Source organism: Mirounga leonina, unplaced genomic scaffold (genome assembly GCF_011800145.1).
Source record: "Mirounga leonina isolate KUSES-001 unplaced genomic scaffold, KU_Mleo_1.0 Mir_97, whole genome shotgun sequence".
NCBI lineage: Eukaryota > Metazoa > Chordata > Mammalia > Carnivora > Phocidae > Mirounga > Mirounga leonina.
This window is the reverse complement of record NW_023270889.1, coordinates 780,768-923,887: the sequence shown is the minus strand read 5'-3', so window position 1 is coordinate 923,887 and position 143,120 is coordinate 780,768. Positions and strand designations below refer to the sequence as shown.

General features: G+C 42.0%; 5 protein-coding genes and 1 non-coding gene across 10 annotated transcripts in view; 2 read left to right on the top strand and 4 right to left on the bottom strand.

Annotated features, from left to right (window-relative positions):
* The window catches only part of LOC118006488 (alanine--glyoxylate aminotransferase 2, mitochondrial), a 36,141-nt gene extending 11,794 nt beyond the window's left edge, over positions 1-24,347 (top strand). The window contains exons 5-14 of one of the 2 annotated variants that reach the window (XM_034999165.1): positions 1,129-1,223; positions 2,805-2,898; positions 3,557-3,650; positions 7,732-7,832; positions 8,424-8,516; positions 11,314-11,446; positions 13,701-13,792; positions 15,324-15,473; positions 19,840-19,938; positions 23,908-24,347. In XM_034999165.1, coding sequence (XP_034855056.1) covers positions 1,129-1,223; positions 2,805-2,898; positions 3,557-3,650; positions 7,732-7,832; positions 8,424-8,516; positions 11,314-11,446; positions 13,701-13,792; positions 15,324-15,473; positions 19,840-19,938; positions 23,908-24,015 — 1,059 coding nt within the window. In that variant the 3' untranslated portion in view covers positions 24,016-24,347. The remainder of the gene's footprint in view (positions 1-1,128; positions 1,224-2,804; positions 2,899-3,556; positions 3,651-7,731; positions 7,833-8,423; positions 8,517-11,313; positions 11,447-13,700; positions 13,793-15,323; positions 15,474-19,839; positions 19,939-23,907) is intronic. The other variant, XM_034999166.1, reaches the window with a different exon arrangement.
* A 19,765-nt stretch (positions 24,348-44,112) lies between these two features.
* On the bottom strand, positions 44,113-67,009 carry LOC118006481 (dnaJ homolog subfamily C member 21). The gene is made up of 12 exons (XM_034999155.1): positions 66,770-67,009; positions 59,441-59,534; positions 56,838-56,961; positions 56,416-56,538; positions 55,493-55,797; positions 54,514-54,665; positions 52,462-52,549; positions 49,669-49,827; positions 49,207-49,249; positions 46,423-46,595; positions 45,236-45,311; positions 44,113-44,732 (listed from the first exon to the last, which is right to left on the bottom strand). Exons 1-12 carry the CDS (start codon positions 66,864-66,866, stop codon positions 44,568-44,570), a joined length of 1,599 nt encoding a protein of 532 aa, XP_034855046.1. The 5' UTR covers positions 66,867-67,009; the 3' UTR covers positions 44,113-44,567.
* Positions 67,010-70,403: 3,394 nt separating this feature from the next.
* On the bottom strand, positions 70,404-79,425 carry LOC118006487 (ribosome biogenesis protein BRX1 homolog). Its single transcript, XM_034999163.1, has 10 exons — positions 79,250-79,425; positions 76,191-76,302; positions 74,708-74,751; positions 73,168-73,238; positions 72,843-72,892; positions 72,664-72,737; positions 72,451-72,501; positions 72,211-72,312; positions 71,054-71,182; positions 70,404-70,812 (listed from the first exon to the last, which is right to left on the bottom strand). The coding sequence occupies exons 1-10, from the start codon at positions 79,406-79,408 to the stop codon at positions 70,543-70,545; spliced, it is 1,062 nt and encodes a 353-aa protein (XP_034855054.1). The 5' UTR covers positions 79,409-79,425; the 3' UTR covers positions 70,404-70,542.
* A 119-nt stretch (positions 79,426-79,544) lies between these two features.
* LOC118006480 (cell cycle checkpoint protein RAD1) lies at positions 79,545-87,830 on the top strand. 3 transcript variants are annotated; one of them, XM_034999154.1, is made up of 6 exons: positions 79,545-79,721; positions 80,218-80,461; positions 81,301-81,409; positions 82,728-82,986; positions 84,905-85,003; positions 85,328-87,830. In XM_034999154.1, the coding sequence occupies exons 2-6, from the start codon at positions 80,267-80,269 to the stop codon at positions 85,509-85,511; spliced, it is 846 nt and encodes a 281-aa protein (XP_034855045.1). In that variant the 5' UTR covers positions 79,545-79,721; positions 80,218-80,266; the 3' UTR covers positions 85,512-87,830. The 3 variants fall into 3 exon arrangements, with proteins under 3 accessions (XP_034855045.1, XP_034855043.1, XP_034855044.1); XM_034999152.1 differs by having other exon boundaries at positions 80,197-80,461; XM_034999153.1 differs by having other exon boundaries at positions 79,995-80,461.
* A 3,822-nt stretch (positions 87,831-91,652) lies between these two features.
* Positions 91,653-142,919, bottom strand: TTC23L (tetratricopeptide repeat domain 23 like). Of its 2 annotated transcripts, XM_034999149.1 has the most exons (13): positions 142,546-142,919; positions 141,825-141,925; positions 137,901-138,084; positions 136,084-136,207; positions 125,525-125,681; positions 123,720-123,845; positions 120,862-121,039; positions 118,778-118,886; positions 108,454-108,581; positions 107,983-108,132; positions 101,384-101,466; positions 93,970-94,076; positions 91,653-91,989 (listed from the first exon to the last, which is right to left on the bottom strand). In XM_034999149.1, exons 2-12 carry the CDS (start codon positions 141,890-141,892, stop codon positions 93,995-93,997), a joined length of 1,389 nt encoding a protein of 462 aa, XP_034855040.1. In that variant the 5' UTR covers positions 141,893-141,925; positions 142,546-142,919; the 3' UTR covers positions 91,653-91,989; positions 93,970-93,994. The 2 variants fall into 2 exon arrangements, with proteins under 2 accessions (XP_034855040.1, XP_034855042.1); XM_034999151.1 differs by lacking the exon at positions 107,983-108,132.
* Positions 124,469-124,571, bottom strand: LOC118006579. The gene has a single exon (XR_004678117.1). It is a non-coding gene; the product is annotated as a U6 spliceosomal RNA (small nuclear RNA).
* Positions 142,920-143,120: the final 201 nt, after the last annotated feature.

Below are 143,120 nucleotides of genomic sequence, written 5' to 3'. Positions count from 1 at the left end.
AAGTTCTCCTTGCAGCCACATGTCTGCAAGAGTCACTTCACGGAAGGCCCAGGCCTCCTCCCTGGACACTCTCCTCTGTGTTCCTCCAGGGGTTTTCATCTCTCTGCTCCAGGTCCCCTCTACCAAGTCATTTGCTTGTCTCCTTTTACAGAGTGAAACCATTTTTTAATAAAATGAATATCCCATTCAGTTCATTCGATCTAAGATGCACTGAGATAGTTTTGCTAAATGAGATGTTTTTCTGCATCTGAAATGACTGAATGTTTTTTTAACTGATAGTTTTGCTAAATGAGATGTTTTTCCGCATCTGAAATGACTGAATGTTTTTTTTTAACTGAACTGAGATGGTGAAATGTTGGCCAAGATTCGCATTTTCCGGATTCAATGAGTTAATATATGTTGTACCTAGAACAGTGCCCAGCACCTAGTGTTGGCTTTTAGTATTATTTTACTGTATTCTCTAGATTCTCTATTTACTATATTATCTACAAGAGCTGAAGAAAGCTGGACCAGCTGCCACCTAAGTGCAACCCAGGCGTGTTCATGGAGGAGCAGAAGTAGGGATGTCAGCAAAAGCATAAGCACATGCCTCCCGGGCCCTGAGCCTGGAAGACCGAGGTCCCATCACTTCTCCCCTTTCATTTAGCCAGGAGGAGCTGCATTTTTTTCTGTTTGCTTGTTTTTTCAATATTCACACATACTGAATAGACAGGCTGGGACATCCTCTGGAGCTGCAGGATCAGGGAGCCTGCCTTGTCCAAGCCTTCAGAATCCAGGCAGGTGGTTGAGATTCAAGAGCTAAGTAACTCAGTCCTCAGATCCACTCACCCACTAACCATTCCATACCCTTCATCATGTCTCCTCATCTTGGCATTTTGCCAAGAGCATTGAAGAGAGCCAGTGAAAGCCTGGAATGTTTCACAATTGGGATAATCCTTGGCCATTTTTGTATCTCTAGCACGTAGCTGCTGTTCAATGAAAAGCTGTAGAATTAATACAGTAATTCAGTGATGGGACTGCTTGTCTGAAGGGAATGCTCCTTAATAATAGTCTTTAACAATTTTGAATTAATTGGGTAATAAGGAAATAAATTAACGTATGAGGTCATGTGTCTCTGTTTCCCTCCAGGTCATTTTCTTGGTGAATAGTGGCTCAGAAGCGAATGACCTAGCCATGCTGATGGCCAGAGCACATTCAAATAGCACAGACATTATTTCATTAAGGTAATCACACCCGGGAATAGTCAACTTCAATAACATTGCCTTACTCCAATACTAAATGTGCATCTTTAAAACATAGCCTGGAGGGGAAGGGGGCTTTCCCAGGAGTATCATTCTAATTTTAGGTGTTAGAGCAGAATCAATCAAATGAATTTTATGACTGGATAACCCCATCTAAATTGGCCGGATCCAAGGTAGGGGTCCCTGACTGGGCTAACAAACAGCTTGGAGTACTACTTATGTCATTGATCCTCCTATGAAATTAAAGAGATGGTCATATGTCAGGGTTGTTTTTTTTTTTTTTTTTTTACTTTGAAGGTATGGTATTGACCAGAACATATGCTGAGTGGTGAATGACTGGTCGATACCCATGGATGCTCATGGCTCTACCATATGACAGTGGGCCCATTTTCATCTCTGCTTATGCTAAGGAGCCCTCTACTTTCCTCTTAGTGCCAGCTACCCCAGATTTTTTTACCTTTGATTCTCTTTAAGTTCAGAGGATGCATATTTGACCTGTATATTTCTGCTTCTTCGGGTGACTTTTGAAAATTGATAATTTAATAACTTAATTATAAACCCTGGGCAGCTATATTAGCGTTAAAAATAATAGAAAACAAAGCATTTTGCTTACAGTTGCCTCCTTTGGGTCATTTTATATAGTACATTGAAAGAGGCTCTTATAATAAGCTTTATGTCAAAGAGTGACTTACAGTCAAAGTAGATGGAATGAAGAGATAGTCCCATTCTGTCACCTGTCTGGCCATAATTTCTGTCTCAATTCAAAAGAAGATTTGATTACCACAGCACATCCAATACTGCACATTCCATATAAAACACACATGTAGTAACTACAGGAGTAAGGAAATATTTGTTATCAAAGAAATATGGCAACAAAAAAATGTGATTGATGTTTTACCCAAATAAACATCCCAGAATATACATGTCCAGATAAGTGCTGATCTATTCAAAGCAGTCATGTGTTACTAGGGCTCAACACACCTTTGTGTCTCCTCCTTCAAGATAGATGACCATCCTTTTGAATCATCTTGATAGTCATAAATCCTCGTGTAAGGGTGATTTTGATTTGAGGAACTGTCAAAACCCATTTGAAGCCAAGACTGGTGATTAGGATGATTTATATTAAATATGATAGTTGTGGGTTCAAAAAGAAACAAAACCTGTGTTCCTTATATGCCAAATAAAGTGGCTTATGAGACATTTGTGCAATAGCCACATCTCAGGAACAAATATTTGGCTTCTCAAGGTGACTGCTTTAAAGACTAATGCTCATTGAATATCTAATTTCTGGCATGTTGCTAAAAGATGAGTCTCACTACTGTAAAGTAATCCAGTAGGGCAGCAGTTAAGGTCAGAGTTCTTGCGCAGATGTTCTCCAAAGCTTCCTTTCGCCACTTCAAATCTATGACCCCAGGAGAAAAGACAAATAAGTAAATTTTCCTGGCATAGCCTGAGAAGATTTCTTAGAAATCACTGGAGTTGCATGTTAATGGTGTTCTATTAACATGGTGAATCGAAGAAAAATGAACTTAACCCTACCTTCTCACTGCTTCTTCTCTGCAGAGGAGCCTACCATGGGTGCAGTCCTTACACACTTGGCCTGACAAACGTAGGGCCCTACAAGATGGAGCTCCCCAGCGGGTTGGGCTGCCAATCGGTGAGTTCTGAGATTTTTATCTTGGTTCTCTAAAGGCTGTTGGGTACGTGGTATGATTGATCAGATTGTCCAGGTATTAGGAATAGAAATGAATATAAAGCCTATCGTTAATCAGGGGCTGAATTTGACTTAGTTGAACTTGGAGGAAATGTTTATTAGAAAGGCCTTCAGAGTCTGAGTAATAATTCGTGATAGAGATCTTTAAAATTTGTTTTGTTTTTAAATAAGATCAAGTAAACAACAAAAAAATGCATTGAAATTAGTTCTCAGAGCCTTGAGTGTGTAAGATTTCTATAGAACCGTCTCTGTACTCACCTCCTGTTCTCACTTGCTATGTACCCACCTCAGCAAAAGAATCAGATACCTAATTATTCCTCTTCTTTTAGATGCCCTTACTCACCAAACTCTTGAGCGAGTTGTTTCCAGGCTGACACTGCAATCAGTCTCCTTTGTAAAGTGCCCACATAACTGATTTCTAGGAAAAAAATTATCTTTTCAAACCAAAATATTAGGGTTTCATCCTAGGTGGGAGAGGAGCATGGGGGGAATCTCAATATCAAGTTAAGAAGCCCTCTTACCCTGATCAGTATCACATGCTCCTTCAAATTGGCTACCTTGTCTTCTTGGTTTGACGAATTCTTTCTTTTGTCATTTGCAGACAATGTGCCCAGATGTTTTCCGTGGCCCTTGGGGAGGAAGCCACTGCCGAGATTCTCCGGTGCAAACAATGAGGAAATGCAGCTGTGCACCAGGTTCAAGGGGGGCAGGGAGGGAGGTGCGTGGTGGAAGGTCAGGAGGGGTAAGGAAACTAGAGAAAGACTGAACCATTCCTGAGTAAACAGATTGGAAAAAATTGGAAAAGGAAAAAGCCAAAGGAAACAAAACTAGAAAGCCACCCCCCCCACCAGCCCCCACCCCCGTAGAATCAACGTTTCTCCTGCCCACCACCACCACGGTGCTATCTGGCTGTGAGGAAGAGCATCTCACGCTATCAGAGCTAAGCTAAACAGACTATCACTTGGTACTTAATTAAAGGAGATCTGTTAGCTCTATTAGCAACAGTTCTGCTATCAATTTTAAAAGAAAACAAGGCTGGTGGAATTGTTTACCAGTTCCCAATGGGGGAAGGGGAGAGGGGGGAAAAAGAATACTTTTAGCAATCTCAAAATGCCAGTCAAGAAGCTCCCCCAGGGACTCGGGATACCAGCCAAAGTGAGAGCATCTGTCAAAGCTTAAGGCCATTCCCAAAAGCTGCTGACATCTCTTGCAAAAGTTTTAAAGGCTTTCTCGAAAGGGAGGTTTCCACTTACCCATCACGTTTTTATTTTCATTCTTTACCTCTTCTTACCATGAGACAAGGCTTGGAAGAAGAATCTCTTCTTTGCTAATCAACAGGTCTCCCCTCATGCATGTTGGCACAGTTCAGGACCTTTGAATAGCTGCTCCTGAGTAGTGCTGAAAGAAAGAGCTAAAGGCTTCTGCCAAAGATATTTGATGGAATAATCTGACTCACGGGGTCGAGAAAAAGAATGCAAATGGAATGGCAGTCTTAAAAAATCAGCTTTGAAAGGAAGAAAATTCACAGTCCCCTTAAAATTCAGATGGGATAATGGCAAAATGGAGGTAGGAAGATAAAAGAATGAGCATTGAAACAGGATGTCATGGTCACAGAACTGAAAACTGTAGGGAGATTTAAAGGTATATATATATAACTCTCCATTTTAAAAATGAGCAAACCAAGGTCCACAGCGGGGAGGCTGGAGAGCTAAGACTTAAGCCCAAGCCTTCTGACTCCAAACCAGTGCTCCCAGCCTATGGCCATCCTTGTGAACACTGACATCCCAGCAGGATGAACCCAGGCTTAACAATAATTCCCGTTCTGCTGGCCAGGGTTGAGGAGACCCGTGAAGTCTGGAGACCTGGATTCCACTCCCAGCCCCTGGTTGGTTCAGCCATGAGCAAATGCTCTTATCTGTTGTGTCAGTTTTCTCCTTTGTAAGATGGAGATAGCAGTACCTTATTACCAGGCTTTGTGAGATCAAGAGAAGAGAGCTTTCTGTACAGGAAGGCAGACAACAGCAATGTCAAGAGTACCCGTAGAGCCAGACCTATGTATCCAACCTCAAGGGCATCAAGAACTAAAATCGGTTTCGTGCACCTCATAGACTTCAACCTGACCATAAAAGCATGAGCGCAGAGCCTAGCAGACAGAAGCGCTCAAGAGATGCCCGTTGCCTTCCCTCCCCACTGTGGGTCCCTCTCTCTTTCCACCCTCTCTGCCTCCTCCCTCTTTGAGGCCTTGGCTCTAGGCCAACTTAAAAATGCTGGAACGCCATGGTCATCTCCCTAGTGGCATCTGGAGGTTAAATGATAGTGACAGACATACATTCTGCTTCTCTGGACTATTGTCTTTGACATATCTGAAGTCAGCTGTTTTCTTAACTCCCATCTTCAAGAGACATGGCTGATATATATTTAAACGGAATAGGAATACCAAAAGGGACTTCAGCCTCCTCCAGGGCTTTGGGGAGCTGAGAAGTGTTTGGCTTTTGCTGTAAAAAGGCAGATTCACATGTTTGCAAATGCAAGCCAACTTTGAGTATAGAGGATTCCAGTTCTCAGTTCTTCTTAGGGTTCATTCACTGGGCGCATACAGGTGCCAATCTTGGTAGAAGTTCTTTTACTTCCGGATTATGTCATCACTGTCCACCTGGGCATAAGCAGGGGTCCATGTTGTGAGCCTGATCTAGCTGTTGCTGTGGGAGATTCCGTTACCTTCCTCTCTCTTTCTGTCAGGTTTTTGTCTTTCTGAGTGTTCGTTCCAGACCCCGAATTTCAGATGTCACCTGTGATGACATTCACCTCTTAACGCCCACTGCCCCCACAATGCCCCAGACCTCATACCCATCATGTCATTCTTCCTCACCTTTTGCAAAATGAGTTTCCTTTTCCTTACGAATTGTTCTTTCTTGACCTTTCACTCCATTTAACTGTTTCCATACTAGCAGCTAAGATAAAAACTCCTCAGTCTCGTCTCTGTTGCTCGCATGGTATCCAGAACATCCACTCTTCACACCCTTGGTGTTGTCATGGCAACGCCACTGCACCCCGTCCCTCTGCGGAAGCAGCCTGACCTAGAGTTACAGCAATGAGCTCAGGAAGGAAATGTGAAATGTGAAATGAAATAAGCTGATTACGGCAGGTGACCCCTCTCATCACTGAACTTGTGGGCAGTCGGGGACAGATCATTAAAGGTCTATCACGGGTTTAAGCAAAACCTCTCAGTTTAGTTTTGTCCCAATTTAAGCCACTAGGGTTGCTTTTGTTCTACCTTTTGATCTCTCTAGTTACTGCTCGGCTTGCTAAATGCCCAGATTAGGTCTCTTGAGTTTACTATCCACCCTTCAGAGTCATCTTTGGCTGTTTTCTCTTCCTTTCTTACTAAAAATTTAAGAATCCATTCTCTAGAGGCTTAGATTTATTTGTCTAGTATATCCTGCTCATCAAACAACTTAAGTGATGCTAAAAATGTGCTTTCTGGGTTTGATACCCCTTTCATTACTTCCTTCTTCACACTTCCAACCCCCAACTCCAACTAACCAAAACAAGCTTTCCCAAATATCACATGTACGTTAAAATATGTTTGGGGCCAGGGAGTGGTTTTTTTTTTCCCATTTTTAAATGAAGAGCTGAAGTATAAAATATAATTTGTGCTACCGTTTTGATGATGATGACAGAAGTTTTCTGTCCCTTATCTCTAGACGTCAGAAGATAGGATTATATCCATGCAACTAAGCAAGTGCTAGGATGGTAGGTGGTGGGCTCTCTTCCCAGATTGCTTTCACGTCACTGGGTCTGGGGCTCTGTCACGTCCACACCTCCCTCTGCACCCCTTCTGCTGTCCGTGGATATAGGCTTAAGTTCAGAAACTGTGTGGTGCTGTTTAGAATCAAATTAGAAGCGTGGATAAAAATTCTGAAGGTTCAATCATGTATGGATGCAGTCAATCTGGGACCCTTGGTATTCCAGAGAAGAAGGCTTCCTCTCCCTTGCTACCATGGATGAACGTTGTCTGGCTCCAGTACATCCCTCTTTAGACCAGATTCTAATTGTTCTATAAACATATTTATTAACTCTAAAGACTGAGACACTCTGTAGCTTTAAAACTGTACATCAGGGGCACCTGGGTGGCTCAGTCGTTAAGCATCTGCCATTGGCTCAGGCCCTGATCCCCTGGTCCTGGGATCGAGCCCCGCATTGGGCTCTCTACTCTGTGGGAAGCCTGCTTCTCCCTCTCCCACTCCCCCTGCTTGTGTTCCCTCTCTGTCTCTCTCTCTGTCAAATAAATAAATAAAATATTAAAATAAAAATAGTTGACTGCAAGAGTCATTTAAAAAAAACTGTACATCAAATTAAGCGACAATAGAAGATAAATAGATTTATTTTCAAATAGATTAAATCCACACTCCAATTACATTTGAATTAAATCTCCGCGGTTGAGAGGATAGGCATCCTTGGGTGAAATAGCTCAGTATTCCAGACTCAGTGATACTTTGGGGCATTTCTTCCCCGGATGGAAATGACTGAAGTGTTTTTATGGTTATCCTACTTTCTCTGCTCAAACCGAAGTACAAATTGTTCCAAAAGAATGTCCCCTCCTTCAGAATTCTATATCTTCATTTCCTGTTTACTGTATCCTAAGGATTCTAGCCAATCTACTCATCCTATTTTCTTTTTTTCTATGTTTCCGCCATTCTACTGAATGCCGTTCTCACATCTCCTGTTTGTTTGTTTGTTTGTTTGTTTGTTTGTGGTTCTTGTTTGTTTTTGCAGACTGCTGCCAAGCAAAGGACCAGTATATTGAACAGTTCAAAGATACTCTGAACACTTCTGTGGCCAAATCAATTGCTGGATTCTTTGCAGAGCCAATTCAAGTGGGTATATTGACCTTAGACATTAATTGGGCTGACTTTTAAATTATCAGAGAGTTTTAACTCATACATTCTAGAGAATTCCAAAATATTTAAGTGACCATTGCTGTGACCCTCTCCAAATTCAATTCATTCTCTTGGTCTCCTTGAAAAAAGAGGGCCCCTGATTTTCTACTGACCTTCAAAACCCCGTCTCCTGCATTCCTGAGCTGAACAGATAGATGAAACTATTGAATTCCTAGGATTCTGAAGAAAAGGAAACCTTAGCAAACTTTAGTTGCTTAATACCCACACTGTCAGGGGGACCCTTTCTTCAACTTTACCAAATCCCCTTAATCTAATTTGTTTCTAATCTCAGAAGAGAGTAAGCATTTGTGTCCTTTTCCCAAAAGGCGTGTCATAGAATAATGGCCCCTCTCTTCACCCATAGCTGGAACAGTTCTAAAGACCATTTAAAAAATTTTTAGTATTACTAATGCTACTGATGATAATGATCTATCTTCTTTCTTTTTCTTTCTTTTTCTTTTTTTTCTTTTTTAATAGTTTCAAAGGGCTATTCTGTTCTTAGAGACTCCTTGGTTTGGTCTTTTGCAGGGGGTGAACGGAGTCGTTCAGTACCCAAAGGGGTTTCTCCGGGAAGCCTTCGAGCTGGTGAGAGAGCGGGGAGGCGTGTGCATCGCGGATGAGGTGAGCAGCAGTGGAGGGGCTGTGGTGGAGGGAGCCAGGACAGAAAAGGCACAGGGAGAAACTTCTTCAAACCTTCCTCTGCAATCCAAGACAAAAATCATCTGTGGGAATTCCAGGATGTGGGTATGAATTAATGAAGCCTTTGCTAGTTGACTGGTTGGTTAGTGGATTAGTTGGTCCATTTAGCAAGCACAACAGAACTTAAATACCCAAATTGGAGTCTATCAAATGAGTGGCTAGTGGGCACAGATGACACTGTCATCACCCAAGGCACTTTCTACGTTCCCATTTGGGGATTGTGTCAGGTGCAGCTCAAAAACCACATAGGAAATTTAATCTCATAACCAAGTTTTTATCCTAATTTTGCCAAAATGGTATTAACCAGCCTGGCAGCATTCATCTTACCTTAATAACAAAACTTGTTTGGAAAAGACATTAAAAGAAAAAAAATGCACGGGGCGCCTGTGTGGCTCAGTTGGTTAAGCGTCTGACTCTTGATCTCGACTCAGGTCACCATCTGAGCATCGTGAGATCAAGCCCCAGCTCAGGCTCTGCACTGGGCATGGAGCCTGCTTAAGATTCTCTCTCACTCTCCCTCTGTCCCTACCCCCCTAAAAAAAAAAAAAAAAAAAGGAATATAATGCAGTCTCTCAGAGAGAAGAGGGCCACCACTACAAATATTTAAAAACTAGTTCCAAAAAAATTCTAAAATAGCTTGAGTTAAGGCAGCATTGGTGGATAATACCTCCAAGGGCACACTCTGAAGGGAGTAAAATTCATTGGCTCTGTGAGCTTTAGCCTCCATCTCTTTTAAAGGCATCAATTTAATCATAATCCCACCTCATATTAGAGTATATCAAAGACAGCAGTCTTTTGTCTACCAAGAATAGCAAAAGAGGTCAAAGGACCAGAGGATGGTCGCCAGGACCACAGAGTGCTCCCGGCTCACTCCTGGGTGACCGGTCATGATTCGACTAACAAGTGGTTACACGCACCAAGAATAGGTGGGGAGCTTGTGAATGTGTTTCACACCTGTTTCAGTCCTGCTGTTTTGGCCTGAACATTTTCCCTCAACTAAACATTCCCTACAGCGGTCTTTGGGCTCTCCCCTCTGCAAAACTTTTTTCGCAATTTCCTGATTTGCAGCCAGGTGTCTGGTACCCCCAGGTGACCTGGATGGGCCCCAGAGCGCTGCACACGTAAGCGAGGGCCAGCCCAACCCCCTTCCCCGACCTGCCACTGGGAGTTTAGGGAAGGCAAACCAATCAAAGTCCTGAAGAAAGTTAATGGCTATTAAAAAAAGAAAAAGAAAAGAAAAGAAAAGTATGTTCTGTTAGCTTACAATTTGCTATGTCAGTGAGAGAATCAACTCTAACCTTTGGAATCAGCACACAGTGAAGCTGCCGCAGTTGGACTAGTGAGAGAAAGAAGATTAAATGTTAAAAATATATGACTTCCAGAATTTTCTAAGATAGATGGTATTATCACTGTTTTTATAAAGATTTATTTATTTACTTTAGAGAGAGAGTGAGCGAGTGCATGAGCGTGGGCGAGGGGCAGAGGGAGAGATAATCTCCTGCAGACTCCCTGCTGAGCATGGAGCCCACATGGGGCTCAGTCCTAGGACCCCAAGATCATGACCCCAGCCGAAACCAAGTCAGCCGGCCAACCGACTGAGCCATCCAGGTGCCCCGGTTTTATCACTTTCAAGGACATAATTAGAAACTACCTAACACAGGGGGAACTTAAGAAGGATTGTCCTAATGACTAAGGGAAGATAAGAATTGCTAGAACTATCTGTAAGATATATATAATAACAATTCTATAAGGTATGCCCCACTGTTATTATTTCAAGGAGATTTTACCAGAAAGGCCCTGGCAGCAATTTGCGTGGAAATGTCTGTGTGGCTTTATTCAGTTAGGCACTTCGGCTACTTCTGTATTCATTCTACTTGCTAAATTCTGACTTTTATCAGGCACTTTGCCAGATGTTGTGGAGAAAGAGAGGAATAAGATACAGTCCCTGTCATCGGACACATACAGTGATGACAGTAGTCCAAGAGGAGAGGTTCTGATGGCAGCATGCCTAGGGGCCTCGAGGGGGAACCCTACTAGGACTCAGGAAACTTAGACCAAATGATGATGAAGCTATGTTTTGAAGGACAAGAGGAATTAGTGAGATAAAGAAGCAGGGAGAGTGTCTTCTAGAAAGAGGGCAAAAAGCATGCACAAATAAACTAAAGTTGACTTAGTTCAATCCTGATTTAACTGGCTTAACTGGATCATCTCAAGACATAATTCTCAGGAAGGAAAGGAGATCACAGGGAAGAGAGTGACTAGCCTATGTGGCCCAGGCGGCAGCCATACCCGCCCCAATCCACTCCCTGTGACTCCTTCGTCCAGCCGGACAGAAGCAGCTTCTCCCTTGCTTCCTTACCCACTGGAGATCCTTATTAAGGATTGCTAACCAGAATGTTCCTTTTATGTGCATTATTTATGACCCTCACAGCAGTCCTGTGATGTACTGCTATTACTATTTCTACTTAACAGAGTTAACATAGGTTCAGAGGACTTCATGAATATATCCAAAATCCCACAAAGCTAGTAAATGGTTTCTGGTAACTAAAAGCTCAGCCACAGATTAAGTGCTGTGTCCATGATCACACAAAGATGGCGATACTGATGACGAGCCATGATGGTATGGAAGAGGAAGAGTCGAAGAAAGGGAGGCGATCGCAGTCAGAAAAGCCGTCATTTCTTGAAAGGTTTCCAATGATTTGGGATTTGTTTCCATCAGGTGCAGACAGGATTTGGAAGGCTGGGCTCTCACTTCTGGGGCTTCCAAACCCATGGCATCCTGCCAGACATTGTCACCATGGCTAAAGGGATTGGGAATGGCTTTCCCATGGCAGCAGTGGTGACAACTCCAGGTAGGGCCAGCAGGCAAGTGGCATTTGCTTCCAGGTCTCTTGCATCAGTGATGGTAGAAAACAGGTATTTTGGAACTTGTGTGGGTTGAAGACAGTGATGGGAATTATACTTGCATTTCTTAAGCAATGATAAAGAGACACAGTCTGCCAGATTGTGGAAAAGACAGAAGACAGCCAGGCCTTTTTGCTCTTGCTGCAGGGAAGGGTACTCCTCCTACGCCCATAATGCAATGCAGGGTTCTCACCCTCCAACAAGGTATAGGAAACTGTGCCACAAAAACAAAACCCACAAAAGAGATCCTTTTTAACCAACCTGAAGCTAACCGTGACATTTCCAAGGGAATCACATTCTGAAGGAGACTCTTGGTCTTGCTATTCCAATATGTTATAAACGCAGGGTCCAGAGTGGACAGTTTTCTCCATTTCTGTCTCATCAACAAAACAGCCCAAAACAATATATCTCACTTAGCCAGAATAGTCTATGAAATGAACATAAGCATAAACCCTATTTCCAGTTTTAGTGAGGTTTTACAGAAAATGGTTTTTATGAACAATTTATCATTAAAAATCTTTAAATTGTTTTTGTTCTTCCCAACAGTAGTGAGCACACTTTAGAGATACTACAGGATAATTAAGTGCTCTGATATTTTAGTGTTTTTACTGAATGAATAAAGATATGTTACTGAGTCCAAGCTCCTTCTGCTCTCCACATGAAAGGCCAATAATTTGAGAGCCGAGATATTGGGGTCAGAAAAGCCAGCAAACTGGGGAGATGGCAGATGATCACCCTGAAGAAGCATCTCCCCTGGGCAGGAAGTCCAAACTCCTTGTTTGTTAGCAAAAGGGGGAAGCTTGACGGGCTTGGAGACAAAGGTGACATCTGAGATGTAGACAACGTTTGTAGACATCTGAGAAAGGTCTTGTAGTTTCTTTGTCCTTGGTCAGTTGATCTTTGCCTACAGGAATCTGGTCATGTCGTTCCTATAAATCTTAACCATAGCATCGGCATTTCTATCTGTACTTCCTTATCTCCTCAAGTGATACAGGTTTCAGGTAAAAAAAAAAAAAAACAGTTTTTGCAAATCTCAGCTGTAAGCAAAATTCCTTCAGTGATTAACATGTCTGCATACATGCAGAAGTTTCTAAGCTATAGGTCACAACAAGGGAAAATGAAGCAATATAGAATCAGACATGCTAAGTTTCTACCTGTTACAGGTACTAAAATGTGGATGTAGAAAGTGAAGTACAATGAACCAAATATATGCTCACCCTGAAACAATCCAGAAATTATATTACTAAATCCTTGATGTGATCTTTTTTTTTTTTTAAAGATTTTTATTTATTTTTTGACAGAGAGAGAGAGCAAGAGGGGGAACACAAGCAGGGGGAGTGGGAGAGGGATAAGCAGGCTTCCCTGCCAAGCAAGGAACCCGATGTGGGGCTTGATCCCAGGACCCTGGGATCATGACCTGAGCCGAAGGCAGATGCTAAACGGCTGAGCCACCCAGGCGCCCCTGATGTGATCTTTTTTTAAAAAAAAATATTTCCTTCTTAGTCCCAAGGGTATAATACAGAAAAAAAGGTAAACTAATGGAGGTCCCATGTAAAATCCTATAAATCCAATGTGAAGGTACTTTTCAATTCACACAACACATTAAAGAGTTTGTTATCACACTTCTCATTGAGTGAATAAGCAATTTTTCCTTAGCCACTGGATGAGTGGATCAGTCAGCTAGGGCTACCATATCAAGACACCACATGCTGGGTGGCTTAAACGGCAGATATTTATTTTCTCATGGTTCTGGAAGCTGGAAGTCCAAGATCAAGGTGCCAGCAAAGTTGGTTTCTGGTGAGATCTCTCTTGCAGATGGCCAACTTCTTGCTGCATCCTTCCATGTCCTTTTCCTCAGAGAGAGAGCTCTGGTGTTTCTTTTTCTTCTAAAAAGACACCAGTCTTATAAAGGCCCTACCCTTGTGGCTTCATTTAACCTTAATTACTTCCCTAAAGACCCCATCTCCAAATACATTCACACTGGGAGTAGGGCTTCAACATCTAAAGAGGGGTCAGCAAGGCAGGGAGACACATAATTCCATCCATAACATCCACTCTCTGGTGAATGAAGAATGAATTGGATACGATGCCATGAAATACATTACTAATACAACACAAAAGTCAATACAATTCAAATGGTGTGATGGGAGATTATAGATAGGAATGTCTCACTCTCTAACCACCTTTTATTTTCTTCCCTAGAGATTGCCAAGTCTCTGGCTAAACGCATTTTTCACTTCAACACCTTTGGAGGGAACCCCATGGTCTGTGCCATTGGGTCAGCGGTGCTCGAGGTACGTTCCAGCAGCCAGGTTAACATCCCTCAGTTCACCAAATGGCTACTTCAAAACCACATGTGCATTATCCAACCTCTATCACTCACATTATTAAAGTGAAGAGGTAATTACCAGTGCATGAATTTAAGTTAGATTTCCCGTTATTATTCTGCCCCTTCACCCCTTTTTAAAGATCTAGTTTGGGCGTTTGAAGCATTAGACACAAAATAATTTATAAGAAACCTCATATGCATGGGAAATAGAAGAAAATGTCGCTAGCTGGGAGCACTGAAATGTCTTTTTTATTTGAGTGGTATGTGATGGAGAGTCACCAACTGCTACCCTTGAATTTGGGTTAATTTTGGCCTGTCCTTTATATTCATTCTTCCTTCCTTTTGTTGTACAGTCATAAAGAGAAACTGAGTTCAGTGAGACCAATGAGGTAATTCAGCTGTTGTTCAGCCTCAGACCCCGAATTTCCCTGGTGCCCCCTCTGTTAAATGCCCTTGCTAATGTGCATGAGAGCATTTGCTTAAGTAAGTGCAGGGTATTACTGGAAGAATGCCCAAGACACGACTCACCGCGGTTGTTTGTGGGGAGGGAAACTTGGCAGCTTGGGGGACAGGGGTCAGCAAGGATCATTCTACTGCATACACGTTTATACATTCTGATTTTTGAATGAGGCACATGATTCACCTATTCAAAAAATTTTGAGCATTTTTAAATAAAAATAAGTGAGTAAAAGCTTCCCTTGCTGATTAAAAAGTATCTTCAAGTATGATAAAATCACAAAATGAAAAGCGAGGGTAGGAATGTGTCATTTACTTCATTTTATAGACATGGCCAGCTTTTTTTTAAGTGTTGTGTCACCTCTACCAGGTAGAGAGGATTTAGGTGAACAAACAGGTCTTAAGTCATGAAGTCATGCAATTATTATCAGCTAAATATAAATGTAGCATATTGTATGTAGTAGACAAAAATCACAGGTCTCTGCCATGAGTGGAAGTAGGTGAAAATTTTTTTGTATCTTCAGGGCCCTGGCTCTGGGCCCACACAGGGCTTCACTCAGCTTGCGAGGCCACGGCCTTGTAGTGGAACACTTGGGCAATGACAATCTGTGTCTGGCTGTTCCGCATAGGTCAGTAAGTTCCCAGTAGGGTGAGGATCAGTGACAGGTCTTCCCCCAGAACATTTGTCTTCTTCACCCCAGTATCCTCCTCTCAGCCAAGCCTGGCAATAATGATCCTCAAGATTATGGCATCTGTGTTACAGACTGCATTGAGACATGTCTTTTATTCTTTCCTAAATTTTTAATCACCCCTGAAGATGAGGAGGGTTTGGGGAAAGTATCCCCTATACCAAGCCTCTTTTTTCTCCTTACAGCAAAGCTTTTTGTAGTACAGGGCATGGTCACATTAGACTTTGGGTTCCAAGTGTCTGGTCAAGTTTCTGTAAAGAAGGTCATACACATTTACCTCTCTGTGTTTCTCAGTCAATATTAGAACTTTTCTTTTTTAATGCAAGACCATTTGGGACTTTCTCTAAACAGGTGATTAAAGAAGAAAAGCTACAGGAAAACAGTCAAGAAGTTGGCACCTACATGCTACAGAAGTTTGCTGAGCTGCGGGATGAGTTTGAGATTGTCGGAGATGTCCGAGGCAAAGGCCTCATGATAGGAATAGAAATGGTGAAGGATAAGGTATGTTCTGATCTGCTGCGCTCTCTGTGACTTCTTGGGGTAGGGAAGAATTAAAGGAGGAAGCATGAGCTACAAGATCACTTCATTCATTCTCAGGGAGAGAGCACACCAAGCTCAGCCAAGATAAACAGGGAGTGAGTGCCAAACACTAGCAGGTCATCAAGAGTTCTAGAGGAGTGAGGGAGGGCATTTGGAACAGGGAGATGATATTTTTCCTGCCACTCAAGGCAAAGAACATTGGTGATGACTGAATATTTAGAATTGGACATATGGGGAAGGAAGGAAGTTATTTGGAGAGCAGCAGGTGGCCCAGAGAGCTCGTGAAAGTAAGGGAGAAGACCAGGAGAGAGTTGGGATGATGGTTTGGGGTGAGGACATTAAGGATCTATAGGATTTTGAATTTGTGAATATTTTCCATCTCCCAAGTAACCAGGCAGGGTGTGATTTTCTGATAACATTTCCCACTGTGGCCTCAAACTCAATATGACAACAATTAAACTTGGCATTTTCCCCCAAACTAGTTATCCCTCCCAGTTCACTGTTTCTGTTTCTCACCCTCCACGGTTCTCCCAATTACCCAGCCTGTGACTCCTTCTCTCCCTTGTTTCTAGTGCCAAATCCTGTTGATCCTTTCTTTGCTACATCTCTCAAATCCTTCCCTGTGTCTCCATGGCTGCCCCTGCAGCCCATGACCCTCTCCTCCATAAAAGCAAAGCCTAGACCCGCTGAGAGGAGCAACAGGGGGAGAATCTTGGCCCCAAGGTGAAGAGTCAGACTAACCCCTTCACCCTAACTCTTGTCCAACTTTCTCTTAAGTGGTTTCTTGCTATTTGATCTTAACACAGCATCCCAGTTTAGGAGGGTTGATGTTCAATTATTTTAGGACTCAGACCAGACCATGGATGTAAGACTCTTCCATTAATGCCACACAGCAGAGTCCATACAAAGCTGGAATGTTTAAACAAGATTTTAAAGCTAAGGGAAGACAACAGCAAAATAAGAGTAAGATGAGACTAGGCCCTCTGGCTCACAAGCCACAAATACTTATCTTCAGCTTGTGGCCCAATCAAGGGTGTTTTAAGGCTCAGAAGAGTCCATCCTAGTCCCCAACCCAGGAGTTCCCCCAAAGATATCTACGCTTCAAAGTCCAGACTCCACAGAGGAAAACCCAATGAGAGAGGAGCGGTTCTTCTCTTTCCCACTGTTCCAAACCCAGCTTCTGCATGCTTAGAGACACATGAACAAATTGTTCATCAGGACTTCATCTGTGATGATTAAACATCAGCATCCTCCCACATGGCCACTGATACAGTACAAGCTAAATTATAGTACATCCATCCCACAATGGCATATTTATATGTTTGACAGGAAAGGTGTGCAAACTGTGTGATGGAAAAAATAAAACAGGCTATCAAATTGTATCTATCAAATGAGTTCTGCCATTTGGTAGTGTTAAACATGGGCTCTGAAGGCAGACCACCCAGGTTTACATCCCAGCTCACCGATTCTTTAGTTCCATTCAAAGTCCACTCAATGCCATTCATTTCCCTACATCCAATGCCACTCAAACTTTTCCCCAACCATGGACCACAGGACTCTCCTGTCTGTATCTACCTGTGGAAATCCTAGCCCTTATCTAGATCCAACTCACACCCTAAAGCTTGTTTGTTTCTCCCCCATACAGGGGCTCCAGGCCTCAGAGAATCCCTCTAGCACCCACTCCCTAAAAAACTCCTTTGAACAGATCTTTCAAAACCATGTATTTGTTGATTCGGTTTTCATGCAGAAGTATCTTACTTTCCTAAATAAGTTATACAGTTTTGAGGCCAGGAATCATGCAGATGGTAAGTACTTTAAAAGTGTGTGTTGACTGAGTTCAGGTCCCTGCAACAATTCAGACCATGTTCACATAATTACAACAGCTCAGAACTTGGGTATAACACTGTCCACCATAACCCAGAATTGAAACTCCCATTTGCTGTTGGTGAGGACATATATTGGTACAGTCCTTTAGACAGCAATTTGCCTATATCTACCAACATCTTAAATGTATGCATCTTGACCTAGCAATTCAACTTCTAGAAATATGTCTGAAACAAATACTCATAGAAGTTTGAAAGTTATAGATGAGCAGGGATATTTGTGGCATTGTTTATAATCATAAAAAAAAATTGGAAACAACATAAATGTCCAACAATAAATGATCAAACAAATTACCAATAAACTCTGAAATATCAGGTAACCTTTAAGAAGATGAAGTCCCAATACAATGACATGGAAAGATGTCAAAGATATATTGTAAATTGTTAAAAGCAAATTGGAAAACCTTATAAAGTATGACTCATTTTTCTAAATATGCATATAGATGTATTTGCACACATAGAAAAAGTGTCTGGTTCACATGAAATTATCAACAGGAGGTGAACCTAGGAGTAAGATTGGGGGAGAGGAAACTTTCCATTTTACTTTATGCACCTCCATTTCAGTTTAAGGCTTTTTTCTCAATAAACATGGATTACTTTTATTTAAATGCAGATTTATGGGAGGTGGGGGCCAAAAAAAAGGTAAACCTGAAGAGACATTACACACCCACCAAGAGGTCGGTTAGAAACATGCCCACTCGATTATCAAGCAGCTGGGACACAGGCTTGAGCACAGGGCCTGGGCAGCGGTCCGGGGGCTGTGCCTCAGAGTTTTCAGCCCTGCTTTTCTCTGTGGAATGCATATAAGATGTTCAATTAGTCACAGCATTTGAGGCCAGGGGATGATAAAATGGGCAAGGGAACAGGAACGGTGCTGGCCCAGTCCAGAGTGAGGCCAAACTCCACCTGTTCAGACCCTAACTGCCCAGCAAGGCCCCACCAACTCAACTTCCCCCAGGAAAACCTTTCCAGAGGGTGCTGAGTGCCCTCTGACGCCTCACTTTTCCCACCCCATATTTGACCACTTGACAGCTCTCACAGGTTACCTCAATTATTTTGTCATGTATTAGTCTACTTGATGAGAACGTCAGAGGCAAGCAGGAATGCACGATGACATTTTAGGATCAGTGAGAAGATCCTGGTCTAGTCCCCCATCCCAAGTCCTCGTTATCTAACAGTGTGAAAGTCTGAATATTATTTTCCTTATCTCGAAGCTTTAAGACAGACAAAAATGTGAGCATCCCTGGGAGGTCCAGTCTTACTCTGTGCTGGAACACTGAGACTTCAGCGGGAATGAAGGGTTGGGTGGGTGGGGGCGGGGGATGGATACTGAAGCCTAGAGGGAGGGTGGGTAGGAAGCCCCGAGAAGAACAAAGCTGGGACCCCTGGAGGGAGTCTTCCTGTGCCTCACAAGGATGGCAGGGGCCGGCCCAGGAGCCAGGATCATGCCTTATGCATGTGAAACCAGAGAGCCAGACCCATGCTGATGCTCACCGCAGCTGTGCCACAGAAGAGAGATGGCGCTCAAGACAGGATCACAGCAATAACTCCCACGCGGGTACCTGCCAGGCATCTTACCAATCCAGATGCCCCAGGCTGCCCCAGGTCTTCTCATTCCATAGGCCAAGCCTGAGCCCCAAATGTCTGTAGTTTGGAAATGCCTCCAGGTCATGCAGACACACAGTCAGACTTGAAATGACTAAGTCAGAGGGAGGTGTCTGTACTCAGGCTCGGAAGACAGGAGACACACAGAAGGGGCGCCGGCCCCCAGCCCAGTGCCACCAAAGGGGTAGGGGTGTGTCTGGACCCCCCAGGGAGAGACCAAACTCAGATGCCTGGTAACCTGAAACAGCCTCAGCCTCCCCCACCCCCCCAAGTGCTTACCTTTCCTAACCCTGGAGGATTAAGTCTTGGGGGAGAAAGAGCAAATTCCACAAGCCAGGGAGATGAGGACAGTAGGCCCCACCCCAGCTGCCCGGGCCCTGCTGTGGCCCAGGGAAAGCCTGGATCTTTGTAACTTTGGAGGCATTTCCTGGACTTTGAAATGAGCCCTTTACAGGAGCAAAACAAAGTGAACAGTTGAGAATTACCACATCAATAAAGCCGACTCCAAATTTGGCTAGGAAAGAACCAAATTCCCAGGATAGCCATTAGCAGAGTCAAGATTCACTGGCTACCTGCATTCAACTTCATTTTTTCTTCAGGAATCTGGGATGAATTGGGATAAAAACAAATACTTTTAATAACACCACCCCCAAAAAAATTCCATCCAGCAATTAACAGATGTATTTTTCTAATAGCTGTATTCAGTTACAGCGAGGAGAGAGAGATTGAGAGGGAGAGAAGAGCATTGATGGCTCGAGTTGCTTTTTTTCCCTCTCTTGGAAATAACGTCCTTAACAATTCAAACCCAAATAGAAAATATATTTTAAATGTATTTGCAGGTGAGCAGCCAGCCCCTTCCCCAGGAAGAAGTCAATGAAATCCATGAGGACTGCAAACGCATGGGGCTTCTAATTGGCAAAGGCGGTATTTTTGCTCAGGTAAGAGAAAGGCCGGTCGTTCCCTATCCCTTTAGGTAGGCGTCTCCCTGACGTCCCAGAGCTGGTCTCTTTTCTTCCTGACCCAGCCCCACTTCCTCTAGGCATAATGCTCAGGTCTTTTCATGAAAAAGGTGCCGTGAGGCCTGAAGACCACCAGGGGGAGCTGTGTGCAAATGGTTTCGTTACCGCCGCTCTAAGAGGACCGTCTACCTAGGCTTAACAAGAGATGTGCACACCTACCAGAGGATTTACGGTACAGGTCACAGTAGAGTCATCACAACCATGCAATGACTAATTTCTCTCATGTATGAATTCGTTCTAACCCCGTGAAAGCAATTCTAGTCGGGAGGAACCTAACAGTGCTGGCAGGCCCAGGGGACCCTGCAGGAGAGGTGGGCCGCCCTGGCTGGGTCCCTAATGAGAACTCAGAATCAGCCACTCCCAGGGCCCTTCACCCATGCAGAGTCCGGCTCTGCCGACTCCTTTCTGGAAAAGCCAGGAATAGTCCCAGGCAGGGGTGGTCCTGGTGCGGCCCTGCCTCTGGGCCCGTGCTGCAGCTGCTAGGAAAGCCTTCTCCCTGATCTCTCACACCAGCAGGACCCTCACCCTGAAGTGGCTCCAGGGCAGACATGGAAGATTGAGTGTAGCTTCTGCTCCTCCCCTAATTTGTCCTTGTCCTTTGTCATGTTCGTCCTTCTCCCCGGTTTCCCTGCTCCATTCCTGCCCTGCATTCTCGTTGAGTGAACACTCTGGCCTCCTACTTCTCAGAGAACATAGGAGCTCTTAAATAAGATCTCTATGTAAACTCATCTGCCCCCACATCCGTTTCTTACTTCCTCTCCTGAAGATTCACTTCAGGAAGTGTCTCTCCTATTCAGATTTAGATCGTGGACCTGTGCCCTTGACTCTTGACACTCTCCAGCTTTGTTCAAGGGGACATCACTTGTTCCCTTGTATCTGTAACTTCTCCTCAACTTCCCCTCACCCTGTTAAGAAATAGGCTTCCAGCTCTCCCAGCCCAAATCAAACCACCTCAAACCAGAATGAGCACTTTGGCTGGGACATTCTCTCTGAGTTTTTTCTAGTCCCAGTCACAGGTATTTTTCTGTACAAATTAATGATTAAAAATCCTGTAACTTATAAAAACATGAAACAGTTGTTTACATGCTTAGTTATTTCTTAGTTATTTGGAAAACATGTAAGTGCTAAGCAGCTGTTGCTATGCTAGAACTAACGTTACAATGATAACTAAGATCCAGTCCCTCCCTTCCCGGAGCTGGCAGGAAAGACAGGCATATAGCAAATTAGGGGCGCCTGGGTGGCTCAGTCGTTAAGCGTCTGCCTTCGGCTCAGGTCATAATCCCAGGTCCTGGGATCAAGCCCCGCATCGGGCTCCCTGCTCGGCCGGAAGCCTGCTTCTCCCTCTCCCACTCCCCCTGCTTGTGTTCCCTCTCTCACTGTCTCTCTCTGTCAAATAAATAAATAAAATCGTTAAAAAAAAAAAAAAACCAGCAAATTAGAATACAATGTAGCAAGCTCGTCTACAGCTATAAAAAGGGGTATCACAGGAGGAAAGAGAAGGGACTCCTAGCCCAGACTTCCTAGCTAGGCTGAGCCTTACACAGTGAGATAAACACTCAGCGTGTGCAGAGACCTGGCCGACTGCAAAGAGCTACAAGCTCAGCTGTGTGGCTGAAGCATAAGGCTTGAGGCGCTGAGTGGTAATAATACAAACCCTTAATGCTTGTCAGGCACTGTTCTAAACATTTTGCATTGACTCATTTAATGCTCTCAACAAGCCTATGAAATAGATACTATGATTGTTCTAATTTTACAGATGAAGCAGAAGAGGCACAGAGAGGTTAAGTAAGTTACCCAAGTCGCACAGCTAGTAAGTGGCAGAACCAGGACCCAAGCTCAGGCAGTCTGATTTCTGAGTCTGCCCTCTGGGGAGAATAAGCCTGAGGGGCCAAGACTGGGGGCAGTGAACGGGAGGGGGGTGGCCCGTGGTGCCGTTTGAACTGTCTCCGCAGTAGCGCGATTAAGGGCACATTCAGGGCACGATTCCAGAGGGGTGAAGTGCGCAGACTGGGATGCGAAGCACGAGGCAGAGTCGGGGATCAAGCCTCCTGTCTAACTTGGTTGAGACATGGCAAGGACGAGCGCCGCTGTGAACAGGCGCCGTCTGAGGGGGTTATGGACATCTGTTCCTGCAGACAAGTCGGTAGCTCAGAGGAGAGAACCGGGGCCAAGTCACGATTTTTGGAGTCGTCAGCCTCCCAGCGGTGAGAGGGGGACGTCTCCGGGGAAGGAGTCGCCATGGGAAACGCGCAGAGCCGGCCACACACCTGCGCCGCACCCGCCTTTACCCGGGGAGGCAAGGCGCCCAGACAGAGGACAGACAAGGGCCCAGAGGCGCGGGGAGTTAGCAAGCCCCGGAGGCTCGAGGGGGCGAAGCTCAAGGGGAGGGAGGGACCCAGGCGCCCCAGGCGGCGTCCCAGCCGGACGGTGAGGGCTGAAAAATGCCCCCCACCGGGCTCCCCACCCAGCAGCTCCCGGGGCGGCTGAGGCCAGAGAGGCGCCCGAAGGCTGCTGGAGGCCGAGGCCCCCCGGGCTGCGGTGGGTCGGGGTGTGAAGAGACCAGCGTGGGCAGAGGGAACAGTAAAGGCCAACAAGCACCAACCCCCCTTTTGAGTCCGTTTGGGTAATAGGAGACAATCGCGTTTGTACAGTGGCTGGAAGGGGGGCGGGGGGGGCGTGGGGGGCGTGGGGCCGACAGCTCTTTATCTGGCGTGGTTTGGATTTAGGTTGGCAGAGGTGTAAGTCGGCTTGTTCGCGGGTTGGGGGGGTGGTCCGAGAAGCTGGGGACGCCCGAGAGGAGGGGATGCTTCCCGGAGGGAACGGGGTGGGGGGGCGCGGCCCCAGGGCCCAGGGCTCACTTCCATAGGGTAGACGCCTGGTCCTCCTCACCTTCAGGCGGGGATGTAAGACTGGAGGTGGGAGCACACGAGTTTCTAGAAAGATCTTGCCTGACAGCTTCTGAGCCGCAGGGGGAAGGTCGTCTGTGGCACGGAGGGAGAGGCGTGGGAGCTGGGGGAGCAAGCTGAGAGGGAGGGTAAAGTTTCCAACCGGGTGGACGAGGACAAGAGAACTTAGGACCCGCAGGAGTTGGAGCGGCTGAAACAGTAGTGGTGCCCGTCTGTCCGTCTGCCCGGCGGCGGGACGTTCTCGGACCCTGCCCGCAGGCCACGGTGGGGTGGGCGGTGCGCTTCAGCCCCGCGCGGCCCCCGCAGGCGCCTGCTGCGTGCAGGCGGCGGCGGCGGCGGCGGCGGGTGCGGGGCGCGCGAACTGAGGGCCCGCTGGGAAAGTCGTGCACCCTGGCAACCGGACGCGGCTGGCCGGGCGGGAGTGGGAGGAAGACGCGGAGCGGGGCGGCAGTCCGGAAGCCCATGGGGGATTGAGGAGACTGAAGTGTTAGTGAAAAGGGCAGATGTAGTGGGAATCCGAAATTAGATTGTTCCTGATGAAGAAGAGGCTCTTGGCGCTGGCCTTGAGGGGGTAGGGAGGGGAGGGTGGATGCAGAGGAGCAGAGATGAAGGTTCTGGGAGTCTTGGCAATCAGGAAGCTAGTTTGTAGGGTTGTAAACCCGGACATGGAGGCCACCCTCGGTACCCGCAGAAATTAGGTGTAGATAGGTGCCCGAGACCTCAGTGAAGGTGGTGGAAGGACCAGGAGGTGAGCAGATGGCAAAAAAAGGAAGAGGTGCAGAGCCAGATGGTACCAGAATTGTTAGGAGACTAGAAGGTGAATGGCCTGGGTACAGCATTGGGGAGGAAGGAGACCAACCCAGGAGGGAAATAGAAGACATGTCATAAAAATAAGGTTTAAGAGTCTTAGCTTAGTGCATTTTCTCAAAGTTATATTTGATTCTATGATGATCTGTTGCTCTATTTTCCTTTGTCTCCTCAGACATTCCGCATCACGCCCTCAATGTGCATCACTAAACCAGATGTTCATTTTGCAGTGGAAGTATTTCGGTCTGCCTTAATCCAACACATGGAGAGAAGAGCTAAATAAATTTTTAAAAAATAAAAAAACAACAAGCTTCAAGAACTTCCCCACTTATGTTCAAGGGTTAACTTGAGGAATTCAGTTAGATAATTGGTATAAGTTGTATAGGACATGGTTGACTGCCTATCAGCCAAATGTGTTACCAGAGTCCCCATTATCTTGAGAACTCCATCCTTCAGGAAAGGATCTTTAACCCTAGCTCGGAGAATAAATCCTAATTATTCTAGGTTAGTTACCGTCATTTAGTTCCCCCTGTCAGGATTGGTTTATGCATGACATGTGACCTATTTGGGGAGGACGAATCCTGAAGGAAAATATTTTGGTGGAGGTGCCTTCAGGTTTCTTTATTAAAGAAATTTCTTTAATAAAGGTTTCTTTGTTCTTCATTCTTCATCACCAGAAGACATGTCTTCTTGCACTGATCATAGGTTGTGCTCAAATCATGTCAGCCATTTTGAGGCTATGAAGACAAAGCTTCTTTGCTGGGGTTGGAAGGTAGAAGGAAGCTGAGTCCTTAGTAATGTCAATGAGCCTCTGAGTTAACCAATCCTAGATTCTTACCTTGGAGCTTCTTGTTACATGAGATAATAAATTCTGTGTATTGCACAGCCTTTTGGATTTAAGCTTATTATCTATTATTGCAGCCATAAACATCCTAAGAGATGATGCAGAAAATACCCCAGGTTGATAACTGTCCCCTTCTTTTTTAACTCCCTTAAGATATCTGTCAGAGCTTTCTACTCGATTTCCACCTTCATCACCCCACCCTGAACTAAACCCTCATTACTCCTATTACAATAGCCTCCAAGACCAGAATTTTTCAAACTTTAGTCATTAAAATGTACATTCCTAGTGTTTTTTCCCTGTATGTGTATACCACCCATCGTAGAGTTGACTTAATATTTTTCCTTAATTTAACTTGTTTTACTTAGAGGTATTTGACAGTAACCTTTCTATAATAATAATAAAAGGGAAATCAGTACTTCTTGTCATACTGGAAAGTAATCATACAAATAAAATAAACACAAAGCAATGTAATTCAGCTCTGGCAAGATGCAATTGCTTGCCGATGTTCCCAGTCTGAAGCTTGTTCAAAAGGGAGACTAGAGAGTATTTGAAGGGTGTCAAAAACTACTAGCAAACTGATACCCTCTCCTTAACACAAACAGAAGAGGGTCCACAGAATTGAAAGGGAAACGACCTTCTCAGCATGCAGTTAGATGTTTATTTGAGCTGTGTCCTGTCCGATGCCGTGTTCTCGTGGCCTACCCCCTGGGTGTCTGTTCCACTAACACATCCTTCACCTCACTGCCAAATTTGTCTCCCGTGGGCATTGACTTAAACATGGCATTCCCTTGTACGAAACCTTTCAGTTGCTCCCCATTGCACCCTGGATAAGATCAATACCCCTTTAACAAGGAGCTCAATACCCTCCAGTATCCAGTTGCCAAACAGAGTGAACACTTTAGAAATGCTCTGTTTTGACAAGGGGAAAGGTCACTGAATTGAAAGCCAAGTGATCTGAATTCTAAGCTCAGTTCTTACACCACTTATTTGCTCTAGTTGACCTTGGGTAAGCCTTCTAACCAATTTTTAAACCTCATTTTGTTCCCAGTCTTACCGATACTTGCCCTTCCCACCTCCTGAGCTGTGTTGGGAGTCAAGTAAGCTAATGAATGTAAAAGCACTTTGAACTATGCAGATAGAAATTCTTCCCTTTAAGCTGCATTTCTCTTCTTCCTTTACTAGAAAACTTCCCAAGAGCAGTTTTTGTGCTTCAGTGATCCTTCCTTGCCTCCTGTCCATGTCTCAACAACTAGGATCTCACTCCTGCCTCTCATTCCTTGGAAACTGCCTTCTCAAGAGGCCATCAGTGACTCCCTTATGGCCAATACTTAATGTTTCTTTTGAATGTTCTTTCTTTTTCTTTTTCTTCTATTTATTTATTTGAGAGAGAGAGTGAACAAGCAAGGGAAGCAGGCTCACCACTGAGCAGGAAGCCAGATTCAGGACTCCATCCCAGGACCCTGGGATCATGACCTGAGCTGAAGGCAGACTTAACCAATTAAGCCACCAGGCGCTCCTGAATGTTTTTTCTAAACAACTGCTTCTTTTTTTTTTTAATTTTTATTGTTATGTTAATTGCTCCTTTTTGAATACTATTTCCTTGGCTTCTGCAATGTGGTCCTTCTATCTCAGATGGCTCTTCTCAGTCTCTTTCCTGGCAACTCCTCAACTACAAGGTTCTGTCCTGGGCCATACCTTCTTCCATGCTATACTCTCTCCTCTAAGTAACCTCATCTACTTCGGGAATTTCACCTGTCCTAACTATGCTGATAACTTCCAAATACTCATCTTCGGTCTCACCCTTTTTTTCTGAGCTCCAACCCCAAGATTCTAGCCGTCTAGACACCTTCATTTGGATGTCACAAGGACACTTCATATTCAGCATATCTGACGGAAAACACACTGAATATCTCTCCTCCAAGGAACCCCTTCTGGATTAATGGTAACTTTTTGTCTCGGGCACACACCTTAGGGCATTATTTTCCTCCGTTATATTTTTGCCTTTCATATGACTAATCTCATGAATACGTTCTCCAGCATAGTTTTTCTTAACCAATCCTAGATTGGTTATATGCCCATTTATTACCAAAACTGCCTTAATTTGGGCCATTATTCTCACTTCTAAACTATTTAAACTACCTCCTAACTGGTATTCTGGACTCTTTCCTAATCCATTCTCTGCACTGATACCAGAGCCACCTACTTAAACAATAAATATGATCACATCTCTCATCGCCTGAAGCCTTTGAGGGTTCCCTATTGTCCATGGAAGAAGTCTAAACTCCCAACTATTATGACATTCAAGAGCCTTCACAATTTGCTCCCAAACCACCTTTTTGAGCTTTACTCTTGCTGTTCTTTCCATGCCATGCACATCGGTTCTTTGATCCTATAGTTCACTCTACCTGGAACGTTCTTCCTCTCCTCTTTGTCCGTGGAAATCATGGTGTTAGGAGGATTGGAAAAAGAAGCCAAGACTCACTTCTTTGTTCTTCTTCAAAGCCTTCCCATTTTCAATACTCCTTTTCTTTAAAAATAAAGTAAAAGGAAAGAACATTGAAAATAAAGATTATGGTAACTATTTAGGAATTTAGCAAAACATGAAGAGGAAACAATGAAACACAAATTTAAATAAAACCAAAAGCAAAACAAAATGTTTCCCTGCTCCAGCCCAGGTCCCTGCCAATGCCAGAACATAGTCTGCTGGAAGAAATGGGCTAAAGGGTTTTAGTTGTTCATATAAATTCATAGAACATAGTCCTTGTGGCTTCCTGAGTCCTATAGGATCTTTGTGTATGCCTAACTGTGCACTGTTATTCTCCCACCTCCAGGGGTCACTCTAGAGTAAAAGCCCGGAATGGAATTCTGCAGGGTAAGGGGGTCCTGGGCCTCCTTTCCTGACTATGACAGTTGATGGCTCTATCTGAGTGCCTGTTGATTAGGAGAAACTGCTCCTCTTCCTTGAAGAGCATTTGGGGACTTAAGATGCATAAACCATCAGGGCGCCTGGGTGGCTCAGTTGGTTAAGCGACTGCCTTTGGCTCAGGTCATGATCCTGGAGTGCCTGGATCGAGTCCCGCATCGGGCTCCCTGCTCAGCAGGGAGTCTGCTTCTCCCTCTCCCACTCCCCGTTTGTGTTCCCTCTCTCGCTGTGTCTTTCTCTGTCAAATAAATAAATAAAATCTTTAAAAAAAAAAAAAAAGATGCATAAACCATCAGAAGCATGGAGCAGAAAGAGCAAAAATGATGGCCTTCGAGCCTGGATGGTCATTCCCTTCTCTCACGAGTTTATAAACATGATGGATTCCTGCTTCTTTCCATTTGGAGCCGTGGGCAGCAGCTTCGCACCCCCATTTCCCCCTTCCATTTTCTGCTCTACCCACGGGAGGTGGGAGGTAAGCCAGCTTACATAAGGCAAGGAGCCCACATTCTTGCCAAGCTCTTTTTTATTTCCTTTCTTGTTAAAACGGTCTAAAGTGAAGATAATGAACACTCAGCTCAAGTAAACTTTTTTCCACACAAGGAACATATTGACAGTTCATCATGTGATTAGAATATAACAGTAAAATGTCAGTAGCTGTTTAAAAATTCTTGAAATGCCAATCCACTCAGGAGGGAGTAATTAAAATTAAAAAAAAAAAAAACCCACCATCACATCAAGCTTTGGCTATGCCATTATTAACGATTATAAAGAGATGTAAAATAACACTTATAAAGAGATAATACAGCAACAAACTATGCTTTTATTTGTTTTATAAAACTCCATTTTTTATATCAGTGTAGTTTTTGACGCTCCATAATTCAGGCTAACCTCAAATGGTATCTCTAAACTATGGGAGGACTTAATTCTTCTACCTTTTAAATCCCACTTAAATCTTACCTTTCTTGTAAAGAACCACAAAAGAAGAATAGAGAAACATCACAACATTTGCCAGTTGGTCATCAGAACGCCAATGGCAGAGCGTCCTCAGCAGAGCAGGTAGAAGGCTGCTGGGCCCCGCATCAGCCGATCGCTCTGGGTTCATGAAAGCTGAAGACTCCCTTCCAACTGGGCACAAGCCGTAAAAATGGGTCATAGCTTTGCCCCATTAAAAATGGGTACAGTAGCATACAACTCCACAAAGTATCTCAACAAAAACGAAGGTCCCCCTAGTTTGGTAAGAGCGAAGACACAGAAGCAAGCGTTTCTTTACGCCAGCCCAGCGCAGGGAGTGTTTGGCAGAACTGGAAGTGTCATGCTAGCGTCCATGATGCAGAGCCGCCGCGCACAGAAATGTCGAGAACACAATCTAATTACGAACTGGGCGGGGAGGGTCCTTGCAGGCAGCAGCTCGTGAAACACGAACCTTTAATCGGTCGGAACAACACGATGCAAGGGAGTGAGCCTGCGCACTCTCTCCACTTGATTGCTCTCCGGCAAATTCCCCTCTCTGTGCAGAAGCTTCCCCTGTCCAGAGAATAATAATAGAACCTCATGGAACCTGTATGAGGATTAAATAAGAAAATACACTGGCAGCTACTCAATTAAGGTTAACTCTTCCCTTGGCGTCTCTTGCCTTCTGACTGGTCCTCACTGCCTTGGGCTAATGTTTATTCCCGTGTATACAACTCATCTCCCTAACCAGACTTGCCGCGACTGACAGGGTGAGCTCATCTTCTCCATCCTCATATGCCTGCCTAACACAGGGAACCTCACCAAAAGCAAGAACCAGCTCTTCTGGGTGCTGCGGGCCTTTTATCCCTAGATGCTACAATGTGACCAACAGCTGAAGGCAACCATGAGCCCATCTGAAATAAACAATGAGCCATCTGATACAGGCTTGTGTGTGTGTGTGTGTTCAGAAACCTATATATTTAGAAATATATACAATATCTATATTTAAACATGTGGAATATATAACTGAAACATATGGAAATAAGTATTTGGAAATGTTTGTGTAAGTGTAGAATTTCAGGTAACAAAAGTACCTAGGATTATTTTATTTGTTTGTTAGTTTGTTTTAAGATTTATTTAAGTGATCTCTACACCCAACATAGGGCTCCAGCTCAGAATCCTGAGATCAAGAGTCCTATGCTCTTCGGACTGAGCCAGCCAGGTGCCCCCGGGATTATTTTAGAAAGTAAGGAAGCCACCCTTGGATGAATTGTGAGAACACCATAGTATCCACAGGAAGAATTGAAAGGGCTCCCAGATACCCCTCCTGCCTTCTCCAAGGGGGTGTCCCAATTCTTAACACTCTCCTCAGGTCCCCCAGTTCACATCCCTGTTGTGCTCACACTGGTCTCCCCCTCCCAGGACCTGTGCTCACCCTCCTGTCTTCCTCCCGCAGCGCCGCCCTCCCCACGCCCGCAGGCTTCCCCACCCACGGCTTCCTCATCCTTCACGAGCAGGGAGCCACATTCAGGGGCACGTTGTTATTTTACAGAAACCGTTGTTCTCTCCCCCTCAATCACTCCATGTTCTCTCAGGATCTTGCTGCATAAATTGTTCATTCTCTGCTGGATTTTCCCCGTCTATGTTCTTCTTCCTTCTTCCCCTCAACCTATAAATGTGCTTCTCTCTCCCATAGAAAAAAAGTCTTTAAGCACATCTCCTCTTCCTAAAAGTGACGTTGCTGTGAAGAAATTGTGGGGTGCTGCTCCAACCTTTCCTCAGGGCCCCGCAAGCTGGCTCCTGGAAACCTGTTCTTTTAAAAGTCACCAGTAACTAGAGGCACCTGGGTGGCTCAGTTGGTTAAGTGTCCGACTCTTGGTTTCGGCTCAGGTCATGATCTCAGGGTGGCGAGATGGAGCCCCACATCAGGCTCCATGGTCAGTGCAGAGCCTGCTTGAGATTCTCCCTCTCCCTCTGCCCCCCTCCAAACCCGCGCTCGCTCTCTCATTCTCCCTCTCTCTCTCAAATAAATAAATAAATCTTTAAAAGTCACCTGTAACCCCTGTAATGGTTATTCTTATGTGGCTACTTGACTGGCCATGAGATTTTCCAGGTATCTTATTAACTCTTATTTCTGGGTGTGTCTATCAGGGTGATTCCAAAAGAGATTAGCATTTGGATAGGTGGACTGTGAAAGAAGATGGACCTCCCCAGCCTGGGTGGGCATCACGCCGTTTACCGGGGGTCTGACTAGAACAAAAAGGTGGAGGAAGATTGGATGTGCCCTGTCTCTGTCTGACCACTAGAGCTGAGAAATCAGTCTCCTCCTGCCCGGCATCCCTGGTTCTCAGGGTTTCAGACCCAGACTGGAATGTGCACCTTCAGCTCCTCTCCTGAGTTCTTGGGCCTTCAAACTACAGCTGGCTTCTCTGGGTTTTCAGCCTGCAGATGACAGACCGTGGGACTTCCCAACCTCCCTAATCATGTAATCCAATAACTTATAAGAAATCTCTTTCTAGATATAGATATATATCTATGTAGATATATATACATATAGAAAATCTACTTACATAGATACATATGTGTATCGGCCTATACAGATACATACATACATCTATATAGATAAATAGATGGCTAACTAGCTGGCTAGCTAGATCCTACTGATTCTTTTTTTTTTTTTTTTTTTAAGATTTTACTTTTAAGTAATCTCTACACCGAATGTAAGGCTCCAACTCACAACCTCAAGATCAAGAGTTGTATGTTCTACCAACTGAGCCAGCGAGGGACCCCAATTCTATTGGTTCTGTTTCTCTGGAAAACCCTGACTAATATACCCCCTTAACTGCTAAGTTCAACAGAATGTCTTCAGCCCTCACCTTACTTGGCATCTCCGTGGCAGCTGAAACTACTGGTCACCTTCTTCTTCTAGAAATTCTCTCCCTCTACTTTTTTTTTCCTAATGGCTCCACACTCTTCCATCATCTTACCCCCTCTTGAGTCTTTTGCCTTCTTATGCACTGGTTTTTGTTTAGTTTGCTCCCAGATGCTGTTATACCACAGGGATTTTTACCTTAAGCTCTTTTTTCCCCTCTCTGTATACTTCATCTGAGTGATTGCATCCATGATCCATGATGCAAGGCTTTTTACTATCTAGCTGCTGAGGATTCCCAAACATACCTCACCTCCAGGGCAACCTCCCCATGGCTTAGAGACTCGTGCTGTCAGCAACTCCTTGAACATTTCCCCTAAGTACCTCCTGCATTCTCTTCCTCCTCCCTGGAGCACAGGTTGATCCAGCTGCCTTCTTGCTGTAAGTGCCTGGTGCCAGTAATTCCCCACCCACCCCAGCCAGTCCAAACCAAACTTCTGACTCTGGCTTGCCTCCCTGCCATCCGTTTGTGCTGCCCCCGTAACTGCTGGTCACAGCTTCCTCGCCTCCTCTAACTGCCCCAGCCCCGGCTCTCATGACTAGTTGGGAGTGTTTCAGCGATGGCCCTTGGTACACTTTGGGCCTTCTTTGTCTTGGTAATTGCCCTGTTCCCTTCCTTGTCGCATGGCCCACCCTGCCAGTCATCCTCATCCTCACCCATGCAAGAGTTTTCCAGTTATCTAACTCTTTCTCTGCTCTAGCTCAGAGCCTCAGTTTGCAGGCATCATTGATTGCCACTTGAAGCAAATTTTTAAAAAGCAAAAGGTAGGAGGAGAGAATGAAATTATGCCAGAAATAAAATATTTTTAGGATTTTTTTTCTTCCTGTGATGGTACTAGGGGTACATCAATGTAGTAAGTGAACTTTAGCAGAGGTGTCATTAAAAACCACTCTTCCAGCGAGTTCCATTCGGCACCACCACCCACCAGGACCTGGCACCGGGACTTGATCCATGCTCCTCCAGGGGTCCTGAGCCCGTTCCACCAACCTGGGTTAGAGGGCCCTCTTTATCCTTGCTAACAGCCCTGGAGTCAACTCCTAGACCCGTCCAGTAACACCCCTTCCTTCTTTTTAGCAATATTCTACCCTCCATCTTCTTTTTAGCAGGGAGCTTTTCCCCTTCCCAGGAACATTGCCTTCCCCTACATGTACACCTCTTTTTGTACTTCTTTAAGTAGAATCTTACACCCAGAATTAACTCCTCCCTTACTTGTCTAACTCATCCAGAAGGATTGTGGGGAGAGGTGGTGGGTTTGGGTACAAGGAAGCAGGATGTATTTTCACTCAATCCTTTTAGTGCAGCAAAGAAAGGGTAAAAAAAAAAAAAAAAAAAAAAAAACAGTTTAGTTTCTGTATTAAAGTTCTGAAGATTCAGATTTTGCCACTCTCGAAAATACCTTTCAGAAATGCATGCTGTCTAGATGCACAACTTTAAAAGAATATATTTGAACAAGAAGGACAAAGCTGAAGGATTCACATTTCCTGTTTTCAAAACTGATTATGAAGCTACAGTAATCAGAACAGTGTGGTACTAACATAAAGACACACTTTTAGACCAAGAGAATAAGATAGAGAGCCCAGAAATAAACTCTCTCGTAAATGGTCAATTTTTGACAAGGGTGCCAAGACCATTCAATGGAGAAAAGATAATTTCTCAACAAATGGTGCGAGGCAAACTGGATACCCATATGCAAAAGAATGAAGCTGGACCCTTTCCTTACAACATATACAAAAATTAGCCCAAAATGGATTGAAGACTTAAATATTGAGCTAAAACTTTAAAAGTCTAGAAGAAACACATAAAAAAAAATCTTCATGCCATTGGATTTGGCAATGATTTCTTGGATAAGGCAACAAAAGAAAAAATAGGTAAATTGGGCTTATTCTGAATTAAAAGTTTTGTGCAGCAAAAGCACTGAGTGAAAAGACAGCCCAAAGAATGGGGTAATATGTTTGCAAATCATATGTCTGATAAGGACTAGGAATTGAGACTGTATCAAGAACTCCTACAACTCAACAAAACAGCCCAGCTCAAAAATGGGCAAAGGACTTCTCTAGCCATTTCTTCAAAGATAATATACAAATGGCCAATAAACACATGAAAAAAATGTTCAACATCACTAGTCATTAGGGAAATGCAAAGCAAAACCACAGTGAGATACCATTTATACCTGTTAGGATGGCTATTATCCAAGCATACACACACACACACACACACACACACAGAGTAACAAGTATTGGGGAGGATATGTAGAAATTGGAAACCTTGTACATTGCTGGTGGGAATGTTTTCCATTATGGAAGCAGTGTGGTAGTGTGGTAGCTACCCCCAAAAAGTGAAACACAAAATTACCATACGATCCACTTCTGGGTATATATCCAAAAGAATTAAAAGCAGGAATTCGAACAGATATTTGTATAATTGTGTTTATAGCAGCATAATTCAGAATAGTCAAAAAGTGGAAATAACCAAGAGCTTTCTGGATGAATGGATAAACAAAATGTGGCCTATGCATAATGATGGACTAGTACTCATTCTTCAAAAGGAAGGAAATCCTGTCACATACTACCGCCTGGATGAACCTGGAAAACATGATGCTAGGTGAAATAAGGCAGCCACAAAAGGACAACTGCTGTGTGGTTCTGCTTGTATGAGGAACCCCGACCAGGCACATTCACAGAGAGATAGTAGAAGAGAAGTTAGCAAGGGTGGGGGGAGGCAGGGATGGGAAGTGATTGGTTAGCAGGTCCAGAGTTTCTGTGTGGGGTCCTGAAAAATGAATAAATGGATAGTGGTGAGGGTCATGCAACACAGAATGTGCTTAACACCACTGACCTATATACACTTGGAAATGACTGACATGGTAAATTTTACAAGTTTAAACATTTTTGCAAAGAAGATACTCACGTGTAGGGAACACTTTCTCCAGCAAGCACAGACTGCAGGATTAATATAGAGCTTTGGATTACATAAAGCAGTGCAAGGACACAGGGAATCCATTGCCTTAAAGCCAACAGGCCTCACTTCTCTGTATCTGGGTGAGAAAAAAATGTTCACTGCAGCACCGAGAACTCATGTCTTCTCTTTGCATCTGGGTTTCTCAATACCAGACCTTTGGTCTGCGGCGCCTACAACTTTCGTCTGTAAGTAGATGTAAATACCAGCAGTGGTCACCATCCACTGAGCGCCCTTACCAAAGTAGGGGACAGTCTGTTCCCTGCAGCAAGTGCTCTTATCTGTAAAACAAGCAGGTTGAACTAGATAGGTCAACTCAAAGACCCATCTCGGTGCTAGCATTTTCCTGCTCCCTGAAACTTTAAAGAAGTAGGTACATCGAGAGGACTTCAGTATAGTTTTTCCTGGAAACAGAGCTGAAGTGGATTTTTGAAGGGTCTGGGCTCAGTGACTTCGGGGCGTGGTTGTTGCAGACTCGCTCAGCCCTGAGTTCTAAGGTCTCCTGGAGAACAGGCGAGTTTCTAAGTGGCTAACAGGATGCAGATGGTGCTAACGATGTGGGAAATTGGAAAGACCTGGGAATATATGGACTATGGAAGACTCTCTTTCCTTGAAAGGTCAGAAAATGCCTCAGGCTTCCCTCGACTGCTTGAATCCGTTCTGATTATGCTGTCTCTCGGCATTCTACCAGGCAATCTGCTCTTACATCACATTGTTTTCCATCCTGTGATGAAGCTGATGGCTCGTGAGGAAAGTGTCAGGTGCAAATGATAAACGACTGAGAGATGGGAGGATTTTGCTTAATAAGATTACCGTGCGTTAAAAAAAATGACAATGAAGCTTTAGATGTTAAGGCTTCCACAGGAGTAACAAATCAACCCCTAAAATTTCAAAATAGACTATTTAAAAATGTATAATGCTATTATCAGCCCCCCGCCCCCAGCAAAGGGTGATAATGGGGAGAGGTCATTACTTCATCTTCTCAGGAGGTGAGACGGTGCTAATACTGACAATGATAAAGAATTAAACTGAATGTTAATTAAATTTTAAAGAAAATAAGACCTGGGTCTAACAGGCTGAAGTTTCCATTTGAAAATGGACTAGGGGATCGAAACAGACAACAGCCCTCACCGCCTATTTCTGCTTGCCTTGGGCAGAGTGACTTGAGGAACAGGCTCCCCGGCAGTGGTGAATGGAGTATACCCTTCCAAAAGTTCCATTGTTTTGCTCTGGAGGAAGAATATAAGTGTCAGATGGTAGAGGAATTCAGAAGAAGAAAAACTTAGACTGAGGAAATATTGGGGAAGCTTCATGGAAAAGGAGTCATTGAAACAAGATTGCTCCAAGGCAATGTTAGGGGCATCAGGGGCTCCTGCTCGGGGCCCTCTGCTTTAGAGGGGTCCCATCCTGGTCTTGCTTTGAAGTCTAGGCCATAATCCAGACACACCGTTCCCCAGAACTCCCACATCCCCTGCCCAAATAGCTCCAAGCTCATGTGCAGGGTGTCCGTGGGTCTCCCCTCCCCCCGAGGAGCTGGTTGCAGGCGTTTAGAAGGAACTTGGAAAGGGGTGCTGAGCTGTCTACAAAGCCGGACGGAGCTGAGGCTGGGAAGACAGGGGCATGAGCAGTCAGGGGTCGGGTCTCCCCATGCCACCACTCTCCGGTAGGGAATGCAAGGAATCTGAGGACTCAAAATCGGAACCTGACCTTTTGGGTCTTTATCAAGTCCTAATTAGCAGGGAAGGAGGATAAAGCATATTTAACTTAATAGTTTGTTAGCTTGATTTATAACTCTGAAACATTTTGACATCTGGTGTGTGGATCCCCATTTGTTCTCCTCCCCCCAGGTCCCAAAATTCGAGGGTGTGCCGAATTCTAAGTGCAAAAGGCACCCTTGGACTTCTGAGCCTTAGGGGGAACCCACTACATAGTATTCTTTTTCCCAACTGAGAGAAAATGGACCAAAGCAAATGAGCATCAAAATACCAGCTTTATTATTATCCATCAGTAGAAGGTGTGGCAACAGGGACTTCCTATCACTAACCCCCAAAGTGAGCCAGAGACCACCCAGTCACAGCCGCACTGCACAGCCACGCGTCTTGCCCCCCACCCCACCGACCCCCCCTGCTGGCCGCTCCCTGGGAGCAGAGACTTCGCTGTTTTGCTCCCCTCACTGCGGGCCTGCATCAGACCATTCACACTCCGCAGGCACACTGGCCAACCCAAAAAAGAAGAGGAGTCACTCCACCCACACCCAGTTCCTCTGCCAAAACCACCAGTCAAATAACCATACATTCTCTTCTAGGGCGAGGATAGGGGCAAAGAGAGGCTGGACGGGTACGCTCAGCAGGATTGGGAGATTAGCGAATCACCCCCGCAATTGCCCTGGTATAATGCTGCTTTTTGAGTCTGTCTCCTACAAAGAATAGGAGGGCTTGAGAAAAATATTAGGAAGCTGACAAATTTCAAATTTCTTAAAAAAAAAAAATTAATCAGTTCCTTCCGAAAGCCCGCCGAAAGCCCAAAGCTGCATGTGATTTCACTTTAGAAGGGCCATGGCGATACTGATGGAGGAAATGCATTTGATCCGGAGCTGGGTGGAGAACTCCAGGCTGGTGCAAAGCTCCCCCTGGCCTGGATATTCAGGGGCTTTAAATGGCTCCACTTCTCATCACGTGTGTATGGAGAGCGAGTGAGGGTCTGCCCTCTGGGGCTGGAGAGCAGCGCAGTCTCCTTGGATGGTTTTGTGTCGTGTAAGCTCAGCCAGGCTCGGTGCTACTGAACAAGAGTCCTCCTGCAATCGCCCCCTCCGCGTGCTGCCCGTGCACACGGAGCTGCACGCGGAGTCTGCGTTTCATACATCCAGAGAGTGGATTGCTGATGCGCATGTGTTTGCCGCAGAATGAACCACCATGAGCGGCCAGAGCACGCTTACCACCGTCTGTTTTCTCTCTGTGCGCTCTGCATTGCCTGAATTCCGTTTGGGGAGTATTTCCCAAACCGGCCCTGGGGCTCCTGCACTCGGCCAGGTAGGACGGAAGACAGAAAAGGAGGACGGAGCCCCTACCTGCGCTCAAGGGGCTTGAAGTCTAGTTGCAGCCCAAGACTGGTCAGCCCAGGGCGGTTGTGCTCAGGCTGAGTGCCTAGTGCTTCCTGCTTCGCAGACACGACCACTTGGGGCTCTGCCGCTGCGCTGGGTTCGGGCCCTGGGGTAGGAAGCACGATGCGCCTCCCGCCCCAAAGACCTCTACCTCCTCATCCCTGAACCCGTGCATACATTTCCTCACATGGCAAAAGGGACTTTGCAGGGGTGAGGGAGGATCTGGAGATGGTAAATTATCCTGGGAGAGCCAGGTGGGCCTGTAATTACAAGGGTTTTTATAAATGGAAGAAGGTCAGAGTCCGAGGAGATGGGACAAGCAGCCATTGCGGACTCTGAAAATGGTGGGGGCCACGAGCCAAGAATGTGGGCGGCCTCTAGAAGCTGGAAAAGCGAGCAAAGGGACACTTCCCTGGAGCCTCCAGAAGGAACCAGCCTTGCTGACTGATGCCTTGACTCCAACCCAGTGAGACCCATTGCAGACTTGTGGCTTCGAGAACCTTAAGATAATAAATTTGTATTGCTCGAAGTCCTCAAGTTTGTGGTGATTTCTTACAGAAGAGGAAACTAATACGACACCATTACCCTCCTTCTGCTGATGGGGAAGCTAGAACGCAGTGACGTTAATAAGCTCAAGGTCACACAGCCGGTGCGAGACAGTGCTGGGATTCAAACCCAGCTGCGTTCCCTTGCAAAGCCCAGGCTCTCTGAAGCACGCGGTCCTCCATTCAATCTAGAACAGGTCAGTGAATTACAGGACAGCACAAGGCAGCCCATTAGCAAGCGTTCAAGTAAAACAGACATTTCGTGGCTTTTACATATGCTATTCTCAGCTGAGGATCCCAGGGAGTTGGTGACATTTCCAGAGCAAAAGAGCTTCCCAGTCTCCAGCGGGAGGAAAGGGCCCTAGTTTTCCATGTGTTTCTGTCACGCTCAGCCCCTCCAGGGGGCCACTGAGGAAGCGGACTTGGTGTCCCGGGACTGGAGGTGGTGGTAAGTGCCTCTCGCAGTGGCCCCAGGACAAGAGAACTCATGAAATCAAGGTCCTGGTTCTGCCTCCCCATAAAACGGCAACGAAATCGAGATCCAGAGAAGAAAACACCGTGTTCAGGGAGATCTGGGTGCAGATCGATTGGCAATCAAATCCATGCTCCTCGTGCACTCCGGGGGAAGGGGACGGGACCGGGAAGCGGGGTGAACAGGCACCTGTGTACCACGCACTCCGCTAGGCCATTCGTAGAAGAGACGTCATGATTTTAGCCACTAAGCTAGGACACAGCAGTCACCATTTCTATTTTGCTCTGAAGTTAACAGGCTCAGAGCCTTGACATAATGTGACATGGTTAACAAACCTTGTAAAGTCTGCAGCTGAGAGATCTGAACCCATGTGGCTCTAACTTGAATACCTATACCCTCTCCACTCCGATCCTCAGTGGAGGAAAGAGCGATCCCCACCTTTGGGGTTTGAGGTGCCTCAAAAGCCTGCTCGCATACCTGCCTTTTCTCAAACTGTCACCGTCTCGGAGGATCTCCTCACTGTTATCCAGGACTTGAGGAGGGCAGGGTCCCTGGGCAGCAGGGCCAGGAGGGACACACACGGGAGGTACCAGGATTAGGGAGTGGACATGGATCCCAGGCCCACGTCCAGCTGCCAAGGGGCCTGAGGTCAAGGTATCTCCAGAGAGTGGAGGGGAGAGCACTGAAAGACGTGTCTCTCCAGCTGCACAACCCTCTCTCAGGCTGACCGGGATCGCAGAACACACTCAGTTCAGCTCCTTATTAGCTGAGCAGACGGGCCTGCCCACCTTGGGTGAGGGGATTTCTCCTCAAAACTCCTTGCAGTGATTTGCCATCTTCCTCCGCGCCACCTTTTCCAAAACACGATTCGTGTCTGGGGAGAAAGCAGATGCATGAAGTACTGTGTGATCACCCGCCCCTCTGCAGGAGACCCAGTGGGCATCTCCAGCCTCTTCGGCAAGGAAGCTTCCTGAGAAGTGAGATGCTCCACTTAACACAGACTGCTAAAAGCAGAACCACCGGGACCTCGAGAGAGATTTTCAACACGGGCTGTGCCCACTTGCTTTTTGTTTGGGGAAGGTACAAAGAAAGACCAAAAATAAGCAGATCAAAGCCAGAAGCGATTAAGATCTCTCTTCATCCATGCGAGAACTCTGGAATTACATTAAATGCCTAAATATTCGGGTGGTCTTGGGTGTGAGAGTGGAGGGCGGCTCTGTGAGGTTCAGTGCGGCCATGTCGCGGGCAGCTCTGAGAGTGTGCCACCCAGCGGCTCCCAACCGCAGGCCCTCGGTGGCTGTCACAGAGGAACACGGCGTCACCCAAAACAATGTCAAAACAACGCTTTCACTTCGGTTTAGGTTTAAGACATGTTGTGGACAGTTCTGTGGTGTGGCCTGGCCATGCTACCCTCTCATGCACCGTGAAGAGAACAAACAGATATGCTTTTGGGGGAAGGCAACCCGGCAGGTGGGCCAACGTTTTAAACGGGTAATCCCTTTGACTCCACATTCCCCCTTCCAGGAACTTACCCAAAGGGGAAAAACACAATCAGCGTAAAGGCAAGTCTAAAGATAGCCATTAGGGTGTCGCAGTGAACAATTTTAGGACCTAAACGATCAGTTCTATCAACCACATAGAGTCCTTTATCGTACAGTCTTTAACATGATAATATATAATAGTTGACATAGGGCATGTGCCTAAGTGGAAAGGAAGTTATAAAACTGTATCGAGAGGACAAGTTCAGTTTTTACATATCTTTATCCGCCTAGAAATAGTCTTGGGAGTATTCATTAAAATGTTGATACGTGTGGGATTCCAGGTGACGTCCGTCTTCCTTTTAGTATTCTGGGGGATTTTTGCAAACCGCATTTCCAAATCCTATGGTTAAAACACCGAAGTTTCAAACACACACAAAATCACTTTTTGAAAAACTGTTGCTCCTTTCTGAAAAAATGAAGATTCAACTCCAAAACAGAAATACGACAACTTGTCCCTGGCAGTGTTGCCAGCAAGAGCACGACTCCCAAGACGTTCAAAAAGTACATCCCAGCTGCTCAACTGGCAGGTTAGAACAAGCGTCACTTTGGGAATCAAGAACGACAAAATCAGTGCCAACAGAGGTGTCCTGAAAACAAGGTTGCCGGAAACGCAGAGCTTGAGCGCGAGCCGATGGCTGGGACAGGTGTCTGCAGGTGGGGACCAGCCTGGGCCCCTGCGGTCACCCAGGGCTCCTCCCCACGGCATCTCCCCACGGCTGCAGGTATCCTCCTGGGCATTCCGGACAGTGAATTCTCTTGGAAAGTCTGCTTCATAACATGCTGAGACTAGGGTTACCTTTGAACTCACAAAAGTAGGAGTTCTTATTAAATTTGAATAAAAGTACCTGAAGAGATTATATAAACTATATACCATGTTATCCAAATGCAAAGAGATACCATGACCTTTTCATTTTTAGAAATCGTTAGAAGCTTTCTCTAAGAGTGACATTCAAATGATCTGTAACTCAAAGGATCATTTGAGCCTTTTCTATTTTCAGAAGGCACTTTGTATCTGAAAGGACATTAATGATGTTGGGGCCCTGAGTGGCTTTCATGGCAAAGTAATTATGTGTACAAATGCACTGAGCCTTCTAACATAAATTAAGATCACTGATCTGGGAAAGTTTCCGTTTGTGTCACACCACCACGTTGGAATAGCATATTTTCAGCTTCAGCCTATAAAAATTTTGTTCCAGTTAGGCAAGAATTTTAACATATACAATAGTACTTTTCTTTTTTAATACACTCTAGGATCGGGACGCCTGGGTGGCTCAGTTGGTTAAGCGTCTGCCTTCGGCTCAGGTCATGATCCCAGGGTCCTGGGATCGAGTCCTGCATCGGGCTCCCTGCTCCGCGGGGAGCCTGCTTCTCCCTCTGCCTCTGTCTCTCTCTCTGTCTCTCATGAATAAATAAATAAAATCTTAAAAAAAAAAAATACACTCTAGGATCAATATAATCATGGATTTCTCTCACGTCATCACTTCACTGTTTGGATTATTTCAGAAATCAAAGTAACCGTTGAAGCAAGAAAATTTCTAGCAGAAGAGATGATTGAAAATAAGTGAAAGCCACGTCACTGAATGCCTACTATGTGCAAGCATGGTGCTCACACCTGAAAACTTTAACCTTTACAGTTCTGCAAGGTTGGTCTCACCCCTATTTTACAGATTCTTTTTTTTGTGAAGATTTTTATTTATTTGAGAGAGAGCAAGTGAGCATGAGGGGGGTGCGGGGAGAGGGAAAAAGCAGGCTCCCCGCTGAGCAGGGAGCCCAACTCAGACCTCAGTCCCCGGACCCCAGGATCATGACCTGAGCTGAAGGCAGACGCTTAACTGACTGAGCCACCCAAGCACCCTATTTTAGGTTAAGGAAGAAGAAAAGGCTTAAAAAGTTTGAAAGACCTGCCCAAGTGCGTCCAGTTAATGCTGGCGCTGGAATTTCATCTAAGACCTCTCAGAGTTCAGAGCCCACGCCCTTGGCACTGTTGAAGTCACACCTCTCATTCAGGAAACTGTGCACGTGCCGAATCAGTCAGGGCTTGCGTCACCTGTGACCCAAAGCAGAGAACAACAGAGGCTTCGGGAACGGGCGAGTTTGAGTTGTCTGCGGTGCAGCGGTAGCTGGTCCAGGGCTGCAGGGTCCCTGTGAGGCGGCAAGAACAGAAGCTGCTGTGTTCCTGTTGCTTGGCCCTGGGAGGACTCGTGGTGCCAGGCTGGGCCAGAGTTCCAGCCACTACCTCTTCGCTTAAGCTGGCCAGAGGAAGGACACCCCACATCTTGAAGGACATGTCCCAAAAGTCGCTCAAGCCACTGGCCAGAAACGACACCTCGCTCCCAGGGCAGCTGGGAAGGTAATCGCATTCTAGATCAGAGCTAAGGGAAAAAGGGGACTGAGACACTGGTAATGGCCTCTGCCACCACGTGCTTACAGAACATGCCAGGGATCAAATTCCCTTGTGTGACGGTGTATCTTGCTGGCAAGTAGGGAAACATTAACTCGTATTTTTCTGGATGTTTGAATATTTCATGAAAACCAGTAACAAACCCTCACTACCCACCATCCAGAATGAACAAATGCTAACATTTTCCTTCGGATCTTAGAAACAAGTGGACTCTGATGAGGCCGCTCTGCTGGCACAGCCCACTTCCGTTCCTCTCCCGCCCTTTCCGGGGGGAGAGGGGGCAACTACTTTTCTGAACAATGTTTCCCAGTGAGGTTGCTGTGCTTTCTCTTCATAAATAACAACAGTGTTTTTTAAAACTTATAAGTGACATTCATTTCATCTTCTGACAGCCTATTTTCCTTCAATACATTCTCTGCCTTTCAAGATGACTTCATAATTTTACTGTACAATAATATGCGATCAGTATGCCCTCTTGTTCATCAGTATTCCTAGTCTTATTACAGCCAGTTCACCTAGTTCTAATCAGAGGAGGGTGGCAAGTTTTCAGACTAAGCCTGGGAGAAGAACCCAAAGACCTGGCTGCTATTTCCCCTGAAGGGACAAGAAAGGGACAGGTGGGGGAGGGGGGTATTACAATTAGGAGGAATTAGAGATAGAGGTTAGAGAGAAACAGAAAAGAAGAAGATAAAGAAAATCTACTTATGGGGCTCCTGGATGGCTCAGTCGGTTAAGCGTCTACCTTCGGCTCAGGTCATGATCTCCATGTCCTGGGATCAAGCCCCACATCGGGCTCCCTGCTCAGCGGGGAGTCTGCTTCTCCCTCTGCCTCTGCCCCTCCCCCCACTTGTATTCTGTATCTCAAATAGAATCTTTAAAAAAATCTACTTATATCTCTAAACGAAGAAAAAAATTAAAATACAACGCATATTTTCAAGTCCATCACACGGAATGATCCACATACTCAACACTATCCATGAGGCTTTCAGAAAAGTCTTTGCCATCAGAGACTCAAGTTTTAGAGCTCATACATAACTGAAGATTCCTTCACTTGAAGATTCAAGGATATAAGGAGAGAGCCTCACTGAACACAGAGTATATATGTTAAGCCGTTGAGTTCAAAGTTACTCTCAAGACCAATTGTAAAAATTGCCTATATAATCCGTCCTCATCCTAAAAATGGACTCATCACTGATCCATATACTTGACCACACTCATTTTCGACCATTCTCCGTTTTTCGAGTTAATATTCATCTCTGCTACAGAATGGATGGCATAAATATCAGCCCTATGAAAAAACTTTTATTAAAAAAGTTGTTTTCCATAAATGATGAAAAAAAAATTAAGAACTTCTGAAAATAGTGAAGAAAAAAATCCCAAGGCAGAATATGCTTTGTTAAATCTGAGCCACCCGCCTCCTGGATCCGTCACGCTTTATGGCCAGCACCGTGCCAAAGGAGGAAGTGCCATATACATTGATTTGCTTCCACCTCCACAATTTAAATCAGAGCAAAACACCAAAAGATATATCTTATTGAGAATTACCTATAAAATCTCAAATTAAATCACCATGGTTATACCCTGAGATGCTAGTCTTGAAACATAACCATATATGTTCAATTAGTTTCTACCTACCACTGTCCTTGAGGGAAAAAATACAGTAATCAACAATAGGTTAAATCGAAATAATTTAAAAAATCAGAACTGAAGTCATGGAATCAGGTGAGGAAAAAAATCTATGATGATTTTAAAACAAACTGAGTCTTTGACAGATCATGAAACAGAATACAGAAGCACTGAATCATATAAAAATACTATGTGAAATCCACAAAATAAAACAGAAAGGAGCATTTGTATGTGTTAAAATAATTTAATTCTCCCTGTACATTTCTGTCCATGTGAGCCAAGAGAAATCAAGAATGTATACTTTACAATATGTACCTGTTTTGAGACATTCAAGTCAATTCAGATGGCAAAGTAGAATTCAATCACTAATGAAATGTTTAAAAAATATATATTAAACAAAAAAAAATGTTTTTACAAGATAAAAAATAATCTTCCACAATGCAATAAATTGCAGATCACCGAAATTTTAACTCTTTAGATGACTTCAGTTCAGTTTTTGGTTTCAAAATCTAGAGACAATCAAAAAGAAAAAGCGTTGGCAGAATTTCTATCTGTTTTTACGTTTCTCTTTCTTACTTCGACTACTTGTTACACTGTTTAAAGAACATGATGAAGGTGCTCTTGCATGACCTGTGGCCTTCAGATGGTCAAAAAGTTTATTCCGGGATGGAAATTCACTATGGCAGGTTGCACAGCTGATAAGAACATCACTCTGAAGAGGGAAAAAAATCATAAATAAGAGCAAGTGTTATTAACTGAGAGCAGTGATTTAGGTTTTCATGTTGAGATCAACAATCAAATAATTCAAAACAAAGACCTTTTAACAAAATGACGGCCATTAAGACAGGCTCAAAAGAGGCAGCTGTTCATAGAAGTCCCATCAACCGACTCCATCAACTTTAAGAGGCCTGAGACATTTAACAGTATGCACTGTGTGGACTAGACTGAGGCCTTAGATTTCAAGGTAACAGAAAACTGAGCAGTAACTGTTCTGTTAGCCTGCTATTCCCAACGTGCCTTTTACTTTTACAGAACAACGGTAACAGGAGCACAGATACAAATTCGACATTCGTCAAGAAACACCGTTGGTGGAGCCCCACCTGTACAGCGGGTGCAGAAGGGCTCACCAAAACATCTTCAGAATCCAATTAAGAATTCAGATTACAGTGCTGAAACAAGGTCCACTGAAAATATGTCAATATGACTTTGACCTACCACTGTCTGTGGTTCAGCAGGTACTTGGACAGATTTCTTCGTATCTTTGGCTTTCTTTCCTTTGGGTTTAGGAGCACTGGAAAATCAATCATAGAATTCTTACAATCCAATAATAATGTATATATAATAATGTATCCCTTTCAACTGTTATTTTGCTCCCAAGAAGACTCAAAAGAGTGACATGCACTTTAAAGGCTAACTCATTAATTTTAATGGCCAACCTAATTAGTTTTCACATCTGAAATGAAGAGCTTTCAAGAGCAACTTTAAATCACAGTAGATGTCACATTTGACACCAAAACTAAGGAATTTACTTAAACAGCTGAAACACAAGCTACGACACGTTACAGGACTGTGCGGTTCCCTGCCTTCCTTCTCCCAGAGCTCCAGGCCCAGCTCCAGGCCTCCACCACCGTGTTTGCCCCATTGACGCCAACTCCTAAACGCCCACGTGCACTGCGCCGCCCCGTCGCTGCTGCTCCAATGGTCATAAGCGCTGGCAACTCAGGCTCCCACTTTACTCTGTCATTTGAACTCTTCCTCGCGGTCCTAGACAGGGACCTGACGCTACTTACTGTTCAGACCTTTCCTCGAGAAGTAAGCTCTGGAGGAACAGAGGCGGCCGGAGACAAGAAAGTAAGACAAGGCGGGAAGGAGAGGACCAGGAATGCTCTCTCCCCCGAGAGAGACCTTCCTCTGGCCAGCCACTGTGACCCTGTGAGGCAAGAACATTCCGGGGCCCCTGCCAGCAGGAAGGCCCCAGGCTGTGGGTACAGATCCTGGTGACCTGCACTGTGGGGCCCAGCACAGGACGGCAGCCATGAGCATGGACACACGGTTCTGGATGCTCCAGACAAGTGGGGCGCAGCCTCATCAGGAGACTTGTTCTCATGTGAGTGTCAAGGATTACTGATCTAGGATGAAATAAGGACCTCAGCAGGATAGAAACTAGATCAAAGTGCCTTTCTGATTCGGGCTATGTTGCTGAAATGTCTGTGACCACATTCCCCTAGTATCCTCTTCCCAACACACTTCGTCTGTATACAGTGGGATGTCTGTCTGGATAAATGTACAAGTCACTGATACACCTGATCTGCTTCATCAATCGTGGGAAAGGTGTTATTTGAGATATGAAAAAATATTTTCCCTACCAACATTAATTAGAAAACACCATCAACTTGACTTACTTCTTAGCTTCACTTTTTGGATCATCACAGAGTTCGACAGTCTTAGTGACACGGATACTTTCTTGGGGACTCCCATCCAATTCTTTGGCACGGTCTTGATTTAAGTTGGTATCTTCTGATTCAACCTTTACTTCTTCTCCAGTTCCATTTTCATTGAAATTATCATCATAATTCTAGGTAATAAAACATGTATGCATTACAAAATAAATAACAGTAATAATCCCAGCTTATGATACCAAATAATTATACTAAACAATTACAATGTCCTGTACGCTCTGGAGAAGCAGATCTTCAGGAAGTAAAAAGAAAAAGCAGGTAATAATTTAAAAACATGAATGCTCATTACAGAAATATTAGGAAAAAACTGGAAACAATCCATATGTTCAATAAGTGAATGGTTGAATTATGGAGGGAATTATGAAGTTCTTAAAAATCATGTTTGCAAAGACACTGATTCAATTTTGTGGAAGAGTACTTACAACATATTAGCTAAAATATAAAAGAAAATTATACATAATGTCTGATTACAATTTAATTCTAAGTAGTATCTATTGGCAGAATTAGGAGTGATATTTATAGTTCTCTATATTTCCCAAATGATCTGCAATGAGCACCTATTACTTTTGTAGTTAGAAAAAAAAAAAAAAAAAACCCAGCAAATAAGCATTATAGAAAAGACAAAGCTTGGCAAACATACCTTCACTCCGTGAAGAGTGTTTGTTGTTGTTGGTTTGGGTTGGGGCAACATCTTGCCACATTTGCTTTCCCTTCCCTTCCTCCCTCCTCTCAGCACACACACACCCCAACCCCATACCCAGAATGATGAAAGTAAGTTACAGATGGATATCATGACACTTCCCATGTGTCTCCTAAGAACAAAAACACACTCCTACATCCCCACAATACTCTCTTCATACTCAAGAATTTAATGCTGATGTGATCTGCTCCATAATCCATATTCACAACCCAGTAACATCCTCTCCTTGTGAGCGACAATCAAGGACCATATGCTGCGTGTAGTGGTTATGCCACTTGAATCTCCTTTGTTCCAGAACCACAGCCCTACTTTTTGTCTTTCATGATATTGACAATCTGCTGGCTATTCTATTCCACAGTCTGGCTTTGTCTGATTGTCTTCTTAGGATTAGATTCAGGTTACACATTTCTAGCAAAAATATTAGCACCAAAATATCTATTAAATTCAAGATTTATTTTTTTGCAGGTAATTTTGTCTTTGGAATGTGTCCCATGGAGGGTGTTCAGAGTACTGTGCTCAAAGATGACTTAAATTCCTCCTTTCTGTCAGCCAGGGTCCTCTGTTTACATTCAATTTCAGTTTTCTGGGTTTTCTTTTACCATCCTGTCGGGTTATGCAAATTTTTTTTCTGACCATACAGAAAACTCTCCCAGTCTGAAGTTTCCTGATTCTCTGTATTTGCTGCTCTTCAATCTACTAGTTCACGTCTCCACGCTACCTTCCCTTCAAAAAGAACTGAGAAAACATTGGGAAAAGTGCTACATACAACTAGGTCTGAACTGGGACTTTCTTCCTGATAGAATCAGAAATCATCAACAAAAGGTATTACTATAAAGGAATACAGCTTTGGAGGGGAAAAAAATGGGGTAGTAAACGAAGCATTTTCATTGGTAAGGAAACACAAATACATGTGTTTATTACTGCAATCTATAGGACCTACCCTTCCTGACTTGAGACAAGATAGGCTTGGGTTAGGTATAAATCTCTCTTATCTTGTGTTTATTCTAGTGGTTCTGGAGAGAGGAAATGTTCTAAGCTAATGACTATAGAGTCTCTGGGTAGAAGACGGTATGAGTCATTTTAAAAAGGAACACAGAACTTGCTATGTGGTTTTATAATTGAAACACAAGTTCCAAGTCACAAATTTTAACAGTGATAAGTTCATGTATCATGTATCATTTTTGGAATATGAGACAGATAAAAACTACTTTCAAATATATAACCATTTAAATAGCCAAATCTAAAGTTTTACAAAAACTTATTGTGTTAACTAAATTTTCTTAAAAATATTTTCAGTTTTCAAAAAGAACTGTAATATTTAATACTTAATATAAGCTAATATAATGAGATTATATTAAATAGCACAGAAATCAATTCCATTCCCTTAAGAACCACCAAATATCCTTAGTAAAATGGACAAGCTCGTTGGGTGTTTATACGTCTACAGGATTGTTACACATATATAACATAATAACTTTTTATTTAAAAATATTCTTGAGATTGGATTTAGACGCCAGGTGTGAAATTTTAGCTACTTACATTTCTGAGTAATACTAAGAAACATTTTTTCAAGACTCATAATCATTACACATTTCTAACCAAACGTTTCTTTTGCAAAATTTCATTTGTTGTTGGCAAAAGAAACCTAGATATACAATAATCAACCCTCAGATTTTCACATATTTCTGATTTTAACTGTTATCTTGATTTAAAGACCCAGTCATCACATGTGTCCAGATATTTTTTTAATATGATCACTCAGCTAATTAGTATCTGGGAATTAATTTCATTTGCAAAATTTTAAGACACATCGACGACAGTAATTAAGTAAATTCGCTACATACATATTAATGGCGGTAAAATGATGAAAAAAGAAAATTGTTTTCAACTCCCTTCAATCTGTTTTATAATCAACATAAAATTATAGAGTGAAAAATCCCTTTCCTTAATACAAACTATACTGAGTAAACAAAAGCAGTCCAACTTTATGTTTGATATTTAATGTTAATAAAACTTTTTCAACATACCTGTGCTGGTTTCTGTTTCTTTTTCTTCTGCTTTTTGGAAAGCCTAAGAATAAATATAAATCAAAATGTCAAATATTTAACTCTGTGACTACTTACTAAGTGAAGAAAAAGAGTACTAAAACACTACTGATACAGAGAGAAGTGAAATTTTCAAAGTATTTAATATCATAAGATATTAAAAAGAAAATATTCACATTATCATTAGAAAATTAGAACGGTGGTTCCATTGATGGTAATTAGCATATCAATTACCTAGGTACAAAAGTGCTTTTAATAGTCATAATATATTCTGTAAAAATTCTATTTGACATCATGCTTTACCCGTTTCAATACTGTAAGTTCCCTTATGCAGAAAAAAATGTGGAAAAATATTAGCATAACAGAATAACTTCTTAGATAAAATAGCATTTAAATGCAATCTCATCTCTAATGTGGTATGTCTAGAAGCATTTTTAGAAGTACTTTTGTTTTGGTGCATCTTCTATTTCTTCCTCAGAATTGGCATTCAATGAATTTTCATCAGTTGGAGGTCCTGAAAAATTTTCTTCCTCCTCCTCCAACTGTTGTTTTAACAAGGCAACCATTTCCCGATGCTTCTTTGATTTTTCATGATTCCTCATGCTGAAAGAACAATCTGACATTAGTAACCACAAGAGGATTTGTATGTGCCCAAATATGTGGCTGAATAAATGCAACCATGTTAAAATTCATTTTTCCCCATTACCGGAAGCAAAATGTTGGGGATCCTACAAAGAGAAGCAGAACCACCCTGTCAGACCTCTCAGGCAGGAGGACACGGCCAGCCCACAGTGGTGCTCTTCTTCCCTGTATCCCAGCATTCTCCTTTCCCTCTGTCCCTTCATCTACATATTTTCTTCCAATTTTTTTTTGGTCAAAATCTTTATTATTTTTATTTTCCAATTCTTAAAATTCAAGACTTCTCCACTGTTTCCTCTTAATCACTGAGTATTAGCCAAGCGTGTGCACGTTCCAGGTTGCACTGTGGGCTTTGGAAGATGCTGAGAAATTACAAGACAACATTCCAACTTGAAGAGAAGACTGCTTGGGTTACGATGTGAGGGCCTCAGGTACCAGAGTAGTTTACCCCCTTTTGCTTTTTTCAATAACCGTCTTTCGCCTTCTCAAGAGGGCTCTCTCTTCTCACTCCCACCTTCCTAAATGTGAGTTCAGACACATCTACACCCGTCTGCCTAAAACTTTCTGAGCCCTGTCTCTTTCAGTGCATCTGTGGGCCATGAAGTAACACTCCACAAAATAGGGTTGACAACACTTAAGTACCAGAGTTATTAGACGAACAAGAAAGTAGGAAACTTACGTCCATACTATCCACTTTATCTCATCTGTTCAGACTTGGGTTTTCTAGTCTCAGTTGCTACTCTTCCTTTCCACTAAAATTCTCCTTCATACCATGGTTTCTTAGAAAAATTGGAACATCTTGTGCCAGAAAGTAAGTGCTCAAAAAAATGACTGGGACATGTCAAAAGGACACAGGAGCCACCTTGGAGGAACTCTCACTAATCGTATCTGGAAAAGTTTGAGCATGAAAAGTACAGGAATAAATTCGAAAACACTGAAAAACTTCACAAATTCATACTCATAATAGATAGCTAGATGGAGGAAAGGTAGGGCTCTTATTGAGAGCAGAAGGCCTACTGAGGACTAATAATGGAGAAGGAGCACTGGTACTAGAAAAGCCCCCTTTTGGAACCATTATGGTGCCAAGTGCCATAAGCTGAAATCATCAATGAATGCCAAATCTAGGACATTCTGAGGAGCAAGATACTTGCCTAACTTTAAAGTGTCTCCCCACAGATTAAACAGGCTATAAGGTAAAATCTGTCGCAAGGGGAAAAGAATGCTAACTCTACAGTGAAAAAATCAGACAGCGTCCTGGCTGGCTGATCAAAACTATCACCACCAAAGAAGGGCAGACAGATGCAGACATTGTATGCTTCTAGAAATGGAGACCCGAGAGCAGCACATGTTGACGCAGTATTCCAGCTGGAGACACAGAATCTAATCATGAGGAGACGGACACTCAAGACGATAAATACTCCAGTAAAAAAAAGGTTTTAAAGGGCCCGTATTCTGGAGTTAACAATGGCACAGACAAGGGAACTGATCCAGATTAAATAAGACTAAATAAATGAACGCAATCCATGAACCTAGACCGGATCCCGATTGGAGTGGAAGAGACTCCGTACAGGACGTGAACAGAGGATGTGCTGACAGAAGGGGGATTCGGGTGGTAAAGGAGATGAAAGGAACATACCAGTGTTAACAAATTTCCTGAAGCTGACAGTGGTCCTGTGATCATCTACCAGAACAGCCTTATTCTTAAGGAATACATACTGAAGTATTTAGAGGTAGACAAGCATTATGCACGTAACCTACTCTCAAATTTTTCAGGGAAAAACGGTGCGTGGAGCAGCGGAGGTGGGGGGAGAGAGAGAGAAGGGGTGCACCAAATGGGGCAAAATGTCAGGTGAATCGGGCGCTCTGTATTCTGTCCTTGCAACTTCTAAGTCTGGCATCGTTTCCAAATAAAGTAATTTTTTAGATCTCCTTCACTGTTGCTTTTGTCTTCCCGTTTCTGACTCTTCTGCCCTTGCCACGTCTCTTACCACTCTACAGTTTTTTCCCCTCGGGGTTCCACACCAACACCTTTTACGACTCCCACACCCCCACTGGCATCCTTCGGTCTCCTTTCTCCTTCCCTGAGTGTGTTTTGTTTCTTTGTCCCTTGCTGACTCTACTTTTGTTTTCTGCCCTATTCTTTCTCCTCTCTTTATAATAGTATCCCTTTAAATACTTCTCTCTTCTTCCTCATTTCCAAAAGGCGAAGTCCCTCCACTTCAGCAAGTAAAATTTAGGCAGGACACGTTTAAAGTTCCAGGTTGGCAGCACACGGGAGTGTGATGGCTGGAAGGGGGTCTGCCACCAACAACAGAGACTAGCTTTGGTCCAGCCTCCTCGTCTGTGACCTGCCTTCTTTGTCGCAACAAGCAGCAACATGGAGGTGCATCCAGGTTTTAAAAAGCAGCATGAATGAGAATCAGCACAACGTGCTTATTCACCACCAGTACAAATCCTACCTCCTCTGCTGGCCAGAAATCCCCCAAGAGAACATGGAGGAGGGCTGGTGACCCACTGCTACGAGCACTTTCTTTTTAGGGCTTTCAGTGTTCTAGTTCACCTTGGAAGAAAAGGGGAGTCCAAAGATCTTAAACTTACGCCTTTTCTGTCTTGAAAGATTTGTCACACGCTGGGCAGTAAAGGTCATCGTACAGCTCAGCATCCTCAGCCTCATCACTGTCTTTACCTGAGAGAAGGAAGCCGACAGTAAGAATCCTGTTTGAATAGAACACAAATCTAAAACATGTTAACAAATTACATGTCTTCAGTAACAATCTAATATCACACACAAGTTAGAAATTGTATTTCCTTACAAAAAACAAATAACGTTACCAGGATTTGAGCTTTTTAAAAGCAGTCCTGAATTATAAGGGGAGGCTTCCAAATCAACCACATTATCTTTCCAGTTCTTCTCTTAAGTCTACTGAGAAGACTAAGTCTTCTCAAAGTTCTCAGTGTGAGCTAAGTTCAGAAAATCAAATGCCACTTTGATAGTTCTACCACAAAGCAGTTCTTTCAACAAAGGTTTTTCAGTTTCCCCCTTGAGCAAGATTCGATGCAAACACATTTGTAACTGTAATCTACTCTTAAATGCTTTAGTTTATAACACTCCATCACTATTTGACAGGCTGGTCATTAAAGAGCATATTATATGTAAACTTTAACACGTCTTTATACCCTTGTTTTTTTATAAGCTTGGGCTTTATTACAATGAAATAATTACTATCAATAAAGTCCACAAAATCTAAGCAACTCAAAGCCTGAACTAAAAGTCTTTGCAAAATCCCATCTATCTTCATAAGAAATAAACAAGTAAACTGACTGCTACTGAGATCAATAAATGGGATCATACAATGAGATCAATAAAGATCCCAAGGTATCTCTTCTATAGTCTACATTTTGGTTCTTTATAAGTAAGTGATATTAACAGGACTTTGAAAGACATTCTCATTGAAATCATAAATGATCAAAACTCATTCTATCTAGTATTAATGTTTAATAAATGGTGTTATTGTGCAATTACCTGTACCCTTTCATTATATAAACAATTAATCAAATAGTTAATGAAGAATGTTGGATTTGAAGTCAAAATCTGGATCTAAAAATGAACATATGGCAGGCCTATATGCCAAAGCTTCTCAGAATCTTATCTTCCTCTTCAGTAAAAGGGAAATCATTCTATGAGCAAAACATACATGTAAGGGGTATTGTGTAAAAGCTCTTGCATGTGAAAGGACTTCATAAATTTTACATAAAACTCTAATTATGCCACCTCACGTTTATAGAATGCATTATAATTTTCAAAAGACTTGCTCAAAAACTACTTCTAAGTCATTAATAGAAAATTTCATAATCATTTTGAGTAAATAAAAGTCCATCATTTTGTCATTTGGCTACTAGTCTAAAACACATTTACAGATAAGGTGAAACTGTGCTAGATCCTTCCACATTATTCCTCATGGAATAGCTAGAGACAACTCAAAAGGTCAGGTTATTCTCCACAATGCCTACTCCTCTCCTGTTCAGGTAGTCACATGCTCTCACAAGAGAGGCACCAAAAGGACAGTTTTCAGCACACCAGGAGGAGCCCCTCAACAAAGTCAGAAATGAGAGGAAGAATTTATATACACTACGTAGACTCCTGTACAATTTTTTCTGGAAAGAGCTGCTATTAAAACTTGACCTACGGAGCTTCATTGCAGGTTTTTAAGTAACCAACAGTCACACCTGTCAATATGCCTATTTGCCAAATTTATTTATGCAGCCAGAAGCATAAACTGTTTAAAGCATGGTCAGGAAAGAGTTTATTAATCAGATAAACTCTTGTTTATCTGTAGTAGTCTCGGGACTAGACAACGTCAGTGGTCTACCTTTGCTTGGCCTATACAATATTGTTTTTCATTTTAATTGTCTGCCACGTTTAAGAACTGGAAGAGGTTCCCTAAAAATCCAGATTTCCAGCTCTGCTTAGAAAGCAAATGGACACGAACACCCCGGCAACACAGGTCCCAGCAGCAGTGGAGTGGACTCTGGCGTTCCCAGGATGCAGCCAGGCCCCCGCTTCCGACTGCCCCCTGTGAGCACCCTGGGTGCACAATGCCTGCGCACAGAAACATTCACTTTCTCGAGTTTCCTAAGGAATGAAGTTACCATCGTGCCCATCTTTAAGCTCAGATTCCTCTGTGTCATCTTCATCTGATCCATCTCCAAACTCCTTCTCATAGCGCGCCTCCATCTCCTTGAGCTCCTTCTCCAGGTCGGCCACGGTCATCCAGCTCTGTTCCTTGTACTGCTCGGCCAGTCTAGACACACAGCACAGCCCCACTTACGCTGAGAATCAGGTCTCCACGCTGGTTCTACTTACCCCATAGGCTTCCAACCCATGCCCTACAGAGCTTCTTCCTCCACCGTCAGTGTTGAGTTCAAGTGGGGGCAATTGCTTATCTGTTATGTGGTTGATTTTAACTACTCTATTAGATAATGGGTTTTGAAACCTATAACTCTTAGCAAGTTATTAAAAGTCTTGAGGTGTTTTTAAATCCTAAGTGGCGAGTAAAGTGCTCATTTTCCAAAAATGAAGGGTGGGGGGGTAGAATTTGTAAGAGGTGAATAATCTTTAAAAGAATGCTACAATGCTCTGGACACAATGCTTTTACACTAACTGCAAGTAACAGAGCATTAAAGGCACGAAAACGAACTAAAGGTCTGGAGCGTGCCATCAAAGAGGCAGGACTGCGAGGTGGGGCAGAACAGGGGCACTGCGCCGGCATCTTGGGTCCGAGGCCCGCCTCTGTGACTTCCCAGCTATGGGATCTCGGACCCGTCTGCCTCACCTCCTCAAAAGGACAAGGAGAAAAGCCAGAACTTACTTTGCAGAACTGCTAGGACAAAAGTGCATAGAACAGGGCCTGGTCCAGAAGAAGAGATCAATGGACAGTCATTACTATTACATCTCACAAGAGTCTGGAAAGGATCTCAAGTATAAAGGACCTCTGAAGGCAAACATGCAATGCAAGGGTGGCTGATGCAGCCAGGATGTGGATGTGGCCCTCCTACCCCTGTGAAAGCGCCCCATCAGGCCTAGCCCCACATCTCTATGGGGCAAGGGGCATCCCAGTGCATCCCGTACTTGGCCTGCTTCAGCTTCTGCTGCCGCCTCATCTCCTCCGCCTTCCTGGCTTTCTCGGCGTTCTGTTCCTCCACGAGCTTCCGATGTGCCTGCACTCTTCTGTCTCTCTTACGGATGAATGCGACCAGCTGGCGCACAAGCTCGTTCTTCTCCTTCCTTGCTTTGTCGCGAATCTTTTTGTTTTCTTTTTCCATGGCTCGTTTCTCCCAGCGGTTTGAAGCTTGTCGTGTATCATATTCTTCCTTCCAAGCAAAGTTCTTCTGAGTGCAGAAACTCTGCCAATAGGCATAGAAAGGATGGACTACCTAGAGACAAAAAAAAACAAGTAAAATGCTGAGGTGTAAGATTTTTTTCCTCAGCAAGGCAGCAAATATCAGTGATGCAAAACATCTTCTCCTTTTTCATATACATAACATCACTACTAGTCAATGGAGAAGACAGTCCTCTTACGGCTTTACAGAATAAATCACTCTCCAGAACAAACTGAATGAGGTGATGAATGGGATGGGACCCTGCTTAAAAAAACAGGAAAAAGTAAAGAAGGATGCTCTGAGGGCACTGAAAGTCCCTCCAGGAAGGGAGAGAGAGGAAGAGACTTAGTCACAGTATAGGACCAAGACCTAGGATCCATGCTTAACTAAAGAAATGGGGACGGGGTGCCTGGGTGGCTCAGTTGGTTAAGCGATTGCCTTTGGCACAGGTCATGATCCCAGGGTCCTGGGATCGAGCCCCACATCGGGCTCCTTGCTCAGTCTGGAGCCTGCTTCTCCCTCTCCCTCTGTCCCCCCTGCTCATGCTCTCTCCTTCATTCTCTATCTCAAATAAATAAATCTTAAAAAAAAAAAAAAGAAGAAGAAGAAGAAGTGGGGAGAAAACACACCGGTAAATGCTAATTATAAAATGGCAAAGCAATTTTCTTTTACCGTATCATAGTCACTCTGGGAGTCTCCAAAAGTGGGGAAATCTTCCATCTCCTCTTCTAACACAGATTCTAGTTCTTCCTTCGCAATCATTTCAAAAACGTTACGATAAACTGTATAAAAGCCCTAAAAAACAGTAGCAGGAGCACAAATTCTTAATACTTGTATAGTCTAATCACCGATTATGATTTTAAAATGTAACATGAAAAACTTTAACATTAAAGAATTAAGGGCTCAAGCTCTGTCACTGCAAGAGCATTTAGGTTTCAACTGGAGGTTTTCATATGCCGACAGTTTAAATATGAAGGCAATATTTTTTCACTTTTCAAAATGAACACTGTTTCACCTATTATAAAATAATTTTGAGAATTTTCTTTGTTTGAAAGTCTCGTGCTTGGTCAGAAATTAAGAGTAAGTTCATTTACCTTTTCATCATCTCCATAACCAGAGTAACAGGTCACAGTGAAATAGTGAAGCAAATCTAAGCTGTCGTCTTGATATTCCCCATCAAGCCCACCTTTAAGCAGAGCCTCTCTATGATTATCATACCTAAACAAACAAGACAAATTAGTATCCCCTCAGTGACCACTGAATAAGTAAGATTTCAGAAGGACGCTTTACTCTGAAACAGCCAAATTATTATACATTTTAATGTGTCCAATCCATACTAAAAAAATTTTTTTTAAATATCAACATGAAATCCTTCAGAGAACTGATTAAAACTATGACTGCAACTTCCAATACGATGGAGGCATTGTATAGTACTCACCCATATGAACAATGCAATTTAACAAGCCAGGGAATTTCCATGACTCCCCCAGAAAGTTAACTGCATTTCTACAGGTAAGAAATATTACTAAATAGGCCAGCACTGGACATAATCTGCTCCACAGACTGATTATATATTTGTGATCAGATTTACCAACATAGACCAGAGCAAGACTCTTCCTAGGTTTATGTAAACAATCTGTGAGTTTCACATACACACAATTACTCCTTATAATAACTCTATAACGTTAGTTCTTACCCCCAAAGATATAACAGGAAACTGAAGCTCAGTGATACTAAACAATTTGTCCATAATCACAAACCCAATACGCAGCAAAGCTAGAATTCCAACCCGGGTCTCCTGCACCGGAAGGACAGTGCTCCTAGTAACTGTGCAGTCTGGCCTGCAGGTCACAGGAGAGTTAATGGCAGGGGCTTCAGACAAAAAGACAAGAGAGTCCTTAGCACAGGAAGGCCTCCTGAGATCTGGAGAAGCGGACAGAGCCAAGGAAGTCAGGAAAGAATTTAAATTTCCTAAAGGAAAGCAAAAGCATTTCTAAGGCCACATCTCCAAATTTTTCAGGAGGAGAAAAATGTAGGATTCTCTGGTTTTTCACCTAAAAGACAACTGTTAGAGAATTTTTTTTTTTACAGCCTTTCTCTCTCGAGAGCCAGCTGTGTGGTACGCTGTTTAACACACACAAGACTCGCGCAGCAACACTGAACACCCACCTGCTCTTTATAACAGCAGGCTCTTGCACAGTTATGTCCGGGCTTAAAATCTATTCCTTTGTAGGAAAAAGTTCATCAAGAATCTGAAAATTTAAATTTAAACATAGAAATTTTTGTCTGGGGGCACCTGGGTGGCTCAGTGTGTTAAGCATCTGCCTTCAGCTCAGGTCATGATCCCAGGGTCCTGGGATCGAGTCCCACATCAGGCTCCTTGCTCAGCGGGGAGTCTGCCTCTCCCTCTGCCCCTCCCCCCCCATGCTCACTCTCTCTCTCTAAAATAAATAAAATCTTTAAAAAAAAAAAAAAGAAATTTTTGTCTGAAAATGGTATTAAATTGTCAGGTCATCAAAAGTAAAAGTATCTGTCTTAGATACAGAAGCTTAACTCCATTTCTTCATATAAAGTAGGTCTTTATACGCAATTCTTGCTCTGAAGCACTCTGTTTTTAAGGACAAGTCAACATTCTTGTCTAACGCCAGTAAACTTGTCATACACCAGAGATCCCATTTAATGAGAAGTTACTTCACAAGTATCGAAGTTAAATCTATCCAATATTGCCAAGCTTTGTTCCACCACCTATAAAATAATTGGAATATTCACCTCTAAGGTTCCTTCCGACTCTAATACTGCATTTTCTTTATTTTATTTTATTTTATTATGTTAATCACCATACATTACATCATTAGTTTCTGATGTAGTGTTCCATAATTCATTGTTTGCATATAACACCCAGTGCTCTATTCAGTAAGTGCCCTCTTTAATACCCATCACCAGGCTAACCCATCCCTCCACCCCTCTCCCCTCTAGAACCCTCAGTTTGTTTCTCAGAGTCCATAGTCTCTCATGGTTCGTCTCCCCCTCCAACTCCCCCCCCATTTTTCCCTTCCTGCTATCTTCTTCTTTTTTTTAACATATAATGTATTATTTGTTTCAGAGGTACAGGTCTGTGATTCAACAGTCTTACACAATTCACAGCGCTTACCATAACACATACCCTCCCCAATGTCCATCACCCAGCCACCCCATCCCTCCCACCCCCCACCATTCCAGCAACCCTCAGCTTGCTTCCTGAGATTAAGAATTCCTCATATCAGTGAGATCATATGATACATGTCTTTCTCTGACTGACTGACTTCGCTCAGCCTAATACCCTCCAGTTCCAACCATGTCGTTGCAAATGGCAAGATTTCATTCCTTTTGATGGCTGCGTAATATTCCATTGTATATATACACCACATCTTCTTTATCCATTCATCTGTCAATGGACACCTTGGCTCTTTCCATAGTTTGGCTATTGTGGACATTGCTGTTATAAACATCGGGGTATTTACCCCAAAGATACAAATGTAGGGATCCGAAGGGATACGTGCACCCCGATGTTTATAATACTGCATTTTCTATAATGAATAGGTGACAGATACCTCAGAACACACCGAAACATCTGACAAATATACATTTTTTTAGACCTTCTATTGATAATTCTTCCCAACAAAATACACTAAGATAGGAGGGACAGTGTGATGCTCACCATGCTCTTTCCTGAGGGTCACTCAACACATCATATGCTGCTTGGATTAATTTAAATTGTTCAGCTGCTTCTGCGGCATTATCCAGATTTTTATCTGTTAAAATAAAGTCACAGATATTCAGTCATCAAACAGGTAGAGGACAGAATCTAAAAGGGACCTCTTCCATCACAAATGCCATAAATAGATGAGGAGTGTACAAAACAAAGAAAAACAATCAGGGAAAAGCAAAGAGATCCTGGTGAGAGTTGATAATCAGGGTATGTGAGAAGTAACTACTTGAGGAGAAATTGCATGCTTTCCCCTAAGCCTTGGTGCATCACTGAGCACTCAATCTGGATATCCACAAATGGAAAACCCTGAGTAGTATACTATTTATTTTTAGATAGTATATTTTTATTTTTAGAAAAAGCAAAATATACATATCAAATCAGTAACAGAAGGACTGTTACTATTTAGTGCTAAATTATGTTTATTGTTCGCATGGTCTTTATGTTTTTTCTTTTTTATCAACGTAGACCAAAATAAATCTCATAAAGCTTTAAAAATATATACTAATTATTCTTCTCTTAGCTGTGCTTCCTTAACTATGAATCAGAGAGCATCTCTGCCTCAGGGAGGTAGGCAGCTTCCAAGATGGCCCCCAAGGATCCCCACCTCCTGGCATTCACACCCTGTGGAGCCCCTTCATAGGTCACCAGGGTTGGTCTGTGTGACCAACAGCAGGCAGTAGAAATGATGATGGCACGCTAAATTACTTCTGAGATTAGTTTATAAAAGGCTGCAGTTTCCATGTTGGGCTCTCGCTTTCTTGGATCACTCTGGGAGTAGCCAGCTGCCACAGCAAGAAGACACTCGGGTGGCCCACGTGGAGAACAGAGGCCTCTGGCCCACAGCCAGCAAGGAAATAAGGCCTGCCACTACCATGTGGAAGAGACTGAAAAGCGGATTTTCCCAATGAGGAACCCTGAGCCCAAACCACCCAGCTAAGCCATTCCCACACTCTGATCCTCAGAAACTGAGTCCAATATAATGAATGTTTGCTGTGTTTATAGGTTTAAGCCCTAAGTTTTTGGTAATTTGTTATGTAGCAATAGATACCTAATATACTCAGAAAGTAAAATGTTTTCAATCTACTCTGGAGCATACCAAAATCTTATAAGCTACAACTCAATACTTGCCCTCTAAGAGGCCAGAGGAAAAATAGGACAGAAACACATTCCCTAGGAATAATCTTGCAGCCTTAGAACAAGACCGTTGAAGGCATCCTGCCTCCTCTTTTTAGGTACCATCACACTGGGTGTCCAGTCCTTCAGGCGATTTTCTGCTCGACCACTATCACGGACAATACTTTCTCTAGTGCAGCAATTTGCCATAGCTCTCTTTACTAAGATGCTTTAACCTAAAAAGCTTTCAATATCATTTTAGAATCATGGTAACTTTAAATCAAAAGAAAAAAACTCTTCCATCCCCGCAGCCTAGCTGTAAATGGCAAGTGATACAATGCCAGTCTAAATCCCCGTCCACAGTGCAGCCCCTCTGAAGACAGCCAATGGTTATCTCAAAGTCCACCTTTCCCCGGCACTAAATATTCCCATTTCTCATGACACACCATAATCCTCTACTTCTAATGCAGTCAGAAACAGGCACCAATAATCAAGGAGCCATTCATTACTTCCTCTTCTTCACACTCTACTTTTAATCACTAGAGCTCATTACGTTAACTTTCCACAACAGCATCACGTTAAATCATTCTGAATTTACAGCTGACAAAGTTTCATGCAGGTTTCATACTGACAAGCCAAGTGGTAACTATATAACGGACTTTTTAAAAACTCTGATAGAGCTCTGGATCCATTCTGTGGCAGACATTGAAGGTTAGTTCATCCAACACCTCTCCCCTTTTCTCCTGCAGCCTCTACTGTGGAGGCTAAGCTCAAGGACTTGCTTTCCAGCCTCCCTTGCTGCTAGGAATGGCTATATGACACAGCTCTGATCAATAAGGAGGTCAGCAGAAGTCTATTAGTGTATTTTCTTTCCTTCCTCTTTCTTCTTGTCTTGCATGTGGACATGATGTTTGGCGCTTCAGCAGCCATCTTGAGACTGTGAAGAAAAAGCCAAGAGATTCAGTGATATTAAGGAACAATGCCAGCAGGCACCTACCTCCAAACCTTCTTGTGGTGAGAGAAAGAAAAAAAACCCTTTATTTATTGGTTAGGTTTTCTGTTATTTCCAACTAATACTACCAAATTCCATCTCGTTGTGGCCCTGTTGCAATCAGGTTTTAGGTAATACAGGACACTCAGTGCCCTGTTGGAATTATTTTAAATTTTGATCCCCACTCTGTGAAAGATACTACTAGCTGCCTACCCAGCATCTAGTCTCTTCTTCTTCCTAACAAAACCCTGATTTTGTTCACATTAGTAATGTACCCAGCTAAAAAATTCACCTCCCCAGACTTTCTTGAGGTTGGGGAGATCAGGTGACCCAGTTTTAGCCAATGAGAGAGAAGCATACACCTACCAAGTGAAACTGCCCAGGAAAAATTGTATTTTCCATATGAAAGAGATGGGCTTTGGTGGCACTCACCTTATGGCCTTACCTCAGCCCAAAGTCAGGGTATAAAGCCTACAGGTGATTATGAGGATTGAGACAGAGACTGCTAGTTTATTCTCTTCTTCCAGGAACAAGCGAGACCTGACTTTGTGGTGCGCACCTGGTCCCATTATAAAGCCTCCATTTCTGTCTCCTTTGAAGCTTCGCATGACTGTGACTATGCTCTGATGTGTAACACCTGTAAGAATGTTCCATGCCTGCTTTCAAGAACTTCCTTACAAGGCAACTAGCACGCACTCTCTGTGCCTGCACTATCCTTTCCTCCTCCGCTCTGCTCCCTGGGACCCCCAACGGCCACGCTGGCCAGTAAGTGAGGGCCCACCTGAAAGGTGCCGAGCAGAGTCCACAGGCCTCCTGGAGGAGAAGTGCTACACAGCGGCTCGCCTGCCTGTCTCTGCACCTCAACGTGAGAGCAAGAAACTTTGAGCTCTGAGCCTTACTTGCTTACACTTGGTGCGAGCGCTCAAGCCTTAGGATCAGGACAACGGAGGTCTTTGATGGTCTCCTCAAGAGCTGGAGCTACCAAGACGAGTCCCCTCGGGATTTCTTGCTAGGTGAGAAAAATAAAACTATTTGGTTTAGTTACTGTCGCCACCTTCCTGTCACATGCAGCTGAACACAGTCCAGATATGCCTTCAAGGTGAGAGTCATGATTTCTACAGCTTTCATGATTCAAAAATACTCATGATTTCTACATCTTCATCAAATCATTCATAAACTTTGTCATAAATAAAAAAGCAGAGTCCCAATTAAGGCAGAATGGCAGAAAACGCCAGCAAATAAATCTTCCCACATAAAACAAAAAAGGTGACTGGGGGAGGTATGTGGGTGGTTCTTCTTCACCTTTTAATCAGTACTGTACTTCGTTGTCCTGTTTCTTCCCACACCCTTCCTTCCTCCTCCAAAGAAGTTTGGAGAAAGCTCAAGCTTTTAAACGCAGAAAGCCCATCAATGTACCAGCTGAAAATAAGATCTAGCCTCTTACTAAAGCGTCTTTCTTAAATAAGTTTTTCAGTCTGTCATATGGCTTATTTCACTTAAATATACCTGAACTGGTTGACTATAATGTTAAACTGAGATCTAAACACATAAGTGCAGTAAGTTAAGGGGTGCCTGGGTGGCTCAGTCGGTTAAGCGTCTGCCTTCGGCTCAGGTCATGATCCCAGGGTCCTGGGATCGAGCCCCACATCGGGCTCCTTGCTCGGCAGGAAGCCTGCTTCTCCCTCTCCCACTCCCCCTGCTTGTGTTCCCTCTCTCACTGTCCCTCTCTCTGTCAAATAAATAAATAAATAAAAATCTTAAAAAAAAAAAGTGAAGTAAGTTAAAAAGCAATAGTAAAGAAACAAAAAGCCCACATTATTAGCCACACACAAAGGCCACAGGTATTGCAAATCCAGTCATCAAAATTTAAAAGGCATTCTCACACTATTCTTCATGCTTTTCTCTCAATCCACTCACACACTCTTCTACTCCCTCCCAAACTTTTTTGCAGTGCCTTCTGGAAAATTCCATGGATTGAGCCTTTTAAATCCTGCCTTGACTGAAGCCAGGCTCTCTGAGAACACCACTTCCCTGCATGGCTTCCTTCTTGGGCTCCTTCAGCCACAGCCCTCATATGGCAGGTCTGGGGCTGGAGCTGGCGTCCTCCTACCTGCTGGTCCTTTACTCACCCCCAAGGGCACACTAGCATTCCTTCCAGATTCATACCATTGGCCAACGCCACCTTCTTCCCCTTCTCACTGACTTTGGGCTGAGTTAGGGCATAAGGTGAATGCCACCAAAGCCCATCACATCACTCAACCACTCCCCCTTAATTCACTGAGAATTCTGGCACTTGACTCAGAAGTTTCCATTCCCAGGTCCTGTGGTCATCATGGTGACTTGAATGTACTCTGACCTCCTGGTCTCCCTACTTCCAGTCTTGCCTACTCCAATCCACTCTCTCCCTCATGGCCAGAGAGATACCTGACAAACAAAAACCTATCTTTCCCCCTGCTTCCCACTGCCCTTAGGTTAAAATCCAATCTACCTCATCCAGTTTACCCCAACTTCCCAGACCTGACTTATGCTTACCTGGTCATGCTCCCCTCTTTGCCCTTCCTGCACTGTCATGCTTTGTCTGGCCTCCCTCCACCTGTACTCCCTTCTTTCTGGCTTTCGGTCTTGCCTTAGAGGTCACTTCTTCAGGGATGCACATCTATCCCACCCACACAGAAACCCAGTCCAGGTCAGGCACGTGTGCTCATAAGCATCTTGTACTTGCCTTCATACCACCCTTATCCCTCACCAGACTGAAACTACCTGTTTTCCTGGGACTCCCTGATGACTCTACATGGCCGCAGAGCAGGGACCATTCCTGTCTCATTCACACAGTAAAGTGCTCACGGCAGTCATCAAATAAAAGCCTTCCTTTCACAAGGAGTGATCTCACTAGGAAGTAATGTTGACCCTACTGAAAATTATTTTCAGTTGCTAATTAAAAAAAAACAAAAAACAAAGAAATACCTTTAACAATGAAAAATGAGCAGCCTTTCTTTTTGAAGTTCAAATTATTCTTTGAAGCAAAGCCCCTATGTTAACCTCAGAAACATTTAACACAGGACCTTGCACATAGAATGAATTAAACATTTGCTGACTGCTGGACTTAACAAGCCAGCACAGCAAAATATATCAAAATCATGTGTTGCCTGTAGAGTATGTATCCTTTAAATGTACAGGCATCTTCAAACCAAAAGATATTTAGGATGTTATGATTTATGATGACATTCAGAGAAGACATTCACATTTCGTTTCTAACCAGTTTGGTTTCAAAATAGTTAACTGATGTTTTAGTAACGTTTACATACTTCTTCCTTCCTTCCTTCCTTGCACTGATTTCCAATTAATCACCAAATCTGATCATTTTTCCTTCATAGCATCTCTTCAACCCGGCCTTGCCCTTCCCTCCCACTGACCCCCAGCCCGGTGTGGGCCCTTCCTTGCCATGGTGGACACTACCTGACTTCTGTCCCCGTTCCTCTTCAATCCACTCAGCCGCCCCCACAGTATCACATCAAGACATCTTCGACCCTCCCTTATTGGAAATACAAATTTCACAGTCCTTAGCCTAACATTCAAGACCCTTTACAATCTAATCTTAAAACTATACTCAAAAACATCTTCATATTATCATCAAAATTATATATGCATTTGGTCACAAGCATTAATCCTCTTCCTCACACTTTCCCAGCCAGAAGAGTCAGGAATTCCTAACTTCCTTCTAATTCCTAACTCAATCTCTGATGACAACCCCCATTCCTCTAAGAATATGTTTCTATACTATTTTTGGATTTATTAATTTTGGATATAGCCACTGGCTTCCTGCCGTGATGAATGTTTAGCTTACTTACTTCTTCCTTTCCGATATATATCACATTTGTTTAGTTCCTCTGTTGGTAATCGTCACTTTAACAAACCCATACCTTTATTTCTTGTTCCACCAACTATAGACATTACCTTTTGACTTTGGGTCCAGGCCCTTCCTTCAGCTCTTCTCTCAACCCGTATTTTCAGATTTCCAATTAATACTGCCATCAGTCAAACTGTCACCTGGACCACCTTTTGTCCACCACGATGCTCTTCCCTCTACTCTTAAGCTCACTTTTCCAAATTCCATTTCGTTAGGATCCAGCTAAAAATCTAGGCTCCTCTGCCAAGGGGAAGCCTCGCTGCCCCTCAGGACATAGTGAAAACTCCCTCCCCTGAATTCCTGGGGCATTTATTAGTTGTTTTATTAACCCAACTACCAATTATGTAGGTTGTGCTATTTTGTTTGCACTTGTATTTAACTTTTCGTGGTTTACAGCATGTTTTCCCAGAGATGTCTTAGCATTTCAGAACCTTACTATGGTGACTTGTACATAGCAGAGATTCTATAAACATGCTAATATGTAAACCTCTTATAAGCCTCAAAAAGCTGATATTCAACTACAGCCTTAGTTTCCCAGTCTGAAAGATCAGATTACTTCACAAAAGTCACACAGGGCTGAAGTGCCACCAACTAAAACATCCAAAGGAAGCATACTTCTAAGTACACATACAAACTTCCCTAGGGGAAGACACCCAATTAAAACTTTCAATCTGCAAAACATCCGAAGTGGAGTACAGAGGTCTGTGTTTCAACAGCTTACTGGGAAAGGGAAGGGCGTGGGAAGCACAGCTATTTAAAAGACAGTTTACTAGCTTCTTTGTCTTAATTTCAATAAGGGGCCATAAATTACTCTTGGGTAGCTGGGATTCCGTGATGAAGTTAAGGGCTGTTGAGCGGCAGAGACTCAAGCAAGGGCCAAACTCGAGAGCTCAGGACTCCTGCTCCCTCGGTGGTGTCTGCGAAGGGGTGGGAGGAGCGGGTGAAGTGTACTCCCCATCAGGTGCCACTGCGGGTAGCGTCGGGGTGGGTGAGCAGGGGAACGTCTGGGGAGGGACGGGCTGCCCCGGGCTCGAGTGAAGCCTGGGGTGAGGGATGCGCCCGCCGACGGGCGAGGAGGACGCCCGGCGGGAAGAGCACTGCGCAGGGCACCTGGTCGGGGACGCGGGCGGGGTTCCCAGGGCGAGGGGAGTTACAGGGCGGGCAGGTCGAGACTGGCCAGGGTCCCGGAGTTATTCCGGGAAGAGGGGGGCCAAGGGTGGCGGGGGCCCGGCTTTTGCAAGGGCTGCGACGGTTGCGGAGTAGTTACCCGGGTGCCATTTCAGGGCCAGCTTCCGATAGGCCTTCTTGAGCTCCTCCTCGCTGGCGTCGCGCCGCACCCCCAGCGCTTCATAGTGACACTTCATCGCCCGGCCGGGCAGGGGGCTGGGGCCGGGGCCCGGGGCGGGGCCGGGGCCCGGACCGGAGGGGTGGCGGCGGCGCTGCTGGTCCTCTTCGGCAGCGGGAGCCGGGCGCCCGCACCGGGCCAGCCAGCGAGCACGGCGGCGGCGGCAGCGGCGCGGGGTGGCAGAGGCGCGCGGCGGCGACAGGCGGCGCGGGCTGCGGCACGCGGGCGCGCGGAGGGGGCGGCGCCGGCGGCCGCGGCTTCGCATGGGCTGGGGGAGGGCTCGGTTCCCGGAAAAGCTGCGCGAGAGGGAGGCGGGGCCTCGGCGGCCGGGAGGCGGGGCTGCGGTGGGATGGAGGCAGGGCCACGGCAGGTGGGAGGTGGGGCCGCGGCGGGATGAAGGCGGGGCCCCGACAGGTGGGAGGCGGGGCCACGGTGGGCGTCATTGTGAGGGGCACAGTAGGCGGTCTGTGTAAGGAGCGCCGGCTGGGCAGCCCACCTGAGGGCTGATAGGAGTCTGATGGGAAAAGATTCCGGAAAGCATCTTGTTTTCTGAAGACGATTTCTCAGTGGAGTCCCGTTTTTCCAGATGGCAACTCGGGCTCGAAGTGGTCGAGTGGTTTGCTCAGGCTTCCCCGACTGATCGATGGCAGGATTCAGGTGAACCGAATACAGGATTTAACTCTTCAATCTCTTCAGCTGCCACTTATCGAGATCTCTAATACTGTTCATCCTGACCAATTTGCAATGAAATAACAGTAAATATGATACCTTAAACTGGAACAATTTGAGAGAGCATCAACACATTTTAAAATAACATACCAAATGTTTTACCACCGATACGGATAAAATTGTGCTGACCCATCCATCCATCACTCTTCAACCCTAACTTTCTGGCTTCTAATCCTACATTTCCTAGATTGTTAAGAATGCAGTTAAGGGATAGTATTTAACTAGTTTTTGTTGATCCAACCGATACACTGTTATTACAGGATGGAAGATCCCTACAACTGTTCCAATTTGATAAGGTGTCAAAATAGTATCCTAATTGTCATTAAAATATATTGGTTTAATATACACACCAGTATATTTCACTGTAATGTGGAATGTTTACATATGTCAGTTGTTAGGTGTGGGTTTTGTGAACCATGTGTAAAGAGAAGGGTTGGCTCTATTGCTAAGTCTATTGTACAAGGTGGTCCCTTGCTTCCCTAATATCCTGCCCGCTGCACAATCAAAACCAACCAACCCTAAACCTCATCAAGTTTCTCCACACACTACTGTTCAACCAACCCATACTTGAAATTCATACACCTGCCTCTTTTTCAAAGAAGGAAGATACTATCCCACCTTAGTTGGTTTGGCAATGGAGAGGGATTGAGATGTTTGAATACAGGTGAAAATGGAAACTTCCCCATTTGAGAATGGGACTGGCAGTAGGGGATAAAAAGTAACAAAGAATAGAACTTTTTCTTCCTCCAGCTACATCTGGTTTTGCTTACAACCTGAGTCACTTGGCTTTTTCCTCCTGAGAGAAAACTGTTTCTGCCTGTAACATTGTACAGAAAGATAAAGACAATTACACTGGATATAAATTTCAAAGGATTATCTTTATTAAACAAGTTGACTTCTAAATGAACATGAACTTGAAAGATGAATTCTCATTCAAATGAGGTACCCATATAAATGATCGTGAAAGGGAAGTAATTTGGGACAGGAAAATATGTAGAAACTGATAATCAAAACCGTTAAAGAAATTCCACTAAAACTCTATATAACACACACCTCAGAAAATGTTAAAAGTTTGGGTCTTCATTCAGACAACGTGTTGAGCCAGTTTATTTTATAACCTGTAATTAACTTCTTGGGATGTGGGTGTTTAGATACAAATCCTGAATACAACTTTTCATCCCAGGCTATATTCAATTGCTTAATAAATAAGCTTTTTCTCCGCCTGCATTTAACCAGAATTGGCCTTCATTACCCCCACCCAAGTATTTAAAGTGAATCTCTGAACTGAATCACCTGCTTAATATAGATTTCAAGATAAGTAGCCTGATTTAGACTATTTCAAAATAAGGTGGCCTAATTGTACATTCAAGGTTTCTTTGAAGAAAATTAAAAATGAAATATAATGGAAAATTGATTGTTCTGCCTACAGATTCAAAATAAAGAACAAAATTAAAATACAAGTGAGGAACTAGGAAAGATGTCTAGAATGACCCTGCCATAGAAGAGCTCTTACAAATTTGTAGATGACTACCACACAAAAACAAGATTAGTCCCAAAAAGGGGTATTTTTTTAACCTACCAAATTGACAAAAAATTATTTCACTGTTGTCAAGGGTACAATAAATGAACACTGACCTCTGGTGAAGTAACAGTATTTAGGGGAACAATCAAAATTTCTTAATGTTCACATCTTTTGACTTGAATTCCACTTATAGGAAACCACAAGGGTGGTATAAATTTGTCAAGAAATGTTTACCTTATGGTAAACATTCAGGTATGGCACCCATACCTGAAATACTATCCCATAATAAGGGACAGATCGTACAGCTATAGCAGAGTAGAATACTGTGCAATTACTAGTCATGTTGTATAATAAAGACACGGGGAAGTGATTAATATGAAATAAAAATAAGTGGGTCACAAAACACCACACACTTGATCCAATCCTATGTTATATGTGCATATGTATCAGTCTCTCTCTTACGCAGCCACCTACCTGTCCACGGCCACTAGCACCCAGAATCTTGTATTTCCTTCCTACTAAACTGACCTCCAGGAGGGTAAGCCCCGTGCTCTTCACCTCAGTTCTTTCATCAGGGGAAAAACTCAAATGTTCCAGTGCCCTCCAACTATTATTCCTTATTTCTTCCTTTTACTATTAAATTATCAAGTCATTTATACCCACTGCTTCTAAATTAAATTTGTAATCTACAAATACTTTCAACACATGTATTAAGTCATTTGATTCTCAAAACCTAAGAAGTATTGTACTTTTTTTTAAAAAGAGACAGAGAGTGAGAGAGCAAGAGCACACTCCCACAAGGGGGGTGGGCAGAGAGAGAAGCAGACTCCCCACTGAGCAGGGAGCCCAATGATGCAGGACTAGATCCCAAGACTCTGGGACCATGACCTGAGCCGAAGGCAGACACACCGAGCTACTCAGGTGCCCTACTGTACTTTCTTGAGGTGAGAAAACAAGATCAAGGATTGGCTTTTCCAAGGCCTCATTCATTGGTGACTCGGGGACTCCAACCTCAGTAAGATGCCTTTTATTTCTACCAGTCTATCTGCACTTTACCATCCGAAACTAAGCTCTCAAAAGTGCCTAATTCATTGTTTTAAAAGTAATAATGACCCAATAAATCTGCTTGAATTTCAGCTTTGCTAAACCCCAAATTTTAATCCAAGAAAACAGGCCTAAACCTGAGGTGAGCTAAATTTTTAGTAACACCAAACAAGCTTTGAAAAAAAAAAACAAAAAAACAGAAATTAACTGATGAGTTCTAAATATCACTAATGGTGATATTTAGAAAAACATACACACCACGGAAGCCACAAATTTTAATTTGATTTTTGTCTTAAATGCCACACTAATGAGATACAAGGTAGTCCTGGATAATAAAAAGTATTTACACATTGAATACAAAATAAATATAAAATTACTGAAAAGTTAGTTATCCACTGATTCATTTTGCATTCCCACTGTTCATCTTCTGTTTCATTTTTCTTTGCCTTTTGTAAATCCTTTTCTTTCTTGCTTTCAAATCAACTTTCGGCTCTGGTTTTACCCACTGTATTTCTATCGGCTTTTCCTCAGCTGGTATAACAAAAACATCTGCAGTGGGATCATGTGGAAGAATAGTCTTTGGTTCTTTCTTTTTCATTTTCTGTGCATCCTTCACTTGTTGTTTCTCTTTGTATTTTGCAGCTGTGATGGATCTTATGATACGCCGATGCTAAAAACAAAAAAATATCAGATGCTTTCAAAATAAAAACATACTACATATGGTGAGGACATTCACTTATGAGTCCTATTTTCCCTTCACTTTTGTCATTAAAAAAAAGTAGTAATTTGCAAGACTGTATGCAGCAAAAAAACAAATTTAGTTTCACAGTTAACAGAAATTGCTTGACAGAATCATTTTGGCCAGAGAGTTCTGGGCATCCAGGGACCACTGAACAACAAAAATAGCTTACCATGTTTGGTGACTGGTAGTGAGGATTTTCATATAAAGTTGGTCCTCCAAAACTTCCCTGGAAAATCTTTATGAGATTTAAGACAAAGCGAGGTCCTACTTCTACAAGAGCAGCATCTTCTTCTATGATCTTCAATAAAAGGAAACATTTCATTTTGGTTTGGATATACTATTCCTCAAAGTTAGGCTATAACCTCATTACAAATATGCCTAAAACAAGTGAGAACCAATTAAATTAAGGTGGAATGTATTTTCTGAAATATATTACTAGTTATGGGTAATTGTCATGGGAAAATACTAACTTTTTTTCAGGGTGTTCTTTCAAAATTGAGTAATTTCAATTTGGTCCTTATCTTGCTTCTCACAGTGCACATACTGAATGAATTTTAAAATGAATTTTAAAAACTGCTACCACTGTAACAGAATGTATTAAAGCACCCTGTTGAGAACCCTTTTAAAATTTAAGTCAACCCCTAAATTGTATTTAGACATCTAATTCAAATTAGATTAGATTAGTATATAAAAGGATACATGGCCAAATTTATTTTTGAATGGCTCCTGATTGTGGAATTAAGAGGCAACTTCTGAACTACAAATACTAACACAACACTGTTGGTTCAGGTATGTCTGCCCTCAGAGGCTAAGGGGCTATGTTTAACTCACACTGCAAGGTATCCAACAACCCATGCAGGAAAGAACCCAGATTACTTCACATGCTGTTCTTTCCACCTCTCTACCTTTCTGACTTCTTATCCTGCCAAACTCTTGCTTCAAGATTTCCAGAATCACTTCTCCTCCTAAATGAGTCGCTGTATGACTCATCTCACAGTTCTCATTGAATGCATTCTACAGGGATCATATTTTTCTAAGTCTTAACAACCTCCACCCCCAGATTCCAACCTCTTTAGAGAGAAACTTGTATCTTACTGAATATATAGTTGCATGTTAGCAAACCCTTACACCACACCAACTGATAGCCGTGGAAAAAAGTAAGTAGAGAAGTAGGTAAAGTATGAGATAGTAGTTAACTGCTACGAGTCTGTGGGGGCAAAAAGCTATTTAAAACAAAAGGACTTATTATTTGCATCTTCTACAAATGCTATATGCTCTATATCCTACTTCATTTCAAAGTGTAATTAAAAATTAATTAAAGCTAACCTGAAAGTTCCGAAACCATATCCTATTATCCAAAATGGTGAAAGTAAACACATGGTCCACAAATGGTTGGCTTTTGGGATGATATCGTGGTGTACTAAAGATCTAGTTAAAAAAAAAAAAAAATGTTAATTTCTCATTCTAGCGCATATCATGTATGTTTTAGACTCAAGAAATTAACAAAAAGTCCAAAGGAGACACTCATTTATATTACTAAAAATACTTTCTAGAAAAGATATTTACCTGAATTAAGAGTTCTTTTAACAAAGCATAATGTGGTAATTCATCAAAAGCCTATAAAAATAAAGTGAACATATCATTTACAACAGCAGTGTTTTGTTTAAAATTGTGGGTTTTTTGAAATTTTAACTAAATTGAATTACACAACTACATCCACTAAAAAACAACCATGCAGACTAAGAAGATTAGACCTCATATACTAAATGAGAAACTTACAGGGTCAAAAGACAAAAGGGGCCGAGAACCTTTCAAACAGTTTCCAGTCATCTTTAGTTCAGCTAGGGTATGGACTAGAAAAAATATAACAACAAAAGTAGTCATAACTTTGGCACAATTATCCCAAAAGAGTATTTTTAATTTTGTCTTAAAAAAAATCTTAAACTGAGTCAACTTACTGTTTTGAACGAGGAATTTAGCAGATGGCCCATGAGGTGAATTTGAAAGCCTGAAAAATAGGAAATTTTTCAACTAATGAGAATTTAGAATGTAGTAAATTCTTACTATCTCACAGTTTAAAAGACACCATACCATGTTTGTAACATCCACATATTTAATTTTCTTTAAAGGTTTCAACTTTTGTGAAATCAAATGAATTTGTTTCATCCCCTGGCCCCCTCTTTTTATATTAAAGACTGAAAGAAGTCTATAACCTAAGAGATATAAATAATAAATCCATTTACAAGAACAGTTCCACCTAAATCCTACTTAATACATTCTTACCACATATAGAGATCCTGTTTTTTCTTAGCTTCAAAATAGATACATTTATTGCAGTTTTTCATTTCACAAACCTAAACAAAGTATAAAAAAAGGAAGTAGATAATAAAAATGAGAACTAAAGCAATTAATATCTAGATTCCTCCAAAAATACTTAAGCAGGTTAATAGGCTACCAAGGTCTAAATCTAGGTAAATTCACAAAAAGAAACATTTAAAGTTCCCCTTAGGTATTCTAAGGTAAACAAGATACTCTGGCCTCTCTTCTGCTTACTGGGAACCTCTATCTTCCTAACATACTCCCATGTTCAACCTACAAAAAGTAAAAAAAGATACCCGAGGGATAAAGCACACCACAATTAGCCTCATCAATCTTAGGAAAATAAGAACCTTTAAGAACCAACTACATCCATTATAATGGTTATTTTTATTTTTAACTCTTTAGCGTTTTGATTTTAAGCTCAAGAAATTTAAGATTTTTCTTCCTCATCTGTACTATCATTTCTGTGATTTCCATTTTGTGAAATCACTAAGGGACTGGTGAAAGGCAGAAGTATAGAAAACGTATTTCAAGTTGAATTAAACTTCAACATCCTGAAGGTTTATATTACTATAATATTCATAAACTATCTAATACAGTACTCATCAACTCTCAACTACTTGAGACTTTAAACCTAACAACTTAAAAAAACTCTTAGGTTCACTGCTTTTGTTTCCTATTGGTCTTAGAACAAACAACAATACTTAACAACACTAAGCTGGTTGTTTTCTAGTCAAGCCTCAACTGCTGTAAACTCATAACTGGTTTTTTTTCACCTATCTTCACTTGAAATTATACTTGTTCATGGACTGAATCCCCCATTGGAATGTAAGCCCCACTGGATGACAGGGCAGTTTTTCTGTTAAACGGTTTCCACAGCACTAGAATAAGGCCATTTATAACAGAGGTTCAAAAATCCATGCTAAATGAATAAAATAAGCCTTTCTAATAGTGAAAGGAAATGAACTTAAAACACAATTCCTCTAAATTTTTAAAAGTTGGCTTTAAAATATAAGTTCAGTATCTTCAACAATACTTTGAAAATTAACCTATTACTAATTTGTAGTATCTTAAGAGCAATTACCACGTGTATCACCTTTAATACTGGCAGAATACTTTCTAAGATGTGTGGTTTTAAAAATATTTAATGGACTTTTATTTTGTACATGTTGATAGTTTTTTAATAAGTACCCATTATAAATTTAGCACTGTACTGTACATGAGAAAAAAAGAGATATAATCCTTGTCTTCCAGAAATTTCAATATGTTTGGTAAGATAAGACAAATATAAGAATGATCAAAAAGTAATATATACTGAATCACTAAACTGTGAGAATAGACAGTATATAAAAATTTATAAGGCAGATTATTGAAGAGTTAAGAAAATTTGTCTGAGTTACCTTTTACAATTTAGAAGTCACTGAATAACTGACTTATTGTTTAAATCAACTATCTTTAGTGTTCCAAAATATTTTATTTTACTTGAATTACTATCTAAAATTACCTCATTAATGACAAATAACTTGTCTTTACGATCCATTTTTGTATCTATAAAAAGAAAAAAAAAGTAAATTAAAGATTTCAAAGCTACTTCAAACAAATCATACATGCTTTCTAAAAAAGTATTTTTTTTTTTTTTTTTTTTTTAAAGATTTATTTATTTATTTGAGAGAGCGAGAATGAGAGAGAGAGAGCATGAGAGGGGGGAGGGTCAGAGGGAGAAGCAGACTCCCTGCCGAGCAGGGAGCCCGATGCGGGACTCGATCCAGGGACTCCAGGATCATGACCTGAGCCGAAGGCAGTCGCTTAACCAACTGAGCCACCCAGGCGCCCTAAAAAAGTATTTTAAGTGTTTTTACAATCTTCAGTTTAAAAGAGATTTTATTTTCAAATTAGACCTAAAAACACATGACCTCTTTAAAAATCTTGTTCATTTTTTCTAAAAATGGCTGATTAGAAAACAGCCCTCGAGAATCATAAATTATGATCTAAGCAGTGTTTCTAGTCAACTTTACCTATTCCACAAGTCCCTTTCAAATATGGAAACATTCTCACAAACTGAACTATGTTCTAGGATTGCAGTTTAAGGAACACTCACTGAAGAAACTAAAATTTGAACTGAAGAAAGTTTCTTTGAATTCTGAATCATAGTTGTCAAGGAAATGGACTGAAAAAAACTGTTTCAGATTATCACAGAAAAAAAATTAGATCTCTTATTAGTTTCAGAGATATAAAGATACTAACAGCGGACCCCAGTTTGAGAAACAGGGGCCTAAGGAACAATGTTATTACCTGGAATTAAAGCCAAAAGCATCTTCCAACACAGGCACAAAAACAGCTGTATGATGGAACTGCCACAGTTCTAAACTTAAAACTTCACTTGCCTGCAAGATACACCACCGCTCAAAAGAGTATCTTGGCGTTTAGAAGTAGGCTGAGCCCCAAATTAAACGTGCTTCAAATCCCACTCTGGTCCATTAACTTTCTAATAAGAACGGGGTTTTTTGTTTGCAAAAAAAGCAAAGATAGTAGGGCACCTAGGTAGCTCAGTGGTTAAGTGTCTGACTCTCGATCTCAGCTCAGGTTTTGATCCTGGGGCTGGGAGTTCAAGCCCTATGTGGGACCCCACACTGGGTGTGGAGCCAACTCAAGAAAAAAAATGCAGATAGCAATACATGGCAGTCCTCAATTACTTCGAAGGGCAAACCAGCTCGTGACCTCTGAGGGCATTACAATGAAGGCACTCCTGGACCTTCAAGAAATGTTTCGATAATAGGATATCTAAGAAAGTGAAGGGAATATTTAATGAATTTTGTAAAGAATTTCTAACAAAATATTAATTGGAAAAATCTTGTCACTGTTCTGAGGCAACAGAGTTCTTTACCTGAAAAGGCTGAACAAATGACAAGGTTAAACAATGACTTCAAGTGAGAATATACAGATAACTTTATAAATAAGAACTTTTAAAGTGTATGATATAAAGGCACCTGCTTTAGAATGAGGCATCAACATTCTCAAGTCTTGCATTAAATGTCTTGTTCTGAAATTTATTCCTCTGGAAGAAAAGATGAGAATCCGTTCCTTATTTTTCCACTTGCCCTAAAGAAAAAGAAAATGTTAAGATTTTTAAATCTCATACTGAACCTACCTTGTTTTTCTTTTTAAAGATAGTTTTAAAAGTATCTCTTTCTTAACTACTCCACCATCCTCTAATGTATCAAGACTTCATCCTTAATTCTGCCTCTCTCCCATGTATGTAATTCAGGGAATTGAGATGTTTCACTATACATAGAATCTTTCCACCCTTGAATTCAGAACAAACTCCTCAGTCAATATTCCTTTCACAAGAACACTTTAATATTAATATTTACTAGTTCCTACCAGGAGTCAGGCACTGTTCTTATGTGGGAAGATAGTCAACAAGCAAGCAAATCAATAAAGACATGAAGGCAAGAACAGCATGAAACCCTTATTTAGATGTTTTGCCATTTCTATTCTGTATGACAGATAACCATAACCATAACATATCTGTCATATAGGATAGAAATGGCAAAGCATCATGGCATCATGTGATTATGCAAAAAAGGGAACTTAAAAAGTCCCCATTTTTTCTTAGTAAGACAAAATTTAGATCCCCTATCCAAAAAAGCAAGCTAAGATAGCCCTTAGTTCTAATAAAATAACACAGCCAATGGAAAAGTTAACTTCTTGTATGTAAGGTAAGTAGAGACACAATAATATTCATAAAAAGTTTCCAGGGAGTAAGCCAAACAATCCTGACAATCTCTCAGTAGTATTCACTGACCATGGCTGCCTCCCAGAAATGCTTTCCTTGGCTTTCTTCATTTTTGGTTTTTCTTCTTCCATCTCTCCAATTCCTCCTCCTGACTCCAAAGTGTCTTTCCTAGCCCTCTTTTGGTTTCTGTTCTCCCCAGGACAGAGTTCTCATAATCATTCCATAGCTTCAATTGTCAAATCTATAGAAAGGTAAGGAACTCTCTCCACTCCTAATAAACCAAGTATTTGACTTAATACCTCAAATTCAACTCTAGAAAACTAAACCTTAAATAAAGTTTCCTGTTAAATGATGCAACCATCATTTCCATCCCCCAGGCTTTGAATCATCTATTTGCCCTATTCTCCTATATCATAAGCACTACTAAATGCTGTCAATTTCGCTTTCAAAACAAGAAGATATCAGGAGGTGAAGAATGAAGGGGGGGAAATCGGAGGGGGAGACGAACCATGACAGACAATGGCCTCTGAAAAACAAACTAAGGGTTCTAGAGGGGAGGGGGGTAGGAGGATGGGTTAGCCTGGTGATGGGCATTAAAGAGGACATGTTCTGCATGGAGCACTGGGTGTTATACGCAAACAATGCATCATGGAACACTATATCAAAAACTAATGAAGTAATGTATGGTGATTAACATAAGATAATAATAAAAAAATAAATATACAGTAAAAAAAAAAACAACTCTTAATGTCTCCTAATCCCCTCCCATTCCAAGTACCCACATTCAGATCCTTATCATCTCAAATCTCCTAAATGGCTAGCCTTCCCAGACAGGTGTTTTTCCAATAGGTTTGGCCGACAAGCACCAGCTTAGTCTTTTTAAAGCACTGTTTCAATCACATCCTTAACCTCCCAGGATTTTCTAAACAAACTCCAATACAACATAGCTTTAACGCTGGATTCTAAAATACATTTCTACTTTTACCTCACTATTGCCCTAAATCAACCCTACCTTTTAGCTAATCTGGCTCTATTTTCATTTTTCCTCCACATCAATGCCTTTGATCATTTTTTCTTCTTTGCCCTTGTATTGTTCCCTCTCATTTTTGAATACTAAAATTGTGCCCTTACTTTGAGATCCAGCTCAAGGGCTGATCCCTTACCTGACTGTCCTAGGGTAAAAGTAACCTCTACCTTCTGTACTTCCATAGAATTTCTCATAATATGACTCAGGTCATAGATACTACCCTATTTCCTTCCAGGTTAAGGGAAGAGTGGGAGCACTAACATTTATTGAAAATCCTCCAGAAGTCCAGCTTATTCTTCATAAAAAGTAAATCACATTTTCTTCTTCTTAATTTGCAGATGACAAAAGAGCTCAAAACGTGGACATTAATTATCTGTAGGGCTAGAATTTAAACTCATCTTTCATCCCTCAGAGCTAACGCCTTTCCTAGTGCTTGCCACCATAGTGGTCATTTATCACCTACTACCTGCTAAAGTACTATGCTAAGGGCCAGGAAAGTAAAAATAGAATCAAAATAGAAATAAAACAAAGACCATCTTTGTGTCCAAAGTATTCGACCTAGCTTACGGAAAGGAAGTTAAGCCCAACAACTTGTGTTCACCTTCTCTTGAATACAAACCACGAACTTACATGAGTTCTTAAGTTTCCTTCCAAACTCCCAACACTTCAGAAAGAAAGTCACATTCTAGTTTAGCAATCCCAAAGCCAGAGGAAAACTAACTTCGTACAGTACCTGACCTATATATAACAAGTCTGAATACGAGAAAAGTTCATTCTATCTAGTCTAGCTTTCATCATCCCTTAAGAGTTGAAAACCTGATCAGACAAGTCAAAGTCATTATCCCGAGGGCAGCAACTTTTTAAAGGACCGCCTAACAAGCTTCAGGATCCCTGACTGGCAGTAGCTACGGCGGAAGAGGGGGACTAGTAACTTCTGGAAGATATATACTCAACAGCGAGAAATAACTTTAAGGAAAAGCAATACCACCCCCAATGGCGGGAAATGGAGTAATCAGAAGACACAACACTGGGACTGAGTACCCCAAAGGTTGCTTCCCTGTGAACCGTTCCGAAGCCCGCCCGCTTCCTCGGCCGCAGCCTCCAGGAGACGGCCACGTGCATGAGAGCTAGCTGTAAGCGCGGTGTCTGAGCGGGAGGAGAGCTGAGACCGGGCTCCGGTAACAGACAGGCAACTTCGAAATTAGCAAAGCTCTCATCAGGGAGGTGGCCCCAGGGAAGGCGTGTAGAGCCGCAGGTGTAACCTGGATGAAAGCCCTCTCTACCTTGCAAACGGGGCCTGGGATACGGTCTCTCTCTTCTTCCTCCGCCTCTTCTGCCATGTCGCGCAGCTTAGCTGGCTGCTTGGCATCTTTTTCGTTCCTTTTTGTTTTTTTCGCCTGAACCGCCAAGCCTCCACGCCGCTTCCTCTTGGTCGCCGCCATCTTGCCTGACCGCCTTCGCTCTCGGCTTTCCTTCCGGCTCTGCCGCTCGCTCCCCTTTCCGATCTCTATGGTACCGAGCGCTCGGCTCTGCAGTCCCCCGGCTCGATGGTTCCTTTTTCCGGTTTCTGGTGACGCACGCGCAGCTCTCTAAGCCGCCTCTGTCTCTGAGGTGACGGTGGCCGAGGTGGCTGTGTGGTCTGCAAAGAGTGGCGGGAGCGGCTGCGTTTCCTCCCCAGTTACCCGGGAGGCGCGGCCCGGCTTCTTCGGTGACCTGGCTGCGAAGGGCTCTCGGGCGTCGGATCCCGCCGGAAAGGTAAGGTTTCCGCGCCCCGGATCCCGGGGCCAGTAGGTAGATGCCGCCTCTCGACGGGTTGGTGAATGGGGTTGTGTGGGACTCGGGGATCTTTCGAGGAATGGGGGCCCGCCCTCCATCGCCTGTTCTGTTAGGGTTAAGGTTGGGGGCACCGGACAGCGCAAACCCGACTCTGCGGGGACACGTAGTCCCAGTTTGGGGGGACTGGCCCTCCGTAGAACTACCGTGTTAGTTGCCTGTTTTCATTGTTCACAATTTTTCTTGTATTACTAGCCTCTTACTAAAGACGAGGAAATCGTAGCTTAGAGTGAAGAGTGATTTCCCCCCCAAGTGAGAGAGTTGAAGTGGCAGAAGTGGGGTGCAACCCCTGTCCGGCGGAGTTCGATGCCCAGGCGTCTTCCATTCGCCTCAGCGCAGGTTGACATCGCAGGCCTCGCCAGCTTTGATCCGGAGTTTTATTGTCGAATCTCATCAGGTGTTTGGTGATTCTCGGCAGCAAGCGTTGGCACCGGGAGCATCCCTTGGGACCAAATGTGCAGTGGACGATGCCCCTCCTAACCCCACAGATCCAAGACGAGAATGACTACAGCTTAGTGGCCAGCCTTGACAACGTCAGGAATCTCTCCACTATCTTGAAGGCTATTCATTTCCGAGAACATGCTACGTGTTTCGCTACTAAAAATGGAATCAAGGTTACAGTTGAAAATGCAAAGTGTGTGCAAGCAAATGCTTTTATTCAGGTATGGAAATAGGCATCTTTTAAGTGATTTGCCAACAGTCCCGCAGTTGACAAGTGGCTGAGTTGGGATGAGAACCCAAACATTGTTTCCAGAGTATATGCTCTTGGCCAATACTTCCCTTTTCCCTTTTATTGGTTATAATCTGTCATTACAAAGTAATATATGTATGGTTCAGAGAGGATTTCAGACTTAATCCAACTTTTTTTTTAAAGATTTTATTTATTTGACAGAGCACAAGCCGGGGGAGCGGCAGGCAGAGGGAGAAGCAGGCTCCCCACTGAGCAGGGAGCCCAATGCCATGGGGGGCTCAGTCCCAGGACTCTGGGATCATGACCTGAACCGAAGGCAGATGCTTATCCAACAGCCACCCAGGCACCCCAATCCAACATTTTTTTGAACACCAAAGTGCACAGTGTGACCTCAGGTATAGAGGGATAGATAAGACATGGTTCCTGTCCTCAAAAGAAATTGAAAACTAGTATCACTCATGCATTATCAAATTGTTTGGCTATTTTCCAAATGACTTTAGCCCTGTCGATGGGCAAAAAAATGAGACAAGGGAAAGTCATGTGGGCGATAGTTTAGATCAAGAAGCTAGATGAAAGACCTTTCATAAAGTTTTGCATGGTGCTGAAATCAGACCTTTAAATGCTGAGTAGTAGTATTCTAATGGATAATAGTTGAAAAAGCTTAAGATGTTTTGATTGGTAATCAGAAATTATTTTTATGGGGTTAGCACAATATTGTTATTTTTAAAACGTATAAAGTGAAATCTCGAACCTTGTATGTGAGTTTTCATTAATATATATATACATTTTCATGTTTACTTTTTTTCACAGGCTGGAATATTTCAAGAGTTTATAGTTCAGGAAGAGTCTGTTACTTTTCGAATAAATTTAACTGTCCTTTTAGACTGTTTATCTATTTTTGGGTCAAGTCCTATGCCAGGTGAGCCATTTTATTATGACACAAAAGCATTATACAGATGGTCAGAAAAATACAGGAAAAGTTATTAGAAGTAAGAAACATATCTTGGAAATTGCAAATTCATTTTTCACTGGTCACAATCATAGATTCTAACTTTTCACATTAATAGAAAGTGTACTATGGTTCTTTCCGTATTTGCAAAAGTATTTATATTAATCTTTTTTTAATTTACAAAGTTTTGGGGATTTTAAATTTGAACTGGCCAAGAGAAGACTTTGAATATGTGTTAGCTTTAACATTGCAAAGTATGTATTAAATGCTTCCTTTCCCTAACTTGTTCAGAATTACAGTTTAGTGGCCAAGAAAAACAGAAACCAATTCTCCTCACACTTAGTTTACTGTGTTCAAAATGTGCTTGCTTTTATTTAAGTCCTGTTTATAAATTGCCTATTTCCTGAAATGTTTAATTTTAAAATATATATTTTATTTTTTTAGGAATAGTGAATTCAGTTGCTATGGATATAAAATTATAAGGAATCCCCTGAAGAATGATTTCATTTCACAGGAATCTAGAGATTAGCTAGGGAAAGTTCAGCTGTAGTTCTTTAGAAAATATATTTTAATTTTGTACTGACAATTCCATTATTATTATACATTTTTCTAATGCAGCATTCCCTAGCTGGTTTTTCATAAAACATCTGCCTTCCCCCATTCCTCACTGTGGCTCTCCATCCAGCAAGAGAAAGCAGATAGAATGTCTAGTCATATTCCTCCTCCTCTCTAGGGGTTTGTAGTGTTAAAATCCACACCACCATGAACCACCCTCTCTTTTCTCCCAATTTGATCTTACAGTTTGAGGAAATGTAAATAATATCTCGCAATAGGAAAGGTTGGAAGGATCCTTATCACAGCGAATACACGGACATTATCATACAGACCGTATCAAAGCAGTCCACCGTTGCATACACTGCACCTCTGAGAAAGAGCATAGCCTATTCTCTAGTAATTCTGTTACTTGCAGTATTGGCCCATGTAGATTCTCCATCCTGAAAACTGTAGATATATAAAATCAATAAGCTATTTCTGAGGTGTTTTTGGCAAGCTGGAAAATGATTTCAAAGAGTTACAGTTTGTTCTCATTGCCAGTTTTATTAGTTATTGTTTGAATTGTCTATGCGTAACTTATCAGGGAAAATATACCTTTTTATAAAAAGATGCATACATATGTGTTAGAAATTGGGCAGAATAAAATAATCTTCAGGAATTTAAGTATCATTTAAGGAGAAGCGGAACCTGCATTATAAAGCTAAGCCCAACATGTGATTTATTTCCATTGCAGGGACTTTAACTGCACTTCGGATGTGTTACCAAGGTTATGGTTACCCTTTGATGTTATTTCTGGAAGAAGGAGGAGTGGTGACAGTCTGTAAAATCAATACTCAGGAACCCGAGGAGACTCTGGATTTTGATTTCTGCAGCACCAATGTTATCAATAAAATTATTCTGCAGTCAGAGGGGCTCCGTGAAGCATTTTCCGAATTGGATATGACAAGTGAAGTGCTACAGATCACCATGTCTCCCGACAAGCCTTATTTCAGGTACTTGAACTCAGGGCAATTATAATTAATACTGTAATCTACTCTTATCTCCCTCCTTACACATTTGCTTAGGATGCAGAACTTTTATTATCCAGGTTCCTAGAATTTTCAGATCTTTAGAGAGCTTTTACTCTTATTTCATACTTCTATAGATTGGGAAACCTGTGGTCCAGGAAGATGAACTCAGTATTTAAAGTTTCATAGTTAGGTAGTGTTGGTTTGTAGGTGAATAGCCCTGTCTCCTACTTTATAAACTAATGGTCTTTTCATTGTACTACTTACTGGTGTAGCTCAAGTTACATCACGAGGAAAATTTGGGCTTAAACTTTTGGCAAAGGTGTTTACATCATATGGTATCTCTTCTTCTTTCCTTTCAAGTTAGTATAGGATGCAAAAGGAAACAGATGTTTTCTATACATGGTTCATTCATTAAGTATCTATTAGTCACCTACTGTGTGCCTATCTACCTTTTTAAGCACTTTGGAAGGGAATGGCTTAAAGTCAAGGTGAAGAGAAAAATATGTGAAACAGCCTCGAAGGAACAGAATTGCATGCCACTAAGTACCAAAATACAGAGACACTTAGAGAATAGTACCTGAGTACTTATGGGGGATTGATCGAGGCAAGCTTCCTAAGGGAGGGCAATTTTCAGGAGGAATACAATGTCAAAAACTCTCAAGCTGCTCCTGATGTTTTGAACCAACAAATTATGAAATTTTCAGGATTAGAATCAATTTGGAGAGAGGATTTAAATAGTTCTTCTCTTTTTAATTACATCAGAATATTAAAAAGTAAAGGAACTAAAAATACATAAGGAATGAGAGGTATGTTGTTCTTTTTACATCTACTCTAGAAAAATTGCAGGCCCTTATCATGACATGGAGCAGTTAAAAATTTGACTCAAGATTGGTTAAAATATTAACTAAAATGGAAATGCTACCTAAGCAGTGATAAGAATTAAAATCTGGGCACTTAAACAGTGTATTTCAGAGGATCCCCACCTAAGTGATGTCTCTCAGCATAGGTAACTAGATAGATCGTGGTATCTTTCATCTCCTGTATGGGAGATGATTTGGTGGTGGGAAACTAGGAGTTGAAATTTTTTTCCAGATGTGTCAAATTTGAGGTGCCCCTGAAACTAGGGAGTATTGGACATATGGAGTTCAGGACATCAGTCTAGAATGGAAATTTAGATTTTGGAGTCATCATAATGGCTGGGTATGGACAAGATGGCTCAGAGAGAAAGAGCTTACTTTAGAGGAGAGAAAAGATGGAACCTGAGGAAGACTAGCACCTAGGTCTTCTATCACTGTGCTTACACAGTACTTACCAATGTGGTAACCCCATAGCAAATGATCAATAAATTCTTGCAGATTAAACAAACATACAAACATTTACAAATTGCTAAACACACAAACTGCTGACACTGCCAAGCAAGGAAAACCGTGAAACCGCCTAAAGAGTAGTCTGACTAAGATACAGAAGAGCCAGAATTCCGGGGTGTGGTGGCGAGGATGGGGCTCAGGACCCCGGGCTTCCCGATGAGTTTGATTAGGGTCTTCCATCATTCTTCAAACTCTCTCTCCTTTTATATGATTTCTGATTGAAGGATGAGGAAAGGTGAGTATCAGAGTAGAATTGAGGTAATGAAATTGAGGCAAACACCCCTGGATTTTGATGGATTCATGATGGATTTTTTCCAAAGCTGCTTATTAGTTGCTAGATCTTCTGAACTCCCACAGCATCCTGCGGGAATCTTTATTACTGTAATTGGTATAGTGTATTGTCAGCGTTTGTTTATATTATGTGTTTCATTCACCAGAATGAGCTTCTTAAGGAAGTGTCTTCTTTACTGAGATCCTAATGTGGCTTATTGCTGGACCAGTGAATAAATGAATTGCTCATTTTTTTACTGTAGGTTATCTACTTTTGGGAATGCGGGAAGCTCCCACCTTGATTATCCCAAAGATTCTGATTTGATGGAATCATTTCATTGTAACCAGACCCAGGTGAACAGGTCAGTTCTTAAAATATTCGTGATGAAGGTGAGGTTGAATATCACATATCTATTAAATAAATGTAAAACTTTCGATCTGTCGCTAAAGGTATAACATCCTAAAGATATAAAGAGTAGGGTGCTGGGTGTACTTGGGCATTTGGGGTTGTGATAGTGGATGAAATTTTATAAATGAAAAATACTAGCAAATTGGACAAGTATTTGATTTTATCCTTATATTTGTTACTTGGTAGTGTTTGGCTAATTTTTGTCCTTTACTTGGAGTTATGAGCACTGCTTCAAGCGTGTCCAAATAACAACTGCTTCTTCTTTACGCCTCTACAGATACAAGATTTCCTTACTGAAACCCTCCACAAAGGCCTTAGTCCTGTCTTGTAAGGTATCTATTCGAACAGATAACCGAGGATTCCTCTCATTACAGTATATGATTAGAAATGAAGATGGACAGATATGTTTTGTGGAATATTACTGCTGCCCTGATGAGGAAGTTCCTGAATCAGAGTCTTAAGTATGGCCTTCCCTGTGGCTTCTACGTGAACATTCATGATAGGTCACATCCTCATTCTGGGTATAGTATCTCCAGGAGACTGGGTTTTCTAAAGGGAAGAAGCATGGAGGAGACGCAAACAAGGTCCATGTACCCTAATAGTTGCTGTATATTTTGTAAGTAAATGTTTTCATATAGTCATGGATTACCCACTACTGGGCTGTCCTTTGGTTCTGTCTTTTGAACTCATCATTATGAGCCAAGATGAATAATCTATTTAAGTCAGACATTTCAAGAGTCTAAAAATTTAAAGTTTGATGAATCCATACCTGAAATATTCTTTTATTTATTTACTATTAGAAAGAGCAGCTGCATATGGGCATTGCTTATTAGTTTGAATTCCGAAGAATATATCTTAACAGTGGTTCTCAAAGTGTGGCATCTAGACCAATAGCATCACCATTACCTGGAAACTTGTCAGAAACTCTGGAGGTGGGCCAATAATCTGTAGCTTAAGAAAACTTTCCCCCAGGAAATTCTGATGCATGCTAATGTTGGAGAACCACTGTTTTGAAGGATACTTTTTTTGTTGTTTTAATAGCATTTAATTGCACTGAAGTGATTGCTTTTACATGTGATTTCTTCCCAAATGTTCTGAAGTTTAGGCTTTGCCAAACAAGTCTGAGTAATTATATGATTTATTTTTAAAGTATACATTTTAAAGAAATCTATGAACAAGATATATAAAACAGTCTTCAGAGTTGAGTTACAGGATTTCTTCTTGTTCTCTGCAACTGTTCAGTGCAGTAAGTACTTTATAAGTACTTATTAGATAACTTCTGTTTGCCTATAAGAGTTTCTCATCCAAACCAAGATGTAGAAAATCAGTTATTAAGTGATTTTGCACTTTCTTGGGTAGTTTTCCATCAATTTTTATGGCATGTGGATATTTAATAAAATGAAATACTAAAATTATCTGGCTTGTTTTCTAGTAGAAAAAATATATAACTAAAATAAAGTTTCCTGTACCGTGTGATACAGATCAGTGTTGGGCAGGCACCATTGGCCTTTGTGGGTGGGACAGTTCTTCATGGAGAAAAAACTCATCCCATTGCAGGATTCATTTAGCCTCCTTGGCTCCTACCCACTGATGCCAATCCTTGTGACCTGTGACCCCCACCCCCCGCTACTGATGGTTAAAAACCATTGAATAATATTCATCAAAAACATTCATCAAAGGGGTATATGGGTATATTTGGAATGCCTTACCTTAAAATAGGCCACATGGCATGAGAGGAGATTGGTTTGGAGAGTAGTTCAGCAAAGCACTTCAGGGAAACACTCCCCCAGAACAGCTGTGGGCTCTGCTCCCCGGGACATGGACAATTCTGGGTGTCTAGCTCAGAGTGACTCCCTGATAACTACTGAGCCCCCCAAGTCATCTCAGGATGCCGGCTGGCACAAAAAGAGTTAGAGTTTTGTAAAGTATAGTATATGTTCAAGAAGGAAATGAATGACTCTACTAAATGTTGTGTAAATTTTTTTTTTTAGATAAACATCAAAAACAGAACAAATATAAAACGTAATTATGAAAATATTTAATCAGTTTCAAGGACTATAATTTTCCTTTAAAATAGGGCAGTTATTTTTGGGTTTTGTTCACTGGTATGTCCTGTACCTAGAACAATGCCTAGTATGTAACACATTCAGTAAATATTTGTTAGATGAAAGAACCTCCATTTCAGATTATCTTTTAGCATCTTATTAGTCACTATAATTTCAGTTATTTAGCTCTGAATTGATTTTGGTCTAATGTATTTTTTGAAAGTTAGACCTGTAAGGATTTAAAATATATATTGGTTTAATAGGGAAAGATTGACTTTTTGCACATTTAAGACCATTTTAGTTGCACATATCTTTAGCTGTTTAGAATTCATAAGCTAATGAATGTAATTCTTTCTCCATCAGTCTAACAGGAAGCTACCGATTTAACACAGAATTTCCTATTCAGTGTGTTCTCTTGGACCTAGGAATTACTAGTTTAACTTTGTTCAAATTCCTATGACAGTCCGCTAGGGGGAGTGCTTTCTCAGGCCAACCAGACGCACTGGTGACTACAAATTCAAGTGTCACACACAGAAAAATAGAATCTTATTTTTCAGACCTTTAGTTTTTTGCCTTTTTGAAGTTTATCTCATTTTCTTACTAAATTGAGCTTATTACGGGAATGGGTAGTTAATCTTTTTCTCCATTTTTAATGTTTTTGCCTGTTTGATGATGGTGTGTTTCCACCTGGATTGATGAAATGATTTAAAAAGCAAAATAAAATGATTTTTGAAATTCTGCTTTTCTAATAAAAATAAATCTTGTAACACAATCACTTTTATAAGGAGCCACTGAGTTTCTACAGTGCATCAAGTAGTGCTGTTAAGAATTCATTACAGTTCCTGAAAGGGCAGCGTGTAGCATTCGTAACAGCTTAGGCTGGGGGGTTTTTCGGAACGGTGTACTCCCTTCTTCTGTTCCCTGTCTTCACACCGACTTCCCCTTGTCCCCACCCGAAACAAAATCTCCTGGGTCCTGAGGAATTGGGGAGATGGTCTGGTTTTTCTCTCCTACTTCTGGCGTAGGTAGTATTTGCACACACGGGTTGGGTTACGCGCACAGCCCGTGCAGAGGGCAGCTGTCACGTGGGTCTCCCGCATGGGAGTGACAGCGCCCCATCAGAAAGGCCACAGGCTGCCATTCCATGGGCTTGTGCTATCCATATCGCAGTCCCCACCAGAGATTTCCATGATGAGGAGAGTAAATGTTTAAAGTAGGTTTTACTTTTGAAATTAATAGCTCACTGATCAATCCAACAGATGATAGTAGTGGCTGTCCTTGGCAGAACGAGAGGCTGTGTGAAACGATTAAAGTCCGTCAGAGTAGTTCCCTGTGCTTGCGTGGAAAACACACGAGAGTCTAGTGAGGCTTGTAGCCTGTACGTTTGGGCTTGACCCCTATAGGGTCTTGCTTCCTGCCATTTTGTCCAAGGATTTCTGGTTGCTTGTTGCTGACTGGATTAGGACAGTCTCACCTCTGGAATATTGTCAAGTTTGCCTTACATAGGCCTTTTGTGGGAACTGGTGGGTGAGCTACTAAAACAGAGAAGTGGGGCTTCACCTAAAGGAACAGGCTGCATAAACTGTTTGCATGCTTGCTGATAAATGTTTATTAAAATCTGTATGTGGGACAGTTTGATCTGGGCTTGGTTTTTTTTTCCTTGTCTGATTTGGCATAGAGATTGTAGGAAAATAGCTAACCCTCATCCACCTCAAAAATTTCAGTGCCTGTTAGCTAATTATTTTTTCTTTTTTTATTATTATGTTATGTTAATCACCATACATTACTTCATTAGTTTTTGATGTCGTGTTCCATGATTGTTTGTGCATAACACCCAGTGCTCCATGCAGAACGTGCCCTCTTTAATACCCATCACCAGGCTAACCCATCCTCCCACACCCCTCCCCTCTAGAACCCTCAGTTTGTTTATCAGAGTCCATCGTCTCTCATGGTTCGTCTCCCCCTCCGATTTCCCCCCCTTCATTCTTCCCCTCCTGCTATCTTCTTTTTTTTTTTTTTTTTTTTTTTAACATATAATGTATTATTTGTTTCAGAGGTACAGGTCTGTGATTCAACAGTCTTACACAATTCACAGCACTCACCATAGCACATACCCTCCCCAATGTCTATCACCCAGCCACCCCATCCCTCCCACCCCCCCACCACTCCAGCAACCCTCAGTTTGTTTCCTGAGATTAAGAATTCCTCATATCAGGGGTGCCTGGGTGGCTCAGATGGTTAAGAGTCTGCCTTCAGCTCAGGTCATGATCCCGGGGTCCTGGGATTGAGCCCCACATTGGGCTCCTGGCTCAGCGAGGAGCATGCTCCTCCCTCTCCCTCTGCCTCTCTCCCTGTTCATGTTCTCTCTCTCTGTCTCTGTATCTCTGTGTCTCAAATGAATAAATAAAATCTTTAAAAAAAAAAAAAAGAATTCCTCATATCAGTGAGGTCATTTGATACATGTCTTTCTCTGATTGACTTATTTCGCTCAGCATGATACCCTCCAGTTCCATCCACATCATTGCAAATGGCACAATTTCATTCCTTTTGATGGCTGCATAATATTCCATTGTGTGTGTGTGTATATATATATATATATACACACCACATCTTCTTTATCCATTCATCTGTCAATGGACATCTTGGCTCTTTGCACAGTTTGGCTATGGTGGACATTGCTGCTATAAACATCGGGGTGCACATACCCCTTCGGATCCCTACATTTGTATCTTTGGGGTAAATACCCAGTAGTGCAATTGCTGGATCGTATGGTAGCTCTATTTTCAACTTTTTGAGGAAACTCCATACTGTTTTCCAGAGTGGCTGCACCAGCTTGCATTCCCAGCACCTGTTAGCTAATTTAAAAAGAATCTGAAGGTTGTGAATGACCTTACTCAGATCTGTTAGAAACATCAAGTGTTTGATTGGGGTGGATTATCCAGATTGCTGGTTCCCAATGAATGAATTTAGAAAGTGGCTTAGTTCTCATCCAGAGTTTTCCAAAAGAGAATGCAAGTTTATATTCAGTTTTACTGAGTTGACTATTTCCAAGGTGGTTTCTTAAAACTTGGGGATTTCACAAAATACTAAAATTTGAAAACTTTTAGAACCGACATAAGTAACAATATTTTCTCAGGTATGAGGATATTTAAACCATAGCCACCATTCATTATCACCACCGTTTCATTAAACAATTTAACATCAAAATTTCACAAAATGGACTACTAGCAACTTTACACTGACAATAAACACTGGGAATATTTAAGTGTTTAAAACTAATTTCAAATGCAATAAAAGGATCACACCAATAACGTTTTGCAATGTTACACTTTATGCTATTTTATTGATACAGGTTTGTCAGTCTGGAGATCTTAAGACGTTTGGGGTCCCCCAAAATAATTTTAGTGTTATGCAAAATGGAGTCCAAATGGCCACTTCTGTCTAGTACTTTTGTTTTTTATCACAGTCATTGTTGAAAACCCATTTTCATCTGGATATGTGAAAATGGAAGCAACTCTTCTGAGGCTACTTTAGTCAATTCAGAATATTCTGCGTAAGAACAGCAGGCCTATCTCCAGACAGGGCTAAAATTAGCAAGGACAGACTGGGCGACCAGTTCACAAGCACTGCAGTAAAGGTCAGTGGGATACAGCTGCCTTCAAGCAGGGCTGCAATCTGAGACTTTAGCCCTGAGTGCCAAACTGAAAGCTCTCTGGGAATTAGCGAGGGGAGAACATAGCTGCAGGACGGAGACTACCAGTCTGTAGACAAGCCATTGGATTAACTGGTATTATGTGCTTAAGCCAAAGCCGCACACTACTCACCACTATACATTGCTTGGGTACTGGTTCATCATTAGGTTTTACAGACTGAACAAAGGACAGGTAAAAAATAATTTTTTGAATGAAGAACCAATTCTTATAAGCACTGAGTGAAGTAGAGACGTTAGAAGACACTTGGATCCCAAAGACAGTCTTTGAGCTCCATTAAATCTGCTAACCCAACTGAGAACCGATGAAAAGGGAAAATAAAAGTTTCTTATATCATAAACTCACAGGGATCTGATTGTTCTCCCTGAGTAACTTGAAGAAGGCAGTAAGGAATTTAATTTGAGATTGCCAATTTCTTTTCCTAGATACACATTTGTTCAGGGGGTAAGGATTTTTTTTTTTTTTTTTTAAACCTTGGTGAACATTCCTTCCATAAAACAAGCCTCCTTAATCCAATTTGGGTTGAGGGCAGCCTAGTGGGATAGAAGGTATAATCATCTATGATTCAGGAAGTCAGCTTTATAATCGCCAGGCTGACCTTGAACAAATCAACCTCTCTTGTCCCTTGTTTCTTCATTTATAATAAGAATCAAAAAGCCCTCTCTGACTCTTAACATGGCATGAGACCAGGGCAAATGTTTTCGGAAGATCAAATGTTTCTTCACAAGGCAGTTTTAGTGACCTGAAACAGGATATGACTAAAAGTACTTCCAAATAGTATATTAAAAGTCACCAATAAACTACTTAGATATTGCAGAATCTTCTTTAAAAACCAGAACTCAAAAAAATTAGTTATAAAAGGGAAATAAGAAAGGTATTGGAGTCCCAGTCACTAAAAAACTAAAAGCGTCGGTCTAAAAAAGATTTCTGACCCCCCCTCTCCACCCCAAGTTACCAATCAGGATCCTGCTTTCTAATGGCCCCTGGGTATTTTACCTGTAATGGTGCTGCTCAGTAGACCTTTTTTTTTTTTTTTCTTTACAGTCCTTAATTCTGCCTTTGATCTGCCATTGCTATCAGCGTTGATAAATCTATCTTGTGATCCAGAATTTTTGTTATCAACAGGTTGGCTTTATTGTTGGCTATCTTGTATGGAGGTTTTCTCTTTACTGATAACAGAAGACCTAAAGGGAAGGAGAAAACCATTTGTGCATTTTTCTTTGTTCTTGCCATCTCGTCCAGCTCCAATCACTGCTTTATTAAGCTAGAAGGCTGGACTGAGTCTGAGGCAACTATTTCACCATGTGCCCATACCCCTAAAATATTGACTCTTGTAATAGGCCTCTAAAATGATTCTAGAGTCTTGGTTTTTCTCCCTAAAGAGCAGGGAGCTCTTCCTTCGATTCAGATGGCAGCCAAGGATGTCTTAGATACCTGGATTGCTTTTAATCACAGCTGAAAAAATTTGTCAAATTTAGGGTCTTTTATATTGTTCATAATTTTCAGGTGGTCTGTTCTCATGAACACACAGATTTTAGAGCCCAGAGGCCCTGTTAAGTGCTACAAAGAGGATCTATCTTCCCAAATTTCCAGCCATTAAGATTCCCATACTCTGATTTCCTAATACTGGAGAAGTTGGGCTGGAGTTAGAAGTAATCTGGTCCAAAAGAAATCTGGTCCAGAAACCTGGTTTCTATTAAGTGTTCTTCAGTCATCTCCTATTTAGACCTCAAGCCTGCAAAGTGTGGTTTTCATAGCCCCTATTTGCCTGAAAAAAAAAAGCATTTGTTCCACAGAAACATGAGATACAAAATTTTATGAGACTTTCCTTCTATGCAAGTTCCACTAAAGACAGATTCATTCTCTACTACTGACTGCATAAAACACAGAACGCTATCTGGCACTTTAACTTCCTTCTCAGTAAACCAAGAGATAATGTGATTTCAAATCTGTAGAAGAAATAGGCGCAAATTAAGTCAATGGCCCAGGGTCTCATAAACTCAGAGGTGGGCAGAAATCTGAGGGACCTCTGCTGGTGATAGTAACCAGAAATCTGCCTGGGGCTGCTAACCCTCCTGCCACAAGGTGGCAGGATTCCCCTGGCCTGAAATCTCCAGGTCACTGAAAGGACACTGATTTCCATCCACAGTGTATACATTATCTTCTTTGGGTTTAAGTAACTGTGTCAGACTGTCTGTTTCCAAGGGCTGATAAGCTCCAGCTCGCTTTCGGGATGTTAACCAGCAAAATGTTTTCCACGCCAGCTTGGTGGTAGCTTTTCACCAACAATAGTTACCAACCTTCTCCTTTTGCTTCATGCACCAATGTTGTAACTGGAAGGTAATAAACTCAAAGCCCAGGCTTCAGTAAAAATAAAAATAGCTATTATTTGTTACATACTGTAACATACCAATACTGTGGGGCGGGGCACCCTGCTAACCACTTTACATACATTTTATTTTCATTACGACACTGAGAGACAGGTACATTCTCATCTCCATTCTGTGGATGAGGACACCAGGATTACCTGCAGCTAGAAAGTGGTGGTTCTGGGGTCTGAACCCAGGCTCGTCTATCTCCGGAGCTAACTCTCAACCACCATGAATCATAAAGAAAAATTAGTTCATAGGGATGTACTGAAGTCATGTTTCTGCCATCAGATAAAATAGTTCATTGGTGAGGTAGTCATGTTCACAGACTTTATTATGTCCTGAAGTGGGGCCCAAATTCTTCACCAAACTACAAAAGCATTCTTGTACCCTCAGTTCAAGCATGTGCTACACCCCTTGCTTTAAAATAAAACCAAATCTTAGATGGTTTCTCTACTTTGGTTCTAAAGACTGTGTTTTATTTGCCAAAATTTAAGTCACTGACCATTTCAAAAAGAATTCAGGTATATATGAATACAGTGTTGTTGTTGTTTTTTTTAATTAATTTGTTCTCAACATGCCAAATAGGGAAGTTTAGTATATTAAAAGTTCTGAGAAGTCTGGGAAATGAACGTGTGTCACTTTGTTTACCCTAGTTTGTTTTTGCCTAAACTGATCTGCCTCTGGAGCCTTTCTCCCTCCTCCTCATAGTCAGTGCCACATCCCTTGCAATCAGCAACCCCTGCAGTACCCTCTAGGAAATGCTACCTTGTACAGCAGCCATAAAGAACTTACCATTGCTTCAATACACTGTCCTCTGTCATGCCTCAGGGCCTTTGCATATACAGTTCCTTCTTCCCGGAATGGTTTCTCTTCTCCACCTGGATGAACTGTTACTCGCCCTTCAAGAAACAACTCAGATGTAACCCTCTCAGTGAAGTCTTTAACCAGCTTTCTTAGATTGTCTCTCCACTCGCACTGCACTGAGATTTCTACTACAGGACTCACTCATATTTTCATTATTTCTTCATGGTTGCCTCTCCCACTTGGTTGTTGTCTCAAGAGTAATGACCGTGTTTTATTTATCTTTATTAGCGCCCGCATCTCTAACCACACCTCGCGTTTAGTAGGTGCTCACGAGATGTTTGTTGAAGGAATGAATGAAGATGAGGAAACAGACTCAGAATGTTTAGGCAACCAGAGGTCACGTAGCTATTTCATAGCAGAGTTGGGCCTCACACATGAGGTGCCTTCACTCAATGTATCCTGCTCTTGTCGCTGTACCCGAATAGCAAATCTGTGACAGCGGGTCAGCCATTCCCCCGCACCCATACCCCGGGACAATACTAGTAAATCAGCTCCACCAAACCCAGGCTTTTGCTCTGGAACATCAAGCATCGCTCTAGGAAACCACTAACAGAGTGGGCCCATGAGATGAAAAATATTCGATCTCCTTGCCCTCTTCCAAACTATGTCCTCCTAACAATCCATTTTTGTGGATGTGGCAGAAGGCTGTAGATTGTAGAATTCCTCTCCTGCTTTGCTACAGACAAGGTACTGCGAACTACCTCTCTGTCACTGAGCAGCCTCTGTTCCTCCTCAGGGAGGCCCCAAGGTGAGCAGCTAAAGGCTCCCTTCCCCATCTGCCCCAGTGCCTCCAGCTTTTCCTAGTAGCCTGCCTTGAACAAGCCGCTGCCCCTTGGCACCAGGATGCAAGAGCACATTTGCCTCCCACCCACTCATACACCAAGGTTTGCCCAAATATTTTCCCCCTGTATTTTGTAGAGGCAGTGTTGGAATATTTACTGGTAAATGCTGGGAAAAGAACAGGAACGCCGCAGCCGGGAAACCAGCTGATGGAGCATAAAGTTCATCACGAAGGTCTTGCCCAAGGCTGGTTTGGCCGACAGCACATCACCTATGCTCTGCCTTGCTGCACTGCTCTCTGGAGATACTCTCCCCAAATCCTAGTTTCCTCGGCTTTCCCTCCCTAGCCCCTCAGCCCAGAAGAGGCTGTTCTGTTCTGTTCACATGACCAAGAGGACCACAGACCACTAATCGATCAGTGGGCATTCCTTCTTTCTCCTCTTGTGAAGAGAAAAGGATGATTCTCCCTGCTGCTTCTGCTGGCTTCTACATCTTAAGACCCTCCAAAAGTAATACCGAAATAACTTTTTGGCATGCGGCTGTCCTAGAAACATTTAAAAATAACAAAAATGAAGTTGATGCACCATACTCTCATCCTTCCTATATGTCTGGATGACTAGCTGGAGTTGTAAAAGTAGCTAGTATTTATTGACTATTTATTTATTGAGCTAGTATTTATTTACCATAAGCCAGATACTGTGCTAAGTGCGTTATGTAAAAATCTCATTTGTTCTTCCTTACGTTTCCATATTATAGATACTATTCTACTCCTCATTAGAGGAAACTGAGGCTTAGGATAACTTGCCTAATGACACATAGAAAATGGCAGAGCCTGGATTCCACAGGCCCATCTGACTCTAAAGTCCATGACCTTGACTGTTACATTCTTGTAACCATTAGAACTGTCTAGTATTGGAAAGGGCCACTTTGACAGGTAATGAGTGAATTCCTGATTTGGAGAGGTGTTTAATCAGCTATCTGGATTACTGCAGTAATCTCAGAAATCTGTTCTACCAATATAGCTTGGTCTAATCACACTGGTGATTCTCTATTTGCCAGCATAGTGGCTTCTTATTAGTCCTCATTCTCTTATCATCATCATCATCATCCACCACCTCTAATTAGCACATACTCTGTCAGGCCTCTTTCTGAGCAGTTTTATTTACATTAATGTATTTAGTCACATTTTATAGATTTTTATAGGTAAGGGAACTGAGAAGTAAAGTGACTTACTTGTCCAGGGTCAGGCAACCAATAAATAACAGAGCTGGGATTATGGCCCAGGCATCTGACTGTAGTCCATTCTCTTAACACTACATTATATTGTCTCTTAATATTTGACACACATGCCATACTCTTTAAAAACTTATCTTTCTTATTATCACAGGTATAATACATATTTGTTGTAAAGAAAAAAAGTCAAATAGCACAAACATATAATACAGAAGTTGAAAGTCCCCCATAATCCTATGTCCAGAGATAATTACTGTTACCTTTACTAACTATGTATTTATATATATTTATTGGTTATACTACATATAATACTCATTAATATGTATTTTTCATGTTTTTACCCTTAATAATATATCTGCAGTATTTTTCTATAACTCTTCAAAGCTCCACTTCATGTTTTTGAATGACCATATTATATGATCATAAACATGGACCTCATTATATTGACCATAAACATGTACCGGTGTTTCTACTGGTGGACATTTGAGTTTTTCCTACTGTTTTGCTATCATTAAAAAAATCTAGGGGCACCTGGGTGGCTCAGTCGGTTAAGCCTGTGACTCTTGATTTTGGCTCAAGGCATGATCTTAGGTTCCTGAGATGGAGCACCGTGTCAGGCTCCCTGCTCAGCATGGAGTCTGCTTGTCCCTCTCTCTCTGCTCATCCCCCCCTCTCGCCCATGCTCTAAATAAATAAATAAATAAAATCTTAAAAATATAATCTACAAGGACAGAAGGCCCTCCTTCTGCATGACCCCCAAATAATACAATAATAGTAATTACAATAACTAACATTTCACAGCTTACTATGTGCCATACATTAAGTAAAGCACTTAAAATAGAGTGCTCTTATTATTCACATTTTTAAGATTATTTCTTTTCATTTTTTTAAGTCAACTCCACTCCCAACATGGGACTCAAACTCACAACCCCAAAATCAAGAGTCATATGCTCTGCCAACTGAGCCAGCCAGGCGCCTCTTCACAGTTTTTTCAGATGAAGAACGGAAGGCACAGGAAGTCTCACTGCAAATAGGAAAGCTCAAATTTAAGCCCTGTTTTGATTCCAAATCACATTGCATATATTATCTCTAAAATCAGTGTAAGTGTTCTCTCCGAGCCCTTTCATTTGACATATACATATTCCATGGGTTTCGTATCCATTCCCTTCACTTCAGAATCTATCTCCTTGAGCTCCTGGACCATTCAGCCTACTAGATATTGCCAAGTGGACGCATTGTGGGTACCTCAAACTTAACACATCCAAAATAGAAATTATCATCTTCCTCAGGCCCTCTAGACATCCTCCAGGATGATCTCCACTTGTCAACACTATTTCATTTAGTGGCACTGCCATTCATCCAATTGTCCAAGCTAGAAACTTCAAAGCCTCCTGTGACTCCTGCCTCCATCACACCTCCCATCTAATTGGTGCTAAGGTCTTTTTAGAATAGATCACAAATTGTTTCTCAATCCATCCTCTCCACCTTCCTCCTACTATGGCTTTAGATAATTAAGGCTCCCAATACCTCCCCCTTGGACTGTTGTATCTGCCTCCTAACTGATCTCCCTACTTCTAAAATCTCCCTAGGTCCCATCTATCCTTCCATTGAGTAAATGTTGTAGAGCCAATAATTGATTATGTCATATCTGGCTTAAATCCTTCTGACTACTAAATAAGTTCTAAACACCTTAGCATGGCACATAAAACATCACAAAACCTGACCCTAATTTATCTTTCCAAACTCATCTCCAGCATGTTCTTACTCGTGTACCTTAAAACACAACCACCCTCGGTCACTTGTATTTCCTCAGAAATATCAAATATCTCCATGCCACTGTGCTTTTGTTCCTGCTACCAGAAATGCCCTCCTCTGGCTTCTCTGCTACCTGCTGATATTTTATTTTCCTTTGAAGACCCAGCAACCTGCCCCCAGTGTACACACAGTTTCCACCCATATTTCAATGTATTACTTGTCCTCTTTGTTTACATTTCTATTAATGCTTTACTACAGACTCGTCACCTAGTCACGTGTGTCTGTTTTTCTGAAAGGACTCTATCTTAAACATATTAGTATTTTTAGTGCCTAGAAGGAGCTTGATATGTAAATAATTAAAACTGAAGTACATTTGTGATTTAGGTAAAAGTTTACTCCCAAATCTGAGATGTTCTGTGCCTTTTCAATAGACTAAAATCTTAACTTGAGGATTGCAATTACTATTTAAACTTAGAATTAACTCCTGCTTCAAGGGGCCATTTCTGCTTTCACTTCTTTGCAGAGGCTTTAAAAGCCAAGAATTTGGGCTCCTGGCAGTGAACATCCAGTGGATGTTGTCATGGGGTTTCCGGAGGAGGTGGGGTAGAAAGCACAAGAGCACATCGGAAAACTCGCAATGTTCCAGGCCACGTGGGATTGATTATTCCAGCGAGATGCTCAAGCAAAGAGAACAATTTTTGTACTGGGTTTTTTTTGACATCTGGGCTTTGGCAGCTACTCCTATGGCTTTGCTCAGCAGTTCTTGGGGAATGAGATATGGGCTTGTTTCAGTGGAAGAAAAACCTCTACTGATTCAACTTCTCCTACAGCAGAACCCTTCAAAAGACTCTTCCTCTTACATGGATTTTCTTGCCAGGTCCCGGTCTCACTGCCATTTACAGAGAGAGTCAGTCTCCATGCACCTAAAGAAATTCATACCACCTGGGGTCTGAATGAGGTTAGACCAACCCCTCCTCATTTCTTCTTCTCCTATGGTTCTTTTCAAACCACAGACAAGGAACAAGGAACAGTGAAAGACTGGAAGGAAAACCTCAGGCTACTGAGGAAGTAGATTCACTCCAGCTACTTTGAAATTTCTCTTGTTAAATACAAGCTGAGTGGAACTTTAGCTCCAGTTTTGAGGGAGAAGGGGGAGGGAAGGCTGTTTTGCAAATACTGACTGAGCATGTACTCTGCCAGGCACCGTCCTATGCATTATTTTATTTAAAACACACAACAACTTCATGTGGTATACTATTATCTGTATTTTAATGATGGAGAAACCAAGGTTCAAGGAGGTTAAATGATTTCCCCCAGGCCACTTACTTAGTACATGGCAGAGGCAGGTTAAGCTGACAGGGATGAATCCAGTAATATATACTCTTTACTCATTACTTGTAAAATAAAATAGTAATAGTTGCATGACATACAAAAGCTTCTCATTTAAACATTCAGACCTATTACCTCCAGCATCTCAGAAAGATTATCATTATTGTTATTATTATTATTATTCCAACATCCACTGAGCATTTAAGACCTGCCAGAATTTGATCTAAGTATGCTGTATAATACATAATCTTATTCTCAGAAAAACCACCTTTTGAGCAAGGTACTATTATTTTCTTAATAAATAAATAGAGGCCGAGAAAGCTTGAATAACTTTACCCAGGTCAGAGAGCTGAGGTTGGAGCCCAAGTTTTAAATCCAAAGAGTCTGCCTTCAGAGCGTAAGCTACACTGCCTACAAAGAGCACATTCTGGTGCTAGATTTCAAAATCCCAGCTCTGCCTCTTCCTGGGTAAATACCAGTCCTCATTTCTCCATATGTAAAACGCACCTCTGGAGACTTACCTGCTAACCAAGTGTCTCCATATGTATTCTCAAATTCATCAAAGTCAGAATCCTTATTCCATAGTAAAAAGAAGTGCATTTTTGAAATATGATAGATGTGGGTTCAAATCTTACTACACTTACCAGCTAGGTGATTTCAAACAAGATACTCAAACTTTCCATCACCTGAACATGGGAGATAAAAACACCTACCTAATAGGATTATTTATGGGTTAGAAATAGTATATATATATTTTACAATGCCAGGGGATTGGAAGGAGTTCTATAGTATACCTATGATTTTATTATGGGGACACCCAGGTGGCTCAGTCTTAAGCATCCGACTCTTGATTTCAGCTCAGGTCATGATCTCAGGGTTGTGAGATCAAGCCCCAAGTCAGGCTCTGTGCTGGGTGTGGAGCCCACTTGGGATTCTCTCTCTCCCTCTGCCCCTTCCCCCTCCTAAAAAAAAAAAAATTATACTACATATATATATATATTTTGTTTTTCTGAAAGTTCATTTCTGAACTTTATATATTTAACTATATATATAACTATGTATTTTCTGAAAGTTCATTTCTGAAATGAACTATACATATATACACACATAACTATATATATACACATATATAGTTATGGTTCTTGACCAGGAAAATGTATTTGCATACCCATTAGCAGGTAGAGGACAAAGTTTCCCGTACACCATCCTCACATGGGCATTACTAGAGAGGCTAGAGAGCCCTTTTCTGGGTACTGATACAGCAGGACACAGTCTTCTATTGGGCCTCGTTGAGGTGTGGCTCTGACTCAGGTGGGTGGGGATAGGATGCACTGAATGTGTTCTCTCTGCTCATCTTGTCCCTCACCTGTCCAGCCTGGTGAGAAACGTACCCATTGTGAGCCACCTCTGGTAAACTACAGTCAGGGTCCTGACTCTCGCTCCATAACACTGCCCCTCCTTATTAGAGGGCTCTAAGGGAAAAGCACATGGCCTTTAGAGTCACACTTGCTTAGGCCCAAACCTCCAAGACTAAGTGAATTTAGGCACGTTCCTTTGCAGAACATTGGGCTCCCTTCCGTCAAATGAGAGCTATCATCCTAGGGATTTGTGAGGATTAAGTACTTCATGACTTCATGACTAGGATCTAGCTCAGTTATAGGCACTTACACCCAACAAATTTTAATCTGTCTTTGAAGAGAATAGCTCAAGGTCAACATCACTGTGAGATGAACAAAAAGCAATGATATGCCAAATAAAGAAAGGGACAAGTCTGCACAAAACACTCTTTTATTACTAACTCTGGAGATAATTAAATCCACCCCCTCCCCCGCCAAAATACTTGCCTTATATCGAAGGACCTAGATTTTGTATGTTCAGCAAGAAAAAACAAGTTTAATGTATTCGTTTACTTTGTATAAGTCCATATTGGATCTGTCACAAGTTGTCAGCTGAGATACTACCTTGTAAGATTTGGTTCCAATGCTCAGCATTGAAAGAGATCTTATAAATACTAAGTATTACTGCAGCAGACCCCCATAACATTGGTTTCTGAGGCACTACTAGAAATCAACTAGTTACTTCCAAAGGATTTGGCCAAATCCATAGTATAGGTTGGCATTCTGCCTTACTAGCAAGAATAACAAAGGTGATCACCGTTGGTGAATGAATCTGGGCAAGGCCATGTTATCCACATATCCACATATCCACACAGATGACATGGTTGATGATCAGAGCCAGAACTCACCTCTGCAATAGGTTAAGGAGGTCTCTTGTGTCTCTGCTTTTACTGTGCTCGCTTCCATATAAAAGGATTTGAATCATCAGACACTATAGATAAGTTGAGAAACACAGCAGGTTAAAGAGAATCAGATGGCAAGCAGCTTCATAATAAACCAAACTCAGGAGAGCACTAGTGGAATGGAGCTATCATGAGTTTACATTTCAAATTTCTGCACTGCATCTCCTCCTGGTTCCCAGCCACGGAGGACAAGGAGCCTGAACTGAAGGCTCTGAACACTCCCATGTTCTATGTGTATCATTCCCCTTCACTGCACCTACCACTGCCCTATGTGGCTACAGATCCCCAAAGTAACAGGGCCAAAACATGGCTGCAATAGTGGTTTCCATGAAGATTTTCCAAATAGCTATGACCAAATGGATGGACATAAATGAAATCTGTGTGTGGGTCCTAAATTTGCAGTTCATTCTCATGCTGTATCACTTTACTCTTAGGCAATTTTCCATTTACAATTTTATTGCTGACCTCTCGTTCCAATCAAGATGGAATAATAGGGATCAGATTTACCCTTGCACTTGAAACAGCCAGTAAAAGAAAAAGTAAACAAAATATATGAAACTATCTTCAAGACACTGAACATCAGCCAACAAAGAACAGTGGTCCCTAAGAGAGGGCAACAAGTGAGATAAATCCTATGACTGCCCCCAGATTATTGCTTTGAGAGCATTTCCAGGCCATGATGCAGGGAAAGGAACAAAGTGAAGCTCAGCAGACTCCCCGAATTGAGGATAAGGAGCTGGGAGTCCCAGGAGGCTCTCAGAGCAGAGTAAAAAAGAGACAGCTGCATAGAAAAAGATCCAGGAATATTTGCAGTGGGTCCCCTTTAAATATTCAGCAGAGTATTGATTAGCACATCTAAAGCTGGGGAAAGAATCAGCTGACGGGGCTGGAGGGAACAGGGCTAGGTATAGTGCTTATTCCAACCAGCCAATCTGGAAAGCCTCATTTTTCATGGACCTTTGGGTGGTGTACTCAGAAGGCTTTTGCCTCAGTAATGGGGGAAATTTAGCCTTTGACTAAATGTTGCTCTAGTCTCATCTACTGAATCTTAAAAAGCAAGACCTAAAAGGACCAAACTATAACTGACTTCCAGAAAAAGTTCAAAAATACTTATAGGAATACAAAAATATCCAGCACCCAATAAGGTAAAATATACAAAGATAGCAAGGCATGTGTGATCCATATGAGAAAAATCAATCCCAAACTGATATAGATGTTAGAATTAGCAGAGAAGTATATTAAAACTGTTATTGTAACTTTAATCATGTATTAAAAAAATTAAGTGAGGACATGAAAAACACATTTTTTTAAAAGACCTAAATCAAACTTCTGGAGATGAAAATGTCTGAAAGGAACAATACACTGGATGGGACTAAGAGTTTGACATTGAAGAAAAAAAACCAGTGAACTTGAAGGCACAGGAATAGGAAGTATCCATAAAAAAAAATCAGGGATTATAGCAGTAGGTACAGAAAAATAATTTTTATAATACCCAATACCCAAGCTTATAAAATCCAACATCTATTCCTGATTTAAAAACAAAAATTCCTTAGCAAACCAGGAGTAGAAGGGAATCTCCTCACCCTAAGAAGGTATCTATAAAAAAATCTACAGCTAACATCAAATCTAATTGATTAAAGACTAAATTATTTTCCCCTGCAAACAGGAATTAGACCAGGTTGCCTGTTCTCACCACTTCTATTCAACATTGTATTAGATGTTCTAGCCAATGTGATAAGAAATAAAAGGCATCAATCAGAATGAAAGAAGTAAAGCTTTATTTGTAGATGACATGATCATCTATGTAGAAAATCTGATGAATCTATAAACAGCTACTAGAAAAGTGAGTTTAGCAAATTTATGGGACACAAAATTATTATATTAAAAAAATCCCTTGTATTTCTATATACTAGCATCAACAATCAGAAATTGAAATTCATATGACACATTTAAAATACCATCAAAATATGAAGTCAGTATGAATAAAACTAAGAAAAGATGCACTAGATATGTACATTGAAAACTATAAAAAGTATTATTGGGAGAAAGTAAAGATCATCTACACAAATGGAGGAACACCATGTGCTCATGGGTAAGAAGCACAAGATTGTTAAAATGTTAATTCTCCCCAAGCTGATCTATACATTCAATGTAATCTCAATCTAAATCCCAGCACGTGTTTTTGGAGAAATTGATACAGTGATTCTAAAATTCCTGTGGAAATGCAAAGAACCTAGAATACTCAGAACAACACTGAAAAAGAAGAACAAAGGTGAAAAACTAACACTACCTGATTTCAAGACCTGTTTTAAAGCTACAATAATCAAGACAGCATGTTATTGGCATCAAGATAGAAAAACAGAGGGTGCCTGGCTGCCTCAGTTGGTAAAGCATGTGACTCTTAATCTCAGGAGCATGAATTCAAGCCCCACATTGGGTGTGGAGCCTAGTTTTAAGAAAAGATAGAAAAACAGATCAGTGGAATAGAGAAGAATCCATAAATAAATCCACATCCACACACACACACACTGATTTTTGACAAAGGTGCAAAGATAATTCAGTAGAGAAAAGAATGTCTTTTCAAAAAATGGTGCTAGAACAACCAGATATCCATATGCAAAATTAATTAATTAATTAAACTGAGATCCAGTCCTAGTACCATATAGGAAAACTGACTCGAGTGGATCTAGACCTAAATGTTAAACCTAAAACTACCAAAAATCTAAAAGAAAACACAAGAGAAAAATCTTTGTGGCTTTGGTTAGGCAAAGATTTCTTAGATAAAACATCAAAAGCACAATCCATAAAAGAACAAATTGATAAACTGGACTTCATTAAATTTTAAAACTTCTGCTCTTCACAAGACATTTGTTAAGAAAATGAAAAGGCAAACTGCAGACCAAGAGAGAATACTTCCAAATCATATATTTGTTAAAGAACTTGTATCTAAAGGTGCCTGGGTGGCTCAGCTGGTTAAGCGTCTGCTCTCAGCTCAGGTCATGATCCCAGGGTCCTGGGATGGAGCCCTGCATCGAGCTTTTTGCTCTGAGGGGAGCCTGCTTCTCCCTCCCCCTCTGCTGCTTCCCCTGCTTATGCTTTCTCTGTCAAATAAGTAAATAAAATCTTTTTTTAAAAAATAAAGAACTTGTATCTAGAATATATGAAGAACTTTCATTTTTTTCACTTTATAGCATCATTTATGGCATGAACTAGGAACATGTGTTTATACAAACACCCAACAATTGGACACCGGCAACTTTACAATTATCTTAAAGGAGTCATATACAAGTCCACAGGCACCATACACACCGCGGTTAGGATATATGAAGAACTTCTAAAAGAATCATAAGAAAGCAAACAACTAATGAAAAATGAGCAAAAGATTTGGATCAACACTTCACCCAAGAAGATAAAATGAGAAATAAGGGCAAGGAAAGATGCTCAAGATAAATACAAATGAAAACCACAATGAGGGGCGCCTGGGTGGCTCAGTAGGTTGAGCATCTGACTTGTGATTTTAGTTCAGGTCATGACCTCATGGGTTGTGATACTGAGCCCTGTCTGGACTCCACATTCAGTGGGGAGTCTGCTTGTAATTCTCTCTCTTTCTCTCTCTCTGCCCCTCCCCCCACTTGTGATCTCTCTATCTCTCTCACTCTAAAAGAAAGAAAGAAAGACAGGAACGAAGGAAGGGAAAGAAGGAAGGAAGGAAGGAAGGAAGGAAGGAAGGAAGGAAGGAAGGAAGGAAGGAAGGAAGGAAGGAAGGAAGGAAGGAAGGAAGGAAGGAAGGAAGTCTTAAAAACCACATACAATGAGATACCGCTACATACCTATTAGGGTGGCTACAATGAAAAGCCCTGGCCACACCAGCTACTGGCAAGGATGTGGAGGAACTGAATTCTCAGACCCTGCTGGTGGGAATATAGAACATGATGCAACCATTTTCCAAAATTTTGGCAGTTTCTTATAAAGGTAAACATACACCTATCATATTACATAGTGCTACCATTTCACTCCTAAGGATTGACCCAAGAGAAGAAAGTATATATCCATACAAAGACTTGTGCATGAGCACTCACAGCAGCTTTATCAATGATAAACCCAAACTGGAAACGGTCAAATGTTCATCATCAGGTGAATGGATAAAAAAAATCATGGTGTCCATGTAATGTAACATTCAGCAATAAAAGTAAACCATGATACACACAATAATATGGATAAGTCCCAAAATAATTATGCTGAAAGAATGATTCAAAAATGTGTAACTATAGGATTCTACTTATATAAAGTTTTTGAAAATGCTAATGTATCTTTAGTGACAAAGCAAACCAGTTATTGCCTGGGGGTGGGGGTGGGGGTGGGGGAGGGGTGGGATTGATTAATTACAAAGGGGACTGGGGAAACTTTTGGGGGTGACCGATATATTCATGACCTTGATTGTGGCAACGGTTTCACAGGTCAAGATATCAAAACTGATCAAACTGTGCACCTCAAAATGTGTGCAGTTTATTGTATGCAAATAAAAATTATTCCATCACAAGGTTATAATTTTTAAGGTTTGTCTTTTCTTTATCTTCTCACCTCCACCCTACTGCATTTAACTTTGACTCCTTTTACATGAACATTGGACTGCCCAAGAAAAAAAGTCAGCCCAAAGTGTCACTCTCTTTATGCTCTATTCTGTCTGCCAAAGGGGTTTCCTCACAGCATCAACTTTTGCTGAGGTCTCTCGCCTTCGTTTTAGCTCCAGGAGTAGTTGCCAACCCCCAGAAGAGCATCTATTAACATCCGCTAATTCAGAAACCTCATGGCCAGCATCCCACTTATAGCAGATCCCCAGCATTGAGGAAGGAGTTCAAAGCTCAAAACAAGAGCCATACTGTCAGCATGCCCTTCTACACCTCCCCGCCTTTCTGGGCTGGGACCCTGAAGTAGGGCCTAAAGCCCTCAGGATAAAAGCCGATAACCAAGATGCAGCCCCCACCTACCTTACAGAATCCTAAATCCCCACGTTGACTCCCTATTCCAAATGGAGGAGGTGGCTATGGCTTCAGACAGCCACTAGCAAGTAATATCTAGAACGGGCTCTCCTTTCGTCTTGTGTAGAATATGGTAAGCCCTTATAACATGTATGCTGGGGCGGGTTTGTTTGTTTGTTTTCAGAAAAGTTGTTTTCAATGATTTCTTTGATTACTGTTTCTCTTCCAAGTATTATCGTTCTTTAGGTGAATCTCTACTCTGCCCTCCATAGCGACTTTCTCATTATCTCTCTCTCTCTTCTCTCTGCATTCTAGGACAGATTTTCGAGTCTGTCATATAAATCTCTGATCCTTTAAATGGGCAGGGTATGACATCTCTAGAAGTATTAAAAATACAGATTCTAGACACACCTCGTAGAACTTGTGATTTAAATGTTTGAGGTGAGGCTCAGGACTCTGTTTTTTGTTAGTCTGTTTCATTTTTGTTTTGATTTTTATTGACATCGCTGCAATTTTAGATTTGGGAAATCTCACCATCACTGTGACATGTTAAGACAGTCTTCCCTATTTTCCATGTAGATTTGAATTCTATTGGATTTGTTGTTCCCTTGAAATCCCTTATTTCACTCTTAAATCTCATCTCATCTTTTGGCTTCAGACTGTCATCCTTTCATTGTAAAATTTTCTCTCCTTATAGGTTTCTCTGCTCCCATCCCTATGTTCATGTTTCCCTCAAAGATACTCTTCTGGTCCCTGCAACTTATTTTCTTAAGGTTTTCTTTTTCTCAGAATCTTCAAAATGAGGCCCCCCCTTTCTCCTGTTATTCACTGTCTTCATAACTTATTTTCTGATTCTGTTTAGTTAACCTGAAATGAGATAAAAATCTCTCCAGACATGATGTTTGCCAATGTACATGTACGGATTGCTTGGGACTCCACTCTCCTCACATGAGTACTGATTGGTCTTTACCAACTCTTCCTCTGACCTTGAACAAATTTAGATTTTATGTAGAGACATCCCTACTGATCTATCATGTCTTTAGCCTTGGTCTGTCAGTATGCTGACTAGCTGAACAACTGTTTGGTCATACCTCTTGCCAGATCCTACTACAAGATATGAACATCCAGGGACCTCTGAGCCCCCTGGAAGAGGAATTGGTACTTGGGTAAGAATGGTTTATAAAAGGTGTTCCTGATTCCTGATTCCTTGGGTGCTTTCCTGATATTTGGCCACTGCCAGACCCAGATTCTAACATTGGGGTGTTACTCTTTTAAGACTCTGGTCCAGGCATTCACACAACAAAACTTTCTGTATCATGTTCTCCTTTAGCACATCTAAGAAAGTGAATTTTCGCTTTACTTAAAAAATAAAAAGGAATAGAGAAGGAAGGAAAAAAGAAGAAGGAAGGAAAGAAAGAGAGAGAGGTGAAAGGAAGCAGAAGGAAGGGGAGGGGTGGGAAAGAAAGGGAAAATAAACACACACACACACACACACACACACATGCATCACTCCTCACATTGTGCTTACAGGCCCGGGAGAAAATGTAAAAAGCAGCCAGCATTCACCTTCCTCAACAGCTGAATTGCCTTCCTGAACTCTCCTTTGGCAAAGCAGATCCTGCCCATGTTGTAAAAAGTTTCGGCCACCTTTTCACTACAGTCACCATAGCTGATGACCTGAGACCTCAGGGCGGCCTTTAGCAGTCTGTAAGCCTCCTAGGGAATTAAAGAAAAGTGTATTATAATCCTCTGGGCAATTCTGAAGGAGTATGCCAGTTCTAATCCATTAACTCTACGGAAGAGGCATTCTACGTCACACTGACGTAACCCACCTGGACCAGGCGGTTGTGACATGTCACCTAAGTAATCTGTTTCTGTGAAGAGGTAACATTCCAAGCTTATGTTTAATAATAATAGTTAATTCATGCATGACTACTCTCTGAGAGAGGAACTATTATTATATTTATTTTACAGATGAAGGAATGGATCTTGCCCAAGATCACACTGTCTCTTGTTGATTTACCTATTCAGATTTACCTGTTTTTCCCCATTTTGGACAAGCCATTTGCAGAATTCTTCAATGGTCGTCAGTGTTTCATAATCTGTTGGGCCCAATGTTGCTTGATACGCATTGATACTTTTTATAAAATATATCTCAACAGCATCTGCAAAAAAAAAGGGGGAACATTTAAGGCAGGCCGCTAGCCTTTACAAGTAGCTAATACAGCTTTGGCTCAGTTAGACATTTCATACTTAAAGTCATTGCCTGTTCTCATTCCGGGTCTCATAAGGACCCTCAGAAAGTCTGAGATATAATTTGATGGCATCAGTTGACGTAATTTTATTCTGTTGATGAAAGGTATGGATTTTTCTGTAGGAAAAGAAAGCCATGCCTGAACAGCCTATCCTAAGACCCCCAAATAACTACCATATTAAACTCCCAAGGGCAATGAAAGACTATATATTTAGCTAAATTAAACTCTGATAGAGAGTATTGTTTACCGGGATTCCTGCCGGGGGCGTGTGTGTGTATGTGTGTGTGTGTGTGTGTGTATGTAGAGGGAGAATTTTAGTTTCAAAAGTATTTTAAATAGAGTTGTTATTTAAAAATTTACTTTTAACTTGTCTTTTATTCCAAACATAATAGATGTTTATGTAATCAGTCTAGAAAATGCAATAGAAGCAAAAAGAAAGGGACAATTACCTCCACGCACACTACTCAGAAACAGGCACTGTTAACATTTTTTACCACTGTATTAAGGTATAATTGGCATACCACACATTCAACTATTGTAATTACACAGTCTGATGAAGTTTTAGTAAATTTATAGTTATGTAATCATGATCAAGATCCAGTTTTAGAAGATATCCATCACGCCCAAAATGTTTCTCCATGGCTGGTTGCAAGCAATGCCTACTCTCATCCTGTCTGAGGCAATCACTGATCTTTGTTCTAGCTCTGTTTTTGCCTCTTCTAGAAATTTCATATAATTGGATTCATACAGCATGTAGTCTTTTGTGATTCTTTCAAAATGCATCATGCTGTTTTTGAGATTCATCTATGTTCTTGCATGAATTAGTACTTTATTCCTCCTTCTGCTGAGTAGATACACGTTTTGTTTACCATTCACAAGTTGATGAGTATTTGTGTTCATGTATACAGTCTATTATCCAGGTATCAGTTCCAGTTCTCTTCATTCCTTTCTGTGGATTTGAGTTACCATGTGCTCCCATTTTCTTTCAGCCCAAGGGCTTCCTTCAGTATTAATTTTAGGTCAAGAATGCTACCAACAAATCTTGTTTATCAGGGAATGTCGATCTCACCTTCATTTTCTTTTCATTTTTAAAAGTATTATTTATTTAGGCAATCTCTATACCCATGTGGGGCTTGAACTCACAACCCCGAGATCAAGAGTCACATGCTCTCCCGACTGAGCCAGTTAGACGCCCCTCACCTTCATTTTCAAAGGGTAGTTTTCCTGAATATATAGTTTTTAGTTGAATTTTATTCCAATATTTTGAGTATGTTTTTCCATTACCTTCTAGCCTCTGTTATTCTGATGAAAAATCAGCCATTAATCATATTGTTGTTTCCCTGTACAAAGCTGTTTTTCCACTGCTGCTTTCAAGGTTTCTTTTTTTTATTCAGCAATTTGACTATGTGCCTATTTGTGGTTCTCTTTGTGCTTATCTTACTTGGCATTGAGAATTCTGGATCTGTAGATAACAACCTTGGGAAATTCAGGGCCATTAGTTCTTTAGATAATTTGCTGCCTCATTCTGTCTTCTGCCCTTCTGGAGCTCCTATTACATGTATGTTGATACACCAGGCATTGTCCCACAGATCTCTTATGCTTTGTTCATTTTTCTTCAATACCTTTTTTCTCTGCTCTTTGGAGATCATCTCTAGTGCCGTACCTTTGAGCTATCTCATTCTCTCCTCTGCCATCTTGAATCTGATGTTGAGACCATTTAATGAATTTTCATTCAGTTACTGTATATTACAACTCTAGAATTTCCATTTGGCTGTTTTTTTCTTAAACAGTTTATATTTCTCTATTGAGACTTCCTATTTTCATTGTATTTTCTTTTAATTCTTTGGACAGTTTCCTTTAATCCTGTGAAGATATTTATGATCGGTGCTCTGAAGTCTTTGCTAAATCCAACATGTAGCCTACTTAGCATCAATATCTATTGACTTCTGAGTAAAAGCCATGGGTTGTTTCTTTGTATGTTTCTCTTTTGTTGAAAACTGTATATTTTAGACATTATATAGTAGCAACAACAGATTCTGATATATTTTTGTGAGTTTTTGTTTTATTTTAGTGAATTGCCTAGACTTAAACTACAGAGTCTATCTCCTCCTATGTTGTCTGAATGTTAATGTCTTTGCTCAGGTTTTTTTATTTCTTTAGACTTTCTTTTTTCTTTTCTTTTTTTAAAGATTTTATTTATTTATTTGACAGAGAGACACAGAGAGAGAGAGGGAACACAAGCAGGGGGAGTGGGAGAGGGAGAAGCAGGCTTCCCACGGAGCAGGGAGCCCGATGTGGGGCTCGATCCCAGGACCCCGGGATCATGACCCAAGCCGAAGGCAGACGCTTAACGACTGAGCCACCCAGGCGCCCCTAGACTTTATTTTTCAAGGCAGTTTTGTATTCACAGAAAAACTAAGTGGTAGGTACAGAGATTTCCCATACAACCTTGTCCACATACAGCATTTGTGATGGCTAATTTTAAGTGTCAACTAAACTGGGCTAAGGGATGCCCAGACAGCTGCTAAAACAATTTCTGGGTGTTTCTGGAAAAGATGAACAATTGAATCAGTATACCAAGTAAAGAGCTTTCCTCACCAAGTTCAAAAAAAAAAAAAAAAAGGCAAAGGAAGGCGAATTTTCTTCTTGAGCTGGAAATCCATCTTCTGCCCTCAAATATTGAAGCTCCTGGTTCTTGGGCCTTTGGACTCTGAGACTTACCAGTAGTCCCCTCACTCCTATTGGTTATATTTCTCTGGATAACCCTGACTAATACAGATTTTGATACCAGGAGTGAGCTTGACAACAAGGACTTCTTTTTGCCAGAGCCATGGCTGAGGACCCAATCAGCCAGCAGACAGCAACACTGAGCCCCTGATTTGGCACCATTACCTGGGGTGATTAGCCAGCTACCTGGTAGCAAGCTGATTACACTGAACCATTTTTTCATGGAAAAGGCAGCATTTTGTCCTTAAGTGGAATAGATATCTACTCTGGATATAAATTTGCCTTCCCTGCATGCAATGCTTCTACCAAAACTACCATCCATAACCTACAGAATGCCTCATCCACCATCATGGTATTCCACACAGCATTGCTTTGGATCAAGGAACTCACTTCACAGCCAAAGTATAGTAATGAGCCCATGCTCATGGAATTCCCTGGTCTTACCATGTTCCCCACCGTACTGAAGCAGCTGGCTTGATAGAATGGTGGAATGGTCTTTTGAAGACAGTTAGAGTGCCTGCTAGGGAGCGATACTTTGTTAAGGCTCGAGTTCTCCAGAAGGCTGTATATACTCTGGATCAGCACCCAACATATGGTGTTATTCCTCCAATAGCCAGGATTCACAGGTCTAGACATCAAGGGGTGGAAATATAAGTAGTACCACTCACTACTAGTGACCCACCAGCACAATTTTTGCTTCCTGTTCCCACAACTTGATTCTCTACTGGCCTAGAGGTCTTAGTTCCAGAGGGAGGAAGGCTTCCCCCAGGAGATACAACAATGATTCCACTGAACTGGAAGTGAAGACTGCCAGCTGGCCTCTTTGGGCTCCTCATGCCCTGAATCAAGGAAAAGGAGTTCCTATGACTGAGTCTGACTACTAAGGAGAAACTGAACCACTACTCTGCAGCAGAGGTAAGAAAACACCTGTTTGCAACACAGGAGATTCCATCTAGTAGTTCTAAGATGGCGTCTCATATATTACTATGCCCTGTGATTAATGTCAATGGAACATTACAACATCCCAATCCAGGCAGGATTAGTAATGGCCCAGAACCTTCAGGAATGAAGGTTTTGGTCATCCCACAAGGTAAAGAACAATTACCAGGTGAGGTGTTTGTTAAAGGCAATGGGAACCCAGAATGGGTAGTAGGAAAAGGTAGTTTAGAGCAGTTACAACCACATGACCACTTACAGAACTGAGGACTGTAACTGTCATGAGTATTTCCTCATTTTGTTATGAATACGCTTGTCGTGTACATATGCACATATTAAGCAAATATCTTATTTTTCTTCTTTTATTCCCTTTTCATGTAACAGAAGACATATTGATGTTATATCAGTATTTAAGTATTGTTAATTTTACATCCTAGTTTTCAAGTTATGGGATATCAGAAGAGTAAACATCATTGAAGGACTTTATCTCTTCCAGGAAAGGGACTAGTACATTTCCAGTCATACCCAGGGTAGTTATGCCATATTAGGCACAATTATATCTCTATTTGGAGATTAAGTATGTTTGAGGAGATGCATGTAAGGATCAAGTTGACAAGGAGTGGACTTGTCATGCTGAATTTTGTGTCAACTTGACTGTGCTAAGGGATGCCCAAATAGCTGATAAAACATTATTTCTAGAGTGTATCTGTGAGGGTGTCTCCAAGAGAAATTAGCATCTGAATCAGTAGACCGAGTAAAGAAGATCTGCTCTCACCAGTGTGAGTGGGCATCATTCCATCCATTGAGGGCTCAAAGAGAATTAAAAAAAAAAAGAAGAAGAAGAAGGGTGAAGTCTCTTTCACTAATCTTGAGCTGGGACGTCTATCTCCTGCCCTTGGACATCACACAGTTGTTTTAAATTCCCAGTCTGAGCATTCAAATATCCCTACTATATCTGAGTCTTGTCTCTTCAAAAACGGTGTGGTTTTTTAGGTTTGTTTTTTTGTTTGTTTTGGGGGTTTCTTTTGTTTTGTTTTTGCCTTTTACTTAAAATTGTTCTTGATAGGTGGACACGATGTGCTGGGTAAAATAAACTTTAAATAGGCCTCTAGTAATTGGTGGTAAGAGGTGGGGCTTGGGGGGAGAAAGCATTCTGTAGTCCTATGATTAGCTCTCCGTGTTTTGGTGAGCCTGTGCTTCTGCCTTGTGAACCTCACGAGTGCCTCTTGGTCCCTTTCTCCTTTAGGTGGGACAGGATGGCTAGAGTGGGCTGAAGTTGGGTATTTTCTTCCCCCAGGCTGGTTAGGCTCTGAAAAAAACCCCAGTAGCTTAGGCTCTGGTAAAATAGTGTCTTGAGGACAGACCTTGTTTAGCAGCAAGCTCTGGCATATTTTTAATTGGATATTTTCCCCCTCTCCCTGCTGGAAGCAAGGGGGCATTTTTCTCCATTTTCACTTTGAGAACCTGGTCAAGTTCCTGGAGGTAAATTTCATAAAACTGTGGAAACCCCCCCTATGACTGGGTACTTGGAATTTTTAACTCTCTGTCTTGCCCACACCTGGCTTCCAGAAATGTATCAGTTACCGGTCAGGTATTCCTACCCAGTACTGGTTCCTGTTGAGAGAGGTATCTGCTCAGGCAAACTGTGGTTCTCTGGATTCATCTGTCTCTCCAGTGTCAGGGGCAGTGGTTTGCCCTGTGACCTCACTTCTCTGCCAGATCTAAGAAGAGTGGTTGAGTTTCCAGTTTGTTCAGCTTTTTACTTATTGTTAGGATGCAGTGACAACTTCCAAGCTCCTACATGCCAGACTAGAGACCTAAGTCTTTGCTTGTGTTTTAACGTTTATTTTTCAAAATTTTGGTCTGGATTCCTGGGATTACCCCTCTGCCTGCATAGCTTAGTGTTGACCCAAGTGACTGACTTAGAAAGAGGTTGTCTTCCATCGTCTATCGATTGATCTGTATGTAGATGGGGGTGTGCATTCAAACTCTGCTGCATTTCAAGTCTCCTTTGCTTATTATTTTCCACATCTTCCCTGCACATGTATGTCATTTCCCAGCAGGCTGGGGGCTTATGTGGCCTTTTCTTGGCTCTCTCATTTCCAGGTTCTTCCTGTTAACATTTCTGAGCGGCCTCGAACTCCTACAAACCAGCACAGCAACTTCAGGCTACCAAATACGCAGGTTTTCCCTCATTTTTTTTGAGGTTGCCACTTTTACCTGATGCATCTGTGGGGTTTTGCCCCTTGCTCTGAATGGAGTCTGATGCCTCTGCCACAAAGCTGCTGGTTCTCTCAGCCCCATTCTGATAAAATTGCTCTTCTCGTGGACTGAGCTGGGGCCGTGAGTGGGTAGGAGCAGCCTCAGGCCAAAAGGCCAAGAGGACTCTCTCTTTACCCAAGACTCTAGCAGTTTTTCAAGAATGCTTTGCAATTTGTTGTCTGCTTATTTATTTCCAGTGCCCTCAAATGATTGTTTTTGACCATTTTATTTAATTTGTGTGTGTGTGTGTGTGTGTGTTGAAAGGATCCACAGACCTCTTCACAAACGCCAAGCTGGAAGTCTCTACCTTTGTTTACATTGTGATGTACATTTTGATGCAGTTTCACCTACTCTGCGAATTTGTCATGTTTATATATATATACACATATATAAAAGTGTATGTAACTATAAACAATAGTATTTTTTATGTCCTAAAAATGCAAGGTATTTTCTCCTTAATACTGTTGTTTTTAACCCTTTTTATTTATAAAGTCTAATTCTTTTAAAGACCGCAGAATTCCCTCTCACTCATATACCAAATATTCCTTTCACTCATTGATAAACATTTAGGTTGTTTCTAATTTTTTTTGTAATTACAAACAGTGCCACATTGAACATCCTTATACATGTTTCCTTTTGATTTTACTAGGTATTATCATGTTGTTTTGCAAATTTCATATCAATTTATACTATCACACCCACCGTCTATGAATGAGCAGAACTGTTTTCCCATAATCTGGCAAATGCTAGAGATTTTCATATTTAAAAAATTTTTACAGAGGATGGGTGAAAACTTGATTTTAAAGGTACGTATAGTTTTAAGATGTGTAACATTCTGTCAAATTACAGTTCAGAGAGTTTGTATCAAATTGCTCTCTCATCCAAGTACTAACCAGGCCCCACCACGGCTCAATCCTAAATGTTATCATTTTTTTGCAGTGTTGACAATCTAATAGAAACTTGGTATCCTTGCTGTTTTATATTTCTTCATTATTACTATGATTGAAACTTTTCATGTGATTATTGGCCATTGTTTTCTTTATGTAATGCTTAGTCTTATTTTTTTCCCTATTTTTCTATTGTAAATGGAAATTTTAGCTCTTACATTTAAGACAATGATCCATTTTGAGTTAATGTTTGTGTATGTTTATGAAAGTGGGGTTTTTTTATTCTTTTTTCTTTTGGCATGCGAATACCATTGTTCCAACTGTTCCAAAACCACTGTTGAAAAGACTATTCTTTCCACACTGAACTATCTTAGCATCTTTGCCAAAAATTGGCCATATTTATACAGGTCTATTTCTGGACTCTCTATTGTGTTCCAGTGACTCTGAACTCTCCTGATTACTGTTGCTTTATAATAAATCTTAAATCAGGTAGTATGATTTCTCCAATTATATTATTTTTCAAAATTGTTTCAGCTGTTCTAATTTCTTTGCATTTCTATATAAATTTTAGAGTCAGCTTGTCTGTATTTACAAAAATTCCTGCTGGGATTTTGATTGTTAATTTGTGTTAAATCAATACATCAATTTTTATAAAAATGACAACTTTACTGTATGTCATCCAATCTATGAATACATTATGTCTCCATTTATTTAGGCCATCTCTGATTTCTTTGATGAGGGTTTTGTAGTTTTCAGCACCCAGATAGTGTACATATTTTGTTAGATTTACACCTATCTGTTCCATTTGGGAAGAGGTGGCTATTGTAAGTTGTATTTCTAAAAATTTCAGTTTCCAGTTGTACACTGTTAATATATAGAAATATGACTGGGTTTTGTCTGTTGACCTTATATTCTGTGATCTTGCTAACCTTAAACTCAGTTATTAGTTCTAGGAGTTTTGTAGATTTCTTGGAATTTTCAACAGAAACAGCTGTATTGTTGCAAATGAGGACCATTTTCTTTCTTTTCAGCTGTATGTCTCAGGGGCGCCTGCCTGGCTCAGTCGGTAGAGCATGTGACTCTTGATCTTGGGGTCATGAATTCAAGCCCCACATTGGGTGTAGAGATAAATTTAAAAACAAGATCAATCAAGCTGTATGTCTTTTTCTTGCCTACTGCACTGGCTAGGACTTCCAGTATTATGTTGACTGAAAGAAGTGAGAATGAACATCCTTGCCTTGTTCCTGATCTTAAGAGCAAAAAACTCACTCTTTCACCATTAAGCATGATGTTAGCTGTATTTCTTTGCACATGCCTTTTATCAGATTGAGGAAGTTCCCCTTCCATCATGAAAGGATGTTGCATTTTGTCACATGCTTCTTCTGCATCAGTTGATAAGATTATGTGCTTTTCATCTCTGGACTATTAATATGGTAGAGTACATTCATTCAGCTTTAAATACTGCACCAGCCTGATATTCTCAAGAAAAAAGCTCCCCTTGATCATGGTGTATTATTCATTTTTATACATTGTTATATATTTTCTTGAGGATTTTTTGCATTTATGTGCATGAAGGGCATTGTTTTATAGTTGTGTTTTGTTTTTTTCTTGTAGTGTCTTTGCCCAGTTTTGGTATCAGGGTGCTGCTAGCCTCATAAAATGGGTTGGGAAATGTTCCCTCCTTTTCAATTTTCCAGAAAAGATTATGTAGGATGGGTGTTAATCCTTCTTTAAATGTTAAGTAGAATTACCCAGTGACATCATTTGGACGTTGATATTTCTTTCTCAGAAAGTTAACTACAAATTTTTTTTTTTTAATAAGTAAGGGCCTATTTGAGTTATCTGTTCATTTTGGATTACACTGTTTGTTTTTCATTTTATTTATGGTATTTTGTGACAGACGTAAGTTTTAGATCTTTTTATAATTAAACCTATCAACCTCTTCTTTTCTAGTATAACTTCATGTGCTCAGAAAGTTCTTCTTTCCTCCAATTTTTAATTTTAGGAATTTTGATTCCAGTGTTGAATTTCCTTCTGGATAATTTTCAGTTTTGATGTTAAAATGTGATCCATTTGGAATTTAGCGAATGATAGTAGGTGAAGATCCAAATCTTCTTTAAAGTTAAAAATTAGTATGCAAGAAAAGAACAAGGTGGCCTTAGAATCTCCCAACTCTAGAAGCATAAAATTTTCTTATATGAACAAAATTTTTACATACTCACATAAAGACTAAACATGTTATAACCATGAAGACTATTTAAAAAAAAATTCAAACATATAGATGGAGTACAAATACTGTGAATATACACAAGAAAATTTTTTAAAGAAGCAAGATGATTAGCTAGAAAACACAGAATCAGGAAGTCTTCAATGAACATTTATGCTAAAGAAAACAATAATAAAAATATCAAATAACTTCTGAAAACTGAACAAAATTGTTTAATGATATGGGAAAATAGAAGAGTAGAAAAAAGTAGGATACAAAACTTTCCCTATAATTCTCTCTTCCTCTTCCTCTCTCTCTCTCTTTCATATATGACTAGAAAATAATGTACACCTAAATGGATTCCTTTTATAAGCAGAGAAAATCAACATTTTTAAATGTTTAAATCATATTCTTCACAAATCCCAAATTCCTCCTGATGGGCCACTGAATGCATTAGTGTCCATTAATCTGATCCAGCAGCTGAAAAGGGCATGCAGTCCTTCCTCACCAGTTCTTTTGTGTCTCTCCCAAAGCTACTCACTTCCCAAATGATGACCTTGCCTGAGAAAGGACTATTGCTGATGGGTTAATTCATGCCTTGGTTTTCCTCCAGAACCCCCCAGTACCTCACTTTTGAGTATAGGTCATGAAAATTCTAACTGCTACAAACATTCTCTCTTGTCAGCCAGAGGAAAAGTCAAGGAGGTTGAGAATGGAGGAGGAGGGGAGGAGGAGCCAATGTTATGTCTTTTATCACTGGATTTCCTCATCAACGGATACACCACAGGTCACATTCATAGCGTGTATGAGCTCTCTACTCTTTATGCAGGTGAATTCTGCTGAGGTTCTAAGGGAATAAAGGAAATAGAAATCAGATGATTTTATTGGTTTTGATGTTCCAACTAATTTGCGGAGATATTGTGCTTAAATTCATGTGTAAATGATATTGTACAAAATGGCGTCCAGTCTAATTTTTCCATCACAGTCATGAATAGCTGATTATAATCCGTCCATATTGATAGACCATTGCCAGTGTGCTTCCCTCCCATGGGAAATGATGATAACTGCAAGCTACCCCCTCTACCTACCCCTGTGTTGGGCCTCTCCAGACATGGCATGAGCCTTGGCTAGTAATGCGCTTGCCTCTGCAGTTTGGGGGCTGACTTCGGTGAACAAAGAAACACAGATAGAATAGGCCTGGAATAGAGAAAAACAGATCAAGTAAGTACCCAAATGACAGTGTTTCACTGAGGATTTTCTAATCGTTCTCATGAAATTGCTGGTTGAGGGCTGTATGTACCTAATCATGGAGTTACAAGAGAGATGAGTTTGAGTCCTAGCTACTTCCTAGCTGTGAGTCTTGAGCAAGTCACTTCACCTTCACTTGTAGAAGAAATATACAGCTTCCATTGATTAGGGTTTGGAAAAGATTAAATGAGATGATACATGCAGAGCACTGGGCATACATAGTACCATCACATGGTAAGTCCTCAATAAATATTAGCCATTATTTTTTTTTTAAGTTTCATAGCAAAATTACAATCACAACTTTAGCTCAGCCCCTCAAAGGTTCATTATCAAAGGAAATCCAGGGGAGTTGAGCATGGATCCTCAAGCCACACTGCCTGGGTTCCTATCACAGCTCAGCTACTTATGACATCAGGCAAGTCACTAACTTCTTCAAATATAAAATAGGAATTTCAGAAAAGACTATTGCAAACAGTTGCTGTAACGATTAAATGCATTAATACATGTAAAGTGTTTAGAATACCACCTAGAATGTCATAAGCATGAGAGAAGTGAAGATTTTATTACTATTATCATTCGCACTAAAATGGAAGGGGAAAAAAGAGAGAAACCATCTGGTCCACACCCACCAGCAAGAAAAAAATCACCATGCTTCACAGTTCACAGGTCAAACACCATGAGGTATTTCAAGGAGCTCCAGCGATTATCAGACAACCCTGTGGAGCTAACACAGTTCAGAGTTGTTAAGCCCCCAGGCTCTGGGGGCTCAAATTTTCTAAGTTCAAATCCCTGCTCTCCTACTTCTTAGCTAACACTTCAGCTGAATTAGTTGTGACTCTTTATGCTTCGGTTTCCTCACCCGTAAAATGAGATAAAATAATAATAATGCCTCCACGGCATAGGGTTGTTGCTTGGATGAAATAACTACATCCTCAAGTGCACACAGTAAAAGCATTCCATAAATGTTAACTATTATTTGTTGTTGGGAAACACTGGTTTTATATTGATTTATCTATTCTGATCTGACCACTGCTTACACAAAGTCTTGGATACAAAAACCAAACAGCTTTCCCTGTAAGCAGTGGACTCCCTGCTTACAGAGCAGCATCCCCTAACATTTTTCCACTGTATGATTCTAATAACTGGATCGTGGGATTATCTGCAATGCCTTTGCTATAGTATCAGCCTGTTTTCACATATACTGTTGAATTGCATTGCACGTGCAATAGCAACAAAATCAGCTATTTTGATCCACTTTTGACTTTGGGAGATACCTGAAGCCACAAGACGGTTCTCATTTGAGGAGAGAAAAGGTCAATTCAACAAGCAGTTTCAAGGGAAGTTCCAAGTACGTGATAGGTAAAAATGCCCTACACTGTTTTCATTATAATAGACTCAACATTCCTTCCTGTTTTGTTTTGTCTTCCCCTGGGCATTTGTCAAATTAGTTACCTCCAAGTGAAACATGCTTTTGTCAGTTTAAGTTTAGACTTGTTGATACAAACAGCTAGGCTGGCCTAGAGGACAAATGACAGCATTACACCAAAATATCATGATTTTTTTCATTTAAAAAAAAGCCCTTTGTGTTTGCTAAAGACTTAAGTTTGGTTGCCCCTATGGCTTTTTTCCCTGGAGCAGACTCACTTGGTTACCTCTTCCTAGCACCCACAGAAATGAGCGGAGGCCTTGTGGCGGGGCCGCACAAAATTTGGTCTCAGATCAGGTCAAAGAGCAGAGACACCCACCATGAGTCAGTGTTCTCTACCCATGTTGTTTAAGGTTGAGGAAGGGCTCTTGTGTGGATCTGGCAGGAAATCCATCCTATCACCTCATTCTTCTGAAAACCCCAAGGATCCCTGGCCCTGGGAATATGGCCTGGGGCCAAATATGGCCTCTAGGCTAGGGCTCCAGCCAACGCACCAACCTGCTGCAAGTACTGGATGGCCCGATCATGGTTCCTTCTCAGCTGCTCAATCTGAGCAATTTCCTCATATAGACTGACCAGATCCAAAGTCTTATCACCCTTAGCAGCAATAACATCGCCAATTGCCTTTTCAAAGTATGCCAGAGCGAGGTTCAATCTGTGGATAGCCAAGGAGGCCCTATAAGAAGAAGGACAAAGATGCAAAGTCAGAGAGGCGCCTTACTTGTGCAGACAGAAAAGGAACTGATTCTAAGAACAAAATAATTTGGCGTTCATAGGCCAATCACCTCAGTGGCTAGCTAAAAAATCCAGTCTTGCTATAAACAAGCTCCTATTAACCTGCATTTCACCTACCAGATTCCACTGACTACCATTTACTTCCATTAATATAGCACGCTGTAGTCTAATTTTATTTAAAAAGCAAATGGAAAAAATGGCTTCCAGCAATTCACAAGGTGGGATAATTTACCCATAAACACAGACTTTCTAGAATCAAAATAAATTTTTATTACTTCCGGATCCCTCTCTTTCAGACCAATGCAAAGTTATTGCTTTGTCTTATTTGATTTAGTTTAGTTTATTCCTCCTCAGTTAAAAATGAGAGAGGAAAGAGAAAACAATGTAAATATCCCTTCCAAAAGGCAGTGGTTAAGTAAATTATGACAAGTGATACAATAAAATACTTCAGACTTTAAAAATCATGCTTCCTTTTTAGACTAAATAATATGGGGAAAAATTAAAAGTGTGCTAAGCTTAAAAAAGTGATACAACTGTACTTAAAATGGACCCCGACAGATCCATCTTCCTATCCATCTATGTATCTTTATCCAACTAAAATGTGTATCTATCTATCTATATCTATATTTAACTAAAATGTCCATAGCAGTTATGTTTGGGGGGTGAAATTAAAACTAACTTTTATTTTCTTCTTCATATCTGTATTTTCAAATCTTCCAAAACAAAATATAATTCTTAAAAATGAGAATAAAATAGCATCCCATTCAGGTTTATCCCTCTAGAGACAGTAAGATACAAGGAGAAGAACATGGTAGTTCAAAGCCGTTTCTCACAAGTTATTGGCTTTACAGTCAAACTCTAATAGCCTATATTTCCTTCCAAATAAAACAAGGGTAAGAATACCTACTTTACAAGGTTGTTGTGAAGATTCGATTAAAATTTACACATGAAATCACTTAACATACAGTGGATATACAGTCACTATCACTCCCCCTCACCTCTTGCTTCCATCTTTGTATTCCCAAATTGAAAAAAAAAATATGTGTGTATAAAATTATTTTAGATAAGGCATTCTACAAGTTACAGTTTAACAATCAAAAGAGTACTGGCCCATTATCTGACAATTCTTTACCAAAACATTTTGATCAATCAGACCACTATTGCCCTTGACCATAATAGTAAAGGTTACAGAATGAAAATGCCTCTCATCAAGAGCCTGTAGGGAGATATCAGCCAAGTTGCCTGGCCTACACAATCACACTTTATCTTCCCCCACCTTTAAAACGAGAAAAGGGATTTGCCCTTACTAGATATTTGTTCATTATGAAATGTAACTCGATGTGGTACAGAAGGTGAGCTATGAGTTCAGATGCCCCATCTACGTGTTGGCTCTTCCACTTACTCTTTCTGTGCCTTAATTTTCTTATCTGTGAAATGAAAATAAAAATATCTACCTCATAGGCTTGTAATAGAGGATTGAATTAAATAAATTATGTGAAGCACTTAGACTAGTGTCTCGGATATAGTTATACCTAGTAAATGTTCCAACACTTAGAACAGTGCACGTACAAAATAGATACTAGATAAATACTGAAGAATGAATGAATGAAATATATACTAGAATTTATTCTGAAAAAGGAACAAGGCTGTCTTTCACATAAGGCACAAAAACCTTAGCCACTGACCCATGTGACAGCAACAGACATTCACTAGACTCTAATTTATGGGCCTGTGGACTTACATCCATCGTTAGATTTAGCTCTGGGCATTCCAATACCTCCCCACCATTTCCCATTTGACTTCTAGATTCATGGTTAGAGCAGGCAGACATGACTCGTGTACTTCACTTAATTACCCTTCAGTCCCCTTTCTTACCATGTCAAGTGCTTACAGTTTTGGAAACAGATTGCTTTCAAGGATCTGAAGATATTTTATAAAAGCCTAGGGAATAGTAAACCTTTTATTATTCTTTTTTTCTTCCAATAATCTGATGGGCCCAAGAGTATGTAAATATCGTGATTCTCTCTGAGGATACCTAACTCAGCTGCAAAACAGCTAAGGCTTGTTCTGGCTTGAATAAATCCCATGTAATTGGTTTCCATATGGAACAGAACTTTCCTTAAAAATGCACATGCTGTGCATAGCTTCCATGGGCCTCCAATAAACGGTCTTCACATAGTGTTCTTTCCTTGTCTTTTAAGATATCATACTTAATGACAGAAGTGGGTGGCGATTCAGAAAAAGACATAATTTGAGAGTAAGTGTGAGAGGCAGCATAGGGCTAGGAGTCCGTGAGTTCAGACCACGGATCCAACACTTAAAGCTTGTCACCGTGGACGGTTTGTTTAATCTCAGCCTAGCTTTCCCTGCCCTCTGTCTAATGAGACTCTAACTGTGCCAACTACCTCAGTGGTGTTTTAGGATTAAAGGGTACCACACACAAAGCTCAGACCATGGGGTGTGCGTTTGGGAAACCCAAGCCTCTTTTACATCATTTGAGGCTTGGGGTTTTTTTTTTGCCATGAGTATTTTTTCTCCCCTTAAATAAAGAGCACACAGAACAATCATGTAATTCCAGGCCTCATTCACAAAGCCTAAGCTTCTCAAAGCCCAGATCTTACCTGCCTAAAGCAATGGTCAGGTCTTTCTCCGAGACTTGGGATTTGCGAACACTTCCCTTAAATAATTCTTTCAGCTCCTTCATGTTTCTCTCTGCCTTCTGCAGGTTGAAATAAGCCTCTCTGCCAGTGAAACAGTCAAGGAAAAGGCCAGGCACACAAACTCCCCCATTGCCCAGGGACAGCCATTGATAAGCAAACCCCTTGGGAAAATGAAGCAGAATTTGAAAATGAGCACTTTACTGTGTTCTTAATTTTCCTTATGTGTATGTCATCAAGAATTCTTTAGAAAACGAACAAGAGCCCCAGGTTTCCCATGCCGGTAGCCTGAATCCAGGGCTGGGCTGGGTGGTGAGCATGGGGAGGTGTAACAGAAACTGCACCCCCTAGGCTACATTTCCTGTGGAGGCATCCACCGCCTGGCAAGAGCCATGCAGTTTTCCCATTTGGTTCCTATGAATGGTAAAAGAGAGGAACTAAGTCTGCTGAAAGGGACTTTCTGGATCATTCAGAAAGTCCAAGCAGAGCAGGTTTTTGGCAAGAAGCAAACAGCAGGAAAGAAAATCCCCTTAATTCCCAAACTGCCTTCTATTTCCCACATTTTCAATAGCCCCTTCTAAGGGCATAACAGAGGAAGGCCACAGATCAGTTTTTGCAAGTTGAGCATCAAGATCAAAAGAGTGGAGAGGGGGATGTGTAAAGAGGAGAGAACTGGGGACCCATGGTCTCAAAGAAGACTCATGATTAATTTTTTTAATATGGAATGCTTTACATGTGTGTGTGTCACCCCTGCGCAGAGGCCATGCTAATCTCTGTATCGTTCCAACTGTGTATATGATCATTCATGAACATGAAACGCCCTTAACAGTTCTCAAGTAGACATGGTACCAAAAGGCTGTCAACATCACAAGCTTTTCGCAGAGTAACAGTTCCCCCCTGGCGATAGAGAACTATTTCTTTTGTCTATTTTGCTTGGCCTCCAGCTTCATGGGCAGTATTCTCAACAGCATTTCAGAAAAACAAAAATGATCAAGAGTCCATTAAATCAGAGGTTTTTGGCTGCATGTTACAATCACCTGGGGGACTTTCTAAAAATCTCAATAAACAGATGCACCCCCAGACCTCCTAAATTAAAATCTCTGGGGTGGGACCCAAACAGCAATAATTTTTAAAGCTCCCAGGGGATTAAATGTGCAGCCTCGTTTGACCAACAGTGCTTTAAATTACCACCCACCCATTCTCCCTCTTCCTGACATCGCCTGCGTCCTCACTGCTAACACTGATCTTCTCAGGGTGCTCGATGAAGGGCAGGACAGACGCCGAAAACTTTTCTTTTCTTTTTCTTTTTCTTTTTTTTTTAAAGATTTTATTTATTTATTTGAGAGAGAGAGAATGAGAGAGCACAAGAGGGGGGAGGGTCAAAGGGAGGAGCAGACTCCCTGCTAAGCAGGGAGCCCGATGTGGGACTCGATCCTGGGACTCTAGGATCATGACCTGAGCCAAAAGCAGTCGCTTAACCGACTGAGCCACCCAGGCGCCCTAGATGCCGAAAACTTTTCAACTGGCAGGGGATGTGTCACCACATCCCTCCCAGGGCTCGACTCAGAGTTCCTATTAATAGACAGAGGAGGAACATTCCTACCTTTATAAATGGAGATGAGAAGCTGGGGGGCGGGGGGTGCCTGTCTGTCTCAACAGAGCCTTGAAGCCTGGGTAGATCTCCCGGTTCCTGTGTGAGACAGTCCATCCAGCAGGCCCAGGTGGCCCCAGGCCCCAATCACCAGACCCCACTAGGAAGGGAAGGATATCGGTTCTGTAGGAGCCAGGCCACCCCCAGGGTGTAGTATAGCATGATCAGGGCTTCCAGGATTTCCTTCTTCTCTTTGTTTGAGGTCCTGCTTCCCTTCCAGGTCAGCAGCGTGTTCTTGGCAGACTCAGCATGTTTCTTGGCCTGAGCCGGGAGGCCTGGGGAGGTTTGAGGGTGGGTGGCAAGATGAAAAATATTAAAGAGTCATGTTGCAGTCGAAGACATTTCTGGGAGGAAATAGGTGGATCGTGTGGTTGTCATATGGTCTATAGTATTAGTTTCCAGAGCTGGCAGCGCATCAGAATTATCTGGAATGCTTGTAGAGAATATAGATTCCTGGGTCCCACCCCAGCCCTACTGAGTTGGAATCTCCAGAGAAAGGGAGTCCAGGAATCTATATTTTTAATTAATTCCACAAGTGCTGCTTACACAGCCATCACAGCATTAATCTGGGGGCCTCTGTCTGGAAATCATTGATAGAGACAGGAGTAGAAGCTGAGTATCCTGTTGCCAAATCTGCCGCCAATGCCGTGTGACCTTTTCAACCCACAAAGCTTCTCCATCCTCTAAATGTAAAATGACAATGATTATAGAAGCTGCCCCTTTACCAAATACCTGGAGATTGTCCAGGAACAAACGAGGTTATGCCACAGAGTGCTATGCTTTGAGCTTTCTGGAAAAGGCATTCTAAAAATACAAGGGCTTATGAATACAATTACTTCCATCTGGGGATTTTTTTTTTCAATCCAAGATGAGGCTGGTTATACTAATTGGTCACACACACACACACACACACACACACACACACAGGCACAGGCACAGAATCCAATTCCTAAATGCAGTGAGGCGCCTCACTAAGAAGACAAAGGGAATACCAAACTCCAGCCAGAAAGAACTTGCAGTATGTTTCTCCTTGTTTTCTAACTCAAGGCTGGAGTTCCTGGACACCCACTGGAACTGCTATTTGTCCAGTTAGTTAACAGAGGTAGACTTGGCAACATTCAATTTCTAGACCTTGTGTTTCATCTTCCAACCTAGCTCATATCTAGGGATCCCTGATGGGACAAGAGAAACCCTGGGGAAAAAAGAGAAAGGTCAGCAGAGAGCTCCTTATCCTAGGAGTTCTCCACTCTACTGGAGACTGCCATGGCTGGTGTTCCGGTTCAGCTCTCCTCTCTGCAGGTGGGTAAACATATTCACTCCTGTCAGGTAGACCCGCTGTGCCCCTAATTCTCACTTCACACTCCCAGCCCTCAGTCTGCTCCACTTTTGGCCTTTGGAACCTGGCTTCTCAGTTCAGGTATAGTCAGTGGCCATAAAGATGACTTGAAGACTTGAGGCCTGCAGCCCTCCTATATTCCAGATGTGCAGGACCTCCTTAATGAGCTGCCACAAGGGCGGGCGTGTGGGGGGAAGGTGGAGGGGAGAACAGAGCTTCTCTGGGAGAGGCCTACAAGTGACCTGGGAGCCAGGAAATCCTCGTAGAATACTCAGAGATGCCTGTCCATAGGTCTCAACTCAAGAGAAAAATGGGGGTCTGTGGCAAAAGAGAGGGCTGTGTCCCAAGTTACCAGGTAACAGCACCCTCAGACTGCACTGTGTACCGTAAACACCCTTCTAAAATGCAGATTCCTTGGCCTTGCTTCCAGGAGTTGTGGTTCATGGGTTCTAAGGTGAGAATGGAGGATTCACATTTATAACAACCATCCTAGGTGATAATCTGATGCAAGCTGTCTAAGGACGACACTTGGAGAACCATTTAGTAAAATCTTTATACAAGAGGTAGGCTCATCTTATTTTTGAAGAGTAGGTAGTTTGACTGATACAGAAGGATGAGGAGGGGTTTCCATTTGGGGAAAATAGCCTGAGGCCATAAAGACAGAATAAGCAAAAACTGCAGTTTTTGCTTATTCTGTGACACACACACACACACACACACACACACACTGGTGGGATGGGGTAGGGGTATGTAGGAGTGTCAAGGCAGTAAGGAGACCAGCCTGACTGAAGGGGAGGTTTAATGTAAAGATACATAAGGTATGAATTGGATAAGTAAAATGGAGTCTTGGGGGCACCTGGGTGGCTCAGTCGGTTAAGCGTCTGCCTTCGGCTCGGGTCATGATCTCGGGGTCCCGGGATCAAGCCCTGTGCAGGGCTCCTTGCTCAGTGGGCAGTCGGCTCTCCCTCTCCTTCTGCCCCGCCCCCTCCCCCCCACTGGCTCATGCTCTCTCTGTCTCTCAAATGAATAAATAAAATCTTTAAAAATAAAATAAAATGGAGTCTCGGATGCCAAGTGAGGAGGTTGGATTTGATCTGTTAGGTAATGGGGAGTCTTTATAGGTCTTGAGGAAGGGAGCAGCAACTGAAAAGTCTGCCAAGGACATCAGACCAAGAAAATAAGACAGGAAACTGAGAAAGTCTTTTTATCACATAGGCTGATTCCCACAACCAGGTGGGCCCTTGGGAGTGTGTCAGTAAGAAGTGCAGGAATCTAATCTAGATGCTTCCCTTGGTCTATAGGAAGGAAAAAAGTGAATCTGGCTGAGCCACTGAAAACCACCCCTGAATCAGCCACAATGTTGCTTCTGGGCTCCTGAATGGAAAACAAATGAGAAAGCTGTCCTGAGGCTTTGCCAGTCTGCCCTGCCACCTCCGCCTCACCAAGTGCCCAGTGCTGGGCTGTGAAACCCCCAGAGGAACACTAATAACACTAATAATAATTCATAATAAATACACATATACGCAGTTTGCTCAAATTTTCTGAAGTGATAAGGGAGCTAATTCTCAAGGGTTTAGAGATCACTGCTCTAAACAAGGTTTTCCAACCTTTTCAAGTAGGAAAGAGCTCTTTTTATGACCCCTCACTTTGTGATATTTTTATGGCACTTCCTACATGAGAAAATTCATGATGACAGAAAGTACTATGAATCAGTATCAGTAATAATTTGAAATAGATTTGCACTGTATTAATTTCAAGAACACCCTCTCTCATGTAAAGAGAACATGGCATATATGTACATATACGAGTCTCACGTTAACGGTCTCTGGAGGAGGCTCGTAGAGCTGTGATCTCGTTCCCTAACTCCAAGCCCCACCTCCCCAGCTCCAGTGTCAACTCAGAGCCCAAGTCATTTTCCTTTATTTGCCCTTCGCCCAAGCCAAGGACACCATCCTTCTCCCTGCGCCAACAGTGCAGCAATCACAGAGGCAAAAATCAGACCTACTCCTGGAGCCTGAGATTCAGAAATTACAGGCAACTACTGATGAACTGGAAACTGGACCCCGGTATTGTCCAGGAAAACATATCAAATCATTTTGCTTTAGTTTGGGATGTGATTCCACCACTGTACCCTGACTCAGGCCGGAGAGAATCTGCTCGGAGATACCCAGTCTTCGCAGTTGCTGCTGTCACCTTTGATCAACTCTATTTAACAAGTTCGCGTGGACAGCGATTACGAGCAGGGCCTCGAGCCAGACTTCCCAGATACCGATCTTGCCTTAGCCCTTTCCTACCTGTGGCCTTGAGCAAGTTACTTCATCTATCTGTGCCACGGTTTATTCACCTGTAAAGCGGTAATGAAAATACTTTCTACCCTGTAGTGTTGTAGTAAGGATTGACTTAATTAATTTGTGAAAAAGCAACTAGTGCCTGGCACATAGGAATGAAATGAGTGAATAAATATTAGCCATCATCATCATCATCATCATCATCATCGTTATTTTACTACTGCTACTACTACCACCAGGGGCCATTCTCCTAAGCAATTTATTATATTTGTCCTTACTCTGGACCTTTGCCATAGAGCTGCTTACAGAATCTCTGCAAAAGGCTGCATTCTCAAATGCAACGTCATTGCTGGCAGGCATTAATGGTTTCCTGCAGGTCGGCTCACCCGGTTCTTATCATTCCCTGTTATTTCTGTACAGTTTTGGTTTTTTCAACCAACGGGACAGGGAAGGTAGGATTCATGACTTATGCTTCTTTTTTCTGTATTTTGCAACACTTATAATAGAGCCCGGGATCCCTAGAAAGTTCCCAGTAATAACAGGCTGACTCATTTATTGCTTCATTAATAATAGGCAATAAATCAGGAAACATGTCACTATATTCTCCTTCCTGGACTCTTGGACAGCAGTCCGGCAGTAGGTGACAAAGCACCTGTTGTTGGGTGGCTTTCCTCGCTCAGCCGCTGAAGCACTGGGCTCATTCGGGCCACCATCACCGAGTCCCACTTCCCGTCCCTTCCTCTAGTTTGCCAAGCGGCAACCTTTACACTCTGCTTTGCAAAGGCCCCATGTTCTCTTGTGTTATTGACTCCTGAACCCTGTTTCATCAATTGCTCTATTTCTTAAAACCTCCAAACTCTCTCTCAAAAGGGCTCCTTCCTCACTGCCTAAGCTCTGTCTCAGTCTCCTTCTCTTCTAAAATTATCTTCACGTGACTTTTCTACCTTCGCCAGTGACCCTCTTTTCCCTCATTCCTTTCAATGCGTAGTAAGTAGCCCACGAAGTCTGGCCTCCTCCCCCGCTCCCTTCCTTCACGCCTGGGATCCAGCTTCTGCTCCAACTGCCCTGCACAAACTCTTCTGCTGAGGCCCCCAAAGATCTCCTACTAAATAAATCCAGTCACGGTTTCTCAGTCAGACGCTCTTAGCTGCTTGGCTTCTCTTCTTGGCCCTGAGGACACTGCACCTACTCCGTTCTCCTTTATAAACCTTCTCTCATTGCTTCTTTGCTACCTCTTTCCAAGGGTCCTTTGTTCCCTTCTCCAAGGGTCTTTCAGTTTCTTCCTTTTCTTCTCTCTCTCCCTCTCAGAAGTTCTAACAATCCCTAGTACGTCCACCTTGGCCTCCATGCTTATAATTTCCCATTTCCCCTCCCCAGTTCTGCTCTTAAATATTCCTCCGTGTATACGATACTCCTCCTGTCCTCCCAAGTTCGAGTCCCAAATTTCCAAGCACCAAGTGAAAATGTGCTTGTGGATTTCTCTATTGCAATTCAAAATCACCAAAACCTGGACCCACCGTTCCTCTCCCCAGTGCGCTCCCCTTCCTGCCCAGTGTTTCTATGGCGCCCGCAGGGGTCTGACCTTCAAGGTCATTGTTGGGCCTCACTTTTCTTCAACCCCAAATTGAACATCAGGTCCTGCCAATTCTTCCTTCACAGTCTTTTTTTAAAAAAGGTTATTTGGAAATAGGTAATACATTTCCATGGCTTTAAAGGTAAAATTCGATGACAAGGTCAACATTGAGGGGGTCTCACTTCCACTCTTGTTCCCTTTCACTGTAAGGCCCCCTTAGGTAACTTGTTTTTGCTTCTGTCTTGTGTATCCTTCAGTGTTTCTTTATGTGACTATAAGCACAGATTCTCTCCCCTTCTTTCTTACACAAAATGAGGCATATTAAACACCATACTGTGTTGTATATTCTCTTTTGCCTGAAGATGCATCCAGCAGTTTTTCCCCTAGTAGTATATGGCGCTTCCTCATGCCCTTTTTAAAGCTGCATATAACCTGCTGTGGGTTATTAGTCCTCTGGTAATGTGGACACTGGTTATAAACAATGCAGCAAAGAATGATCTTTTTTTTTTTTTAAGATTTTATTTATTTACTTGACAGAGAGAGAGAGAGATAGAGAGAGCAGGAACACAAGCAGGGGGAGTGGGAGAGGGAGAAGCAGGCTTCCTGCCAAGCAGGGAGCCCGATGTGGGGCTTGATCCCAGGACCTTGGGATCATGACCTGAGCCGAAGGCAGATGCTTAATGACTGAGCCACCCAGGAGCCCCGCAAAGAATGATCTTATCCTTGTTCTTTTATAAGTGTGTACTTAAAAAAAACTCCCAGAAAGATAAAAGATGAATGTATCTGTCCTTCAGAGATTCTTAAATCCTTACCTTCTCACTCATTCCATTTGTCACCAGCACAGTGTTACATCTAGATCACCAGATAGCTTCCCTGCTGGCTATCATTGCTAGATTAACCTTTGCCCAATCACTCTTGGATGTATTCATCTGCCTGCTGGAAAATCTCCAGTCATCCTCCTTGTCTACCAAATAAATCACAAACTCCTTAGCCTGTATATAAAACCCACCGTGGTCTGCCAACGTACCCTCCTTTTCAGGTTCCTCTTAACAGTCTGCCCTTGGCTAGACAGCCTGCCCACTGCTTTCTAGATACACGTTGTGCTCTCATTCCTCCAGGCCTTGTTCTTCACCAGAAGTACTCACCCCTTCTGTATACCTGAACCCTGCCCCTTCTTTAAGGGTCTTCTTGAATGGCACTTCCCGCCTGAGTCTATCACTTACCACCTCAGCCAGAAATAATTCCACCTGACTTCCCCAAAGCCCTGTATTTAAATCAATTACATGGCGTTTGCCTTATGGTGCCTTCTACCATAACTATGTCTGTATGTAGCTCACCTTCCACACAATGTTGTGACTTCTTTGAAGGCAAACACTGTGCCTTCTGTATGTTTTATTTCCCAAAGTGCTCTTTATGGTTTTGCAAATATATAAGTCCCTCAGTAAATACTCCCTGGAAGACCGTTTATTGAGAGAAATCAGCCTTTTGGCTTGACCCCCACCCCCAGGGCTGGAAAAGGCTCGCAGGGAAATGAGACAAGAAGGTCTGATGGCTATAAAACACACACACGCACAGCGAGGCATGAACGCGCACAGACGCATCCATCCCGCCTACACAGAAGGCCAGCTCATAAATTCTGCCCATTTTAAAGCACTTGAGGATTAATGACAACAAAACTAAGTGGAACTCGGCAAGCATTTCATCCCTCTTGGAGGTTTGTGATTTTTCAAGGCTTAGGTTGTTTTATTCCATGGACCACAGACTTTAAAAAAAGTTACAGGGAAAGACTGGGTAAGTACTATAGCTGAAATAAGAGGTTATTCTCAAGAAAAGGTCACGATCATAATCTATTCTGGAAAAACGCTACATTAGGTTTCACAAAGTCTGGCTTCAGGGGCGCCTGGGTGCCTCCCTCAGTCGTTAAGCGTCTACCTTCGGCTCAGGTCATGATCCCAGGGTCCTGGGATCGAGCCCCGCGTCGGGCTCCCTGCTCAGTGGGGAGTCTGCTTCTCCCTCTCCCTCTTCCTCTGCTTGCTGCTTCCCTATTTGTGCTCTCTCTGTCAAATAAATAAATAAAATCTTTAAACAAAACAAAACAAAAACCTTTGTACTCTATAATCCCCAAATAGCAAGGTCTGTATCATTAGATAAAAAAGAAAGAAAAGAAAGAAAGTCTGGGATCAAGGGTGGATACTGTTCTATTACGTAGGCATTTTGTCTCATCAGGACATTGTTTTTCCCATCTAGAAAAAACAAACAAATCTTCCTGCAAAAGGAAAACATTTTTTCTCCCTCCAACATACCACCCCAACAGTGGTTCTCCACTTGCGTGGCAGGAAGAACTGTGAATCAGAGAAAAAAGGATGGTGTTCTCATCATCTTCTGTGATATAACCTGTTTACCTATCTTGACCCAACTTGGAATCTAACTGGAAAAGTAAAACTCAGAGTCCATTAGTGATTGTTCATGGAACAGGTTGATTTCAGAAGATGAGGACCAACTTCCTTCTACAGACCTACCACGATAATCTCTCCACACACAGGGAGGCAGCCTCTGGCCCGGCCCAGGCTCAGGCCGGTGTACCCCAAAAAAACTCACGGTGCCTTCTCCAGTTCAAGCTGCCATCACTGCAAGGCTCAAGTTCAGCAAAAATCTCCTAGGCAGCCTCGCTTGGGCTCTCTTGGGGCCCAAGAAGTGTACTTGTCGATGCCAAACCAAGCACCCATGATTTGCCAACTATCAAATCCACAGGTCTCTCTTCAGCCTTCACATCATCCGAACTCTCTCTGAAACTGCTGGAACCACACTGCACTTCTTTTTGAAACCCCTTCTCTTCCCTGACACGGCCCCTCCTGATTCTTCTATTTCCTCTGCTGGCTCTGCTTCCATGGCCTTCCCGATGCTCTCATTCTCCCCTCTTCTCTCCTCTGCCCTCTTTTTCTCTCTACTTTTGCTGATGAAGTTCATCCACTCTTATGGCCTCAACTTGCCCCTATGTATGGATCCCTCCCAAACTGACATCCTTCCCCAGCTCTGGCTCCACTTTCCACTTTTCCTACCGAATATCTTACCATGATGCTCCATGGCCTCCTCCCACCGGCAATGATCTGGCCTGTCTGAAACCAAACTCAGCAGCTTCTCCCCGCTGCCCCCCCATCAGTCTCCTCTTCCTCTTTAGCTCCCTATTTCAGCTACCCATCCAGGTCAAGCCCTATTCCACCCAGCTCTTCCCTCAGCTTCTCATCCCATATGTAATTGCCCACTACATGTCACCAATTCTGTGTGTCCTTTCTGCCACATTCCAACTGCGATGGCCAATGCCTTCAGCGACTCTTGTCTGTCAGGATAACGGCCCAACTGCTCTGCACCTCTACTTTTTCTATCAGACCAACCCATCCTCCAGAGTTTCTCACTTTACAACATAAGCTTGATTATGTCACCGCCTCACTCAAAATCTTTTAATAACTCCCCAAATTCCTTGATACCTGGGCCCAAATTAACTTTCTGGTCCCATTGCCAGTCAAGACCCGTCTGTCCTGAGATGTCTTCTGTTCTACCCTAACTTTGTGGGTCCACAGTGTTCTGTGTAAGGAGTTTCATAGAGTCCCTCTCACCTCCCACTCCTCGGATCAATACATGTGGAGGGCCAACTCTGGGTTCTCTACTCCCTTGAAATCTACTTGGCAAACTTATCCTGGTCCTTCAAAGACAAGACAAATGTTACCTTCTCTCTACAGCCTTCCCTGACCAGTGGTAGAACCCCTGATCTGCCTCATTTGTTTCCCCAGAACTGTGTTCCTGCCTCTATGATAATCTGTCCCTGCCTACTCTAAGATCTCTGTATGTTTCTAGAGGGCAGGGACTAGCAGTCTTCATTCATACACTGCACATCTAGCACAGTGCCACCAGACTTCTCACGTGAGCCCTCCAAGGGCTAAAATGGCACAGAGCTAAATTTGTACTCTTATGAAGGCAGCAAGTGTATGAGGAGATCAGCCTGAATGAAACAGAGAAATTCCAAATGGCGAATAATGTAGTTCCATTAGAAGATTTTCTTTTGCTGAAGGCCTTCCTGATGTCCCTTAAATCTCACAGACAAGTGGTTGCCTGTTCTGCCAGGAAGTGAGGACCCCCTCTTCTCCTTAGCCATGTCGGCCTTCTCTCGGAACACAACAGATGTGTTCTTAAGGCCTAGAAGAGCCCCACTGCGACCTCACTGTGGCCCACTGCTTCACCGTCCCCAGCATCAACCACTCACGGGCTTGCCACATTAATGGCCAGAGGAATCTAAAGTTTCATTAAAAACATGAGCTCAAAAGGCCCCAGGGAGCCCTAAGAAGGAACACATGTTCTGAGGTTAACAGAATTAATTATAAATTACAGAGGTTAATAATAAATTGAATTCCATTTTAACTTTCTCAAGCTCTAATTTCTGATATCTAGGCCCCTTATGGCCCAGGTATATTGGTTCCCTTCCCCTGTAGCCCTCAAACCCTCTTAGGCCCTTAAATCATTTACTTGTCAGGTAAGCTAGGCCCTACCTGAAGACCCAGGTCCATGGGGTACTTGAAGAAGTCCTAGGCCAGTGGCTCAGTTCTATCAAGCAGCGACATCTGCTGATCCATACTGTGTCCTAGAGACTGTATTAGGTTATAGGGGAGACCTAGTCCCTGCTCTCAGGGAGCTTCTGTTTCAGAGACAGAGGCATGTAAACAAAGCACATGTGAATGTGTACAAAGAGATCCGTGGCAGGAGTGTATGTAGTTCCTGTAGGACGGCCCAGCTGGTCACAGGCACAAAGCCCTGAGCTGACCCTAACCTTGGTTCCAGAGATATGTTCTGGCCCCAGTCCATCTGAACAAATATTTACTGAGCCTCTACTGCCAAGTTCCTGCCCTCATGGATCTTACACTTGGGCTTCAGTGTTAGCAGATGCCTCCTGATCTTGTTCTTCCGTACAGAGTACCTTCCAGAAAGCACCATTTCTCTAGGATGAGGGCTTGGTCTTTTTCTCAGCCAGATCTTCCAGGAACTTGAGTTCTGTACACAGAATTCAGGTCCTATTACTGGGACACTCACCCTGATGCTGAGTATACATACCTGCCCGTCCTTCCCTTGTGGACCTGTGGCTGGAACTTCTCATATTGTCCTTGGCCCACTGTATCTCCTTGCCCTCATCTGTAAACTATGGACAATAACAGTATCTCCCTCCAAGGGATATTATGAGTACTAAATGAGATAGCTTGGTACATGCTAAGCATTCAATAAATTAGCTATCATCATTATCTTTATTTCTAAGATCCCTGCCACACTGCCTGCCTCATCCATGGGCTTTCCCGCCTCTTGCTGAGGTGTGAGTTGGGGGCAGGAAGGGCCCTCCCCCCGCCGCCTGTCATCCCCACCCCCACCGTGCTTGTAGGTTGGCTTAGTTTGGCTCTCACAGGCTGGCCCACCCAGACCCAGTGGGGGAATCCATGTACCTCTCAGTGTCAGGTAGCCGTAAGCCAGGCTGGCCACAGCCTGTGCACATTTCCAGTGTTCTTCCCCAAAAATAATCCGAGAAAGGATGACACAGCGAATCAGCTCCTTGTTTGCTTGGGTATTCTGCAGAGAGCAAAGACATCATTATGCTTTTTGGAAAGGAGGGAAAGCTCTAGCCCAGGCTCTTCTCACAGGAATATAGGACTGAATTCACCTGTCGTCGTTTTCTCTTCTCTCCCCTTCCCATCCCATGACCAATCCAGCAAGGCCTGGTGGCTGTCCCTTATTCCTAAGTCCTCACACTAAGCTCTGTTCCTCAGTTCTGCCATGAGTACCTGATTCAAACCACGCTCACCTTTCACCCAGCTGACCACAAGAGCCGCTTCTAACTGCTCCCACTCTTGCCCCGCCCCCCTGCCCCGGTCTACTCTCAACATCATAGCCAGCGTGACTTCCTTTAACCTTTTATTGTGAAAAACTTTAGCAATATACAAAAATAGCATGGAGAGGGCTCACTTAGTTTCATGAGGTATCTACTCATGGTCAATCTTGTTTCATATCTATCCCCCTCATCCACCCACCCTATTATTTTGAAGAAAAATCAGATATTAAATCATTTCATATCTCATGAGCATCTCCCAAAGATACAGACTTAGACATATAACCAGAAAACCACTCTCACTAAAATATTAATAATTCTGTAATATTAAATATCTAGTCTCATAAATCTAATAATTACCTCATAAATCTAATATTTTTTTTTTTACAGTCTGCCTGTCCATACGTTGAGATCAGTCTCCTGAGTCTCTTTTCATCTATAGGTTCCGCTTCCAACTCTAGTCATTATCCAAACTGGCCAAGGAGTTGTCAAGCCTTAAAAACCCACACTTGTACTCTATGGCAGATGGTACTTGTCTGTTTCTGAAAGCAAAGGTTCTAGCCTGGGGCTGTGAAATATGAATGGGTACAGGCCAAGATGACTGTCCTCTGCAAGTCCTCTGGATGATTTACAGAGGTAAATTTATAGATCTATCCAAGTAGGGGTATCAGCTTCTATCATCTGCCTGTGAGGTGTCTCTTGGCCTTTCCTAAAGCCATCTACAGACCCTTCCTCTAGACATTTTAAGCTCATTTTTTTTCCCTAGCCAGGAAGTCAGTGTATGAATTCCTCAGTGGATAAATCATGCTCCAGGAACATGCTGGTGCCTGTGTTCTAATAATGAAGGTCACCGTCATCCTATCTCAGGCTCCCGGATTTTGAACATTCTATTAATAGCACTTGCTCTGAGGTCCTAGTTACCAAGTCTTTTCTCGCTCTGAGAAATGCACCTCTGGACTCTGACCTCTGTTGCAACCTCCCCTTTCTGGTGCTTTAGTTTGCTTATGAGTCCACTGAACCACTGGCATCTGAGCCTGGGCCTCAGCCTGGCTACCCTTGTTCTCAGCCTCCTGCCTCACTATCCTGGCCTTCTTGTTACCCAAGGGATCTCATTCTGAAACATTTCAGGAGAAATTAAAAAAAATTTTTTTTTTTAAATTAAAGGTAATCAAACATAAACACAAAGAACAAAACATTCATTTTCAATTTAAAGCCAGGAGCACAAACCCTCCATGGAAGAATGCACAGTGACCCTGGTGTGGAACCCGAAGGCAGGGTGGCTACCCCACTATGCTCTGCCTTGTTTTCTTCTGCTTATAAAGAAATATAACAACTTCCCCTACTTTGAGTGCTTCAATGTCCACTGAAGGCAGAGCTTCTGTCATCGTGGACATATTTTTAAAGGGAAACTAAAACCTCGTGGGCTTTTTGTTTTACCATTTTTTTCTTAATCAGCTGAGCTATTTTCTTCTGGGATTGGGCCAATTTCTCTTTAGGAAGAGACATGCAGACTGTGTTCTTCTCCTCCTTGGCTGTAGTGTCTTCTTCACTCTCTCCAGACCCACTAGAGGAACACAATTCTTCTCTTCGCTGGTATGCTGGGATCTTGGCTTGCTGAGACCTGTAGATACCAGAGAGGGACGTGGATTCAGATTTGACCTCTGTGTATCTCAAATCAGTTAAAGTTGAAGAACAAATGAGGGGTAGGGATATGCGCTCTATCAGAAACTTGAAGGAATAAAGTCTGGGGATAAGCTCGCGTCCCCCCTGAAGCGCAGAATCAGGACAGCAATGTGGTGATTCAAATGAAACAGATTTGTTAAACCACCCACCTCCCTCAGAGTCCCAGCTCTGCTACTTACTAACCATATGACCCTAAGCAAGTTAATATTTAATTTGTTTCTTTGTAAAATGGGGTCAATCAGAGGAGGTGACTGGATTAAATCAGATAATACTCATAAATCACTTAGCATCACGCCTGCTATTTAGTAAGTACTATTTTAATATTAGCTATTATTATTTTATTAGCTCCAAAACGGAAGTGCTGAATTGGAAGATCTCAAAGATCTTTTTCATTCTAAAATTCTGATCCAAACCAGGAAAGAAAATCGGTACAATGAAATAATGGGAAGGGAATTAACAGTTTGAGGCCAGACTTCACTGTCCTCTTTCATATTTCTTAAAAGTATTGGCCAACTAACTAAAGAGGATGTAGTCCCAATAAGGAGAGGGGAGGGAACTCCACAAAGTCAAGAGCAGATTCAGAAGCAAAATGGCCTTCTCAGTTGTATTAGAAATAAATGTGTTGAATAAAAAGCCGAGTGGACTGAAAATCTCCCCACTCTCCACTTGCTTCTCTCCCTCCTGCCTCCTCTCTCCCTCTCAGCCCCCTCTTTCCCTCCCACCCCTTCACGCCCCCCCCCTTCCTGCCCCCTCTACTGTCTCACATGCACAATGTAGATCTCTGACTTCAATGCTGAACATGATTATGAATGGGTAACTGGAAATGGTAAGGATAAAAGTCAAAGGAGGTAATCTTACACAAAAAAAGACATAACCACATCTTAACATTGCCAGAAAAATCAAAGTGATCCAGAAAAAACAGAATTCTGAAATCTTAAGAGCAGAAGAGAATGTTTAATTATAAACAAGTCTCCCAAAGGAATCACCTTTGTATATACAATTTTAAAAGTTGTACAACTTTTAAAAGTTCAACCACTACATAGTTTTAAAAATAAAATTTATCTTCCTTTTCCACTGATTAGATAAGTAATAAATGTTCACTGTAAAAAAAAAAAAAAAGAAAAAGAAGAAGAAAAACAAATGTCAAGTGTAATCTTTTACACTAGGTTTGAGAAATGACACGTTAACATCCATCCAGACTTCCTGTTCTAAATAACCAACCCAGAGGCACCTGAGCAAACCAGGTCACGGGGACAGGACAGCAACATTTCTTCAGGCCCAGGCCTGGCAAAATCACCTTCTGCCCACAAACAGAAGTGTGCTTTCAGAAGACATGCAAACTCAGTGGAAAAGCCAGAGAACATGGCTGATGCAAAGTGATCAGAAGGTAGGTGCTAAGCTTGCCTCCTCTCTGCCTGGTGAGTTAATGCTCCTCCTTCAAGACCCAACTCAGATGTCACCTCTGCTGGAGTCCCATACTAAAGTAGCAAGTAGAGACACCCTCCAAAGGACTTGCAAAAATTTCCTCCAAACTTCTACTATAGTGCAAATCACATTATAGTCACGTTTTCAAAATTCCTTTGTTTTGTTTCTGAGTCTTTGCCTTCTAGCAAATAAACTGCACCAGGGCCAGGGCTAAATCTCATTTATTTCTGAAACCCTGATACCTGGCTTACAGTAAAGATAAATAATGGCTTGTTAAATGATGCACAAATGAGTGAAAAAAAGAAAACATAGTCTTTAGGACACTTGAAAAATACTGAAGGTAGAGGGAATCTGTGGCAAAAGATCCTAAGTCAAGAAAACTAACAGAAAATTTAGTCCCTCAATAGAAGATTTTGCTTAGGCTGCATATTTCAAAGACCTGGAACAGAAGTTCAATCTACTGGGATCACCAAAGAGATTGCCAATTATGGATCTTAAAAATTATAAGCCCTAAATATTTTAAGTTCAGCCTTCAATAAAATTAAGCTGAGACCAAAAGCAGCAAGCTTCAACAACAGCGACCTCAAAGCAAGGAGAAACATTGAGGTCTTGACAAATGACTTGAGAATGCAAAGACCTAAACTAGCTTTGAACATCTTGTCATGAAAGATTAGAAAGATGACTGGAGAATACTGACCAGTCAGATTTCTTGAAAGATAAAATAACAGTCAGAATAAAAAGAATAGGCAGGTTGAATGAAAGGTCTGTCTTGCCAGGTTTATAACTTATTCTATATATTGCTATCAATAAATATGAATTCAGACTAGTAATAATAAATATGAATTATCTGATTACTTCCAAGATACTCTACCGTGAACGCTACATCTTAACTTCAATTTTTAAAGTTATACAACCCTTAACCTCAGGATATTTTATGAGGTGGTACAAAACGACTAAAATTAAGCACATGAAATGTGGCTAATCTGAATTGAGATGTGCTATAAGTATAAAATACACACTGAATTTCAAAGACTTAGCATGAAGAAAAAATATAAAATATTTCACTACTTGTTTTTTAAAATATTCCAGATATATTAAGATAAATACAGTATTAAAATTCAATTTACCTATTTCTTTTTTATTTTTTAATATGGCTACTGGACAATTTTAAATTACATATGTGGCTGGCATTTGTGACCTGCATTATATTCCTGTTTGATAGCATTGGTATAGATCAATGGTTCTCAACCAAGGGTGATATTGGCCCCAGGGGACATCTGGCAATGTCTGGAGACATTTTGGTTTGTTATTACTGGGACGGTGCTAATGGCAGCTACTGGGTAGAGACCAGAAATGCTGCTAAACATCCTACAATGCATAGGTCAGCCTTCTACAACAAAGAGTTAGCCCACCCAAAATGTCAACGGTGCCAAGGTTGGGAAACCCTGGTATAGAAAAATGGTTAAAGAATTGACTCTGCAATCCGGCCGCCCAGTTTGAATCACTAGCTGTGGGATTTGGGGCCAATTACTTAAGCTTTTTTTGATTCATACTCCTTAGCTATAAAATTATAATAGTATAATAGTACTAGCAGTACAGGGATGTTGGGGCAATAGATGACTTCATGTGAGTACTTAGTGCCTGGCACAAAGTATTTGCTCAATAAGTATTAGCTATTATGATGTGAAAGTTTTACTTATTGTCTCTTTATTTCATAAAACAATTTTAATTTACTCATTATCTTTGTTATATTTAATTCTCCATGACTTTATCAATCTTGGTATAATTAACCTATCTATAAAAAATAAAATTTCCCAGGGCGCCTGCGTGGCTCAGTCATTAAGCGTCTGCCTTCAGCTCAGGTCATGATCCCAGGGTCCTGGGATCGAGCCCCGCGTCGGGCTCCCTGCTCAGCGGGAAGCCTGCTTCTCCCTCTCCCCCTCCCCGTGCTTGTGTTCCTTCTCTCGCTGTGTCTCTCTCTGTCAAATAAATAAATAAATAAAATCTTTAAAATAAATAAATAAATAAAATTTCCCTTCAGTTAGGAAAAAACAATTATGTTCCTTCTCACACAGGTTGCACAATTACAAATGGATTGTATAGCAGAATCGTTATTAAAACACACCACAGAAGCTCAACCTTCTCTTCTACATAATATGCACGCAAAGCTCCGCAGCCCAGGTTTGCCTTAAGTGGGAGGTCGGTGTTCCAGGCCAGTGACTGAGTGTGATGTCAAGGTTCTGTGGTACTTACAGGTGGAAGCAGAAATCCCAGTCGATGTCACTGCTGACAGTTGGAATGCGGATGGGGCTGGCTTGCATCTTCGTCCTACCAAGAATCACAAGTCAGGTTGGCTTTGGAAAAAAAAAAAAAAAGGCTTAGAAGTCTGTTCTATTTTCCCTCTGTTGGATGCTATTAACATTAAACTGAAACTGCCCAAATACATAACCCATCTGAAATCCATAAATAGACTATCCTCACTCATGTCTAGAGACACCTAGAAGGCAGAAATTAAAGGTATTTGTCAAATTAAACCTCTGAATTAAATTTCTTTCCCCTAATTCCTACTCCAGAGTACCTCCAAAATCCCTGACTTTTTTTTTTACCCCCTTAAAGCCAGTATATTTACAGCTCCTGAATCATCAAAACTATGTTCTCCTACTCAAGTCAGATATTGTTTTTGCCAGATGGATCCAACCAAGCAACCAGTTCTAAGCATTAAATGAAGTATAGCCACCGTATTGGTTAATTCTTCTCTTTGGCCCTAGGGCCAACCCACCATTTAATAGGAGGTACTAGTTAAGGAACACACAAGCGTCTGTTTGGGTATTGTCCCTAGCTGAGGGGGGAAATGACTGAAACCTCATGACAAACATCTGACTTATAATTATTTGTGAAATTCAATTCTCATGGCTCTCCCTTTAAATCAAATCTAAATCGAATGCACAGTTCTGCACTGAACATTAACACCCACCAAGTCGCTCCTCATTTCACCCTGCAGAATGTCACTCCTTCCCATCTGAGCCCTGAGTAGCTCTCTCTGACACAGGCTCCAGAACATCCACAATCCAAACACCAGAAGGAGATTAATTTCTTTCTAATCTCTACTTTCAAAACTATGGCCAGGGCGAGGAGTTTTGAGTTCCCAACCTCCTAAATTCTGTTCTATGAGGTGCTATACGGTCCTGAATAAATTAGACTACCAAACTTTGGCCCCTCTCTCAAATGCAAAGCGCTTCCCTCTTCCCTTCACCGCAACTTCGTAAACCCTGAGCCACATCCTGAGCCCCAGGTGAGCATCCCGAGGCTTCTTTCTTGCGGGTGGTGCCACAGAGGCTCCAACTCGAAAACCACAGGCGGGGAGCAGCAAGGCAGGGGTTGGGCCGCCCACCTGGCCGAGGGCAGAGAAGCCACGCCCCGGAACTAGCCTTCCTGGCGCCCTCAGCAGGAGCGCTCGGCTTCCTCGGGCGGCGTCAGCGTCCTGGCCTCGGCGGACTTCGTTCAGGGCGCCGCACAGGCGCCTGGCGGAAGCGAGGCTCTCTGCGCGGT

Excerpts from the sequence above, each read along its gene's own strand:
- LOC118006481 (XM_034999155.1), bottom strand. The coding sequence starts at position 66,866 with ATGAAGTGTCACTATGAAGCGCTGGGGGTGCGGCGCGACGCCAGCGAG. Across the intron at positions 56,962-59,440 it reads GACCCTCAGGAAAGAGCATG|GTATGATAATCATAGAGAGG; the intron begins GTGAGCATCACA and ends TTGTTTGTTTAG. Across the intron at positions 49,828-52,461 it reads TCTTTCAAGACAGAAAAGGC|CATGAGGAATCATGAAAAAT; the intron begins GTAAGTTTAAGA and ends TTGTTCTTTCAG.
- LOC118006487 (XM_034999163.1), bottom strand. The coding sequence starts at position 79,408 with ATGGCGGCGACCAAGAGGAAGCGGCGTGGAGGCTTGGCGGTTCAGGCG. Across the intron at positions 73,239-74,707 it reads AGTTATTTGTCATTAATGAG|GTTTGTGAAATGAAAAACTG; the intron begins GTAATTTTAGAT and ends TACTTTGTTTAG. Across the intron at positions 72,502-72,663 it reads CCCTTTTGTCTTTTGACCCT|GCTTTTGATGAATTACCACA; the intron begins GTAAGTTTCTCA and ends TTATTTTTATAG.
- LOC118006480 (XM_034999154.1), top strand. The coding sequence starts at position 80,267 with ATGCCCCTCCTAACCCCACAGATCCAAGACGAGAATGACTACAGCTTA. Across the intron at positions 80,462-81,300 it reads AAGCAAATGCTTTTATTCAG|GCTGGAATATTTCAAGAGTT; the intron begins GTATGGAAATAG and ends TTTTTTTCACAG. Across the intron at positions 85,004-85,327 it reads AACCAGACCCAGGTGAACAG|ATACAAGATTTCCTTACTGA; the intron begins GTCAGTTCTTAA and ends ACGCCTCTACAG.
- TTC23L (XM_034999149.1), bottom strand. The coding sequence starts at position 141,892 with ATGCAAGCCAGCCCCATCCGCATTCCAACTGTCAGCAGTGACATCGAC. Across the intron at positions 123,846-125,524 it reads GCCTGGCTCCTACAGAACCG|TGGCAGAGAGGCTTATTTCA; the intron begins ATATCCTTCCCT and ends TGACTGTTTCAC. Across the intron at positions 101,467-107,982 it reads CAATTCAGCTGTTGAGGAAG|TGTCTGATGATTCAAATCCT; the intron begins GTGAATGCTGGC and ends ACTTATCTATAG.